At 28.9% G+C, this 140211-nt stretch overlaps 12 protein-coding genes and 2 non-coding genes across 29 annotated transcripts; 13 read left to right on the top strand and 1 right to left on the bottom strand.

Annotated features, from left to right (window-relative positions):
- Window positions 1-1364: 1364 nt before the first annotated feature.
- LOC137825783 (cysteine-rich receptor-like protein kinase 29) lies at window positions 1365-9914 on the top strand. 5 transcript variants are annotated; one of them, XR_011083347.2, is made up of 9 exons: window positions 1433-2437; window positions 2666-2791; window positions 3124-3257; window positions 3354-3564; window positions 3656-3893; window positions 4013-4163; window positions 4257-4610; window positions 7622-7703; window positions 9898-9914. XR_011083347.2 is itself a non-coding variant. In XM_068631566.2 (8 exons), the coding sequence occupies exons 1-7, from the start codon at window positions 1621-1623 to the stop codon at window positions 4599-4601; spliced, it is 2022 nt and encodes a 673-aa protein (XP_068487667.1). In that variant the 5' UTR covers window positions 1433-1620; the 3' UTR covers window positions 4602-4610; window positions 7622-8164. The 5 variants fall into 5 exon arrangements, 4 of the variants coding, with proteins under 4 accessions (XP_068487666.1, XP_068487668.1, XP_068487669.1 ...); XM_068631566.2 differs by lacking the exon at window positions 9898-9914 and having other exon boundaries at window positions 7622-8164; XM_068631565.2 differs by lacking the exons at window positions 7622-7703; window positions 9898-9914 and having other exon boundaries at window positions 1365-2437; window positions 4257-4804.
- Window positions 9915-18051: 8137 nt separating this feature from the next.
- On the top strand, window positions 18052-20925 carry LOC137824177 (Heavy metal transport/detoxification superfamily protein). 2 transcript variants are annotated; one of them, XM_068629659.2, is made up of 4 exons: window positions 18052-18222; window positions 18348-18432; window positions 18893-18968; window positions 20165-20925. In XM_068629659.2, exons 2-4 carry the CDS (start codon window positions 18427-18429, stop codon window positions 20605-20607), a joined length of 525 nt encoding a protein of 174 aa, XP_068485760.1. In that variant the 5' UTR covers window positions 18052-18222; window positions 18348-18426; the 3' UTR covers window positions 20608-20925. The 2 variants fall into 2 exon arrangements, with proteins under 2 accessions (XP_068485760.1, XP_068485761.1); XM_068629660.2 differs by lacking the exons at window positions 18052-18222; window positions 18348-18432 and adding an exon at window positions 18532-18761.
- An 8565-nt stretch (window positions 20926-29490) lies between these two features.
- LOC137826806 (1-aminocyclopropane-1-carboxylate synthase) lies at window positions 29491-32866 on the bottom strand. Its single transcript, XM_068632940.2, has 4 exons — window positions 32583-32866; window positions 32360-32491; window positions 32115-32275; window positions 29491-30698 (listed from the first exon to the last, which is right to left on the bottom strand). Exons 1-4 carry the CDS (start codon window positions 32748-32750, stop codon window positions 29708-29710), a joined length of 1452 nt encoding a protein of 483 aa, XP_068489041.1. The 5' UTR covers window positions 32751-32866; the 3' UTR covers window positions 29491-29707.
- A 30903-nt stretch (window positions 32867-63769) lies between these two features.
- WRKY22 (WRKY family transcription factor) lies at window positions 63770-65822 on the top strand. Its single transcript, XM_068631509.2, has 3 exons — window positions 63770-64285; window positions 64559-64669; window positions 64926-65822. The coding sequence occupies exons 1-3, from the start codon at window positions 63864-63866 to the stop codon at window positions 65431-65433; spliced, it is 1041 nt and encodes a 346-aa protein (XP_068487610.1). The 5' UTR covers window positions 63770-63863; the 3' UTR covers window positions 65434-65822.
- Window positions 65823-72701: 6879 nt separating this feature from the next.
- On the top strand, window positions 72702-77030 carry LOC137825891 (alpha/beta-Hydrolases superfamily protein). 4 transcript variants are annotated; one of them, XM_068631694.2, is made up of 11 exons: window positions 72800-73813; window positions 73929-74027; window positions 74284-74420; window positions 74514-74687; window positions 74943-75179; window positions 75266-75366; window positions 75444-75516; window positions 75606-75674; window positions 75754-75861; window positions 76319-76444; window positions 76593-77030. In XM_068631694.2, exons 2-11 carry the CDS (start codon window positions 73973-73975, stop codon window positions 76785-76787), a joined length of 1275 nt encoding a protein of 424 aa, XP_068487795.1. In that variant the 5' UTR covers window positions 72800-73813; window positions 73929-73972; the 3' UTR covers window positions 76788-77030. The 4 variants fall into 4 exon arrangements, with proteins under 4 accessions (XP_068487794.1, XP_068487795.1, XP_090150381.1 ...); XM_090294255.1 differs by having other exon boundaries at window positions 72802-73084; XM_090294256.1 differs by having other exon boundaries at window positions 73685-73813; window positions 73929-74055.
- A 701-nt stretch (window positions 77031-77731) lies between these two features.
- Window positions 77732-81759, top strand: LCBK2 (Diacylglycerol kinase family protein). Of its 3 annotated transcripts, XM_068631792.2 has the most exons (12): window positions 77732-78181; window positions 78621-78697; window positions 78832-78885; window positions 78970-79029; window positions 79476-79553; window positions 79684-79730; window positions 79838-79878; window positions 80027-80111; window positions 80189-80303; window positions 80400-80522; window positions 80657-80757; window positions 81340-81759. In XM_068631792.2, the coding sequence occupies exons 1-12, from the start codon at window positions 78043-78045 to the stop codon at window positions 81467-81469; spliced, it is 1050 nt and encodes a 349-aa protein (XP_068487893.1). In that variant the 5' UTR covers window positions 77732-78042; the 3' UTR covers window positions 81470-81759. The 3 variants fall into 3 exon arrangements, with proteins under 3 accessions (XP_068487893.1, XP_090150513.1, XP_090150514.1); XM_090294387.1 differs by lacking the exon at window positions 80657-80757 and having other exon boundaries at window positions 77735-78181; window positions 81340-81506; XM_090294388.1 differs by lacking the exons at window positions 80027-80111; window positions 80189-80303; window positions 80400-80522; window positions 80657-80757 and having other exon boundaries at window positions 77735-78181.
- Window positions 81760-84476: 2717 nt separating this feature from the next.
- On the top strand, window positions 84477-87463 carry LOC137823815 (putative WRKY transcription factor 43). Its single transcript, XM_068629093.2, has 2 exons — window positions 84477-84866; window positions 87062-87463. Exons 1-2 carry the CDS (start codon window positions 84505-84507, stop codon window positions 87237-87239), a joined length of 540 nt encoding a protein of 179 aa, XP_068485194.1. The 5' UTR covers window positions 84477-84504; the 3' UTR covers window positions 87240-87463.
- A 2704-nt stretch (window positions 87464-90167) lies between these two features.
- LOC137823814 (desiccation protectant protein Lea14 homolog) lies at window positions 90168-91548 on the top strand. The gene is made up of 2 exons (XM_068629092.1): window positions 90168-90760; window positions 91121-91548. The coding sequence occupies exons 1-2, from the start codon at window positions 90480-90482 to the stop codon at window positions 91374-91376; spliced, it is 537 nt and encodes a 178-aa protein (XP_068485193.1). The 5' UTR covers window positions 90168-90479; the 3' UTR covers window positions 91377-91548.
- A 3711-nt stretch (window positions 91549-95259) lies between these two features.
- On the top strand, window positions 95260-96729 carry LOC137825629 (S-adenosyl-methionine 4-1-methyl-2-pyrrolidinyl-3-oxobutanic acid methyltransferase). The gene is made up of 4 exons (XM_068631348.2): window positions 95260-95356; window positions 95461-95865; window positions 96046-96288; window positions 96373-96729. The coding sequence occupies exons 1-4, from the start codon at window positions 95279-95281 to the stop codon at window positions 96727-96729; spliced, it is 1083 nt and encodes a 360-aa protein (XP_068487449.1). The 5' UTR covers window positions 95260-95278.
- An 852-nt stretch (window positions 96730-97581) lies between these two features.
- Window positions 97582-97654, top strand: TRNAA-AGC (transfer RNA alanine (anticodon AGC)). Its single transcript has one exon. It is a non-coding gene; the product is annotated as a tRNA-Ala (tRNA).
- Window positions 97655-100753: 3099 nt separating this feature from the next.
- On the top strand, window positions 100754-100826 carry TRNAA-AGC (transfer RNA alanine (anticodon AGC)). Its single transcript has one exon. It is a non-coding gene; the product is annotated as a tRNA-Ala (tRNA).
- A 12309-nt stretch (window positions 100827-113135) lies between these two features.
- On the top strand, window positions 113136-117714 carry LOC137824419 (S-adenosyl-methionine 4-1-methyl-2-pyrrolidinyl-3-oxobutanic acid methyltransferase). Its single transcript, XM_068630060.2, has 5 exons — window positions 113136-113493; window positions 115898-116019; window positions 116274-116678; window positions 116792-117043; window positions 117118-117714. The coding sequence occupies exons 2-5, from the start codon at window positions 115945-115947 to the stop codon at window positions 117466-117468; spliced, it is 1083 nt and encodes a 360-aa protein (XP_068486161.1). The 5' UTR covers window positions 113136-113493; window positions 115898-115944; the 3' UTR covers window positions 117469-117714.
- Window positions 117715-120589: 2875 nt separating this feature from the next.
- Window positions 120590-122507, top strand: LOC137826883 (S-adenosyl-methionine 4-1-methyl-2-pyrrolidinyl-3-oxobutanic acid methyltransferase). The gene is made up of 4 exons (XM_068633040.2): window positions 120590-120915; window positions 120999-121403; window positions 121569-121811; window positions 121895-122507. Exons 1-4 carry the CDS (start codon window positions 120820-120822, stop codon window positions 122264-122266), a joined length of 1116 nt encoding a protein of 371 aa, XP_068489141.1. The 5' UTR covers window positions 120590-120819; the 3' UTR covers window positions 122267-122507.
- Window positions 122508-128935: 6428 nt separating this feature from the next.
- Window positions 128936-139175, top strand: LOC137824428 (golgin candidate 3). Of its 6 annotated transcripts, none has more exons than XM_090294185.1 (15): window positions 128936-129322; window positions 131020-131118; window positions 132026-132118; window positions 133823-133978; window positions 134263-134414; window positions 134543-134607; window positions 135349-135513; window positions 135623-135730; window positions 135855-136064; window positions 136482-136778; window positions 136930-136995; window positions 137246-137448; window positions 137641-137695; window positions 137819-138007; window positions 138625-139175. In XM_090294185.1, exons 5-15 carry the CDS (start codon window positions 134294-134296, stop codon window positions 138928-138930), a joined length of 1785 nt encoding a protein of 594 aa, XP_090150311.1. In that variant the 5' UTR covers window positions 128936-129322; window positions 131020-131118; window positions 132026-132118; window positions 133823-133978; window positions 134263-134293; the 3' UTR covers window positions 138931-139175. The 6 variants fall into 6 exon arrangements, 4 of the variants coding, with proteins under 4 accessions (XP_090150311.1, XP_068486177.1, XP_090150310.1 ...); XR_016514959.1 differs by having other exon boundaries at window positions 128939-129322; window positions 134282-134414; window positions 136470-136778; XM_068630076.2 differs by having other exon boundaries at window positions 128942-129322; window positions 134282-134414.
- Window positions 139176-140211: the final 1036 nt, after the last annotated feature.

Below are 140211 nucleotides of genomic sequence, written 5' to 3'. Positions count from 1 at the left end.
GTCGCGAGCCGTCACCACTTCTGTCGCGACCCACACCACTGCACGTCGCACCGCCTACTGCGCGTGCCTGCCGCGAGTCCCAAGTCTGGGCTGTCAGGAATCCTGGGTTGCCATGAAACCCTAGCTTTGGGACACCGTTGTAGCTCCTGCAAAACCCTAGCTTTGGGACGCTACTGCAGCCCCTACGAAACCCTAGCTTTGGAATGCTATTGCAGTCACAATTTTCACATCTCGTCGATTAATTTATGCGGATCGGATCTCTAGTGTGTAAACGAACCAGACTCTGATACCACTTGATGGGAAAAATGCACGCGGAAGTAACACACACAATCACGAATCAATTGCAGAAAATTAAACAACACAAGATTTAACGAGGTTCGGTCGCCAACTGCAACCTATATCCACACAGACAACTATTAGGTTTTCATTCTATCCTGTTGCACACTAATTACAAGTACAATGATCTCTTTAAATAGAGATTATAAAAGGGACACAATGATTAAGCTCACTCAATAAACATGGTGTCTAGTCAGCCCAACCCAATTGGTCCTGGCTTCATACCCAACAATCTCCCACTTGAAGCCACAAAACAATGTTCATCTGCGCTTCAATTGTGTACAATGATTAAGCTCACTCACTAAACATGGTGTCTAGTCAGCCCAACCAATTGGTCTTGACTTCATACCTAACACGAACCTCTCGCCTCGATCTCAGCCAGGAACATATAAAACTTTATTTAGTTAAGCATAGTTTGTCAGTTTGGAGTACCTCATACAATCATAATAGACAACGACCAACAATTCATCAACTGAGCTCTACAATCATTTTGTGAAGGACTCGGTATCAAATCCATAACGTGCTCGGTTGAACACCCTCAGACTAATGGGTAGGTCGAGGCAGCAAACAAAGTCATGATCAACGAATTAAAGAAACGACTCGACTTGGCACGGTGAAGGGGCGATGGACAAAATAGCCGATAGAAGTCTTATAAGTGTATCGTTGTAACCTCAAACCTCTACACAAGAAATGTCATAGAACTTGATTTATGGGACCAGGACATGATCCCGGTTGAAGTGGGAGAACCGTACCTAAGAAGGCAAATGTTTGACTTGAGTCTCAACCAAAAGAGTTTATCAGTGGACCTAGACCTTATAAACAAACTGAGATAAAAGCAAAATCCAAGTGATGGATATAACTTGAAAGTTCAACCGAGAAGTTTTAAAAAAAAAAAGATCTTGTATGGCGAATGCATAGTGAAAAGCAAGGAGGTCCCAGGACAACGTGACCACCCCTATTTAATATTAGTTATTTCTTATTGAAAAAAAGAAATGGGTATTAATTGAGTGGAAATAATGAAAGGTAAAGGGTAGTTGAAATATTTAAAACAAAAAAACAAAGTAGTAAACTCTCCCGTTGCTACTTTTCTCCACACACCTAGCAATCGATAAAACTTGTCTGATAAATCCTCTTGGTCAGTCAATGGGCGATGAACACATTTTCTCTGGTATATTCTCTTCATGACTTTAACAAAGAGGAGCCTGTATATGAATGTGTGCGCGTATTATAAATAAAGATCTTGGCACTGATAGAAGTTGTTAGTCACAGAAAAACTTACTTACCATGGCAATGGCTACTATTTCTTCTACTCTGCTTTTCTTTCTCTTTTGGCTCCATGTAATAATGACAGCATGTGAAGACAGCTTCGGACCAGATTTCGGAGCCAGCAAGATCTGTATATCAAGTATGAACTACACAGCCAATAGCACCTTCAACACCAACCTCCACACCCTCTTATCCACCCTCACTTCCCACACAGAAATCAACTACGGTTTCTACAATTTCTCACATGGCCAAAACTCAGACAAAGTATACGCCATAGGGTTGTGCAGAGGAGATCTTAAGGTAGATGAGTGTCGCAGCTGCCTCAACTCCTCTCAAGCCAATCTCAGACAGCTTTGTCCAAACCAGAAAGAGGCAATTTCGTGGGAAGAAAAGTGCATGCTGCGCTATTCCAACCGCCCAATATTTCACACCATGGACACTTCTCCACCCTATTACATGCACAACACCTACAATGCAACCGATGTGGATGAGTTCAATAAAGTGTTAGGTGGGTTACTGAGAAATCTAAGAGAGAAAGCTGCAGGGGGTGACTCTCGTCGTAAGTATGCCACGGACACTGCAATTGTTGCAAATTTTCAACCCATAAACGGTCTTATGCAGTGTACACCTGACTTGTCAAGGCAAGATTGCGGTGACTGCTTGGATTGGAGCATCTCAACTCTCCCAAAGTTTGCCAAAGACAAGGTTGGTGCCTTAGTTCTTCTACCCAGTTGTAATCTTAGGTTTGAAATCTACGAGTTCTACAACTCTACCGCCATATTAGACCCTCCACTACCACCTGCACTACCACCTGCACCACTTTCGCTTCACCAAGGTATCATTACCCTTTTCACCGTTATATACTAGTTACTTTACATAAATACTTATGAAAAATGATATATTAATAATCTGCTTCATTAATTGGTCGTATAATTATGGATTGATATACGAAGAAAGAGTATTTTTATCATTATATATAAAAAATGAAATTTTAGATAGAGAAATGAAGTTGTATATTAGAGCATCTGGTTTAAATGGAGTTGAAGATTTTTGGTTTTTGCAGAGGATCATGGCAACTCTTTGCGGACTGCAATCATCATAGTTGTGCCAACTGTTATCGTTGTTCTTGTTCTGCTGATTGTTATTGGCAGATATTTAAGAAGGAAAGCAAGACAAAATCTTCTAGCTGGTATGTGTCTAATATTAGTTATTTGATACTTTCTATTTTCAACTAAGCCTATATGTCAAAATGAGTTTCCAAGATATGAACACAAATTTAGTCTTGGTAAGTGGACATATAATTTAGAGTATTCAAGCATATCATAGTGTAGATAATGAATACAATAATAAGTAAATGCAAAATGGAAAATTTTACAATAATGTTCTAAGCATGGGAACTTAGTCACCACTTGGAAGAAAGAAAAAGAGAAAGAAAAAAAAAAGGGAAGCCAAAAATTTTCATGAATTATATTTCCTGATGTTCTTTAACTATAATATTGTGTTCTTGTATCACATTTGAAGAAGACGATGGAGACGATGATGAAATTGGAATGGTTGAATCATTGCAATTCAATTTAAACACAATACAAGTTGCAACAAGTAACTTTTCTGATTCTAATAAATTAGGAGAAGGAGGGTTTGGATCTGTTTACCAGGTAAGATAACATTGTTACCTCTTTCATATAACATGGTATATTTACCTATAAACTGAACTTCAAATAAATTTACCTTATACTAATATATATCTTTAGGGAAAGCTCTCTAATGGGCAAGTGATTGCTGTCAAAAGGTTGTCAACGAATTCTGGTCAAGGAGACTTGGAATTTAAGAATGAAGTCCTTTTGCTGGCTAAGCTTCAACACAGAAATTTAGTTAGGCTTCTTGGTTTTAGTTTGCAAGGGAGAGAAAAGCTACTTGTTTATGAATTTGTTCCGAATAAAAGTCTTGATTACTTCATATTTGGTAGGTTTAAATATTAGCATTTTCTCTCTTTTACTTTATCTCTGTTTCATGAAAAAGACCAACTATACTAAATGTTCTGAAACTCAAATAGATCCAACAGAGAAAGCACAATTGGATTGGGATACACGTTACAAAATCATTATAGGCATTGCTCGAGGTCTTCTATATCTTCATCAAGATTCAAGATTACGTATTATACATCGTGATCTTAAAGCAAGTAATATTCTCTTGGACAAAGAAATGATTCCTAAAATATCAGATTTTGGTATTGCAAGATTAATGACTGCAGGTCAAACACAAGAAAATACCAGCAGAGTTGTTGGAACCTTGTAAGTTTTAAGATATATTAGTGCTTATTAATCATCATAAGATTAATCAACTAATTATTTCACATTTTAGCTGGTCAAATGTTGATAATTTATTGAAGAAAAAAAATATTCTTATGCAGTGGATACATGGCACCTGAGTACATAATGCAAGGACAGTTTTCAGTGAAATCAGATGTTTTTAGTTTTGGTGTACTAGTTCTTGAGATTGTAAGTGGCCAAAAGAACCATGGTGTTCGTGATGAGAAGAATGGGGAAGGTCTATTAAGCTTTGTGAGTGTTACTTTTCTGAATACTACAAAACTAATAAAGAAATCCAATACTATAAGATGTGGTTAATTATTTGTTTTGAGCAAATTGTTGCAGGTTTGGAGAAACTGGAGAGAGGGGACAGTTACAAATATTATGGATCCAACATTGAACAATAGTTCACTAGATGAAATGATAAGATGCATTGGCATTGGTTTACTCTGTGTTGAGGAAGATTTAAACAACAGACCAACCATGGCTAACGTTGCACTCATGCTTAATAGTTGTTCTATCACTCTCCCAGTGCCTAAAAAACCTGCATTTTTCATAGATAGTGCAACTGGAAGCCTTCCAAACATGTCATCGGAAGATTCATGGGCAACAAAAGGGACTCAGTCCAGTGGTATATCAGCTCAGGAATCAGTGAATGGGGCTTCAATTACTGAATTATACCCTCGTTAGATTCTTCTGGTGAGTGCTACATTTATTATTAAATACTATGGCTATGAGTCACATCAATTATCATGTGACATTACAGTGCTTTGAAACTTAATTAATTTCAAGTAATAGTATATGAATATATAAGACAAAGCTCTATTCTTCTGAACTGCATAGTTTGATTATATATATATGCTAATCATGATAAGTAGTACTTCTGCCTGGTATTCTTTAATGTTTGAAGCTTAACATAAACTTTTTCCTATTTGTTGTCTCTCAAACACTATTTTTCTTTCTCTCAAACATCTACACTATTTTTCTCACACAGCATTTAGTTTTATCATTAGTTTACACTGAAAAATAATTTGTTTCTTTATTTAAATTTGATAACTATTCTCCTTCAAAGGCCGAAAGAAATTTAATTAGTTGAACAATTAATTATTTTTTTCCTTTTTTCAATCTTTCGTTTCCAACTCTTTTACTTTGAACGATTCTGATTTACTATCTCAATTTTTGGTTGGGAGCACACAATGTTCAAATAAGTGTTCGATATTCGGTGTCATAAATGTGTAATAGTAATATACATTTTGTCTTTGTTGTCGTGTCTATTTATATAAGTGTGATTGACCTTGTTATTGTTAAGTCGAAATGAATATATAGATCATGATTAAGAGTGGATTATTTAATTTTTCATATGACTTAATTTTATTAATTATTCTTTAATTTCACTGGAGTTTCAATTTTTATTTTTTTTCCTATTTAAGCATTATTATTCCATGTGGAAGATATATATTACCAAAATTTTACATACAAAAGATTGTCTCTAGAAAACCACTTTCTTAAGGCTGTTGTTTAAACAATAAATTATTATTTAAATTACAAATTTCATATTTATGCATTGATATATATAAAATAGTCTTACATAGTTATTGGATAGTTATTGGAGTACAAATTATTAGTATCACTATTAAGAAAATTATTGCAAAGCTCAATAAGCTTATGTTCTTTGTGATTAAATAATAATGTATTTTTTTTCTCTCTTTTAAACTTATAGTGTTTTGCACTTCAAAGGACAAGATTTGACATCAGTACCAATTGGAAATGAGTAATCTCTTTGAGTAGCCTTAATCTAAATAACACAAAAAAATTATATTTTACGTAGGTTTTGTTTTCTCAACAAGTAATTTCAAGAAAATAAAAATATTTTTTAATAAACCGAAATCTGGTTACATATATAAATTAAAAATTATTTTTTTTAAATAATTATATAATATAATTTTATAAATTAAATTATATTAAATTGATTTAATTAACAATACAAATCTTCTTTTTTTATTTTTAATAAACATTTATGAAAATAAATCGAAGTAAACCTTTAACAAAAAAGCACAAAACAGTCCTGAAAAGAGAGGTCTACTGGGCTTCCAGCTCTGTCCTTACAGTGCTTAAAACAACAACACCTATTTAACTCTACGCCAACAATGTTAACATGTTCATAGTTGCAATGGTCGTGCAGAAGGTGTTTTGCAAACTCTAGCTTAAACACAAAACAAGCTTTGAACAAGAAACTTGCACTGTGATCAGTGAGACGGTTAATACCTCAAAATGGGTCTCAGGACCTAAAGAAACCAAAGTTTTTGCTGTATACAGAAACAAGCCTGGCTTCCCTGCAACAAGTAATTCCCACCCTTGTATTACCTTTTCTCCTCTCCACCTCAGACATAGGGAACATCCTTTCAATTCCAACCATTAGCATCCTTCCAATTTGCTGATGATTTTGCTTAATCCTCTCCAAATAGAACGCTATAAAATAAAAGGTTTCTAAGATAAAGGAGAAAGGAGGTTTGATCACTAGTAAAAAAGAACATTAAAAATAAACTGAATAACGACAGTTGGTTGAAACCCGTCGTTGGGAAAAACACAATGCATTTATGTTATTAACTCAACATTTCACTGTACGATTTCTTTTTGAACCGTCGTTAAAAATGGTCCTGTGTGAAAATTGTGATGGTTTTTTTCTGAACAATCGTTAAAAATGGGTTCTGGGACCAAACTGTGACGGTTTAACACTTAATTATCGTTAAAAAAACGAAAAATAAATCTATCCCGCGCACACTCATTCACTCATCTTATCCCATTTGTGTCTCTCATTCACTCAAAGCTCTACACCCTCCTCCATTCTCTTTTCTTCTCTCATTCTCGCCTCTCACTCTCCAGTACACTCAAAGATTCGACCCCTACTTCAGTCACTCTTCTTCTCCCATTCTCTTCATCTTCTCCAACACACTAAAAGTTGTGCGTCGTCCTCCAACTTCAGCCTCGCCGCTTCGTGCCTTGTCCATCTGTCCACGCCTCACCACCACGCAACACAAGTTGGCACAAAACGCGCCAACCATCAAAACTCCCCAAGACGCCAAGTGTCTTCTTCTCTCCTCCGTGTGCACAAGCAAATAGTTGCCTCTGCCTTCGTGCACCAACTCTTCACCTCCACACACTGACAACACCTTCCGCACACCGACAACACCTCCACCACACGCTGCCACCGCAGACTTGGTTCCAAAAAGTTAGTATGTTTAGGGTTTTAATTTTTTTAATAAATATTTGAATGTATGTGTTGATTAATTAATAGTTTAGGATTTGTGGAAAATTCATTTAGTGGATATTTGATGGAGGAGTCCTCATATTGAAGAGAAGAGTGATAGATTTGGAGTTGTCAAAAATTAGCATGTAACATAACTTTTGATAGAGTAGTCGGATAGAGGCGTGTGGTCAATGCTGAAGGGAACTGGCGTCCACCAAAATTCCAAAAATTCATTGTCTACTATTTTTTTTAAGTATTATTTAGGTATTTTTTAGGTAGTTTGAGATTTTAGTTCTCATACTTACACTTGTCAAAAAATTCTGAAATTTTGCATGACGTTTTCTGGTATAAATTAGAGATTTATCAAACCATTATGATTATATTACATTCACAAATTTATTACTCATACATTACATTACACAATGTTATGTGTGTGTTCTAACATGAAATCTTATTATTGCAGTGCATATTCTAGATATAACATATTGAGTGGGAGGAGAAGTGCAAGTACAAATGTAAAGAAACTCACTTGGATGCACCTTAAGGTAACCATATATAACACTCACTACAAGAAAATCATGAAATAGAAACCAATTTTTAGAGACCAAAATAATTAGTTACAATAGAAACTAAAATAGAAACCATTTTAGAAACTAAAAAAAAAATTGGTTTCTAAATTAGTTTCTATTATTTTCTATTATTGTTAAATAGTTTCTAAATTGGTATCTAATTAGCAACTAAGGTTTTAACTACCAATTATTTAGTTTCTAAATTTGGTAGCAAAAACGTTGGTTGTTAATTAGATACCAATTTAAAAACCAAATTTCTTTTTAGTTTCTAAAATGGTATCTAATTTAGTTACTATTGCAACTAATTATTTTGATTTCTATAAATTGATTTCTATTTCATGATTTTCTTGTAGTGACTTTAGAATAATATAAAACTTATTCATATATTTATAAAAAAAATTTGTAAACTTTTATATTTAAATTATAATATTACATGCATTGTTATGCCTTATGTAAGATTAGGATATATATATATAATAATAAAATATCTTTTAAAAAGATTATTTATAATGTCGGTTTAAAACGTCTTTAAAAATCCTTTTTTGAATTAAGTTATAAATACATTTTTTTTTATTTCTCTTTTGATAAAATAATGACAGTTAACGTGCCATCAACGTGGTTTAATAACAACGATTATAGAATTATCGTTATAAACAACTAATTTATAAGGACGTGTACAATAACCATTTTGATATGATTTTCGTTAATATATTGTTTAAAATGAAATTGAAAATTTACAAGGTCATATATATTTAGTGGACATGCATTGATTTGATATAACTAGGGTATCCTGGAAAAAGGAAGATAAAAAGTTTGGGAATTCTGCATGGATAGCATGTTGTAGAGAAACGTATATTCTTCGAAAACTACTTATTAGCCATACAATCTATCATTGCATGTGATTATCATCATATCATCACAGAATAACTTTTATATAAAAAACAAAACCTTTGGACGGCTATGGAGATAGCTAGGTATCTAGATAATGATGACCATGGAAACTAATATTATTCCAAAAAAGTATAATAGTATTATTATTTTATCTAAGATATTATTTATTTTAAAATTTGATATTTCATCTCAATTTTATTTTTAAAAAATATCTTAATAAGTTAGATAAAAGATATATAAACTTTCATAATCTCAATTTCTGATTAAAATTATATTATCGGTATAGAACATGAATAACAGAGAAAATGAAGAAAAAATCCAACAAAGAATTGTTTTCAATGCCAAAAACTCAAACGATAATCCAAAAGTAAGAAAGTGCAGTGATGATATTTAGCTACAGATTGAGATATATACGATAGCAGCAAAAGTACGTACGTACGTACGTCCCTTTGCATGGTGGGACCAATCAAATGAATTCTCAAATTGATGGTTTTCTTTTCATGATTAAAATATGAGTGCTGTTGTTTCGAGATTCTGTCTAATAATTCAATAAATTAATATTTTAATTATGATTTTATTTTTAAATTTAAAATACTAATATATACTTTTACAATGGAATTTTAAATAGATATTTTTTTTTCTAGTGTTAAAGTATATTTTTGTTAAAATATAGATGCACAACACTAAATTCTCTAAATTGGTCTTCTTTTTTTCATTCGTTTAGTTTTAAAGATACGTATTGTATCTTACCCTCACTTCATCAACTTTCTTATGAGTACGCAGTTCCAAGATCATAGCCCAATACAAAAGGTGGCCCAAAATGCTTTCAACTCAAGAGGAGAGTTTCAATATAGTAAATCCAGACAAGTATAAAACTATTACATATATTAAAAAAATTATTAAATAAAAACTAATTTTAAATATGAAAAATAATTAGTTATTATACCAATTAAATTAGATATCATTTTAAAAAATAAAAAAATTATTATATCTAGAATGTACCAGTCAAAATCAGACATATCCCATATATTCGATATCCGGACATGTCTAAAATACATTAAGGATCAATAAGAGATTGATGAGTCTAAATAGTAGGTAACCATTAGGTTGTGTGTTTTTAACCATGATCCAAACGCTAATATGACATAATAATAATTATTTATATTAATCATATAAATAGTTACAAGTTTCGAGAAACAAGGTAGTCATTATTGTGCATTAATTACACTAAACGTTGAATACTAAATACTTATTTGATCGTCGAAACATCTTTTTGCAGGTGTTCTCCCTATGGAGAACTTACGAAGGAGAGAAGACGTTGATAGAAGTGAAGGAGTGAGAGTTGTCCAAGGTGAAGTGGTGTTGTTGAGCTGAATAGAAGGAAGATGAGTGACCGACTGATCGAAGATAGGAAGAAAAGTTTTCTCGATGTCTTTCAAACCATGACATAAATTAATTTCTATTTCTATAATTATTTTTACTAGATATTTTTATTTTTAAAATTAATTTTTATTAAATGATTTTCTAGTAATATTAAAAAATATAAAAATATAAAATCAACTATATAGAAACAAGTACTTATGTAGATCAAAGTTTTTATCAATCTATTTTAATGTCAGAATCTACCTTGGATTGTAGAAAGAATAAACAATCAATAAATTGTTGAATCTTAAAAATAATGTAGAAATTATATAAGTTTAAAGAGTTAAAATTTTAAAACAATTTAAGAATGAATTATTTAAAATCTATTTATAAATTTTTCTTGAAAAATATTTTTGCCTTCGATTTAATTTAAAAACATATAATCTTGCATACAGTAATAATGCGACAAGCATTCAACGACTACTTGGTTAAATGAACGGAAGAGGTTTTTTTCCTTGCACAAAGTTAAATGTCTATATTAGCAGTATACTAGCATTTAATATAATAAAAGTATATATTAATATTCTATATTAACGATAATTTTATTAATAAATATATCATATTATTAGTATATTATACTGTACTCACGTTTTTTATTAACTTTGTTTGGATGAAGAAATAAATTTAAATAAATTTGAAAAAGAAATATAAAAAATAATATTGTATGAATTAAAATAAATAGAAAAATGTTTATAAAAGTTCTTGATTAATGTGATTGTTGTATTAGAATTTTTTTTTCTCAATTGATAAAAAGAAAATTAAAAAAATTAATGTAAAAAATAGTTTTTAAAAATGTAAAAAAAATTAAAATAAATAAATTGTTATAAATTTTAATATATAAAAAGATATATTTTAAAGTGATAGTAAATTAATTTAAATTTTGATATCAAATAAAATAATTTATTTCAATATATTAATATCTGTTTTAATTATTTATAAAAGTAAATTATATTATAAAAGATTAATTTATTAAAGATAATTTTTTTCAAACTTTCGTTAGAGTTTTAAGTAAAAGTTTGAAACTTAATTCTTTCTTGTACTTATTGTTTTTTATTCTCACACTTTCTTCTTATTTCTAGGAAACAGTATTTTTGTGTGTTTCTATAGAAAAAAAAAACAGCGTTACTCACAATATTTATATTAACATTTTAATCTTCATTCGATAAAAGTTATACTAACCAAAAAACCTTAAGAATTACATACTTTTCTTTGTTAATAATATTTTATAGTGTCTTTTTTTGAAATCCAAAAGATGTTGGTTCTATGGATTTGTCTTCAAACTATGAATGAGTTAAGTTGCTTTTGTTTATATATTATTATTATAGGAAGGAGAGGTTTAAACTTATATATCCACTAATACAAATAGAATGTTATGGATTATTATATTTAAATTGTAATTTAAGTATTATTATTGTGTCGGTATGATTGAACGAAAAGCTGACGTGCCTCGGTCTTTCTGATCGAGCTGATCGAGATACCAACGGACGGTCTGACCGACCAATACATATAACCATTAACGTTTAAATCAAGGTCAGTGAAACTAAATTACTACTAAAAATTAGGTAATGCAACCGTAAGTGTGATACATTTCACTAATCAGACCCAATAAGGTAAATCTATTAAAAAAATATAAATATCACACATTTCAAGAAACAAGGTACGTTATTATTACTGTACACTCACCCGAGTGTCAAACACTCTCTTTACTGACTTGAGCATCGGAGTGCATTTTGCAGGTACCTCTCCCATTTGGCATTCGCCCGAGAGTCGAAGGAGTAGCACAAAGGTGAGAAAGATCCCAGTAAAACCCTAACAACCTGTCCAAAAAAAAGAGAAAGACGAAGACTTCAATAATTCTCTAGGTCTTATCTCTCTAACAAGTTATTATTAAAAAATCTTATATATATTGACCCTAATTAATTTATGAAACAATTTTCATACTACACATAAAAGTTTTAACTTATTTTTCAAAGAAAAAAGAAAAATGGGAACACCCATCATGCTCGTTGGGATAAGAGAACCATGGCGGCACCCGGCGGCCATTCTGAAATATACGGCGCCCGCCGCCGCCGCCGCAAATTTTGTAAAAAGCCCACAACCGAGATTTGGAGGTTCAACTGTGGGACCCACAGACCATAAAACTAACCACAACTCTCTCACGTGCGAAATCATACACGTGAAGGGTATATGAGGTGGTTACGCGCCACTCTGTGCGCGTAGAGAAGTTGTCAAGAGGTAGAAGTACGTTATAAAATACAGTAGTGTAGACTATACTGTACTGTACGCCACGGAAAAAAGTGATAACGACACTACTATCGTTCTGGCACCGCCCACTGGGCCCACTAGACGTGGCATTCTCAAATTTCTATTTGTTGCTCATTCATGCATAGTATTCTGATGCATTTATTTCGATAATCAAATAAATAAATAATTGTATTGTACCTTTTTCATTATTACAAAATAATTCTTCTTCTTCTGTTAGATGAAAAAAAAAAACGTTGAATGAATTTCTTATAATTTTTTAAAAATCAGAAGAATTTGTTAATTATATTTTGTGAGATCAAAGACAAAAATGACGAGAAGAAATAAATTTTGAAATAATTGGATAATATGAGCCGTGGAATGAGTTGACGTATTACTCATCACACCCCAATTTCAAAAAGATACTCATCACATCAAACATTGTTGGTTTTGTTTTGGTATGAAAACAACATTTGCATGTTTGTTTATTTGTGAATCTAACACCTGAATAAGATTCCACTCTTCGTAATTTGTACTCAAGTTTCGTGTTCTAAATGTATTTGGATAACACTAAGCACTTTCAGTTTTTGATGATACAAGACACAAATTTAATAGTGCCATCTATTGAAACTGAGTTAGATGATAATATTATTGAAGATGCAAAAGCTTTTGAAAACTTTTCTTTTAAACTAAAACAAATTAAACTAAAGTTGATTTGGATAAACATGGCCATAATCAACAACTAACAAGCAACATTTGATTGTCTCAGTCTCATGTCTCATTGGGTAATGTTCATATAGGTGTTCGGTTAACGTGTCAACGTTGTGTTCTAACACACATTTTAGCATATTATAATATTTTTCAGTTATTTTTTTATGAATTAAATATTTATTTTTAAAATGATTTTTATCTTTAACCCAAACTTTAAATCTTTTATATACTGTAATGAAGAAACTGTTATTTTTTTAACATTAAATCTTTTTATATATTGCAATGAAGAAACTATTATTTTTCAAATATGATAAACAAATTTTTAAACGTGAGTTATATTATAATATCATATCATTCATATTAATGATTATGAATTATTTTAATATCTTATTCTGAAAATTCATTTTTCATATAAAAAAAATTAATAATTTTTTTTAATAGTTTTTCAATAGAAATATTCAAAAGATAAAAATTTAAACTAGAAAGAAAAAACAATTTTACGTAAAAATAGAAGAAGAAAAATATATTTAGCCATTTTCTTATTCATGGTTTTGGATCATATGCTACAACACAAATATGGAAAAAATAAGAATAAAGTTATAGAAAAATAAAAGTAGTATATATCTAACTAATCACAACCTCATAAAATATGGGCAATTTGAAAATTTAAGGGCAAAATAAGATATATGGGCAATTTGATCATTATTAAAGTAACGCCATGAGTGGTTATAAGAAAATTACAAAGCAGCTCTGGATATATTTCTTTTACTTTTTTAAAGGACATGATACTACTTCTTAATATAGATAAATATATTAAGTTAACAAGAATATTTCAAATTAAAATAGGTATAGTTTTTTAGGCACATGTTTAATTAAGTAATATATTTATTTTTTATTATAAACAAGAGATTATATATATATATAATTTTTTTCAATAGTTTACTTTTAATAATATATTTTTATTTAAAATAATTGTATTTTACTTAGAGTTTATAATTTATTTTTTACATATTAAATTTCATATTAATATATCGCAAACATAGATTTCATTTCTTAGGAAAAAAATAATAAAAATAGGTTTTCATATTTAATAGTTATAATATAATTAAATTATAGAAAATATAAAAAAAAAACTTTTTTCTTTTTATGTTTTTAAACAATTTTAAACTAATACAAAATGATTTAATGCTTTAAGTTTCTATAAATATTTTATGGTTTTAAATTATGTAAAGAATAACAAAAAATTAATATAAAAAATCTATTTTTTTGTCTATTTATGGTACGTTAGAAAATATTTTACAATCATTCAAAATTATTATATAAAAAATGAATTATAAACATCTGAGTAAATTATAATTATTTTTAATAAAAACAAGATGTTAAACAATTAAATTATTGATTGAAAATTTTAAATAATATATAATCATACTATTTATACTAAATAATAAGTATATTATTTAATTTAATTATACACTAAAAATATATTTTTAATTTAAAATAATCTTTGCTATCTTAAACTGGTCAAAATTAATAATTTAGAAATGATTATTAGATAATGTTAGTTGTAAGGACAAGATAGTGGTGATATGGATAATAGGTGTGAAAAACCTTAACACGTTTTAAATTATTATATGTTAAAGAACATTTACACTACTAATAACATAAATAAGCCATTAATCAAATAATTAAAAAACTATTAATTAAATGTTAAGATTCATATAAACATTAGAAGAAATTATAAATTTATCTATGAATTTTTATATATATACGATTTATTGATAAATTTAACATTATATACAGATATTACTCACAAATATTTATTCGTCAATAAATTTAACATTACATTACATATAGATTATTATCTATGGATGTATATTTATAAATATATTCATCATTATATATAAATTATTATCCACATAGTAATAATAATATTAATATAATTGTGCCTAGTTATTAGATATGGAAATTTCCATATATGTAAAAGCTCTTAGTCATTATATACTAACAAAATTTTGTATAAAAATACTTCTAGTCATTAGATATTGAAATATTTTCGTGTCTAAATATTCATAGTCATTATATACAGAAAAAAAATTCATATATAAATATTCTTAGTTATTATATACATAAAACTTGCGTATATAAATACTATTATATACAAAAAAAAAACCATTCATATATAAATACTTTTACTCATTACATACAAAAATAATACGATAAAAAAATCATGAAACAAAAATCAATTTAGAGACGAAAAATATTAAAGACCATTTTAGAAGATAAAAAAATTGATTTTTAAATTAGTTTCTATTATTATTAAATGATTTCTAAATTGATATCTAATTAGCTATCAAAGTTTTAACTACCAATTATTTAGATTCTAAATTTGTTATATATAGATATACTATGGATTAATTTTGTTTTAATATTAAAATTTACTGTGTTTCTAACTTTTTGTATGATTTTTACAATTATGAATATTATAATTTTTTTATTTTAAAAAAATTAACTAAAATCTATATAAAATTACATCTTATTTCATTTTTTAATTATTAATATAAGAGTAAATTTTGTAAATTTATATTTTAAATTTTTTTAAAAAAATTTCTAAAACTCATCGTATCACTTATAAATTCTAATAAACTTTTCCTATAAATTACTTTATATATCTTAATCCAAACAATTTCACTTTCTTATTTATTTTTTTTTCAAATCACTTCAAATCAATTCTGTCAAATCTTTATCCTAATCTAAACAAAGCAAGCAAATTATAGTAGTAAAGGCCGAAGATATAGAAGAAGGTGAAAATATTCTCTACAACAACGTTTTGTTGAATGCTTGGGGTAAATAACTTGGACATGTATTTTAGTAATTTGTTTTGGTTGCTTGAACGTAATAAATATCAATGTCTGTGCATTTTCAGAAACGACAAGGGTTGAATATTTTGGACCAAGATCTTCCATTTCCCTCTCAAAAAACACTTCTCAATTTCACCTTCTTTCTCTTTTTCTGCAAATCAAAATGAGTGCCAATAGGTTCATAATCTGACACTAAATTATAACTAAAAAATATTTTTTTACTAAAATGTAACATGAGTTAAAGAAATAAATAAATTTTAAAATTATATTTTGAGACATCACGTAACATGAAATAGTTTCCCTCCTTTTAACATGAACTATTTTGACACTTGTCCTTGGAACACATTAGTGTGCATATTGGGATCGACAATGGTTTCAGCCTTAACTTGCATCTGTGCCATAGGACTTCACGGGTACCAAACTCCCTGTCTTTTTTTCTTGTTCCTATCTTCTTCCTTTAGGTTAAAAAATTAATATTTTTTTTTTACTTTTTTCAATTTAAAAAGCTAAGATAGGTAAAATCAAAGAAAAGAAAGTTAGGTAACTTGAATAGAGTGAAGTGAACCAAATAAGTAGGACCCATTTTCCATAAAAAATTACAACCTTCTTTAATGGAAAAAATATAAAGTTTTCTTTAACCAACATAATATTGTTTACCCGATAAAAAATGTTATAAAAGGAATTAGGTAATATAAAGATGACATTGTATGAATTATATATGCATTTATAATATTTAATTATATTATAGAAAAAGATTGTTATGTTTTATCATAGTTTTTTTTTAAATATGTATAAAATCTTCACAAAATTAATACAAATAAATTATTCATATATAAGTCATATACCTACTTTCTTGGGGTGCGATATTGATTTTTTGGAATAATGACGTAATACCAATTCTTATCTTATCCCTTTGTTGGACATTTTTTACCTCATTCTGTGGTGGTGCCTTTCAATAAGTTGTTTAGGTACTAATAAATTATAATTAAGTAGTCAATTTTAGGTACATTGTAAAATTTAGATTTTAATATAAATTAACGAGAATATTGAATATTCTATTTTTAATAATTAAAAATATATTATAAATATTAAACTATATACATATTTCGCACATTATTATGTTATTTGAATAATTATTTTTTATGTCAATTCAGAGTACTTCTAAAAAATATATTAATTCTTAAAAGTATTTTATTTAACGAGATACAGAATCAAAATAAGTAATAATTAAACTTAACTAAAATTTACTAAATATCTATAAAACTCGGACACTCCTCTTAAATAACGCCGGTAGGACACGTATCTATGAACTGTCTAATTCAAAAAGTATTTGTTAGATTTTTAACAATTCTAGTACGGTTCTAACACAATTTTAAAAAATAAAAATACATTAATTTTTTAAAAAATCAAATTTTATTGTATAAATTGTTATTATGATTATAAGAATAAGAAACAAATCCTTGTGAACCAGTCATGAAAAACATTTTTATGCTCCAAAAAATAATCTGAAACATACTTGTACACATAAATCTTTATTGTCAATTTATATAATTCATAATTATATAATATATAGATCCGTGTTTTACATTTTAGAAATTTTAAGTATCTTCGTGTCTATGTCCGTGTCCTATGAATGTCTGTGTGAGTATCTGGGCTAAATAGCTAAATATTGTATTTCTAAACCTCTCATAATTCTTGGCACCAATCATCATCACCATAAGTGAATGATTGTACATGTAAGTATTTTACCTTGACAAAACAAAACTTTCTGTTGTCAAAAGTAACAACGTATTTCTTTCGAACAAATGAGAAATTATCAGATAGTTCAACATTCTCACATGTTTATAGTTTAACACAGGTAAAACATAATAATAATAATAACATATGTATGAAGACTATAATAAAAACTATGATAACTCAGACAATTTAATGATGATGTGTTTGCATGCAAACACAAAGACATGTTTGAAGCAATTCATGAAGTGAGAATAAAAAAATGAGAAGCTTTGTGGTGGCCCTGCACCAACCAGTCACTCGCTGAGCAGCATCGCGTGGCCTCATGCTGAGTCAGAGTGATATAAACTTTGCTTTGTGATCACAGTTTCATGCGTAGAGTGGAGGGGCTCACTCTGTTCCTCTTTCCCTATATCCCTCCAACATTATTATTTTCTGTAAATATTATTACAACAACACCACAACCATTATTTTCTGTAAATAACATATTACACACTACTACATAACAATAACATACTTCATCATTCGCTTTGTTTTGGTTCGGTTTGGTTTGTTTCTTATACTTAATTTCTCTCTAGCTTTTCTCTCCCTCTCTCTCTCTCCTATTCTGCAAACCTTGTTTTGTTTCGGATTTCCTGGTATTAAAATCTCTCCAACTCTTCACTCTCCATCCTTTTCAACTTACCATTATCGATTTCGTATTGCACTCTCTCTTCTCTTCTCATCTCCTCCTATTCTAGCTAACCCCTTTTCTTCTTCTCAGTCCCTTCAAGTTTTTCACATTTCTTCTCTGCCTTTCATCCCCACTCACATCCCTTCAAACCATAGAGGGATAAAAAAACATGAAGGTATGATTCTCACTTTCCACTTCTGGATTCTCTTTATCCTTTCACGGAAAGTGTATCTCATAGTTTATAATTTATAATCATAATTCACTTCTGAACTTTGACTCCTAACCACGGTTCACTTTTGATTCTCCTTCAACTTTATGCTTTTCTTTCTCTCTTTGTCTTTCTTGTTTGTGTTCCTTCCTTCTATATAAAGATCTGGGTTCTGTGTCTGAAATGGATATTGTCATATTCTTCATCAGATTCATGGATATGTTAAATTTTAACATATGGGGTGTATGTTGTTGATTTAATTGATCATATGGGGCATGCATAAAGTGCCATAAAAGGTTTCAAGTTTGCCACTTTATTTACTTGGTTCGGATTTGATGCTATGAATATGCTCTGCTATGATAAGGTTCTTGTGGTTTGAATCTGGGCCGAGCGATCAATCACTCTGGTTCTTTTTTTATTTTTGCAGAAGTTTGTACTCAAGTTAGATTTGCCAGATGACAAGGCTAAACAGAAGGCTCTGAAAACAGTTTCAACACTTCCAGGTATCAAATCATTGTTCACCCTTTTTTCCAAAAATACCATGTTATATAAAATCTATGGTTTGGGAATGCCCAAATCTGGGGAATGTTACAAGATTCTGAGATCTGGGTGAAGGAGAATGATGGTTAACCTGATGGTGTGACGCAACCTCCAAATCATTGTCACATGATATTTGAGCAGAGATCTATATGGTCATTTTTAACCAATTTTGGTTAATTTTGATCCCGTGAAATATTTTACCACTATTTTTTAATCATATTTATACCATCTTATTGCAGGGTTTTCATTTTTTAATACTTATTATGCTTATGATATTCAAACTCGTTAAGTGTGTACCGTACGTGATGTGATAATAGTATAAAAAAATACTCTGAAAGTGAATGAAAGCAATGTTATTATTGTAATTATTATATTAGATACAACCATATTAAATAAATATTTGGGCCATTTTGTTACAGAGTATGTCATGTCTTTGTTAAGGGATGAAGACATACCAAATGCCTTGAATTAATTAAGATATATCTAGCTTCTCTATTCTATAATTGACAGTGATCTAATATATTAGTTAGCATGTCATGAAATTGTTCTGTGGCTATGTTAAAGTATTCTGTGTTTTTGAAGGGATGTGGTTGGTTGCACTCTCTTTCTGGTGTCGCTTATTAGTGGTGCCTATAACTTTTTTCTTAACAAAATAAATTTTGCGTCAGTTTAAATTAGCTCAAGAATTGATTAACCAAAGAACACCCAACCCATTACATAAAAAGTAAAGATCCAAGGTCCAAATATTTAACTAACTTATTAAACAATATCTCTTGAGTCTGAAGGACAAGGCTGCAGTTAAACTAGGAAGAAGGTTACTGAATTCTTAAACATAGAGTTAAGAGGTTTTATGAGTATATGAAAGAGTATCTGATGAGAAAGAGCTCCATTCTCTGAATAAATCTTTGCAATTAGAGAATTAGTCTCTAACTCTGAATCAGAAGATATAATGAATTCAACAAAATGTTGTTGGATAAGATAGTTCTTGTTTGATTGGTTTGGTCAGGCTAATTGGATTGGACACTTCAACATTTGAAATATGATAACTTGTGCAGTAGTATTTAGATGAAGAAACAGAAGGCATTGTATTGTTTTTTCATTTGAATGTCATTATTCTAAGACAAAGAACTCCTAACAATCAAATTGTGCAACCATGTAGGGATTGATGCTATCTCTATGGACATGAAGGAGAAGAAGTTAACAGTGATAGGAACAGTTGATCCAGTGAATGTGGTGAGCAAACTTCGCAAGTACTGGCAGACAGACATAGTCTCAGTAGGTCCAGCAAAGGAGCCTGAGAAGAAAGAGGAGCCGAAGAAAGAAGAGGCAAAGAAGGAGGAAGAGAAGAAGGAGGAGGCAAAGAAGGAGGGAGAAGGCAAAAAGGAAGAGGAGAAAAAGGAAGAGCCAAAGAAAGAAGAGAAGAAGGAAGAGAAGAAAGAAGAAGAGAAGAAAGACGAGGAGAAGAAGAAAGAGGCACCACCCCCACCCCCAGATCCAGTTCTAGAGTTGGTAAAGGCATATAGGGCTTATAATCCACACATGACCACATATTACTATGTCCAAAGCATGGAAGAGAATCCCAATGCTTGTGCCATTTGTTAAAACATGAAGCTGCGGAAGAAAACATGAAGAAAGAAAGACATATATATAAAAATATATATAAAACTTTCTCTACTTGCAATGAAATCAAGCCAACTCTTTCATGATATGAAGATAGAAACAAATGCTTGTATATATTTTGGTGGTGGTGGTGTCTTGTTTAGTTGTTTTGGGAGATTAGCAATGTGTAGAGAGAGGAATAAAATTTTGGGGGATTTGTTTTGACAATGATCACAAATGTAATCATACTCAATGTTAGTTTCCTTCTGAGTTGTCTGCATGTATGAAGTAGTAGAATGAATGAGCAATTAGTAAGTTGTACTCTGGTGCTGACGTAAACAGAAATTATGTGTAAAAAAGAGATTGAAAACGCCAAGCATATGCTTTCATAATGGTCAAAATGGTGGTAGAGGTGTCAATCTCTTATCACATTCACCGCCACTTGATGTCATAAAGAAAAATGTTTCTTTCTTTTTCTTTTCTTTTATTCCATGGTATTGTCATGTCCCTTGTCAAGTGGGGCAGGGTGGCTGAAAAGCAAGGTGTACCCCATCACCTAGTTGAGATTTGAGGGTGGGACACCCATTTCTCCACCCCTTTTCAGAGCCCTGCATCTGTGTTGCAAATACACATGGCCACTCACACGATTCTATGGTCCCAGCCCTTCATATCTACATTGAATGATTGAAGTTTCAAGGTCCCCATTTAACCATGATTCAAATGGTCGGTCCAATTTATCACCACCATCACCATTGTTTTCATTATAGGCTTAATAGATTGTTTAAGTTTCATAATGAGGTATTTCATACAGTACAAGCATCTAACTATTTGATTCATTCTCTTTTTCCAATAGTCAGCTGTAAAGGGTGAATTTTCAAATCCTAAGAAACACAATTTTCAATATAAATATGAAGAAAATAATTGAAATAAATTCAAGAATATGTTGTACCTCAATATCTTTTCACACTGTCTCTGTAGTTGGGAAGCAGGTAGCCTATGGTGTTTTCTGGTATAGAATCATGGTTTGGTTGAATATTTGTGAAGCTGTGGTTCATGCCTATCTATTTGCTTGTTTTTTAATATATGAGTTAGTGGTGTGGTGTATAATTAAAGTAATCCCCTTTGGCCCTTAATCTCAATTCCTTTTTTGTTTTTTCTTCCTTCCTAAAGACAGAATAACCTAGTGTAACCCCATAACTTTTTTAGGTGGCATGTCATGTTTTGCTTTTGTATTCATCCTCAATCCACATGGAAACTGTTTGTACTTCTTGTACATTGCAAGGGGAAGGCGTGCATGTGATTAACTACTAGTAAACAATGGTATGCAGATTCCCATTTTGTATTTAGCATTTGAACTTTGTCCACAGCTTACACATGCATCTTGTCCCTCCAAAAATATTCTGCCTCAAACGCACCATTTTGAAACCATTATTTTAAACCCATTTAACTTACTTTTCACTGTCTATGGTTTTAAGGATGATATACAAAAATTTAATGGTCTGAGAAATCTATTCACACCACATTCAGATTTTTGAGTTTGTAAAAAGAAGAATAAGAGAAGAAGATTGGTTCTATACCATAATGTTGATTCAGAAAAGAAGATACTGAAATGGCTATCTTCCAATTTCAACAGCTTGAATGCTTTAGGCAGAATTTCAAACGCTAAGTACAGCAATGAATCAATTCCACGTCATTGTGATCTGTATGGGAAAGACTAGATGATATGGTCGGTGAGTTGATGATTATTAACATTGGTCAGCTTTCTCATTCCAATAATGAAAACACAAAGTCAAAGGAACAAGATAAACAGATTCACAGCAGTAGGTAAAAGTAAAGGTTAGGAAGATGATTAAATTGCTTACTTAGGCATGATTCACCATTGGGTGTGTTAGATGCATGAAAAGTAGGTTAAGTTAGGTTCAATTCATTTTTATATATAGCTCACATATTTACTAATTTGGTTTGGTAGTATCTTAATTTTCATATTCACCATCTCTAAATAATGTTGTTAATTATTTTCCATAATAAGTCAATTTTATAAAATTAAATTAAATTTAAAGTTTATTTTAAATAAAAAAAAATCTATGAAAGAGTTACTTATATCACTAGAAAATAATTAAATATAAACTAATTTTAAATATCAAAATTAATTAGTTACTATATTGACTAAATTATAAATTATTTTAAAGTAAAAAAAATTATTAGTTTCTAAATTTGTTTCTATTATTGATAAATGGTTTCTAAATTGGTATCTAATTAGCTACCAAGATTTTAACTACTAATTATTTAGATTCTAAATTTGGTAGCAAAAAACTTGGTAGCTAATTAGATACCAATTTAGAAACTATTTATCCTAAAAACTAGTTTAAAAATCAATCATTTTTTTAATCTTTACAATGATCTCTAATTTAGTCAATATAGCAACTAACTATCTTGACTCTAAAATTAATTTTTATTTAATGATTTTGTTGTAGTGTACATGAATATTTATCGATCAAATAGAATCTTATGATTTAAATTAAAATTATTTTTTAATTAATGGAATCTAAAAATCTTAATACATCATATATAATTATCTCTAGTAATCTTTTATACGCATAAAAAAAAATGTATACTCCAAAATTAGAGAAACAGAATTAATCTCACTGATATTTTTGTGTGGATTCCCATCTGAGAAAACAATTAAAAAGCAAACTTTCCACTTATTTATTATATTTTTGAAATTATATGTAGAACTTTCAAATGGACTATTTTTGCCCCATTTGTTGTTGCCTTAATGGGTATGGGCAAAGAGTTCATGAAATCAAAAGGGCCACAAAATAATAAAAAAAAAATGCAATAACAGTACTAGTCTTCATCTGTGTTTTCAGACTTTGACAAGAGTAATGTTTGAACAGAGAAATAAAAAACTATTAATTCACCAATTATTTTAGGATACTTAATAAATGTGGAAAATATGTGTAATCTAGAAAAGGCAAAGCATAAAAAGTACAACATATTGTACCTCTCAGTTATATCACATCTCTGAGTTTTCAGGTCACTACAGTGTTCCTCATGGACTTTCAAATTGAAAGGCATTATACATAATGCATCTGACTTCAAGCATATACTTCATTCAAGAACAGTACAAAAAGATTTTCACAATATTTCTCAATGGAATTTGCAAGCATACCACTATTGTCAATAATTTTAAAACATGTCAAAGTATTCACATATATAGAGATTTGAGGTAATATTAATAATTACACCAATTTTATACTATTAAACTTAAATTAAAGGAAACAAATTTTGATAACATTTAAAAAAAAACTAATGGATAGATATTTATAGTATAGATATTGAGATTAAAATTCACCACCTCAGTCTCTTATTCTAGTAAGCTTATTAAATATTTCTCATCTTCTTTTGTCATAATTATGAACATTTATACTTACCATAATTATATTTTATTGAAACACAATCAGCTGTCAACTTAACATGATAAACTGGCATCAAACTTAATGATCTAAAGATTATTAGTAAGTTCTCTTCTCTCAAATAATTTATTGATTGTATTATCTTAAATTAAAAATTTATAATTATTTTTCAATCTCTCATAAATATCTACTAATTTATGGTTGAGGAAATCATAATAATCAATAAACACAAAGATCCATGAAGAAGAATAAATAGATATATGTGTATACAAAATATACAAGAAAATTTGATGATTATATCTAACATTGAAAAATGAATATTTAACTATTCATGAGGTTAACACTACTACATGAAACTTATTTAGCATTGATTCTTTGAGCCTTTCAACATCGTCGATTTAAAATAAGATGAAGTTGAGAATATGGACTTTCAACGTCAATTGATGTTACAAGTAAATATTTTGTTAAAATGAGTAATTTATTTTAGAGACAATCAGATAGAACATATCATACACTTTATATTCACACCAACAATTTATTTATGCATCATAAGGACAATGCGAGATAGGCAGTGTAATTTGATCCGCAATTCGTTTTGAAAAATAAGGAATGAACTCACTATTTTGGCCCGCTAATCCATTTAGGCTCATTTCACATAATTTGTAATCCGTGTGAGCCAACGGCGGGGAAGGACGGGCCAGCTTGCAAGTCCGCATAATAATAAAAAAGGATGTTTCTTCTTACAACCCCTCAAAATTCTTTTTGCACCCCCTTTCTTCCTATACTCATGAATTTCAGAAATCAAATTTCAAAAGTCAAAATAGTCATTCTAAATTCTAGAACGTAAAATAGCTATTTCAAAGAGGTTATTCTGGAAAAAAATTATCTTCTAAATTTTGATTTTTGAAATTGACTTTTATGTTATGGAAATTAAATTTTGAAATTGATGAGGTGCAAGAAGAAATTTGACGGGCTGCAAAAAGAAACACCTTAATAAAAATTAAAAATTACTCCTTCAACTTTTATTTTTTTTCTCTATATATATATTACAGGTGAAATAATATTTTTTTATTTTTGATAAAATTTTAATTTTTTATGCGAACTAGCCCACAATCTTGCAGGTCATCCCGTGTGCGAGGCGGGCCAATAGATTGAACCCGCATTACTTAAGCGGAATGAGCCAACCTAATCCACATTTTACAAATCAATGCGAGATAGTACACCATCATATTTGCACACAACATATACATATAAAAAAAAGTATTTTATGTATTTATTGAATAAAAAATGGTATAATTGCACATAGAAACCTATAAGCAATCATAGATACTTAATTTTTTTGTATAGAAACCCTATTAGCTATTATATGTACAACTACTAATATGTTTAAAGTATTGCACACATTTTATATGACGAAACTTTGAAAAAGCATAACTATTTACTTAGATGTATGTTTGAGCAAATGAAATATCATTTTGGATGACTTTTCAAAATTTATGCGAGGCAAGTACTTGAAAGGGGTTTGGTCCTGTAATTTCCCTAAAAATACTTCTAAGTAAGGTAAACATCAACTTTAACTTGTGAAATTATGTATTTTTTTCTCTCTCAAAGTCAAGATTCAAAATTATTTAATTTGCGGTTACCAAAGATAGCAATTCATTAAAACACAACATTAAAAACATTATTATCATACTATTGTCTCTCTTAATAACATTATTAATATTAATATTATTAATAATATAATAGTAATATTAAAATTTTACATACATCAATTTTTTCGTATGTAATATTATCTACGAAAAAAATATGTATGTAATGCTACTACATACAGAAAAAGGTATGCTTTTCAACAGTGCAAGTGCTGAGATTTTATTTTCTGAGTTTGTCGGAATCCTGATTAATGTGGGAAATGGGGATAGGGTTAAGGCAGTAAAAGTCATAACTGATTTCATATAAATTTTTAATAATAATATTATTATTATTATTACTAATATTATTAATATTAACATTATTAAAAATAATATTATATTATTATTATTATTATTATTATGAATATTAATATTATTAATGAATAATAATAATAATGATAATATTATTCTTATTAATAATATAATTGTTCATATTATTATTATTAAAAATATTTTTAATAATATATTATTATTATTATTAATATAATAATAATAATAATAATTTAATAATAATAAGAAGAAAATAAATAGTATTCATAAGAATAATAATAATTATAATATAACAACTTGTTTGATATATATAATTCTTATAAGTTCTATTTGAGACCTAAGTCTCATTTCCTCCTGCAACGAATTCTTAATAACAATAAATATTTTTTATAATATAATATAATTTCAATATAATAAACAATCATGTTTTCATGAGTTATTTTTTTTAAATAAAAGCTTTTCTATTATACATTACAACTTGACATATCAGTTATACTGACATCTAAAGTAATAACCATCATTTGTCATCACATGAAAAAAATATTATTAAAAAAAATACGGAGAGATTAACCAAACCCATATATTAACAAAAACGATACATAGGTAGATTATATTTATTCATAAAAAATTATAATAACAGACTAGACGGTAACCTATTATACAAATGAAAATATTCTCTATGAATAAATCATAAATTAGCCAACTTATGAGCACACAAATTTTTTTCACGAAAAATATGAGTAATCCTAATCCTGGATTAAGACAAGTATTTTATCAATGATGAAGGATCCAAGGAATATTAGTTCTCTTGACTAACTTGTATATGAATTTTTGTTATTTTTTACTTTTTTTACATTTTATTATTTATTGGAAACCTTTTGAGGAATAAGCGTGTCGCAAAAAGCGTAATTAAAGAAATAAATATAAGTTTTAAAAATCTATATAGAGTGTTGTTTTAAGCTTGTAAATGTATGAATTAAATCATTAAAACGTTACATTAAGAAAGGTGCTACTAACACTTATTTTAACATATTTTCTATATATTTTTCAATTATAAGTTAAATTTCATTAAAATACGTTTTTAAAATATTTAAATTTAAGCAAAAATGAAGTGATTTGGGTTTTAATAGGTATAGATATGTTTTTTACTCTTAAATTTCTAGTACCTTTTTATTTTTTTTAATTTAATCTCTAATAATAGTAACAAAAAAAAATTTGATATATTAAAAAATTTATTTTCATAGTACTTTTAAATTACGTAAAGATAAAAAAAAATTAAATAGCAGTGTTTATTATTTTTAGTATAGTACATTCATATATTTTAAACAAATAAAACATTTAATAATTTTACTTGTTTTAGATGAAATCATCGTTTGTGATGTGTTAATTAAAAAGTAAAATATCCTAAGTAACTGTACAAGTGTCTAAGCATATTATATTTTAAAAAGTATAACTTTAAAAAAGTAAACTATTTTACAGAAAATAATAGTAATATAAAATTAATAGAATATACTAAAAATGAAAAAAATTACTTGTAATTATCATATTATCAAATTGTTGATAATATATATCCAAGAACCTAAAACATTTGAAAACTAAAATAAATAAAAGGATGTTGAATTTGGTATGATACTCGAGTAGCTGAAAGTAATAAAATTCCAAAAAAAGTATCTAAAAGGGCAATATGTGTTATTCCAAAATTCAATAAATCTTATTATTTGACTGGATATTAACATACTTTAAGTAGTTAAATTTGTTTTGATTTTTTCCTAGCGTTTCTTGATAAGCTTTCTCTATTTGAAATTGTTCACTGTCATAACACTTTAATTGGGTCTTATCCAAGAAATTTGTCTACTTTATGATTCTGAGAGGAATCATGGAGAAAACTTTTCCTGTAATGAGCAAGATTCATTTTATTATCATTGTGGCTTAATCTTAGTGGTAGGATCCTTATAGTTAATGTTTTCATACTGAATACAAAGTAGGATGAACAAGGAACTTCATTCAAGTGCATATACAAGTGTCACTTACATTGAGTTTTGGATTTTGTAGATGAACACATTTGAGTTACAATTAAATCTACTTGAATAACATAATCAGAATTGGAGCAAGAAGCCATTGTTTTGTTAAGAACATGAAGTGATGAAAGCAGTGATTGTGTCACTTTCAAATTCTATAAAAGGGCTTCACTCATCACTGTCCAATGCACATAGTTTACCCCACAAAAATATTGCAACTTTCTTTGGGTCATGTTAGTTCTGTGAGATCACTGTCAAGGCTTATCAGGAAATTCCCACAGTGGTGCATGCAACTTTGTCATTGGTGAGATTATTATTTACTGTGAAGGCACAGTGGAAGGAGCAGCCATGTCCCATACGGCAAGAAAAGCTCCCAAACATGTCATTTCCTTGCACCAATTATCGATTATCCAACACCAAAGGGTAAAGACAATTTGAATGACATGCGATTGAATGATAATACTAATAAAGTGTGTCACTTTTGTGGGTCACTGGGAAAATGACCTCAATATGAAACTCCATAGTTCAACACACCTTGACCAAATTATACAAAAACGATGCACATATCTAGCTATACTAAAAACAGAAACACGTCTTCTCTAGGCAAATTTCCTTAGCACTTCATGCAACCACGTAGTGCGGATTATAGCGAATGCAAATTACCGAAAAACATAAAGATAATGAAGACAAAGTTCATGTGATGTCATTCCAAATTGTCGATTCTGCTTTTGTATAAGCTCATCTTCTCAATGTATACAAATATATAGTATTGAGTGCCTCAAACAAATGAATATAGCATCATGATCTTGAGTACTGTACATTAACTATATATTCAGTAATTTATTGAGTGGAAACATGATGAAGTTATACATTGGCAAATATGAAAAGACAAGGAAAGAACCATATACTGATACCTATATCTGATATTCTCATCCCTCTTCGTATGAGTTTATATAATTGGTTCAGTTTGCACATGTTGTTGGTGGAAACAGTGAAGCCACGAATGCATGATGACATTGTATATCCATGTGAGGATAAGGTCCATAGCTTTTTTTCCTGATAACTTTTTCTTCCCATAAGACTATATATAGTATTATAATTATCACTTACTCCACAAGTTTTCTTTGACGTGGAAATTTAATATATATAATTTTATTTAAATATAGTCTAAAAGTATAAGTACTTTGGTATATATATAAAGTTTCTGCATAGACTCGTTCAATTATTGACTGCATACAAAACATTGGATTTGTTGAGTACGAAACAATTCTTTTGTTGGAAAGGATAGAGTTATCGACTAATTAAATTTTAACTAAGTCATAAATTTGAGAGTATTTTCAATTAAGTTGTTTAAATATTTACCTTCCTAAGATAACAGTTACCCAGAAATAACCAATGTTCTCCAAGGTTCATTAAACCATATAAAAGGACAAAACGGTTGTTCTCCATGAATTGTACACACAGAGGAAAAGAGAAGCTATAGAATGAAGCATATTTTCAAATCATAAATTCATAATTAATATTATAAATAGCTTGATTGAACAAATTATTTGAGTTACCTAAATACACAAGAGTTATAGCTGTCCAGACATGCAGGACAACATTACAAACATAGTTTAAATGACATACGCAGAAAAACATTTTGTTATTGGACCCTTAATACATACGAATTGTTTAAGGTATGTATGCTAGTATAACTAAGTGGCTCTAGCTAAGTGGCTCTGACAAGGGGTGAGTGAGGCATTGGTGAATGGGGTGACAGCATGTGAGGTGACATAACATTCTCATCAAACCTTCTTGAGGAGAAGCTGAGTCTAAGGTTGCTTTTCCAGCGTTTGAGTTCCACTGGTTTCCCTGTCTCTTTGCCAACAAACGCCCTGATTCTCTTGAGGGCAACTTCCACAGTCTCATCATCCATGTTAGCAAAGCACACTCTATACCAACCGGGCTCAGAACAATTGAAAGCTGAGCCTGGTGACACATTGAGCTTCACCTCATTGATGATCACATGCCACAGCATCATTTCACCTTCAAATGTCTTCTCCTTGAGCAAGCCTCTCAAGTTCATCCAAAAGAAAAGCCCTGCATTGCTTGGCAAGCAAGTAATGTTCACCTTTTCAAGCTCCTTTGTGAAGTGGTTGTACCTTGCAGCCAACCTTCTTGCACTCTCTGCCAGAAACCTCTCCACAAACTCGTCATCAGAAAGCAGTGCAGCCACAAAAAACTGTGTCTGAGTTGAGACTAATCCAAAGCTTGACATTTTCCTCCCTTGGTTCACCACTTCATCATTGTACGAATAAACTATCCCAACTCTCAACCCCGGAATCCCCAAGTCCTTAGACAAACTGTAAACAATGTGAATAAGGTCTTTATTGCAGTGCTCCAACTCTTGCATCACTTCAGAGACACTCACAAAGCGAGGGCCTCTGAACACTGTGCCAGCATAGATTTCATCGCACACTAAGTGAATGTTCTTCTCATTGATGAAGCCCACAATGCTCTTCAGTGTTTCCTTGTCCATGGTTGTTCCTAAAGGGTTTGAAGGGTTTGTTATGATCAACCCTTTCACGTTGATGTTAGCATCTATTGCTTTGTTGTATGCTTCTTCAAGAGCCTCCCTTGTTACCATGAAGTTGTTGATGCTGTAACACTCCACAGGAATGAGCCGCGCCTTAGTTCTCCAACACAAGTCTCGGGCAAATCTGCAACAATAAAGCACGCGGAATTTACCTCAGTCAAATCAAACATATGTCATTCTTGCAACACGTGATGAAACATTGGTATAATGAAGTTGTACTATATGTTAGCTTTGACACTTTGTTACAGTCATAATATATGAATACGAAGTTACATTCAAATTTGTCGTGTGGTCTCTGTGGTCAGACAAATAAAATGTTTGAATTAGTTGACTGCAGATTTTTCCATGGTAAAGGCTAAGAAACATTAATATTCGATTTTATAAACTGTAACTTTATAAACTTGTGATAATTAATACTATTCTCTGGGTTTAGCTGCCAAAAACCAATTTCATGTGAATTTTCTTTTAACGAAAATTTGAATTGCTTTATGAAGTTGCTTTTGACTGTGCAAAAATTCCAAAACGTAAATGTCTGGGATTTGGATAAATGCGTGACCTTGAGCTAAGGTGGTCAAATTCAAAGCTTACATGTCTATTTTGTATTTACATAACACATGTGCCGTTGACTAATCACTTGGTACGTAGCAGCCTACAAATGTTAACTAGTATATCTCTCTGCATATAATTTTCTTGGAATTTTCTTCACGAAATGCTAGCTCATTAATTAGATCATAAAAATATTCTTTATGATTAATAAATTTAATCAAAATATTGTTTTTTCTTAAATTATTAAAAAATATGGTAAACTATAACAATAATTAATTCTGAATTTTAACGTGTTAAAAAAAAGACTGTCTCACAATGAAGTGTGTATATATATATATATATATATATATATATATATATATATAGTTTTTCTTTTAAAATTAGTAAAAGATATTGATAATGACCAATTGTGTGTGAAAAGAAGTGGCTTATTTAAATCCAAATCTTAAAAGGTTGTTTGTGTTTTTTGACAAGTGTTATGGGACACTTAAATTTATTTTTTTAATAGCAAATATTGACCTAACTCATTGAACCAAAAAGTGTATAGTTTGAATGATGTTCGGCAACATGCCACTAAAATACATGTGAAAGTTTAAGATTGACACCTCCTAGTTGGTAGAGGAGATTTGATCAAATATTTTTTAATTAATATATATTCCAAACTGAAACTGTTCATAATATAATATTAGGTTACAAAGAATGAAACAAATTTGATCATGTACGTCTTTTCCCTCACTTTATCAAGACACTAATATGTAATTCTTCTACCTTGAATGCTCTTTGTTTTATGATCTGAAAACTCGTTTTTGATTTTCTGTTTTTCTAAAACTTTGTTGGACAATGATTATGAGCACCAGTTGAGAGAAGCCAGAAGAGGGATACCCTTTTGATGAAGACAAAATAGTTATTACGCTTTGTGGTTGCTTAGTTTGTCCACTTTTAACAGCGTGGTTCATTGAATGAAAAGAGAAGAGATGAAAGTGAGGGTACATACGCTGGATAATAAGGGCTAGGAACCAGAAAAGCATCTCCACCATTAGCCAAACAGAACATGATGAGCTCGTTAGCTCCAGTGGTCCCTCCACCCATCACTATACGGTCAGGATCAAATCTCACTCTTCCACCTCTCACTTTTGACATGTAATTTGCCAAACCCTGCATAAAATATCAAAACCCATTTATTATATATCATGCTCATGATGGTAAATATGTTATCAGACACAAAACTAATTTTCCTACATTTCTGAACTCTGGCAATCCATGGTAGTCCTGAAAGTTTGCAATATATTTGAACCACTTCACTCCTTCTGGGGTGCAAATGGAGCCTTTGGGATTCTTCAGAATCCACTCTTGAATCAAATCCAAGGACAGCTGCAAAAGTTATAAGAAATTGTAAACTACAAACAAACCATGTTGTATATGAAAATCTATATATTGCAACTGCTGTGTTATATGCACGTACCGGATTTTCTGCAAGACCCATCTGAATTACACCCTGAGGATTTTCAGTGGGGTGATAAGGGTCTGATTCATAGGCCTTCCACCCATCAAAATAAGAAGAGTTCTCACCATGGTTGCCGTTGGTGGCAATCTCAGACAGAAGCTGGAAACTCGTGTTCTTCAAAGCCATGCTAATTAACTTGGTATAGTGTTTGTTGGAGGGGTGTGTGCTCACTCTTGCTCTTGAACCAATGGAGCTGCAATGTGTAAATGGGAGGGAGTGCTTACGGTATTTAAAGAGGTTTCGAACAAGGAATTCAGGTGCCACCTCACCAAATTTTAGAGAATGAAATTGACACCAAATTCTTGAGTTCAAGGAGTTTGGTCAGGGTATTTTTCTTCTGGAGGACCAAGTTGATATTTTCAAAACCAAATTTTGGAGGACCAAATTGATATTATCAAACTCTCAGTTCGTTTTTGTTTGTCTTCTCTAACCCCTCACGAGGTGAACTGACCTGTTAATCCGGTTTTTTCTAATTAAAAATAATTTAAAGATTAATTCTTTTATTATTTTATTTGAATGGTGTAAATATACAATAATATTTTAGAATAAATAACTAAAAATAGACTAATTTAACATATAAAAGGTCATTATTATTTTAATTTATTTTATTAGAAAACATTATTTAATCAATTAAAAATATTTAGATGATTAAATATAATTATAATAATATATATAATTTAAAATTTTTTAAAAAAAAAACCTTTTACCGGATAAACCATGGAACAATGACCAACCGAGGGAAACGGATTAGACTCAACCGTTTGCAGAATAACAGAATATTCTTTAGGACAAATAACTCTAATGCAACCTGGCATGTTCACATTCAACGTGGAACAATCATGAAGTGCACCATGAAGGATGAATAAATGTATTTGCTCACACACCATTTATTATTAATTAAATTTAATTAAAAAATATTAAGCTATAAATAGGAAGAGTTAATATAAGATGTGAAATCTACGTAATTTTTATCATTTTAATAAATATTAACTAATTAAAAACATATTCCAAAGAAGGTGTTATTCAAAGAGCATTTCACTTTTAAAATTGGTAGCTACATTTCTAACATGCACTCGGAAAATAGAGACCCTAATAATAATATATTGTGAATCATCTCAATAAACTTAAGTCCAAGAGTCAAGTTTTAATATAGTATCATAATTAATTAAAATTTTGTTTTGTATTATTTAAACTATATATCAAAATAAAAAATATAAATTAAATTGAAATAATTATACGTATCGATAAGTTTTATATAAATATCCGTTCAACATTTATAACACTTATACTGTTATTTATATTTCGGAAAACCAGGTTAAATGTTATATATATATATATATATATATATGTATGTATGTGTGTGGAGAAGTTTCTGTGAAGCTACCCATGGTTCATTCAAAGGCAAGGTAGAAATTGTATACGAAAAACGATGAAAGGTAAGAAAAGTCTAAGGCTTAAGTTACAAGTTATATAGTATAGAAATAAATAAAGGAAGTTGGAGAAAAATATATTTTATTTGCTAGTAATGTTTTTATTTATTATTACTTATATATATTAATATTATTTTTTATCTTATATATTAATAGAAAAAATCATGGTTATGAAAAATATCTATCTATATATAAATCATCATTTACCCTCCATTTTTTCATGTTCTCTCCTATAATGCTTGTTTGAAAGTATTCCCATGAGAATAAAAGAATGTGTATTATATATTTTCTCATGTGAAATTGACATTACTAAACAATAGTCAAATCATTTATTGTTCAACTTATTCTAGGAGCCCTTCCTCAGTACACCAATTTCTACTATTGTCGTGTCAAACATTTAAAGTGGTTGTTGTACGTACATAAATATAATTTTTGTATATAGATTGTATATTTATTATATTCCATATATATAATTTAGACTGGCTTTAATTTATTTTTATTGTTGTATACAGGTTAGAATCCACGTCCCCTTTAATACTCTCATAATAGTTAGATAATCACTACATTTAAAAAAGTTAAAAGGAATCAAAGTGGGCAATAAAGAAATAGAAATAAACATAATACAATTGGTAAATGATACCATTTATATGTCAGATAAAATTTAAAATATTACATTTTTTTTTAAATGTAGTAAAACAAATTCTTTATTTACATACTAATTATTATATACGAATACTAATTAAATGGAATGTTTCATGAATATTTACCCAGATTTAATTCATGTGAATAAATATTATTTATGGATTTTTTTTATATGTAAACCAAAAGTAATTACATATATATAATTTTATATAATTTTATAATTTTGGTGTCATAAAGAGAAATAGTTACATATAAATTATATTTGTATATATAATATTACATTTTTAATTAAAAAAATAAAAATTATTACATACGAATTCAATCCGTACATAACATGTTACATATTTAATTAAAAAAAAAAAAATAATTACATATAAATTCTATTTGTATGTAAGGTATTACATATTTAATTAAAAAATTAATCTGTATATAATGTGTTACATACGGATTTTGTAACATGTAAGCATTTTCTTTCCCTCTATAGCATTAATCTTTTTTCGAAAAAAAATTTCCCCATTCCCTCCATAACATTCTCTTTTGGAAACCCTAGCATAAACCTAACCCTTTCATTTTCTATCACTTTGTAATCGTTAACTCTTCTCGTAACAACCCTTACCCAACTCTTCTCACTCTCATATCCCACACCAAACACATCCAGTTCTCCAGTGCCTTAATTATTTGTTGCTTTTTTTTACCACTATAATATCGTCTGTAACAGTTTCCATATTCTGATAATGTTGTTGGGCACCTTCTGGGTTGTTGCAGTGAGCATTTACTAATTTCCTTATGCAAACAATATTTTCAACCTCCATTATCATCGAAGAATTTGGTCACCTAGAGGAGTAACTAAACGACACTATTTCTCACACCATCTTTTCTTCTTCCTCTTCTCTACACCTTTCCCTCAACAAAAAGGATGAACTTCGTGCCTCTTCGTCGTACGACTCTCTCCACTCCCTTGGCATGGCCGTTGACGACCTCATCTTCTATTCTCTTAATCACACCGCCCTCTCCCTCAAAACCCTCCCCCACAAGCAAGAAACCGCTTCTCAACCGACCCACTGTCCAAAACTTGCCGGAAACCCTCGTCGACGATGCCCCTCGACCCCCACCATTTAAAAGCATATGATTTTGGACTCCACAGAGGTGGAAACTGTCGAAATGGTTGATGGATCTGATAAGGCAGTGGTGGAGAGTACCAGTTCAGAACCATTCTCTATGAGAAGGGTTCTAAAAGAAGCCTTCAGAAACAACGTCAGTGATTTCAAGTTGTTAGTGTTTACAATCCACAATGTTGTTAGCGTTTATAGTTAAATTTAAGATTGCTATTATAATTACATTTAGATTTTTTAACTTAATTGAAAAAAATGAATTTATTCTGGATTTTTGAACCATCTAACCGTCCGTCAAAGTTCACTCAAAACAATTCAAATTTTTTTTAAAATTTGAGCATAGTTACATACGGATATATCAGTATGTAATTACATAAGGATATATTCGTATGTAATTACATACAGATATATCCATATGTAAAATTTGTATGTAATTATATACGAATTCTGAATCCGTATGTAATAGTTACCTACGACAGTTTTACATACGGATTTTTTCCCGTATATAATCTGTATGTAACTATGTTTTACATACGAATTTATTCTCTTACATATGGATTTAGGTTGTATGTAATACCAATATTTCTTGTAATGATGTATAGTAAGAGAATTTGAAAGTAGCTTTAGGACTGAGAGATAATTTTAGTTAGGGGACTATAGGGGTACAAAATAATAATTGGATAAGTTTGGTGTCATTCTAAATTGTTCTTTGATGTGATTGTCATTCGTGTAGTTTGGGATACCTATTAAGGAAAATCCAAGAAAGAGGAGAATGTAGAATAATATGTTGAATACAGTCAGAAAAATATTTTCCCGGTGAAAAGGGTGGCAGTTGTCACTTGCTCGAAGGGTGTGTTTAATCGAGTTAGTCATTTCTTCCCTCCCTCTTTCTTATTTGTCTTTCTTCATAACTCCAAAATCAATAGTAGTGAAAATTAGGAAACTAGAAAAGGATATTTCTATGGTGATGAAATTCGAAAGGAAAATAAATTACATGGGTTGAGTGGTCCAATATAAGTAAGATGAAGGAATTAGGTGGATTAAGAATAAAGAATATACAATTCTTTATTTATTCACTATTAACCAAATAGAAATTGACATATGCAACAACAAAAAATCATGATTTAGGATTTACAGAAGAATATCTTACACTCTAAACACGGGTAAAATACATTTTGCCATTGTTGTTTACAGATCATTATTTTTAATCTAAAATATCTTCTTTTTTTCTCATTTGTTGTTGGTTTAACTTAAAAAAACTTTAAAGGTGATATAGAATTCAAATTATTTATCCTTTCATAAGAAAAAAAAGTTGTATATATCCTTTCATTCTTTTTGAATAATTAGTTTAGAGAAAGAAAGAAGATGAGACATAAACCTAGAGTCGGTGGTGTTGGACTGCATACCCTAAAGGGTAAATTGGAGTAGCTTGGTGAAGATAGGTCGCATTAACCATTTCCACAAAGGAATTGCCCTTAAATTATACGACGCCAACATATTCACTCCAATGGTGTTAGGGATGGTCCCCACACTCCACATTTAATACCACGTTTTCCAAAGGATACTAGATTTGGAAGCTCCTTTCATGGTCTTTGAAAGTCTTGTGTTTGCCCCATTTAGCAACAACGAACTATGATGAACACTTCCAAATTTGTTGGGATAATAACTTCACATTTTTTTGGATTGAAGTGATGCTATTGCAACGCATGCCATGCATGCTTCAAATTTAGGTAAAAGGCTTCAAACTTTGCATGTGGCGATGAATACCAAGTGAGATCCGTGTCACGTTTCATACCCTCTTCATTATTCATCCCTTTGACACTCAAAACCCTTGGGAACACATTAATTCATGGCCAAACTTTTTTTCATTTTTTTTATATATTTTTTTTTTGTTTTTGGTTTTTCAATTACAGAATACAGATAATGTGGGCAAATTTTAAATCCGTCTGCCCAATACAGATAATGTTAATATAATATTTATTATTAATTGATATTGAAGATTAAGATATTTTACATTATATAAATAAATAAAAATCTTATTTTATAAGATAATGAAGTTGAGTGGGACTTAAAAACTACTTCTTAATAATTAATAATTTTAAATGAAAATCATACTCCTTTATAAATTGAAAAAACAAATTAAGTTTTTAAGCCATAAATGTGCCAATTTGGTACATAACATTGAACGCGCAGCACATTGAATGGAACGAAGTCATCTATCAATTTTTCACGAAAAAAATACTAAAAAGTATATTAATTAATTGCACTTGATTTTAGCAAAACTAGATATTAAAATTTTGAAATAACATTTTATATGTTAGTTTGGAGTAATTAATTGACTTTATGGGATTATATTTTATGCCTAAATATATATTTGTTTAGAAGAAAAAAAATTTCTATTTTCTCCGAAAATCAGTTATATACTTGTCATAAAATTAATATAAATAAAAATTAATTTTAAAGATAAAAAAATAATTATTTATTATATTGATTAAATTAGAGATTATTTTAAAAATTAAAAAAATAGTTTCTAAATTAATTTTAATTATTGTTAAATAATTTTTAAATTAATATATATAGTTTACGACTAAGACTTTTATTATTAAATTTAAAATCTAAAAAATTAGTAGTTAAAATCTTGATAACTAATTAAATATCAATTTAAAAATTATTTAATAATATTAAAAATTAATTTAGAAAGTAAATTTTTTTAGTCTTTATTTTTAATTTAGTTAATATAATTTAGTTTCTAAAATTAATTTTTATTTGATGATTTTTTTAGTGTTTATTGTTGCTCAAAACGGCTGTTCTATCATCTAAAAATCTGTTAGTTATAAAATATTAACTAAAGTAAGAATAATTAAAACTAGAGATTTTTTTTTGGATTACCCATTTGTCTTTTCTCCCTTTCCTACTTTTTTTTTAGCATGAGAAGGGTTGAATGGAGAGTTGATTAATTATTATGTTTGGTTGAATATTTTAATAGGCTCATTATTGACTTATTAGGTTTAAGTTCTTTTACAGATAGCTGAATCATGATTATTGTGTCAAAACCCTTTAAGAATTATACACTTAAAAAAATTATTAAATAAAAATTAATTTTAAAAATAAAAAATAATTAATTATTATTTAATTAAATTAAAGATTATTTTATAAATAAAAAATTATTAATATAAGTTAATTTATATTATTAATAAAAATTTATAAAATAATTTTTAAACTAGTATTTAATCATTAACTATTAAGATTTTAGCTTCTTATTACTTTATATTTTAAATTAATCTCTATTAATATTTTAGAGATTAATTTATAATCTAAAATATTAATAATTAAAATCTAAATAATTAATTTAGATAATAATTTAAAAATTATTTTACAAAAATTTTATTAACAATAAAAACTATTTTAAATATGAATAATTTTGTAGTCTTTAAATTAGTATTTAGTTTAATAATATTGATTAATTAATTTTAAATTTTAAATTTAATTTTTATTTAATAATTTTTTGTAATGATAATAAAAAATAATATATTGCATTAATGCAGCACTTTCAGCTCCTTGAATATTGATATAGAATTATGTATAAAAAAAAGAGAATATAATGTTAATTAAGTGATGAAAATGAGTTGGTTGTGGCTTGAGATGTGAGTAGGTGAGTGAGATATGTATGAAGACTTTTGAGGCTGGGCGTGAATCTTACTCGCCATGCTTTTCCCATGTGACCTTAGTTCTTGATGTGCCTTCCTTCTCAATCACAAAAGTCACACTGAATTCAGGAACTGGAATAACATGTCAAATATTTAAATAAGAAAGAACCAAGAGAGTCGCAAGATAAGTAATGAATTATTGTTATTAATTTACCTATCAACTTATATTATAAAAGGTATTCATTCATTAAAAAAATTAAACAGTATTCCTTCATTAAATATTTGTCTTACTATATATATATATAACCTACATTATTAAAAAAAAAATACCAATACCATAAATTTTTATGTTAAAACTATCACTATAAAATCATTAAATAAAAATCAATAAAAAAAAACAAAAAATAATTAATTAATAAATCAATAAAAAAAACAAAAAATAATTAATTAATATATTAATTAAATTAAATTTTATTTTGTATAATGATTGAAGTATTTTTAATATTTTTATTAATTTAATTTTTATTATTGATAAAATAAGCTATTATTTTAAAAATTTAAAAACTTATTAGTATCTAAATTAGTTGTTTTTATTATTCATAATTAGTTTCTAAATAGATATTTAATAATTACTAAAGTTTTAACTATTAACTTTAGAATTTAAATAATTAATAATTAAAATTTTGAAAGCTAATCAATTTAAAAATTATTTATCAATAAAAATTAATTTAAATATTAATAATTTTTTTAATTTTTTAAATACTAAAATAATATTTAATTTAATTAATATAAGAATTAATAAAAAAATTCTTTAAAATTATCTTTTATTAATAATTTTTTTAATTTTTTAAATACTAAAATAATATTTAATTTAATTAATATAAGAATTAATAATTTTTTTTATTTAAAATTATTTTTTATTTAATGATTTTAACAGTAATAATAATATACACTACAAAAAATCATGAAATAGAAATTAATTTTAAAGAAAAAATCAGTTATTATGATGGGTAAATTGGAGACATTTTAGAAACTAAAAACACTTTGGGTTTCTAAATTAGTTAAATGGTTTATAAATTGGTATCTAATTAGTTACCAAGGTTTTTGCTACCAAATTTAAAATCTAAATAATTGGTAGTTAAAATCTTGGTAACTAATAGATACTAATTTAGAAACTATTTAATTAACAATAATATAAACTAATTTAGATACCAAAATTCTTTTTAGTTTCTAAAATAGTCTCTAATTTAGTCAATATAATAACTAATAAAATTGATTTTTATTTCATAAATGGTTTCTATTTCATAATTTTCTTGATATTATTAATAAAAATATCAAATCTGAATATAGATCAATTCATATTTCTTTCAGTTTAACTAATATTTTATAAATATTCTGAGCATGAGATTAAATTAGAAAAGAACTTTGTTACCCGTGTTAATGATATTATTATTAATTAGAGAGTAAGATTTTTATAATGGAAAATATTTGTAATTTAAATAAAATAAATTATATTATAAAAACATACAATAGACCAACTAACTTATATATAATAGGCTAATTACAGCAACTCCCTTATGTTAATTTTTATAAAAACAATTCTTAAATTATATTTAAACTTAAAAAACTTAATGTTTTTTGTATAAATGTTTGTTAAAAAAATGGATTAAATAAGTTTAGAGTAGATGGTGGTGTGAACATGGTAATTTGAAGTATGACCTAGCCTTATACCATTTATTCAACCCTACACAGGCCTTTCACAAATGAGCAAAGGCACTCTGCGTATCTACTAAGAGAATCTTTGTACTTGCTGAGGAAAACATGGTAACAAAGTCCAACCCAACACACACACTACTCTTTCTAAGATGGTGTCACATGTGCAGCAGCAGCTTTGAGAAGAGTGCTCAAGCACAACATTATTGTGTCTCATGCCTTTTCTGTTCCAAACTCTGGTCAATTCTTCAAGCATTTCCTATGCTCACATCTCACATGCATTTAAACTTAAACATCATCGAAACTTCTGAAACAAAAACAATATACTATGTTGTAATCATTCTGCATCATAGTCTCTCTGTTCTGTTCTCTTAGTATATTGTGTGTCTCACGTTAAACACCATGCACACGTCTGCCACATTTTCTTTCTCTCCTTTATTATGTCCCCACTGCTTCAAATCACAACTTCTAAGTCAACAAACAAATCCCTAGTAAAAGATAATAACCTTTTAAACTTTCTTGGTATCTCACATAGACTTCTATAACACGAAAAAATTTATTTCCTTTTACTATTTTTAGTATGTATTGTAATTTAGAATAAATTCACTTTTCAACATACCATCACTCACCATCAAATCAGCTAATGTTATAGAATCTATTTTAAATTCTTAATTCATTTTTTAGATTTTATTTATTTTATATATAAGAAATATTCCAACCCATTTGCATTCTTAAATCTTCTCTAAACTACACATAATAATTTTCCCATGTTCACATATTTACAAAATTATTATAACAATTTTAATTTATGGAGTATATGTTGAGTTAGCAGAACACTGTAATAAAATTATTAAATGAAAACTAATATTACAAAGTAGACTTTAAGCCTAACTCAATCCCATAAAACCGATTCAATGGGATGAGGTTTGTACCCACTTATATACAATGAAAGACTCTAATCTCTAGTCGATGTGGGATCTCCAACAACTAATGTTAGAGACAAAAATATTAATTACTATATTGACTAAATTAGAAAGTATTTTAGAGATTAAAAAATTATTGATTTTCAAATTAGTTTATATTATTAAAACTAATTTTAAATTAGTATCTAATTAACTAATAAGATTTTTACTATCAAATTTATAATCTTAATAGGTGAAACCTTAGTAACTAATTAGATACTAATTTAGAAATTATTTATTATCAAAATAAAATTAATTTATAAATTAATAATTTTTTTAATTTTTAATAATTTTTAATTTAGTTAATATAATAATTATTTTTTTATTTAATAATATTCTTATTGGAAAATTATATAAAAGATTTCATTTGTTTTCTATCTTCATTTGGAATATTTTTTATGTAAATCTTTTATGAATTTTTGTTATATTGTCAGTAAAAATTATCTCTTGTTGAATAGGTCGGTGACAGCTAGTCTTCATGCACCAGAAAGTTAGGACCACGCGCTAAGCAACAGAAAATACGGACGGTGGCAAATGAAAGTAGCATATAAAAATTTCACAACTTTCTGTAAAACAATATTTTGAAAAAAAATTGTAAAACAAAAGTAAATTTTGTTCAGAAACAATATTTAGCTATAAAGTTCACAACTTTTTTTTAAGGTAAACGAAGATATTTAAAAAAAAAGAAAACTTTACTAAGAAAAAAAACCTTATGTTTAAAACATAATTTTAATAAATTAATATTATTTTAAAAATAAATTAAAACCGTATTTAAATACATGCTTTTAGTAAAAAATAAATAAATTTCAAATAATTATTGTGATCGTAATGACAAATAATAATAATACGTTATTAGTATAATTAAATTAAAATTTCAGTGAAAAAAATATGATCTCAGTTTTTTTTATTTTTATAAAACTGAAACATACTTCTATTTATGATTTTAATTTGAATTTATTAGTAATAAACATAGTATTTATAATATTTTATTGGTGATAATCAATAATAAAATAGGATTTAATAATTATAGTAATTATATTTATTAATAAAAAATTTAAAAATAGTTATCAGAATTATTTTTATTATTACTATCAGCTACATTATTATAATTATTTTTTGTAATTATAAATAGGATTTCGGTTAAAAAAAAAGTAAATTAATAAAATTGTGTTTCTAAAAAGGAATTTAATTTTTTAATATACAATTTAGTGTAATCGTGCTTTAATTTTTGTTTGTTTATTTAAATTTAAGTATTAAAATATTTTTGTATTTTCTTTCTTTTTTTTTAATAATATTTTTTTTCATGTGATGGCAGATGATTGTTGTTACTTGAGGTGTCAGCTTAGCTGAGATGTCAAGTTGCATAGTGATGCCTAACACGAAAATTTTATAAAAAAAAAACAAATAATTATTATCTATAGTGACTAAATTATAAACCATTTTAGAAACTAAAAAAAAAATTGGTTTTTAAATTAGTTTCTTGTTAGATGGTTTCTAAATTTGTATCTAATTAGCAACTAAAGTTTTTGCTACCAAATTTAGAATCTAAATAATTTATAGTTAAAACTTTGGTTACTAATTAGATACCAATTTAGATGTGTTTACTGCTAGAACAAATGTTCCTTGGATGCTTGATGGAATGTTTGTCTTAATTACTGTGCGAAAATTAGGTTTATGGTTACTCATATTTTTCGTGAAGGAAATACGTGTGCTGATAAGTTGGCTAATTTAGGATTTTTTCATAGAGAATCTTTTCTTTGGTATAATAGGCTTCCACCTTGTCTGTTCTTAGAATTCTTTATGAATAGGTATAGTCTACCTATGTATCGTTTTTGTTAACATATGGGTTTTGGTCTAGTCTCCCGTATTTTTGTATTTTCTTTCTTTTTCTTTTGTTTAATAATACTTTTTTCATGTGATGGTAAATGATTGTTGTTACTTGAGGTGTCAACCTAGCTGAAATCTTAAGTGACATAGTGATGCCTAATATGAAAACTTTTATTTAAAAAAAAAATTAGATATCAATTTATAAACCATTTAACAATAATAGAAACTAAAAATTTTGTTAGTTTATAAAATAATTTTTAATTTAGTCACTATAACATATAAAATTAGTTTATATTTCATGATTTTTTTAGTGATTTTTTATAAACTATCATTTTGATTATATTAAAATAATAATTGTGCCATTTTAGAAATAAGAAACAAAATTAGAAATAAAATATGTCAAAATAAATTATAGAAAATAACTATTATGTAGTAATTAATGTATTATCACTACTAGAAAATCATTAAATAAAAATTAATTTAGACATTAAAAATTATTAGTCGACTAAATTAGATACCAATTTTAGAATTTAGAATAGTTATTAGTTAAAACATTGACAACTAATTAGATATCAATTTAAAATTATTTTATATACTAATAATTTTTTACTATAGAGTAATATATAATTTAGCAAATCTTTAAAATTAATTTTTATTTTATAATTTTTTTATAGTATATATATGTAGACGATTATATGTATATTTTATTATATTCGTCCTTATTATTTTTTAGCAAAATCTTATACACACCATTATTTTTAATAATGGATGAATTAAATATATTTTATTTGAAGACTAAAAATTACCAATAATTCAATGTTAATAAAGTGTGTGTATATTTAAATACGGTCAGTCTTAGTTTTGAAATATAATTTTATGTACATTATTCTACTATTTTTTATTTTATTTTAGATAGCAGTGATCAGACCACTTGTCCAAACATATGAAAAGAAGACAACATTTATAAGTGTGATTTAAATAATATCAAATATTATATTTATAAAACTGTTGTTTATTTATATCACACTTTTTAAATATTATTTTTAGATTGTGTAAGGTAAACAATAAAAATATGTAACTTATAAGTACTACATATTACATTAATGTTATCTCTAAGAAAATGGATAGAAAAGTGCTACATATTACATTAATTTATAAATTAAAATTGAAAGAAAATTCTTAAAATCAAAATTCAAATTATTAATATTATTATTGGTATTATTATTAATATTAATAATAGTAATATTATTATTTCTATTAATAATAATAATATTATGGAATGAAATGACAGTTTTTGTTTTGAGTAAGAGGGAAGCAACATCTATTCTTCAATTTCAAAAAGTTAACAAGACTTTGAGATGAGTATTATAGATTAATATAAAATTAATATTATTATTAAAAAATTATTAAATAAAAACTAATTTTAGAAACTAAAATAATTAGTTATTATGTTACTAAATTAGAGATTTTTTTTTATATAAAAAGCTTTCATGTTATATATCATTATGCTACTTATAAGAAAATGATAAAAAAATGGTAAGTAGAAAATATGTTTCTTATTCTCTTATGTGTATATTACATCAGTCATGTATAGGAAATATATAGGGAGTTTCTCTCTCCCAAATTACAATCTAATTAGGTAGGATACTAATCATGAGATTCTATAATTATTAAATTAATTGCATATAATTGGGTACAATATCGTCAAATATTGCATACAATAATTGCATATAATTTTATAATTATTATTTCCTTAATACTAATTGACATCTTATCTAGGCTGACACTTCAAATAACAATAAGCATTTGCCATCATATGAAAAAAAATATTATTAAAAAAATACAAAAAATATGGGGGGAATGCGTGTTTGAGATATCACCTCAACTAAAAATAAATACATTTTATGTTATATAAGTGTTGGAAATTCCACATCGATTAGAGATGAAAATATTTCATTGTATATAAGTGGGTGCAAACCTCACCTTAAGAGCCGGTTTTATGGGATTGAATTATGCTTAAAGTTCATTTTGTAATATGATATCAAAGTCATTTAAAGCCTATTCTAGCGAGTGTTTTTTGGGCCTATAGTGCCACTCGTTATCGGACCACCCATATTATGTTGTCCCACACACGAGTTGTCACTCTCGACGTGAGGGGTGTGCGTTGGAGATATCACATCGACTAGAAATGATAATATTTTATTGTATATAAGTGAGTGCAAACATCACCCCAAAAATCGGTTTTAAAATGTTGATTTAGGCTTAAAGTACACTTTGTAATAATAAGTGAATGCAAACTTCATCTTATCTTATGAGAAGTGTATTAAAAATTACACATTAACTAAGATTTAAAGTTCACTTCTTAATATTATTGAAGATTAAGATATTTAATGATAAGCCCTGTGAAATTGAAATTTTAAATTGAATGATAAATGAGATGAAAAAACGAAAGTGAACATTGGTTTAGAGTGTTGTAATTGTTACTTTACCTATAGTCGTCTTTTTCCTTTGCCTTCCACACCAAAATAAGGCCATTGGAATAGAAAAAATGGTATAATTTTTTAGCTCTAAGGCTGTTGGCTGAACAGCAGAGGAGTGTCCAACTTTAATTGCAAATGTGCAATGTGAAAATATAAAATTGGAAAGTTAGGTAAGAAAATATTATGTTGAAAAATTAGTGTTTTATAGAAAGGTGAAAGTACACTTTTAATTAAAAATTGTTTTACAGAAAAATTTTGTTTTTAAGTTTAAATAAAGTATCCGCTACGTATAAATAATTTTATAATAAAGTCAAAAAGATAAAGGAAGTGTGGAATCATAATGCCCTTTCTAAACGTTATCAATGGGCGAGACCACAGAATTTGTATTCCTTTTCATTTATATATTATTTTATGTGACATTGTGAGAACCAGAAATTGCTAGAACACGAAAGTTCCCATTGCATGCTCTCTTAAGAAAGACAATATCAAATTTTATTCTGTTTTCTAGGTAGTTAAAGAAGTTGAAACTATGTTGGACCAAAACATCCACATCAATTACAAATATTATATACTAAATTAAGCAAAGAAAACCTGCCCTTTTTAAGTGTGAATGGTTCAATATCTAGAGTTTAGAGTGTATGCTAGATCAAATATAGAAACATAGGAATAAAAGTGTTTTAAAAAAGAGAAAGTTGATTATTTAGAGGTTTTTTTTTGGTTTAAAGAAAAAATTGTGCTTAAATTATTTGTAAAGAAAATTTTGCAAAGTTTACTTATTTTCAATTGTGTATGGAATAAATATGGAATAAATATGTTAAGAAGTAATATTTCACTTTTAGTAAATATTTTTTTAAAGTTTTTATGTTAGATATTATTATGTAACTTGACATCTTAACTAAGTTGTCACTTCAAGTAATAACAATCATCTGTCATCACATAAAAAAAATATTATTAAAAAAAAACTGTATGTTTTAATGGTTTGAAGAGACGTCCTCCTGCGATTATCTAAAGTAATTCTAAAAAGAGTTTTTTTTTTCCTAAATGCTTAGGACAATAAGGGTGTGTGATTTTAATTCTTTTATCTTTTGTTGTTTTGTATAACAGTTGGATGTTTGTTTTTTTTTAAAGTAGGATTAATATATTTTTAGATAACTTGTTTAACTTAAAAGATTTAATATAATTAATAGTATATATTTAACTGTTAATTAGTCCGATGTAGTATTACTAGGAAATATAGTTTATTTAAAATTAGTATAAAGTTTATTAATTATTAATAAGAATGATTCAATATAAATATTTAAAATTTGAGTTAAAAATATTAAAAATTATTTACTAATAAGTGATAAGTGGAGTTTGAATGTTGTGATTTGAAAACTTGAAATTAGAATAAATATATGTATATTTATTGAAGTTTGAAAAAATTGATGTTTACTATTTTGTTAAAAATTGAAGACTAATGTCAATGAGTGAGTTCACACACGCACACACGTATAGAATATAGACTTTGGGTGTAGTAAATTCAATTCAGCGATGAATGAGTATGTAAGCTTAGAGCCATAAAAAAAGTCCAAAAAGTGACCAATCAAATCCACTCTAGATTCGACGTGATTTATGAAATGAAAGTTGGATCAAAGCCTTCACAAAATCTAATATTATTCACCATGCTATTTTTCTCACATCATTCTACTTTTATATTTACAAATCAAATTAACCAAAATTCTTAAATGTGTTCAAATATTTTTGAGAATTACAATCAAATATTGTCCCATGGGTATTTTTATTCTTATATTAAATATTTTCTTAGTATTTTAAGTAAATATTATATCTATAAGTTTTGTATGTTTATTTATAGAAAAATATTTCCATATTGTGACCCCTTCACTTCGGCTAAGTAGTGGAGTGGTCTAAGCCTTCACAACATTTGACTTGTTTTCTTAAAGTCAACAATCTTTTATATATATATATATATATATGAAATCAATATTTTTTATGCGAAATAAAATTCAAATATTTTACTTAATATTTTTTATGAGTAAAATATTGTTGAGAAAAACTCTAACTCGTACACAGACATTTTACATTACCAAACACTATAAAAAAAAATCTAAATAGAAACTAATTTTAGAGACAAAAATAATTAGTTGTTATAATAACTAAATTATAAAATATTTTAGAGACTACAAAAATTGTTGGTTTCTAAGTTAGTTTTTAAAAATGATAAATAGTTTTTAAACTGGTATCTAATTAGTTATCAAATTTTAACTACAAATTATTTAGATTCTAAATTTGGTAGCAAAAACCATAGTAGCTAATTAGATACCAATTTAAAAACTATTTATCAATAATAGAAACTAATTTAGAAATAAATAAAAAATTAGTCTCTAAAATGGTCTTTAATTTAATCAATATAATAACTAAATATTTTTTAAAAAAAAATTAGTTTTTATTCAATAATTTTTGTGAAAATATATGAATATGTTAAACGATATTAAGTTTAAATTTCTTAAATAAAATTGTTAGAATTTTGAGAAAGTAAAAATATACTTGAAAAAAAGTACTTCATGACTAGTAAAGATTAATCATTTTATTAGCAAACTGGCAAACATTTTACATTTTTAACCTCATTAGTGAAAATAATAGGCATATAAAGATATCCTAGATGAATATATAAATGGGAAAAAATAACATCTTGGTTTTGAACAATGATCATAATTTAACTTTTATGGAATTTAATATCACCAAAAAAATAAAAAAAAATAGAAACGCTATGTTATTACGTAATCCAAATAGATTACGGCACACATTCTTAAATACGATAAAAAATAGGTCGTCAAAAAAATATGATAAAGAATAGAGTGTATCATTTTTTTCTTTGAAAATAAAATAAAATTAGATACTGTCCTTGACTAAAAAAATAAAGAGTTTTCCATAAGTGATTGGAGAGTGGAAAGTTTTGTGACAATTAAATAATTCAAAGACTACTTGTCTATTTATGAAAGACTATATACAATCAAGTTAATAAAAGTATATTAAAATATAAAATATTAATATTAAAACAAGAACAAATATTAAGTTATGAGATTATCCCTCTTTTCTCTTTTAGTAGAGATGTTGTGATATAAACTTTTGACATTTTATAAATAAATATAAATATTAATAGAAAATGATGAGAGTCAGGTTGTTATATATAATAAGTAAGACTCAAATAACTTTTGTAGGATAAATGAACTTTGTCATTTTAAGTTTTTTGAGTTTAAATTTTTGCCTGCTATGTTTTTCTGTTTTTTTTTTTTTTTTAAATAACCAACATTAATTTTGGAGCTCATTTATAAATTATAACTCGAGATACATATGTAAATAATGACCTTCATGATTATTTTTTTATGTATTTGAATATAACCTTTTGATTTTGTGTAATGGAAGTGTTATTACAATCTTTGTACAAATTTTAGTACATCTAAGAATGATTAAACTCTTAGTATAGAAAATTATAAAACAGAAACTAATGTTTAGAAACAAAAAATAATTAATTGTTATAGTAACTAAATTAGAGACTTATTTTAAAAAGTAAAAAAAAATTGGTTTCTAAATTAGTTTATATTATTGTTAAATGATTTTTAAATTGGTGTCTAATTAACAACCAAGATTTTTGCTACCAATTATTTAGATTCTAAATTTGGTAGCAAAAATCTTGGTGTCTAATTAGACACAAATTTAAAAACTAAAACCAAAATTTGTTTACTCTCTAAAATGGTATATAATTTAGTCACTATAGCAACTAATTATTTTTTTGTCTCTAAAAATTGGTTTCTATTTCATGATTTTCTTGTAGGGTATAAATCATTTTACATAGTTGAATTGTTATACAACTTAGAGTGATTAAACTCTTAATATAATTTAAAATATTTAATAAGTAAAAACTTGTAACTAATTACATATCAATTTATAAATTTATTTATATTTTTTATAAATAACAAAAACTACTTTACATACTAATAATTTTGTAATGTATAAAATAATATGTAATTTAATTAATATAATAATTAATTATTTATTATCTTTAAAATTATTTTTTATTTAATAATTTTCTTATAGTATTTAATAAAGTATTAAAAAGTGAATATACACATTTATTTATAATAACATAAAAACATATTATTAAAATTAGTAATTTGATTTACAAGGATTTAGGATTTTGAACCTTGGAAGTACTTATATTTATTTAAGTTCGACATTATATAGCATCTTCAAGTTGAAACAATTTAGCAAAGAAATAGACAGAAGTTCATGTTTGATTAGTGATGGAAATGTAGCTAAGTTTTAATATAAAAGGAAAATACATGATAATGAAAGTGTGAGCAGTATTGTCATAATTGGATGGCGTTGTTGCAGTTAGACTCATTAGGAACATTGTGTGACTCCAGTGCGCATCCATGGAGATTACTTCCTTTCAAAATCTTATCTCATAGTTTCTTGGAGAGAGAGAGACATGGAGATGGAGACATCACAACTAAAACAATAACAAGTAGAAGAAGAAAACCAAACATCATTATTTAGTTCTAGAATGTAGTTTTGTTTTGGGTTGCATTGGTAGGAGGTTACTTACCAACCATTAAACCTAGGACCCAACAAGGGTCAAAAAGAGAGGGTTTCTTTCTTAAGTTAAGAAACACCACACAACTTACGAATTTCTTTTTTTTTTTTCTTCCTTTTTTTGTACATTGTTTTAAACAAATAATTAAAAGATGAAAAATTATTTAAAATTTAATTTATCCTAATTTGTGTATTTTAGATAATAAAAAAATTATAATAAAATAATATGTGTTGGAATAAAAGAAATAAAAAATTGAAATGGGTTAAGTAGTGTTCTTGGGCCTTGTCTGCGCTGAGCTTCTTTCTGGCTGCCTTCAACCTTTCCCCACCAACACGTGGGCAGCCGCAGACACACGTCACTATTCTCTTCATTGTTGCTAAATTAATAGTCACGTGCCTTATTTATCATATTCATGTTCTTGATAGAACATTCTACACCACTAACAATATACTATTTTTTTGCTATCAATATGTTTATATTATATACTAAATTTGTTTCAGTTATACTAATTACTAACTGCTACCTATATATAAAAATACATATTATTTATAATTTCTCTTGCACTTTAGTTTGACTCTATGTTGGACTTTTAAAAATGATTCTTAAAATTAGCGAAAAGATTATAAAAATAATTAAATAAAACATGTGCAAGTATTGACACTGAGAAATATAAGGTAGTTCATTAGCCTTCGTAGACTAGAGCAGTTGAACATTCTCTGTCTCTAAATTTAAAATCCTAATAAAGTGTTTCTCTCTGTAACCCAGCAATTGTTTCTTAATTGTCTCGTAAACGATTACGCACATTTTAATTAATTATAAATTGATTTCCTCTTATTCCAACCAAACTTTATCTAATCGGGAATTTATAATTTCTGATCGCTATATCCACCATCAATTAGGAATGTTGATTAATCAATCCAACCCAATGCAAGTTATGGTGACAGAAATACACGAAAAGATAACTGAATAAATTATACAAACTTTCCAATGTTTTAGATTCATGCATTAGTATGTCAATGTTACGTGTTAAAACTTAAGTTCATAGGTTAAAAAAATTATTAAGTATAATACATTAATATTAACTTTTAAATTAATAAAAGGTGTGTCTTGTCGTGCAAAAGTAAAGTTTGATTCTGTAACAATAGGTGTGTCTCGTTGTCTTTTTTTCTATGGGGGTGCAGGAAGCAAAAATTTAAATAAAACGTATTTGGGTCAGTATCAAACCCAGCCCAGTTCAGGGTTATGTGTTGTTGGGCTGAAAAAGACTAAAGCGAAACATGGTAAGTGACGTTATTGGACAAACCAAAGTAGGGTGTTGCTATTCCCACCACTTTTCTCTTTCCCATACTTTTTCAAACAAGAGTCAAAACTCACTCCGCACCTCTTTTCATTTTCCCTTGCTACACTCCCTTTTTTTAATTTTTCACACCCTTTTTCTCCCTTCATTATTTTGCTTAATGTTCAGGAACGGATGCCCCAAGTTTTTTGTAATTTTAATTTTTAATATTACTATTAGTAGGATATTTATTTAAATTTGTTCGGATATGAAAATAATATCGCAATTCTTATTTATGTTTTTTTATAAATAATCTATTTTTTTTTATAATATTTATGAAGATATTAGTATTCTTTTTCTTTTTTATATTATGTTTCCGTTTCTATGGTGTTTATGGTGGATATTATTTCGTCATTCTCTCCATATACTCAGATAAAATGTTTGATTTTTTTTATTTATTTATAATTTAGTTACACTATAAAGGTTATAAATGAGTGTATTTGTAATCAACTAACTTTAAATTCATCATAGTTATCTAAAATTAAAAGTTGTTTATATTTTCTTCACTTGTATAGGCTTTAGACAATATATTTGTTATTAGTTTGATAATTAAATCTTCTTTTTCGGTTGTGTTGTACTTTTTTTTCTTTTTTTTTATTTGGATTCGATCTAGAGTGTATCTGCAAAAAGTTCTCTAACGTCCAAGTGACTATTTAATATTTAAGTATGATTAATGTAATAAAAAAAATTACTTTACTATTTTATAATGTGCTTATTTACAGAGAACTCTATTATTATGAAGTTGTATTTAATATATATTATAACTTAAATAAAATTATTGATTTTCGTATATATTCTTATTTTAACTTAATATATTTACTTTGATATGTGAAGCAACTTTTTGATACCAAATATTATTGGCAATAGATTTAGAATATTATGTAAACTATTATCAAGTTAATTTTTAACCCACACGAGTAAATCTTGTTTTTGTCACTATTCTTCGTTTATTATATTCTTTCTTTCTTGTCTTTTGGTTCTCAGTTTTCATTACATTTTTAGGGTGTAAAATGTTTTTAGGTTAAAGTTCATCAGTTAATTAGCATGTTATTATACAAATCGGATTATATCATAGATTTACCAAAATTTGCTTTCACGACTTTATTTTTTTTACTTATTTACTGCATAAAGCAATTTTAATTCAAAGATGGTTAGGTATTTTTGCTGTAAAAGCTTATTACTAACAAAGCTTTTTCTTAACACAATTATTATGACCCTTTTACTTTTAGAATATCATCATTTGAAATAATATACCAATTTGTATTATGAAGTCATGATTAGTGGCATGTGGAAATAAAAATTGTATTCATAGGAATACCCAAAATGAAGGGTTCAAGGCCCTTGTGAGAAGTTTGTAGCTGTTCTGAAGTAAAATACTATTAATTTACTCCAAACCAAAAACCAAAAACCAAAGTATATTATCCTATAAACCAGCATGCAATTAAATTATCTATAGTGATTTTGGATCCAAATATATTATTTCACTACTTAGCATTTTTGAATTCAAATTATGATCCATTTGAACCACTCAGAAGGTGTGAAACCAAAAATCAGAAGACAGTAAATGAAAAGATGGCATTAATCCATATGATTTGCCTCTACTCATTCTCCATTGATTACACATGGTAAGGGAATAAAACATAAAGCAATCGATTGAGACACATGGCATTAAGTGCTCTCACATGTGGTGGGACTTTGCTAGTGTGACACCTTCCTTCCACCATCAAATGCTCTCTTTCTCTTTCATGGCAGATTAGTGGGGGTTCTGTTAACCAGGTAGCTTATCCTTTCCCACAGATCATGTATCTTTCACTCATACTTCACTCTGCCATGGACTTAACCATCACCTCTCTTAGGTTATCCTTTTTTGGACTAGAGATCCTATATTTTTCCAAGACTATAAATGAAGGATCATTATCATTATACCCTCCAAATCAAATATTTGAGATTCAATTAATTACATTTAAGTCTAGAAGTTTAAGATGTGTCACAAATTATCTTACTGCTTTTTATTAAACCTATAAACATATTCATTATTGTATTATCATGGGATCATCTATATTTTCATAAGATGACACAACATGTTCAAACTATAAAATAAAATTCTTGTCTTACGAGTCGTTTTAAGATGATCAAATCAAACCTAATAGTTGAATATCTCAAATCGACTGGAAATAAAAAAAATTATAATATATAAATAGGTGTAAACTTTACCTTATGAGTCGATTTTATAAGATTAAATTAGGTTTAAAGTCCACTTTTAATATGATATCAAAACCATCTCAAGTCTATTCTAAGAAAAGTTTGTTCGGCTTATTAAATCACACGCTATTGAACCATTATCGGATCATCCATAAATATATAGTCTCACACAAAAGTTGGATAATCTCGACGTAAGAAAGATGTGTTGAAAATCTCACATCGACTAAAAAAAAACATTTTATAATATATAAGTACAAACCTCACCGTTACCATTTTTGTAAGGTTGAGTTATCTAATTTCTTAATAATTTAACATCAGTTTTGTAAGGTTGAGTTATCAATTTCTTAATACTTTAGCATGATTAAGTTAAACCTAATTAATTTCAAAAGTCTAAAAGTTAGGTTATTTTTTTTTAGTGAACAGAATTGGAAATTAAGACATCTAATTTCAAATTTAAATGTCCCATATAAAGTTTGTCCATATTTTCATCATTTTTCATTTGTACATGGGTCACATCTTGTGCCAAACCCATCATAATCATTAGTCACTGTAGAGAAATATTGTGGCAGTTTCTCCTATCTTCCTTTCCCTCTTATGGAATACAGTAGCAGGAGCCTATATGCTTGTGCATGAGGGTTGACAATCAAACTCATAGTTTCTGTCTCCATCAACGCATTACTCTGAGTCATTAACCCTGAAAATGTCCTCAAATCATGTTCCATATCAACTTCTTGTGGACAAGGAAAATCAAATCTTTGTTGTTCTAGGGTTTGTGGTTTCAGCACTGTGGAAGTTCTGTACCAACCACCTGTCCCCTTTAGCTAAGGACTCTATGCCCCCACCTCCACTTGCCCAAACAAATAAGTGCTTATATGTTTACATGTTTGTAAGAATTGAAATTGCATGCATATATGGCCATTGGTAGTGGCAGTGGAGTCCCTCCATACTTCTAGAATATAGTTTCTCCTCCTCATCTTCAACAATTACTATAATATAACACATTGCTTATTTATTTACTTGTAATGGAGAAACTTTTGTTTTAATTTACCCTTTTGAGTTTCATAACCGAATGATGATAAGAGAAAAAAGGGTGTTTTGATTCTGTGCACTCATATGTGCTATTGATATGATAACTAATTTTTTAACATTTGTAACTTTAGTTAGCAAGTCAAATGTGGTAGATGTGTCTGTTATGATTACTTTATGGTGTAAAATGTCGTAGATTCCCATAATGATGATTCCCTTAAAAAGAGGTGAAATAATATTACTAATTACCAAATAATAAGATAAAGGATATAGTTTTGTATCGATATGATCAACATATTTGCTGCTCAAGAGCCAATTTCGCATATCATATTAAGATAAATAAATGATTTTCTAAAAAGAAAATGACGAGTGGTTACACAATTCTCAAGTTCAAGTTTAAAATGAAGTACCCTAAAATCTATTATAATTTTATGATAAAAAATAAATTATTGATAGATTCGGAAGTTGGTATAGGGAAGGTTGGAATTGGGTTTTCAATTGGAGAAGAGATTGGTTTGAACGAGAAATGTCTATGCTAGAAAATTTTATGACTTGTATATCATAATCATCTGTACATTCAGATAAAGAAGATAAATGGTTATGGAGTGACCCTCATCTTATAGTTTCTCAGTAAAGTTTGCATATACAAAGTTAGCTAATCATGATGCATGGGGTATATTTAAATAATTTGTTGTGTTGTGGAGCTTAAAGGTTACTCCCTCAGCACATTTTTTTTGTTTGGAGGGTTTTTTCAAATAAGATAACAACCAAACATAATCTGTTTAAAAGGGAAGTTATCTTGAGGGACACACTGTGTGTCCTATGTGGGAGGGAGGAGAAGACAACTTCACAAGTCTTATTACATGTATTGTGTCAAATGAAGTTTGGAATTTGTGCAACAATTGGCTTGGTATTAGTTCAGTGAACCACAATGTCCTGATTAATCATTTTGAATAATTATCAAGTTCTGTTCCTTTTTCAATAATGAGGGTAATAGTTTATGGAAAAGTCTTTGGGTGTCGGTGATCTGGAGTATTTGAAAGCATAGAAATAGGTATATTTCTAATCAAACAAAGGTTGATACAGAGGAAATCATTTCCATCACTCAAGTTCAGTCTTGGGCTTGGATGAAACATAAAGTAAGGAAGGTTATTTTCTCTTTTTCTGACTGGTTGTTATCTCCCTTAATTTGCATTAACATGGCAACTAAATAAATCTGCTCGCATAAAATTTACTCATTTATATTTGTGTGTCTGAATGGCTATAATGTATGCTCGTTGTCTTTATGCTTTAACTCAAGCATAAATACATTACTAGGTTTTTATGCATCCCAAGGTTTATTTTCCATTTTCTTGTGCTGACTGAGAGGCGTGGAATGTTTTTGTTCTATGTGCAGGTTGTGGTGTAGCATCACTGGGTGTGTTAGAGTTCCCTGTGATGGTGGCACGATTGTGGAAAAAAAATCATTTGGTTGAAAAAGGATGCAGCAGAAAGAGACCAAAGACGATGAATGAGACAATAGAAGGATTACGGGATCTGCAGCTTAGGATGGAAGCAATAAGGCAAAAATAGATTAAAACTTTTCTTGGCAAGTGTAAATAGTTCATGCTAGTGCAAGTGAAAGCAATGCAAATTGTTTTAGCAGTTTTGAAGGGATATTTAACCATCACTAAAGGTCTTTATGAGAATGATTTTGGGAATGTATATGTGAGGAAAACGATTTAAAGTATATTGTCCTGGAAATATGCATATTTGTTGCATAATATGTTTTATTTTGTTTTCTCTATAGTGTTGGAAATTGCAGAGTTGATGCTCTGAAAAACATTGGTTCTTATAAGTTGTTCAGTTAGTTGAGATATTTTTGGATGTTTTCTTGTGGTTTATTTTAACACTTGTATAAGGGTTGACACATCCCTGAAATGTTCCCTTTAATTAATTTAATCTTTGTTAAAAAAAACTATTAAAAAAATATTAAATAAAAATTAATTTTAGAGATAAAAAATAATTAGTTATTATATTGACTAAATTATATACTATTTTAGAGACTAAAAAAATTATTGATATCTAAATTAATTTTTATTATTGATAAATAATTTTTAAATTTGTACTAATTAGTTATCATGGTTTTAGTTACTAGTTATTTAATATTCTAAAGTTGGTGGTTAAAACCTAGGTAGCTAATTAGATACAAATTTATAAACTATTTATCAATAATAAAAATTAATTGAGTTAATTTCAGTCTATATTTAATTTAGTCAATATAAAAATTAATTATTAATTATGTTTATTTTTAAAATTAATTTTTATTTAATGATTATTTTGTATAGTGTAGATTTTAAAAATAAATTTATATAAATAAGTTAGACTTTTCTCTTATAAAATCTAACCAACTTATTTGTATCCATGTTTCAAGTGTTTATAGTAGAAGTTTTAAGGTAAATTATGTTTTGAATCTTGAAAAAATTAAAAAATACAAAACACATTTATGTTTTGTATTTTTTTTAATTTAGGCATACTTTTGAAGTTTTTCTAAATTTTAAATAGAATTTTTATTCTTTGCTAATAATAATGATAAATAAAAAATTTACACCATCTTTATATAATTAATTATTTTTTAAAAATAAAATCAATTTAATAATAAAATTTATGAGTTAAAACCGTTATTTACATCACATTTTTTCTTTTATGATTATTACTAACAAAATCTAAAAAATACGTTTAAATCTATATATAATTTTTTTTAATATATTAATTTTGATTTAATTCTTTTATATATTTTTTTATTTTTAATAATATTTTGTTATGTAATAGTATATTGTTGTTATTTGAGATTTCAGTTTATCTCAAATCTCAAATATCAAGGTAATGTCTAATTAAAACTTATATATATATATATAAATATTTAATATGTTTCAAACTTCACATAACATTGCTTTAATTTGTATAGTGTATAGTTTTTTTACATTTTTTTTTCGGTATCAGTAAATGCTATATTTTAGAATAAACTTTACGTATATAAAAATATTAATATAGAATAAACTTTTGACTAAGACAGTGAACCTATACTGTAAAAAGGTCATATCAAACTTTTAAAAAAGATATAGAAATATTAAATTAGACTTAAACTTGTAATTTTTAAATAAATTGACATGTTTAAGAAAATTGTATTTAAATAAATCTATTTCCAATCCTAATTACAAAATTAACTTTTTAACCTTTTTGAATTTTTAAGTAGACCATACCTATTAATAGTTGGACTTCTAATATACAATCCCTCAGACTTATTATTATATTTCATATTTTTTATTAATTATTAAATTAATTAATTAATCACAGAACAATGTACCGAAATAACATGCATGATGTATGTCATGACCCATGTCATTGCCCATGACATGACCCCACACGCTCTTCAATACCTCGTGCCACCCACGTTTCCGATTCCTAACGCGCCTCGCTATCTATTATAACCTGCGCTCATGTGCTGCACCGCCGCCACGTCACCCAATCAGCACCGTCAATTTTTTTACCGTCAAACTGTTTGTCGCCGTTCGATCTCTCACCATAGGATTCTGATGCTGTCGAAACCGTTAAGATTGCTGTCTTGCTTTTTCCGTAAAAGAGGTGGGGCCCGCAGAAGAAAAAGCGTGTGAACTGCAGAACTGTATCAGCCGCACATCACCGTCGATTTGTGTAATTCATTTTTATTAAATAATTCAGAATCACTCTTTTATCAATGAGTTCAACATAAAAAAATTATTTTATGTTATTAATATTTTAAAATTTGTTATATTCCATTTGAAGAATAACAATTATCACTACAACTAACTAGATATTATATAAAGCTGCAACTAACTACTAGAAATTCACACACACAAAATGTAAACATGTTCGCATTTTATTGATTTATATCATACACATATAATAAAAGATTATTTTCAAGTAAACTAAACTATAATATAAATAACAAAGTGTGTGCAAACTATGAGGTACGAATTTGAGTATTAGAGTTGTTACTCGTGTAGGTTTTGTATTCGAGCATGGAAATAAGTTCTATAATACCTTTTCTATTATTATTCCTAATTCTTCAAAGAGATCCTTACACAACCTCAAACAAAGATTATGTTGATGCACTCATTTGTTTAAAAGAAGTGGAAGTTCAAAAGGTTTAATTGGATTTCTAGTTTTAGTATTTATTGTAATTATAGTCAATATGATTTCTTAATTTTTTTTCTCAATGTAGTTCTTTTGTTAAAAAGAAACAATGTTATTTTTTTTTAATGTCATTACAATGAATAATGATAAAATAAGATGTAAAATGTATGTGGCATTTTAAAATATATTATTTTGTGAAGATTGAAAACAAAAATAATATATTGATAAATAGGATTTTTTTGTTGTTGAATGTTTGCAAGATTTAGAGACAAATTTTGCAATGTAGTGGTGGTGGGTGGATATCAATTGTGCCTATAGTTACATTATTTTCAATTCATTCAATTGATTGATTTTTCATTCAATTTTTAAGGTTAGTGTCATTATTTTGTGATTCTTTAATTATTGTTGTCATGCTTGATTTATGGTTTTGTGGTGAGATTAAAATATAGTTTTGATGAGGCTTTGGTTGTTTTATTTATGCATAATTAAAATAACCTATATCAAAGGAATATGTGAAAAACCTCATCTTCATTTTTATAGGTAGAGCTCTATGTTCCGGGTACTCTGAACTTAGCAACAAGTTTTCTCCTTTTTCTTAAAAGAAAAAAGTAATTCAAATTTATAGTTCATAAGCTTAGTATAGGTCAAGATTTTAATAAACGACCTACGATATGAATTTCAAAGACAAAAGTTTTAGGGTTTGCCACTATAATTGTGATTGCAAATCTATGACTGTTGCTTTTGTTTGCAATTTTTCACAATTGTTCTTTAAAACCTCACTAGATGTCAAAACTAGGTCTTGCAAATTGCATTGTGAAAAGTTATTTTTGCACTTTAGATTTTGGCGCTTTATTTGGTTCTTTTTGGGGATGAGTAAGTAATTGTTGATACGTCTACCATTTGAGGGAAATAAGTATAACATTTTGCATTTGAAATTTAGAGCAAATATCATGATCAACATAGCATAGATGGTGAGATACTAAACCAATATTGCGCATATTTATAAAAAAAAAACATAATTGTTATTGCAAAGTCGATTTTATGCGTAATTTATAATTTTATAAATAAAATATAGTATGTTAATAGAGTCCTCTATTATACACTTGTTTTATTTAAGTGAAAATATGAATTGTAGTTCATTTGTTGTTATTTATTATTCATTTTTAATATTGTACTTGTAAGGGATTAAGAGAGTATATGCTATTGGCCGAACAATTTTCTCTTTCTCGGTCACTATTTTCTTTCTTCTCGTGTCTAGTTTGGTTCTTGGTTAAAAATGTATGTGCAAAAGGTTATCCAACATTCATTTCATTCTCAACACAATATACGTTTTGAGTACAACATTAGTAACACCTAAATATCGAGCATTCAATTAATTTTTCATTTTTATATTTTTTTATAGAAAAGATAATGACTTATTTTATATAAATATGCGTAAGTTGTTAACCTAACATATTTTCTATATCGATTATGAAAACAATTAACATGAAAAGTTTTATTTTTCAAAAAATATTGTGTTACCTTTAATCATTTCCTTCTTTGTAATTCAAATCATACATGTCACAATGGTGACTACTCAAACTCAAAGGTGGTGATGAGAAAAAGGAATAAAAAAATACTAAGTATAAAAATACATATTTTACAAAGATTTTTTTTATGTTGATTTTTATTAAAATAATCATAATATATAGCATTTAAATCTTTTTTTTTTCTAAAAAAACAACTAAATTACATCTTTAAGTAATGTATGTTGCGCGTTTAATATTGACCTGATTGAAAACTTTAACAAATTGTAGATTAAAAGTCATATATATTTCTAAAATATTATAATAATCTCTAACATTTAATAAAATGTGGATTAAAAATAATATGTTTTCAATAGGTCAATTTTACTATCACTTTCAATTCTTTCTATCATTTTTATAATATTTTGTTTATTTATATATCATTTTAAAAGTAAGAATAATAAGTATTTTCTTAATAATTTATTTAGAATACTTGCCATATAAAATGATTTTGATAATTTTATTATTGTTAAGTTTTGAAATACTTAATTAAAAATCAATTTAGTTAGAATCTCAAGGTTTCATAGTTATTATTTAAAGTAAAACTTTAATAAAATAAATTAAAAGCCATATATAGGATGGTTTCTAAATAATAAATAAGGTAAGAAAATTATGCAAACAATAAATAATAAAAATTAAATTTATATTTTAATTATACTTCTATATTACATTTCTCTAGAAAGAGATATAAACTAAAGAACAACGTTTATCGTGGATGATATCCATAACACCCAAAATTCTACCACTTTTTAATTAAATCTGATACAATTTATAAGTACAAATGGCAATCAAACAATAAAAAACAAATTAATTATATTTTTTGTGTGTTTCATATTTTAGATTAATTCAAACTAGGACAATGTTGTGAAAAAAAAAATAGTATAATTGATTTTTGTGAACAAATAGATAAATATTTCAAGAAGTTTAGCTGGATCAATGATAATTAATTATAATTAAAATTTTATAAAATAATGAATTAATACTCTGAAATAAAGCATTATTAGTTCATTTAATATTAAATGCATATTACATTAGAAGTAGTTTTGAAATGGATAAATATTGATTATATAAGTGATTGTAATGTGGGTTCATAATTAGGTTTAATTTTTTTAATACACTCAATTTGAATATGGGGTAAATTATGTTAATAAATTAAACAATCTTAAGTATTAAAATAAAATTATTAATGAAAACATTTACACCTTAATTTGTAAAATTAAATGCAATGATGCAAAGATAAAGTAAATGTCTATTGTTGTCATGCTTTTAAAGACAAAATACTATAATAAAGTAAGAAATATATTTAATAGTATTAAGTTTACCATTAATTTACAAAGCTTTAGTATTAAATCTAGGAACACATTTTGCAAAAAAGATAAATATTTTTCTACAATAGGAAAATCGTTATTTAAGGAGAATGGGGAAAAATATAATTAATGAGAGAGAAAACTTACTGAGATGTTAAATAGATAATTAACATGAATGAAAGGGAGACAAATTAAACAAGGAAAATGATGAAAATTTTTAGATTATTTCTATAAGAGTTTAGAGTATTTTAAACAAAACTTCTTAATCTATGACAAACAGTTAAAACCCTTATTTATTTTATTTTTATTTCTCTTCATTCTTTTTTGTACACTCTCTAGCCTCTTTTGTCGTTTCTCTGCATCATTTTCATTCGTTTTTTTTTTCTTACCTTTTTAATTATCTGTTTTAAATAAAGAAAATAAAAATTAGGAAATATTGTTTACAGTGTTAGAGAATTATTAATTTAAAATAGTGTTTTAAATTGAAATTAAGAAATAGAGAAAAGAAAAGACACTCTGGAGGACCATAAATGATCTATTTGTGGCATTATTGTATTATATATATGTTGTCGGCAAAACTCACGAAGAAATCCTCATAAAGTGCGCGTGGACTTTCTCTCCCTCCTCCGTCAAATCCAGAGCCTTTGACATTTTCAAAAGTCAACCCATCAAACACAACAAAATAAATAAATAAAAATATATTAAAAAGTAAATAGATAAGCATAGAGATGCCAAAATGCCATCCACTCACATACACACACTCTCTCTCTTCAAAATAAAGCATCTTTTTCAGTTTTTCTATTTTCTTTATTACCTTTTTTTTCAATAACAATAAAATCCTATATTAAAGTATGTAGTTAGAGTGAATAACCAGTAATGTTTTTTAACCAAAACATAGTTCAAAATCAAATGAGTAATATTTTGATACAAATGTTTCCACACATTAAAGTTTGTTTATGAATATAAAAAATCATTAAACTGGTAATAATTATAAAAATTATGAAACACTATTATATATTTAAGAGAGTTAATTTTAATTATCTAGTAATTATCCTAAATTTGATTAACAGGGTTGAACTAGTGAAAGCATTTTCTCTCTCTCTCTCTTTTCTCTTTCTATAAATACAAGTCCATCTCCACTCATTGCACCTTATCATTTCTCTCTCTGGTGAAAAGTCAGCGCCTTCTTTTGTCTTTTCTCTCTCTCAACAAAGGGCACATACATTGCAGAGTTTGTCTCCATGGCCGAAGATTGGGATCTACATGCGGTGGTCAGAGGTTGCTCCACCATCACATCATCCTCCGTGTCTTCTTCTTCCTCCTCCTCCTCTGGTTTTGCCTCTTGTTACTTCCACCCTGAAGGTGTTTCCTCCTCGTCTTCTTCTTCTTCGGGCTTCTCTATCTTCAGAGGTGAACAAGGAAGCCAACTTTTGTCGCTTTCTGCGTACCCCTTTGAGGTAAGGAGCCCCATTGAGGAGCTGCATGAGCTTTGCAGGCCTTTCTTCTCCAAAGCTCAGCCTCTGTCGTTGCAAGCCTCTTCCCCCTTGTCCTCACTCTCTTCTTATTCCTCTGCGCCTCCCAAAACGCTTTCACCTCAAGAGAAGCAACAACAGCAGCGGAACAAGCAGCCACACTCTGTCACCACCCCACGATCTAAAAGAAGGTACAAAAGTTCGTGCTTGCTTTGTTTTGATACCCAAAGAGGAAAAAAAAAGATCTTGGACTGTCCTGTGTTGTAAAAATCATATCTTTGGTAGAGAATTTTGCGTGTGTTGAGGTTTTAGATTGCGGCTGTGGTTGTAGTTTTGTTACCATGTTGAAAATTGTAGATAAATGTGACTGATGAGACTGCAATTGTGGTTGCAGACAGTGTTTTGAAATCTTGGTATGTGAGTGTTTGTGAGATTTGCTTATGACTGTTTTTGGTCTTTTACAGGAAGAACCAGCTTAAGAAAGTTTGTCAAGTGCCGTTTGAAAATCTCTCCTCAGACATATGGGCATGGAGAAAATATGGCCAGAAACCCATAAAGGGGTCTCCTTATCCAAGGTTTGTCTTGAAGATATTTTTCACTTGCAATTTTCCAAAAATGTGTTGAAAATTCATGATTCGGCTCTTTTCTAATTTGGTGACCCTTGATTTAAGATTCTGAGAAAATATGTGCATAAAGGTTTTTGAGATCTCAATAGTGATTTTTCCAATTGATTATCACATGAAAATCCCACTTTATGCTTTAAGTAATCAAATCCTAATTTCTAAAGTTGTGTACTTTAGGGTCTAATTGAGGTTACTTTGTTTTTTGTAGGGGGTACTACAGATGTAGCAGCTCAAAGGGGTGTTTGGCAAGGAAACAGGTTGAGAGGAACAGATCAGACCCAACAATGTTCATAGTGACTTACACAGCTGAGCACAACCATCCTGCTCCTACTCACAGAAACTCTCTTGCTGGCTCCACACGCCAGAAGCCATTGGCACCCCAGACTGCCACCACTGAACAAGACTCTGACAAGAGCAAAAGCCTAACAAAACCCTCTTCCCCTGCCACCTCAGGGACAGAGGAAGAGGTTCCAGCACAAGGGGAAAAGTCTGAGAGCAGAGAAGAGAAAGATGATGTGATGGATGATGAGGAAGAAGATGAATTTGTTTTGTCAGACATGGTGCTAACAGATGATTTCTTTGAGAGCTTGGATGAGCTGAGTCAACTCACTGCCCCTTCTGTTGTCACAGGAGACTGCTTCAGTGACCCCTTTTCAGCTATTGCAATCCCTTCTTGGGTGGCTAGTGGTGCTGCTACTGCTGGTGGATGCATCTGATTCTTTTGGTGAAATCATCACAACAAGTGACAACAATTGTTTCATGTTTTTCATGGATGACAATAGGGACCTTTTAAATTTTTGTTTTTCGTTCGTAGAGGAAATGGATCATTTTGGATGAATCTTTACTAACAATGGTTTGTGAAGGGGAGGAAATTTTTTCCCAAGTAGAGTAGTGACTGGTAAGGTAGATCAAGCATTTGTATCTATCTCCCTTAATCTTACTATCAGGGATTCATAGTTTAAAGCATTACCTATGTTAATGTAAAAACAATTTATTTAGCTTTTTGTTGTTGTATGCTTCTTGAGTTGTGATTGAGTTCAATGTATTTGAATTTTGACATTTGTTTTGATAGAAATTGGAAAAGCACTTTTGGGTTGACTTGTAATTTTTCTTCCTGGCAATGATTATAATTGTGTGAGTGAGACATAAGGGTTCATGGTTGTTGCTTGTTGGGTATATATTCGAGTAGTACAGTGGAAGAGCACCAATTGTAGTGAAACTTTTTTGGGGACACGAGGGGTTAAGGTAATCGAGGAATTAGATTCCATGAAGCATATGCGTTTTGATTTAATGGTATCTGCCTCCTCTCTGTTTTATTCACACAGAAGCAAAGTATTTCACGTCAGCTCCATACCTTCTACAAATGAGAGCCACGTTTGCTTGAAGTTAACATGTTAGGCTCACCATTTATATGCTATCTGCCTTTTGTTTGGCTCCCAATAACCTTGCATCTCATCCCTAGTGGGGGCTCTCAATTTACCAAACTTGCCCTAGCTTTAAAAACAAAAGATAATTAGGTATTATCATCTGAAGAATTATGCATCCACTTATATATTATAAAATGTTACGTGTATTTACACATCTAATGTTATATTAAGAAGTAAATTTTAAGTTTAACTTAGTCTTATTTTATAAGATGATGTTTGCACCTATTTATATATTATTATGAAATGTTTTTATCTCTAATTGATGTAAGATCTCCGACATTGAATGATGTTTTTTTCATTGTATTATATTTTAAGTTTACTGTTCTTAAACTTTAGAAATATTTTAAGATACATAGATCAAAATTTAAACAACCAAATCAATGAAAACAATATGTTTTTGACTTGCATCTATTAAGAAGTGTCTAACACGTTTAAGATAAGATGAAAGGTCAAAACCGTGTTTCACACCATGACTTTAAAATAATAGAAGTGTTCCTAATTCATAGATTCATATTACCATTGTTGGTAAGGATAAACCCCATTATTTATATTTTAGAAAATTTTGAATTTTCCGTTGTTTGCAATAGAAAAATGTTCATTTCACAAAGTTAGAAGGAAAGTGAAAAGAGTAGTCGAATTTGGTGATGTACAAATGCAACTAAAGGGAGAATTTTGTAGGAGCCGTGTGAGGGTGAAAATGTTAAAAAGTTGATTGTTGGAAATTGTAAACCAAGTATTTGGACAGTAGTACACCTAAAAACTATGTCATGAGCAACGATATTTATGCTTCTATTAATGTAGATGGAAAAAAACTTAGATAGCATAAATTCGTTTTTTACATGAAACAGAACAACTTGGTTCTCTGTTTTTTAGAAATCAATATGGAAGTTCTACTCAATCCAACACCCCATTTGAAAAGCTTGGTGGGAATTACTTTCAAACTTTTTAAAACACTGAAATCCAACTCTGTCGGTAATGGGGCAAAGAATTTACCAAAAACATCATCATAATCATGCCTTTTACTTGCCGGAAATTTATGATTTTTGTAGGACACCTAAACAATATAACTGATAAACTAACATATGGTTCGATGAAAAGCCAAATTTGATGGAAGAACCCTTCAGTTCAAAAAATAAACTTTATATGTTGCAATTAAAAACAGAAAGAAAGAAATAGACCCTTTTTTGTAGAAAAGAAATTAAATAACGTTTCTTAATGGAATATTTGAGCTTGTTACTCAATTAGGGGGTTCCCATGGTTTCAATCTCCAATGAATTTTACAAACTTAAGGAGATCTTGTGCTGTGTTGGAGAAATCCAACTTTTGTAGACAGAACTGTGTCACCAATTCACCATCCACAAGCATCGGTGGTAAAGAATCAAGGCCTCAAAAGTTGACCTTTGCTCAAGCGCATTTAAGATCACACCAAGATAAGCACACACAACACATAATTAACAAAATTCTACACTCAACCTAAATGGAATTGACCTTTTCTGAAACCTGCATTATGTCTGAGTTGGATACATGTGTCTAGGTTCAATATGTCATATAATATTATTGTATTGTGTTTATTATGTTCATTGTATAATTATAAAGTCCCTGGTGTAATTAAGATACATGTTTTCAGGTTTGGATCATGTTTTTTTTTTCTCTCTCTTAAGGGACCTATCAAATTGCTTCACTAATGACAGTGCAAAAATTACAGAGTATTAGTGAGTGTATGAATCGGTTGATGCAGTTGTTCCAGTTTAACAAGTCATTTCAAGTGAATATACATCTAAATTAAATAGTCATGAATTTTTTTTATAGCAGATTCTATCTGATTTGAATAGGATTGTCTCCCTTAAAGCATAGGGTCCTTCCTTTGTAAGACCTGCAGTACTTTAATTCACCATGAAAGAACAGGTCACTCTTTTAATAAATATGATTTGTACTATTTGAAGAGGTTATGAGTAGTTGATGAGGCAAAAGTTGGTAAGGTGATTTTATACTTTTACTGATAGTAACATTTGTTAAGCCAGAATTAAGGCACAACAACACAGTACAGCAGATTATTCAATTAGCAGATACAAACTTTGTCATGTTGCACTGGCATGTTACGGACACATGTTGCTTATTATTCACTTAACTGGTTGTATAATTGTTGTACCGATTGTTCTTCTCGCTCTTCACTTTAAATGTTCTTTTTTAATAGTTGGTACTTGATCGGTGGAATATGACCATGATTAGTGAGAGTTTTTATAATTGTCATTGTTGTCATTTATTAACCTTCTTTATTAATGCGATCAATCGGTTTTTATGACTCGTCGGATACCCAAAAATCAAACGAACATTTTGATCTTTTAAAGGTTGAGATGCATCATTTTATTCTTTGAAAGATAAAAGTCACCATTTTTGTCACTGAAAGATGAAAAAAAATCATGCAATTTAATCCCCTTTTAACACTAATTTATGGCATCCATATTTTATTCCTTTCACATCTGAACTAGTGTATCAACTACCTACAACTTATAATCAAATAGAACATTTAAAACCACTGCATTCTGAAATACCTGTATTTATTTTGTTTATCATTTTGACTCTACTATTCTGTCTTAACATTTTCCATTATATTTCAATTCTAGTGAGTACAAAGTAGTAACAAAAAAATATTTCCCTCAAAATTAGAAGCATAGCATCAAAGAATGCTTGTAAGATGACTACTTGTTAGAAACATAGCATCAAAATCACGATTTTTAACTCATATTTTAAACTTCAGAAGCCACAAATGGTCAAACACAACCAAATTTTATCCCTTCTACCCAACAACTAGAATATGACAATTTATAATTTTAATTTACCATTGCATTCGATAATACATTAAGACAAGGAAACTCCTTTGCTGAGTTAAAAAGATATTTTCATAATTTTTTTGATTTTAAAAAGAATAAAATTGTTTGAAAAAGAAATATTCTCATCATAAATTTAAATAACTTTTTTTTATAAAAAGTATCTGATTAAATCATTTTTCTAAAATGATGTTTTTTTAGACGGAAAGAATCATGTATATATTTGAAAAAAAAGTTATATTTCAATAAAACATAAGAAAGTGTTTGAATTTTGTTTGGGAAACATACTTACAGATTTTCAAAAAATATTAATGAGAAATTGAACTTAATTTAATTATTTAAAAAAAATCTAGGTTTTAATTTTTTTTTATCAAACTTTTCATGAAGATAATTACCATAAAATAATAATTTCATCACATATAATAATTTACAACAGGAGGATCATAATGTAAGAAAATATTTCCATTGGTGAACTTAAATCATATTCGATTAGAAATTAAAAAGAAAATATTCAAAAGCCAATATTCAAAATGTAAAGAGATGCTCAATAGTATCAACAAATAGATTTTACATTTAATTGACAAAGAAGATATCATCAACTTTAGAATTCAGTGTATTCTTTGATTTTAATTCTTAAACGAAACAAGACTTCGTTGGTGTAACCACCTCTCCATTATCATATACATATTAATATTTTGACCTCAAGCATGTTGATATAACATCATTAGAATTAATCATTACATTGAGGTATTTTTGTTCATTTTGAAGTTCAAAACTTAATCATGATTTTATCTTTAAAAGAAGTCTAATAGAATTAAGAAAAAAATAAATATTTAAATTATCATTAACACCAACTTCTAACCAATATTGAATCATTGAGTGTAGATGAATTTTTTAATATAAAATATTTATATATTATTATTAACTTATATATTGTTGGTATAATAAATTTATTTTTTTATAATTCTAACAAAAAAATCATCTAACACTGCTGAGAGTGTATAATTGATTTGTTAAGATTACATCAAATTAACCGCATTAAAGAGATTTATATTTTCAAGAAAAAACTTTAAATTAGTAGTACATGAAAGTCTTTAGTTAAGAAAGTGGTTTATTTATTTAGAATTTAATATTTATATAATATTAAAATAAAGGTATTTATTATAATAATTGTTACTCCATCAAATAATTGTTTAAAATAAATAAATAAATAATTGATTATTAATCTCATCATATTCAATTATTTATGATTACATAATTAATTATGTAATTTTTTTAAAACATAATCGATTAAGACTTTCATCTAAACACCATTTTAATATATTGACCCATGTATAGGTCAATCAATAATATGCATACAATTAAATGAATTTGTGAGCTTACATGTATAATGACAAAAATGATTTATACAAAGGAACAATACTTTCACAGTCCAACAAACAAGCATAGATACAACCAACACCAACACGACACTTTCGAGAAATGTTGACTTCTCTCAACAAATGGATTGAGTCAATAATAGTATAATAATTCGAAGTATGAATGTTGAATCCATAAGAAACAATTTCAATTAAGATTTTATGTTTCAACGCCCATTAAGTATATAAACATGGATGATGAATCAAAAGTATTACATTACACATGAAACTTTGGTTACTAATTAGATACCAATTTAGAAACTTTTTAATAATAATAGAAATTAGTTTAGAAACTATTTTTTTTTTAGTTTTTAAAATGATCTCTAATTTAGTTACTATTGCAATTAATTATTTTGGTCTCTAAAAATTGATTTCTATTTCATGATTTTCTTGTAGTGATTATTGAAACAAAAGAACGAAAAGTAAGGATATAAACATAAATATCCGAGTTGACTTTCCTTTCATATCATCTCACAAATGTAAGTGAACAAGAAAGCTTATTAGAAAAAAGTTTGTTACAAGAAAGCTTATTAGAAAAAAGTTTGTTACAAGAAAGCTTATTAGAAAAAAGTTTGTTACATCCCTAAATTTATTTTGATTAAGTGTTTTAATAACAAATTATAATATATTAAGAGATTCTTTATCTTAGTATCAAATCATGATACATATGTAATACTTCGTTTTATAACGATAAACACAATATTGTATTTTAAAGTTAGTCCTACACTTTAAATCCCATACCTTAAATCCTATACTCGAGACAAACAATAAAATATAAAATATGTGTTTTTAAAAGTTTAGATAAGGATGTTTTTAACTTCTACATGTTTATTTAGATTAAAAGATGTCTAATAAAACATACTTTTTAAAGTATAATGAAATTTGGTTTTCAGTAATTCAAGGCACAACATACATTAATTAACAACACTAACACAAAAATCCCAAGGCTAAGCAAAACTTTAGGAAAAGAAGATTAAAAAAATAATGAGGTGTTCACCACACCACTCATGGTCCTTCCTTTCTTTCTCATGGATTTTCCTCTAAACCCTAATTTAACCTTATCCTCTCTATCAAATCCCTTCAAAACACCATAATCCATTCCCATTTGAATTGCAAAAATCTTAACGGATGTGAGAGAAAAACACATTTGGCAAGGGAATGAGTTAAGTTTGGGAGAAGATGCTTCAAAATGACTAATACATTGACCAAAACATGGATCAATTGATACAAAAATATTTTTAGTTTAATGAATATCATTAATCTTTTTTATAGAAATAATCTTTAGTTAGAATCTTGAAAATGGTCTTTAATATAATTTATTCTACTGTAACCTTCTTAATGATGTCTCTCTAGAAAATAATATTTGTGTAAAACTTATTATAATTTATTTTATTTATGGGTCAAATTCTCCTATGATAGAAATTTAATTAATACTTTTTGATACAACAATTTTTGTATTTAATTTGAAATATTTTTATTTAAATTTTCAGTTTTTAATGTAGTGAACCTACTTGCTGTCAATCAAAAGAGTTGTCCACTTCTGAGCAGTGATCCTTTCTCCCGATGGGAAACCAAGATTTTCAACCAATTAATGATGAAAATAACTTAGGGACACTTTTGTTTCTTGATAAGCCTTTTTATTTTCTCAGAAAAATAAAATAAAATAAAATAAGATACTTAGTTTTTAATAATCTACGATTTAATCTTTAAACTTTAAAAGAGATGTATTTAATCCTACATGTACAAAGTAATTTCTTGATTAATTTTCCATTACAAATTTATAGTACACATGTGTTTTTTTTTTATAATAAAAACACTTTTAAAAAAAAATACAAATCGTACTCTAGGTGAATTTTGTCTCTAAAATAAAATTCCAATTATTTTAATGACTATATTTAATTAAAAATTTGGAAAAATAATTTTTTGTAAATTATTTCTTAGTTATATTTTTTCCTTTCGTAATAATTGTAAAAAACATTTTACTTTGGATTTTTTTAGTTGATTTTTCCTTGAACTAATATAACGTTTAGTTCTTTTTTTTTGTGACAAATCTTAAAAGTAGATTAATTCATAAATGATTATTTGAAAATATATGAATATATGAGAAAATATTATTTAAAGTAATTAAGGGTAATTTTTTTTATTTGATTAGATAATTAATTTAAAAGAAAATTTAATTTAATATAAAGCCTCATGTAACAATATTCACTACCAATTGATGGCTTAGATGAACTTTGTTTCTTTTCAATCAAATCCAAGCCGTCCATACAAATCAGTCAAAGTTAGAAAACCGTTCAAATTTTATCCACTCTCGCTTACGCGCACTTCGTTTCACTCGCCTCCCAACAATGCTGTTGCTCCACGCGCCACCATCACCTTTTCTGAGAGCATTGCTTCGTTACAATAATCATAATCATCACTCTTCTCGCGCTTTCTTCATATCATTATCTCACTTCACAAAACCCTTTTCCATTGCCACCCGTTCCTTCTCGCACTCTCGCCGGAGTTCACTTATCCCGATGAACGGACATGGCCTCGCCGCCGGTGTCTCCTCCTCGGAGCACTTTACCGGCGACTGGTACTCCGTGCCGGAACTCCGGCTGCGTGATCACCGGTTCACTGTCCCTCTCGATCACTCTCAGGGATCCCATTCTTCTCCCAAGATCACCGTTTTCGCCCGTGAAGTCGTTGCAGGTAATGCTAGTCAAAGTCAACTATGCCATTTGATGATTTTCAGAGGTTTCGATTGATTGTTTTCAGTGTTTCCTCATTGCATTAGATTCGTTCATGAACAGAAGTTCAGTGATAATATAAAGTTTTGTTTTTTTTAACTTGTGGGAAAAAAAGGGATTTTTGTTGGTGGCTAATGATTCACAGTGTGAAGTGATGGAAAACCCAGATGGGGTTTCCGTGATGATGTAATCAGGTTAATGTTGTTTAATTATGGAATTGAAAACATACATGAAGTATTATCAGCCTTTTGTCAATGGAGTATCTGGTATTGAGGCAGAATGTAGTAGTTGTTTTTTAGATTATATAATAGTTTTGAATCCTTTATTGGGTGTGTTTGGATTGATGGAAGAATGTGGAATGGATTTAAGGTCCATTGTTTGGATCGAAAAATAAGAGTAGAAAACGGAAGGTGATGTATTGTTAGTATCATTGTATAGCTTCATTTTTAAAAGCTGGAGGTGTGGAGTGGAACCTACATGAGCTTTCTGAAATAATAAACAAGAACTTGGCTAGTGGTACCATTAAGTGTTTTGTGTTTGTTTCTGCTTACAATTCCTCAAGATCAAGCGATTTTCCTCAAGGGATGAGGTGACCTATAATTGGAGCCAAAGAGGTTATGTTCCTTTCAAGGAAGAGAGGTGAGACCTATCATCTACGTAATTGGAACAGTGAGCTTGGAAAGAGAATATGGTAGGCATTTGACATGAGTTTATTTGGATACCGAAGAATGCTTTATTTACATGAATTGCTGGTACTGGTGGAATATGTTACTTACTGGCATTGGGCAATTATTCGGTTTCTGCAGGTACAACCGTTATGTTTCAATGAGGAAGATGGTTGTCATGTAGGATGCAAATCATACATTTCAACGATTTCATGATTGAGCTTTCTGTGTGTGGGGCTGGCAAGTAGAGCAGCATTACATACCTCATGCAAGCATTAAAACTTCTCTACTATTATGTTCATAATGTTTTATGTTTTGATTAGTCATTCTTTTGATAAAATCAGTTTTTGATCAGCTGCCCAGATTCTTTTTAATTTTGTGATAATTATTGTTTTGTATATTGCCTAATCGATAAATAACTCATGCCCACTCTTCTACATCACCCCCTTCATCATCTTTGCATATTTTTATTCAAAACTCGGTATTTTTGTTGCAGCTGGGAAAGAAGAACAAAAGTTACCATACTTGTTATATTTGCAAGGAGGACCCGGGTTTGAGTGCCGGCAACCAACTGAATCTAGTGGATGGGTTCAAAAAGTCTGTGCAGAATTCCGTCTCATCTTAATGGACCAGGCATGATTTACTACGACTTTGTGTAATCATCTTTGTGATACTCAAAGAAACTTTATGTATAATGTGTTCTGTTGCTTATGTACATTTCTACAGCGAGGAACAGGCTTATCAACTCCCTTGACTGTGTCATCAATGTCGCAATTCAAATCTGCTGATGAGTTGGCTGACTTCTTAAAACATTTTCGAGCTGATAATATAGTTACTGATGCAGAATTTATTCGAGTACGCCTTGTTCCAGATGCTGGTCCTTGGTCAATTCTGGGACAGGTATTCAAATTAATGTTTTTTACAAGTATTCGTATGAGCTGCTGATTTTGATGTCCAACCAGTCTGGCTTTACAGTCTCTAATTTCTTTCTTTTCCCTATACTTTTTCCTTGTCTCGTTGAAAATTGATATTTATGAGTTCTGCTGTAGGTATGATCAAAGCTTTGGTTAGAACGAGTTGTACCTTTTGAAGCCAATATAACCTTGAAATTCCATGTTTGCTTATTCTTCTTCTGTTCTTTTTTAATTGCTCTAGAGCTATGGTGGATTTTGTGCAGTCACCTATTTGAGTTTTGCACCACAAGGACTGAAGCAAGCACTTATAACTGGAGGAATTCCTCCGATTGGAGGGGGATGTACTGCTGATTCAGTGTACAAAGCAGGCTTTGAGCAGGCTATACATCAAAATGAGAAGTACTACAAGAGATTCCCTCAAGATATTAAAATTGTCCAAGAACTTGTTAATTATTTAGCTGAAAAAGAAGGGGGAGGGGTGATGATCTGTCTCACCATTCTTGTTAAACAATAAAATATGAGCTATTTTCTGTCAAATCCTTATTTCCTTCTCTCCTTGCGTAGGTGGCCCTTCCATCTGGGGGCTTCCTAACCCCAAGAGGGCTGCAGACTCTTGGTCTGTCTGGCTTAGGATCCAGCGCTGGTTTTGAGAGCTTGCACTATTTGTAAGCATTATTACCTTGTGTGTTTTAAAACTATATTCAATTCAATTTTTTGAATAATTTTGTACTGACCTTTCTAGGTTCGAGAGAGTGTGGGATCCTACTTTAGTTCCAGGGGCACCAAAGAAAATAAGTTATAACTTCCTAAGTTCTGTAAGAAAAATGTTTGCTTTAGCGCGATTATGAATACAGAATTTCAAGTTTCCTTCTGAATATCTAGTGCCAATTTTCATTCTATGCAGTTTGAGAAGTGGTTAGCTTTTGATACCAATCCACTCTATGCTCTTATGCATGAATCCATCTATTGTCAGGTATTATTATTTTTTGTTCCTTTTTTATGCATTATCTATGCTTCTCCTTCAACTCTGGTCCCTCGATCTCTCTCTGTAGGGTTCTGCTAGTAAATGGTCTGCCAATAGTACAAGGACTGAAGTTGAAGACAAGTTTGATGCAATTAGAGCTGCCAAAGAAGGACTCCCTGTACTTTTTACAGGAGAGGTAGAGTGTAAATAATATCATTTTTATCTTTAATTACTTGACTAATATTGAACTTATGCTATTGAGAGAGTAATGTTGATGTATGTTAGAGATTCCACAATGACTATCATATGATTAAAATAATATTGTACGTCTTGTTTTGATTCTTCCGTATAACCTGGTCGTGAAGTTGATACTTGGGTGTGACTCTAAAATCTTACATAAAAAAACACTTGGACTAGGTAAAAAAAATACATAGAGACCTGTAAATTTGATATGAATAATTCAACCCTTTTGTTCATGGGTAATTGTCAGTTGCCACCAATATATTTGCATTCTTAACATTCATTGAATGAAAATATTTGGTTAGAATTGGCATGCTATTTGGATGTGGAACAACTAATTGAATGCTAATCTACTTTCTGTTTCTTTCCTATAACAAGGAGAAGATGCTTACCATGCTCCTTTGCTTTTGTAGATGATTTTTCCATGGATGTTTGATGAGATTCATGCATTGAAACCATTCAAAGATGCAGCTCATATATTGGCAGAGAAGAAGGACTGGCCCCCACTATATGACGTTCAGGTTCTGAATAACAATAAGGTAGTTTACTCAGTTATCTTTTATACTAACAATTTCTACTAAGATATGAATTATGAATGGTACATCCGTAATAGTTGAATGTGTTTATCAAGATGAATTTGAGTCTCTCAAGTTTTTGTTTGTGCTAACTTTTATCAAATGCTGGCAGGTGCCTGTTGCTGCAGCTGTTTACTATGAAGACTTGTACGTGAATTTTAAGCTGGCAATGGAAACAGCTTCTCAAATAGCAGGGATTAGGCTATGGATAACTAATGAGCTCATGCATTCTGGATTACGTGATGATGGGAACAAAGTTATTGATCATTTGTTGGGGATGCTAAATGGAAGGAAACCTCTATTTTGATCATCATGTTTGAAAACCTGTTAAGAAATAAGAAATCCAGCCATGTCAAAGTTATAATTATTATCTTTTCCATAGTTTTGAAAAACCGCATCTACAATATGGAATCAATGATTCTATACATCTTTTCTCTGCCTCCTACTATGTTGTATGCTTTTGGCTACATAGCCTTTGAATTTTGAACTTTTATTTTCTTTGAGTTGGTGAATCTTCCTCACACCCACTCTCTATATATAACTTTTTCAACATTGTCTTTTTGATTTTTGATATTCATATGCAAATTTTAAAACTAAACATGTTTTTTAAAGTGGAAATAAAAAATTACTTAATTTTGAAATGCTTTCCATTCATTTAGTTATAAATTTGATTTTTAGTTTAAAAAAATATACTTTGTTATATTTGATAATGACTTTTTCCTAATCTCACCACAATCTACTACCAACCACAATCAATGCCACCATTATGGATTACAATTACCAATATTATACCATTAATTTTGAATATTGTTGTTGTGACTATAATTACGTATACTTCTACAACCATTAATTAAGAAGACTCTCGTATACAAGCATACTTTTAAACTAATTTTAACACAATAACGAATTATAAAGCAATTTATTTGAACTAAAAAAATTTGGAAGAAATACTAATTTTTTAAAATACCCTAAAGAAAAAGCTAGGTTCTTAAAAGCAAAAAACCAATTGTGCTTTTTAAGAATTTTGAATCTTATAACTTAAAACCATCACCAACATTGTTTAATTTTTTTTTTAATTTTTGTCATTTATGATTTTAAATATTACTTAAATTAAAATATAGTCAACAACCTAATACATAATGATTATTTTAGAATAATTTCTACTTGATTGACAACAATATAAATTCTTATAAAAATAATAAAAGATAATTTTTGAAGGATATTTTTACAAAATTATTGACTTTTATTTGTAGTGTGAGACTTTTCTCATCTGTCTTCGTCTATCCATAGAATAAACACGAGCGAGGTAACCAAAGGATTAACACAGAAGACACAAAATATTATTTCAGTTTCGGTAGGGATTGGCATTGAAGTATTGAACAACAGTTGAAGAGAGAAAAGGCATTTCAGAAACTCAGAGCGATGAAAACAACAAGTAGTCTCAAGATGAGTGACAACATCTTCTGCGGATAGAACCAAATTCCTTTCTTCTTTCTTCTTTTCTTTCGGTTTTTCCAAATTCAGCATAAAGATTGCGTGCCATAGTTATCACCAACATCATCATGATGGCATTGGGGAGTGGGATATACATTGCTCACACTGTGGCTTTCAGATCAGAGCTTCGACCGATGGCGCCTGACCACATTGGTTCTTCCACTTCTTCTCGTCAAAGGGACCTTGTTTTCATCGTCAACCCTCTAGGTCTGTTGAAAAAACACAAAAATATTATCTTTTTCTTGTTTTTCAGCTAAATTAAATGGTGCGTGAGGTGTTAGAATTCGGTGACCCATTATGAAATTTTCTGTTAGCCAGAAAAGCACAATTACCCTTCATTTTTTGGGGATGAAGTTTGATTTTTAGAAAAAATTTGGACCATAATTGGCCTCATTGACAGATAGTTTACTGATCTCGAATTTAAGTTTTGGATATAATGTATCTGTATTCGGCTCTGGTGCAAACATGATTGCTTTCTGTAAAGGATAACTGTGATTGTAAAACTAAATCAACTCATTGTTTAAAAAAGAAAAAAAAACTTAGAGACGCAGCATTTGTATAACCTTACACATGTTAATTGGTGATGTGATGTGAGTGCCTATGTGAAGTAGTGTTTACATTTTACCACTGGAAACTTGGGTTGCAGGTGCTAATGGGAGGACGGGTAAAGAATGGAGGAAGCTAGTTCCGTATCTACGGTCTCGCCTCGGTAAAGATTGCAATGTGAGTGAGTCTTGTTGCTGATGTGCTGTGAGTGTTTGCCTGTTTTTTTTTTTTTTGGGTGAACTGTGCAAATTTATTTGCCTTGTGTGTTGTGTTTATTTGCAAATTCATTATGTTTGTTTGTTTTTGGGTAGATATGTGAATCCATAACATCAGGTCCTTGTCATGCTATTGACATAACGAGAGAGGTTAGTTTGAAGTGTTTGTGATAAGTTGGTTTTGTCCCAACTGCTTCCAACGTGTTGTTGAATTGTTGTCCTTCTGCTATTTAGGCTATAAGGGAGGGGGCTGATGCTGTCATTGCTGTTGGAGGTGATGGAACTCTTCATGAGGTGAACACTGCTTGGTTTTTTAAAAAATATTTATTGTTGGAAGTGATGATATTGTTTGATGGATTATGGCTACATAAAGTTCCCCAGGGAAATTCTTGAGAAGCCTCTACCTTATCAGAAAAGGTTCAACAAAACTTAACCATTTTGTGCTTGTTATAAAGATAAACTCTAGCAGTATACTTTTTCAACACATTTCTTTATTGGTTGAAATTCATGCTAGGTTCAGTGAACAGGAAGTAGGACTCATAAATAAGGAGCGATATTTTACAGGGGCACACATGAATTTTAATTAATACTAAAATGAGTGTTGTAAAGAGTGTATTGGAGAGTGTGTTGCTAGCATTATTTTCCTTGTCATAAAATACATGTATTTGATACAAGTAAAGTTGTTGATGAATCTCAACATTCTTAATTGTTCTCCTAATGACCTCACTTTATTAAAGCAGGTTGTTAATGGATTTTTCTGGGCTGGAAAACCTGTTGTTAGTCAAGTGAAGGAGTCTACGCGTTCAACTGCTCTTGGTGTGAGTACTGCCACCAGATTGCAATATTCTCAGTTTTTATTCAATGCCTGACGTCTTAGATTCTGTCATCTGTAATGCATCCTGGATGAAATGCTGATTGAAAAATATACACTGTTATGGCTTTATACAGCTCATCCCCTTGGGAACTGGTTCTGATTTCGCAAGAACATTTGGGTGGTTAGTTTTTGTTTTTATCTTTATTGTCTTTGTGTATCTCATTTAAATGAAGCTTGTTACATCTATATAATTGAAGTGAATGGAAACATCGGTTGAGTCTTTTTCAGGAAAAATGATCCCCATGAGGCTATTGAACGTGTTGCTCGAGGTTTTTTCTTTTTCTTAATCTGAAATGGCTTTATTATTGTATTTTAGCTGTATGATAGCTGAAAATATGTTGATGCTGGCCTCAAATCTTATGTTTCGAGATGTGCTTTTAGTTTTCTCTTATTACATTCTAATTTAGGTTTCTTTAGGGTTGAGATCAAGTATAGATGTTGGCGTTATCACCGGGGATGATTGTGATCATCATTACTTCATAAATGTTGCTGACATTCACTTGTAAGGCTAAATTAGAAATTCACAATAAGTGTAATGTATATGGATCATATCTAATCATGCCTGGCCAAATTTTATAGGAGTGCAAAGGCAGGTTTTTATGCTTCTAGGTACAAGAGATTTGGCAACCTCTGCTATATCATTGGTGCATTGCAAGCCTTCATTGGGCATCAGAACCAGGATCTGAGAATCAGGGTCAGTGTTAGTTTGAGGTCCTATAATTTTAGTTTTATCAAGGTCTATGTTTGTGCACCAGAAGTGTCACCAAGTTCTAAAACATAAAAAATGCAGTTCAATGATGGTCCGTGGGAGACATGTCCTGAAGTGACAGCCCTTTGCATTGGAAATGCAAAATACTTTGGTGGTGGCATGAAAATTACACCAAATGCTGATCCTTTCAGTAGAAATTTAGAGGTGAAATACCATTCTGTAAAATTCTATAGATGAAAACTATCATCTATTTTTGAATAATCTACTGGCTAAACCTCATCCTAAAAATCCTGGTCATCTTTTTCTTTAAGTACATTTTTTTCCCATTAATTCTGCAGGTTGTGATTCTTCAGAACTTCAAGTGGTATGATTTTGTCTTGAAATTACATAGGCTATACAGTGGGACACATCTCTCGGTTAAGAATGTATCTGATAGAAGGTATAATCTTTTCTAAAGAAATCTACCATTGTTATTGTTACCTTTTGTTGCTTCTTTCTAATTATTGATGTTAAATATCAATTTATAAACTTTGGATGACTAATGAAATTTCATTACACGGTCTAGTCAAATCTGAATATAAGGTTCAATTATATAAGTGGTTCTCAAAACCTATTTATTATCCTTTATAACCTCCTTTTATTGGAATAATACAACACCAACAATAAACACCTGAACATTAGTGAGGTCAGGCTATATGGATTGCTCAACTGTCATTAGGAAATATGTCTCGAATTGTCCATGTTTGGTATATCGACAAGTTTTAAGTTGGCTGCAATTCAGACAAAATTGTCTTGGATATATTATTGTGTATAACTGTTTTAGTTGGATAAAATTTTATGTGTGGATGTGCCTTAACTGCACCGAATTGTAACTAACTAAAAATGTGGAGGTAAGTACCTAGCAACAGGATTTTGTAGCGACCTTTGACAATTAACCTAATGTGCTACCTTTTTCTGCTCATGGAAGCTCAGGATTGGACCATTGTGCTGGTACTCATCCAGAGTGTTTTTTATATTGCAGTGTACTTTCTATTGAGGTGGAGGACATCTCAGGCAAGGGTGGTATTTATATTCAATCTGATGGGGAGCATTTGGGGTTCCTTCCAAAAAAGATTAGTGTTTTGCCTGCTGCCATTGAGATGATACTGTGATTTAACTACAGAATGAATCTATGAAATAGAGATGATGCTGTTCATTCCTTGTACTTTGCCAGATTTAGTAATGGGAGGAAGAGTTTGTTTTTAACTGCGCAGGCATCAGAGTAGGCTTCTGATGTATTTTGTTGTGGTATGAGGGAGACTAATTGTAATTTTGAATCAGCAATGTATTGTCATAGAATTTATTTTCAAGCTGTAAAATGTATCTACAGATATAGAATGTAAAACAAAGGTACAAATAAATTAGAAATTCAATAAAGTGCATCTTTGGAACCCCTCACAGACACAGTTCTCCACAAATCCATGTCAAAATTTAGCAAGACACAAGCAAGACCAAGTAGCTTCTGGAGTTACGTGCGTCAACTATGACTAGTTCAACGAAACATGTTGAAAGTTCATCATGTAATTAATACTTTTTATATTTTTCTCTTAAATGACAGTGTCGATTACTAACTCTTGTAAAGTTCATCACTTTATTGACTTCAGATCTGATTGCAGGAAAGTGATTGTAGAAAACATTTAGGGAGTTCAATGTCAATACAATTAAACAGTGTATAAATTCAAAACTTTAACAAAATTACTGAAGAAACAAGATTCTCAAGTGGAAAAATCACAACCAGCAATTTCTCTGAAGATGCTGAACCCCACACCAATAGATTTCTCAATGTTATAGCTCTGAATCTGAATTTCTGGACATTGCTTCCTCTGATTTCTGTTTCCCATCTAATGGGGAGCTCATTAGAGGGATTATGCACATGATGGAGATGAGTCAGGCTGAGGGTCCGGAGCTGTTAATTATGCTACAGTTATGGAACTCATAATTTCCACTGCTATGATATTGTTCTATGCTTTAGCAGCTTTGCAAACTAGGTTTCTTGTCTCCTTAAGTAGGTCTAATTCATATATTATTTGGAAGATGAAAATTCCTTGCTTAGAGTTGGAAGTTTCGATCTCAAGGAAATATTTCAGCTTCCCAAGTCCTTCAAATTGTGTTGTTAGTTCGTCCCTCAAATTTTACTCTTTAGCTCCATCATCACTTGCAATTACCATTCCATCTAGTTAGGCCAGTAAGTGTAAGTTTCCCATCTGATGAGTTTTTTTAAAATCATATGACCACCTTGACTCTGTCGCTATCACAATGATCCCATGAATTGCGTGATTCTTCCAAATGAACACAGAGAGGTTTCTTTAGAACATATAAAGTCTTTTTCCAGTGCACACCTTATCTCCACCTTTAATGGAACCATATCCACCCATTTTCAAGTACAAACCTTATCTCCATATATACCTCTTCCAAGTCTCGATTTAAAAGGACAGTTCTTATAATAACAAATTGATGTAAATCCCACTAAAATTTTTACTGCCAGTGAAATAATCCCCACATGTTTATTTTTGCTATTGGAGCATATATTCGCTTAAACAATTTAGTATATTTGGGTTAGCCTTTCACCACCAATTTTGCTTTATATTGATCTAGGCAACCTTCAGACTAGCATTTTATAGTGGATATCCAATTGCATATGCCTATCATCATGTATTTAAGCCTTCAACATCAGAAGTCTCAGTTGCATATGACTATCATCATATCTATAAGCCTTCAACATCTGAAGTCTATAATAATTGAATTTTTTTTTACAATTTTACCCTCTTCTTAATCTTCTTCATTCATTGATCACCTCTCTTCCTCTTCTCAACCGCAGAAACCCCCACCTCCAGTGCTACTGTCATAGCAGCTCCCCATCTTCAGCGCCTGTCATGAATTAGACATGAAAATAAAAATCGTTTACAATTAAAAATATTATTTTACTTTTATAAACTAAAATATTATAATAATGATGAATAAATCATTATTATTGTTATTTTTATTAGTAGTAGTTTTTGTTTATCTTTGTTATAAATATCTTCTGGTGACATCAAATACCACTTTTAGTTACTGGAAATTATGTCCCTAATACCAACAAGGTTGAGTAATGAATTTCCATATGATTACAAGAGTCTTTTGGTCACTAATTTTTATATGATTAATTACTCATTGGTATTACACAAAACAAGTTTTCTTGTTATGTTTGTTGTTTAACTCGTGAATGAATAGACCACTTCTACTGTTGGGGTTCTAAGTAGTTTAGCTGTTATTCCACACTGTGCACCTCTTTATTCAGAAACACATTGATCAATTTGTACTCGAAGAAGCTTCTGCATGAGAAGGGACATACTCAGTTTTGAAAATGGGTGAAATGAAAATGAAATAGGAATATTCAAAATTAAAATTGCCTTTGAAATCCACAAATCACTAGTTTAATTCCTCATTTTTGTGTTCTTAGATGAAGAGATTACACTATTTACCACATTTTACTCCATATATTCATGGGGAATGGTATCGAAGTCGGTGGTCTAATACCATGCACGTTGCATAGTACTATATTGGGAAAATTATTATTATTATATTGAGAAATGCGTGTCTTTGTTATATTAGGAGGACTTAGGAATTTCAGCTATCTAATCATGAACTTTAAGCTTTCACAAGCTATTCATTTTTGCTCATGATAGCAAGCTATTTCAACAACTGGCTTCAGAGGTTTTCATCTTCCTTTTCCTACCCAAAATGCAGAACAAAAGCTTCCTTTTTTCCTCTTATTTTAATTTATAATCTTTTTGGAAAGATAACTATTACCTATATTTGAAATCCTTTTAATTACACATGGAGTCTTTTAATACAAAAGCATAAAATTAGTTAATGGCATAAGCAAATGATAGATTACATAGTGGAAGTTTTATTGGTAGGTAAACAGTACATATGAATGTGAAAATATTATGGAACAAGCTTGTTGTCTCCTTGCAACCAATGCTAAACTCAACCAAATCCAACTACTTTTGTTCAACTGCCCTTTCAAGTTCATCATGCCATTACACATAGGACACGTGTCCCATATCACCTCATTTTTCGTTATCATCAATGCATGCACATTCTCTTTATAAGTTTCAACGCCAAAATATTCTCATTTTCTCCTTCATTGTGGAACTAAGACCTAATGGAAGGCCATGACCCACCACCCCAAAGCAACCCTTTTCTCTTCACGCCTAACCCTTTGGAACCTCCAGAGCAAGGGCTACGTGACTCTGAGTGGGGTAACCTTTTCTCTGCCCAAAACAGCTTCTTGTTGGAAAGTGTTGAATGTGGTGCTTCTTCCTCTTCACCTTTTATGGCTCAAAATAAGGTAGTTTGCGAGGAGGAAAAGGGAAACCAGGAGAAAAGGAAAGGTGGGAGGGTGAAGAAAGCAACACGAGTGCCCAGGTTTGCTTTTCAAACGAGAAGTGCAGATGATATTTTGGATGATGGTTATCGTTGGAGGAAATATGGACAGAAAGCTGTGAAGAACAGCACATATCCCAGGTAAATGTTTATGCCTGTTTCAGAAATCGATTGGTTTTCTTTACGTTGCATGTATGCGGGGTTTTCACCATTGAGGTGCAATTTCGTATCTATTAGAATGGAAAAATTCAAAAAGTTTATGAAATGTAAAGGAAGTCATGTTTCTTTAAAAATGACTCCAATTCCAAGTTTCAACAAGCCATTTAAAGAAAAACAACTTTATAAACTAATAACGAGTTTGATTTCGTTGATCACAGGGAGAAAATGGCTTCCATTTTAAAAGAAAAGTCGTGCAAACAACACCCCATTTCAGTAATAATGTGAAATGACATGATAATAAAAGAATTCATGTTGGTGTAACACGACTTTAATAATAAAGAGTCGTCTTTCAGTACCATCACTTTATCACAAATTTAGTTATCATATTTACTTCATATAAAAAAAACCAGTTTGTCATGAAGTTATAAACAGTTTAATTGATTAATAGTACAAATATTTTTACATCACTACATATGCTAAATTCGCTAATTTGTAATTAGATAAAAAAACTTAACATCTTGGTTGGTTATATTTTTTTGGTCAAAGTTCTTTAAGATTTTTTAATCATTTTATATTTGCAAAAAAAAATCTCAATTTACCTTAAACAAGAGTATTTTCAAGTTATAAAATATTAGATGGAGCTAGACCCAATTAAGATAACATCAGGTTGGACTAATGCAAGGTCGAACCGAGTAGCCCAAGTCAGAGTCAAGCCAAGTCAATCTGAATCTATATCAAGTCAAGTCAATTTGGACCTAGGTTGAGTCAAGTAGGATCAAGCTCAAATGAAGTCAAGCAGACTTGGGCCAAATCGAGCTGAGATTACTTGAACCTAAGTCAAGTTGAGTTGGCCCATAGTCAGGTCGAACTGAGTTAGTTTGGACCTTGTTTGAGCCAAGTAGGTTTGGGTTAGGTCAAGCCAAGTTGACTTAGGTTAAGTAAAGTTGACCCGGACCAAGTCAAGCAAAGTCGATCCAGACCAAGTCAAACCAAGTCCTCCAAGCCCAAGTCAAGTTGAGTAAGGGTAAACCAACATTTAGTCTAGTCGAACGTATCCATATTTATCTGAGTCGACGCTAACTCACATTCAATCGAGTTGAATTGAGCTTAAGTCGATCATAATCCAATCAAGACTAGGTCGAACCTAGCACAATCAAGTCCAAACTATAAAGACCAAAATATAGAAAACCAAAATATGAATTTCAGAATATGATTTTTTTTTTCAAATTCATATAAATTTTAGGTAAAATTGAAAATTCCTTAATTTGAAGTAATTTAATTACTCTAATAAAATTTAGAATTTCAATTTTTTTCAAAATCATTTATCCAAACAACATATTTTATCATAAAATATTTCAAATGTTCTAAAAATTATAATTACTTTTAAAATGTCCAAACATAATATTAATTTACTCTCCATTTCCTTTTGTATTTTCTAGGCCCATGCTCGCAAGCAACTTGACACACACTGTCTAAATTCTTTAGATTAATGAAAGAACTTATAAACGTAAAATAAATAAATAAAAAATCATTACTGTAACGATCACTCAAAAAAAAATCATCAAATAGAAACCAATTTTAGAGACCAAAATAGTTACTTGCAATAATAATTAAATTAGAAACCACTTTAGAAACTAAAACAAAAATTGATTTCTAAATTAGTTTCTATTATTGTTAAATAGTTTCTAAATTGATATCTAATTAGCAACCAAGGTTTTAACTACCAATTATTTAGTTTCTAAATTTGGTCTCTAAAACATACCAATTTAAAAACTATTTAACAATAATATAAACTAATTTAGAAACCAATTTTTGTTTTAGTTTCTAAAATAATCTCTAATTTAGTTACTATTGTAACTAATTATTTTGTTATCTAAAAATAGGTTTCTATTTCATGATTTCCTGGTAATGGAGTCACACAAAAAAATCATTATTTTTATTTAGGAGTTAAAAAAATCATTGTTGTTATAGAGTTACTAATAAATTATTTTCATTTATTTATTCGTTTCTAGTATAACTAAAATATTAAGCACTTGTTTCAGCTGGTCAAAAGATAAAGTATCAGTTCTGAAAAATCTAAGCCAAATTTAGTTAAAGAATGAACATCACTTTTAATTCAGAATTATAAGACAATGAATTTATGAAATTTTTTTTGATGAATGAATGGGGGAATGAAGAAGCTATTACCGGTGCACGCATCACACATGCAATGTGAAGAAACAAGTGCAAAGGCTGTCAAAAGACACAAGCATTGTGGTGACAACATACGAGGGAATTCACAACCATCCATGCGAGAAGCTCATGGAAACTCTAACCCCTCTTCTCAACCAAATACACTTTCTTGCTACCTTCTAAACTCAACAACTTTCTCTATCATGCTTTACTTTTCTACTTTTCTTCACCCACATTCTCTAAACTTTCACACATTATGTTAAAACAAAATTTCCTAATTTTTTTTCTTAGTTTAAGACTAGTAGTTTTGTACTTCTAAATAGTAAATACAACAAATTCTACACCGGGATGGTGTTTAAATATTGGTTTTAATGAGATGAATATATAGGAAATAATTAACAAATTAATTTCATGTAAATATTATTTGCTATGTGTACTATGAAACCATTGTAATTGTAATAGAGAAGTTTTTATTTTTGTGAAAAAAATCTGAAGTTTGAATGTGAAAGGATATGTTGTTATGTTTGATTTACCTTTTAGAAAATAGCATTCAAAGCCATGTTTTTTCACAAAAGAGTTTTAACCAAACTTCTTATCAAAATATTCTAGTGTGACTTTTTCGAATTAAAATATTTTTTTACTAAAAACATGTTATTTATATTAAATTATTTAATGAATTAATATATTAATTTTTTCAATGAAAATAACAGAATTTTAAAATTTTTGACCAACCAAATATAATTCAGTCATTTTTTTTATAAATTGTTATTCCTAGGATATTTTTCAGAACTTACTTTTCTGATATCAAATAGCTCAAGGTTTTTTTTCAGTGAACAGAATGCAATATGATTTAAACTTAGAGCTTTATGTAAACTGCTTAAATCCCGTAGCTTATAGCTTTATGAGGCTTACAACAAAGAATATTAAAAAAAATATGACAAATTAATTATGTTAACCAAAGTTCAACTAGTTTTTTACCTTTTTAATTAAGTTAGTTAATATTAAAATACATTTCCTTTATGCTTAAGTACCTTTAGTTACTGTAACTAATCCCTACTTAATTAATCCGTAGCATTAGGACTGAATCAATCACGGTTAATATATATATATATATATATATATATGATTTAATTACTTATAGATGCTGTTATATACCTATCAGTGTTTCAAACACGCGATCACAACTTAGGAACCACATGCAGATATAACCAGATAATGCCAAAGAATCAAGAATTTGTTTTCAACTTTTTCATCAATTATTGCAGCACCGCATATATATTTGTCAAAAACAAAGCCAGATTCTTTTTTTTTTTTGCATTATTATTATCATTATTATTATTATTATTGGTGCCTAATTTTATATTAAAAAAATTAATGCACACGTTTATTTTTCTAAAATTTCAAATGGGTATTCGAATTTATTGCATAAACTTCTTTAATTAAACTTATTTTTCTCCTTTTATGGTGGATTTTTTAGTGAATGGGTGTGATTTATTGTTACTTTAATAGTGACAAATTAGTATTACCTGAAAAGAATTTCATAAGTGTTACATTTTGTCCACTCACCAATGCCAAGGGGACCTTCAATTTGAAAGGGAAGAGTCACCAACGAAACTTTATAATAAAATAAATTCCCTCATTTTTCATTCAATTCACACTGCACTTCCTTCATTTACAAGATTCACTTTCACCTCTCCACTCAAGAACGTGATAACACTCATCATCTTCAATAATGGAGGTCAGTTTTCTGAGATAAATGTTCTTCTCATTCTTTTCTTTTGGTGATGCTTATTCCTCCATATTCCATGTTTAGTGATTAACAAGTCATTTTCCACTTTTATATATCTGTATTTGGTTGTTGATCTTTATAACCTACCCATTTAGCAAACCAATGCATGCATGCACTTGGATCCATCTATGACGGATTCAATCATGGATTCATGTGTCTTCTCTACAAAAAGTAATTATAAATTTATTAACGCAGAAAAGATGAAGCACTAATAAAGAAGAAAAGAAAATGAAGGTGTGTTTTGACTCTCTTTTTATTGTTTTAGTTTAAGAAATGATTTTATGAGACATATTAAAAACTTAGTTTAAGAAAGTAAGAGTACTGAGAAAAAGATATAAAAGGATAAGAAAGAATATAAATAATAAAAGTAGAGAATCAAAATTTAGAGATGTTCTGATTTTGAAAATAAATTTTAAATTTTATATTCGTCAAACACCTTTTTTTTATTTTTTAATCAGTGAAATTAATTTTCAAGAATAAGAAATAAACAAACCCTTACCCAAAAGAACAATTATTCATTAGTTTTTCCTATGTTGCTGAATCTAATAAAAAGAAACACGAAGAGAACAAATATTTTGATTTTATTATCAGTATACTCAATCACTATTAATTTTGAAAAAACAATGTATTTTTGTATTATTTTGTGTTTTTATTAAATAATTTTGTATTCATATTTTTTAAAATAAAAACAACGCTAAATTTTTATAATTTAAAATTACGTGGGCTACTCATCTCGCGTTTGGTCCACGTTTAGTCCACATAATGTGGGTAGGGTTAGCTTGCCCTACGTTAGGAATGCAGACTCATTTTACTAGTTCATTCCGCATAAGAAGTAACTTGCAGGTCTGCTGGCCAGCCCACATAAGATTTTTTTTTTTAAAATTAAAATTTTATTAATTATAAAAAAATTTATTCCTACTACTGAAAAATTAAATTTTTATTCATGTTTCAATTCATTTAATTAAGATAAAAATATAAATTCAAGTATGAGAGTTGTTAGAAGGTTTTGATTAAAATTTTGTTTTGCATCTATTTTTTCATATATATGTATGTAATGTATAAGATATTTCTTTAAATTATTAAAATAAAATATTATTTTTTAGTACATTAAATTCATTTCTTTTAAATAAAATAAAATAAAAATCACACTAAAATAATAAATTAATGTAGTATTTTTTTTAAAAAAAATTATTTTTTTATTTTTACTGGTGGGACAACCCGCCCCACTCGGCCCACGGGGATTACGACGCACCGTGATCTGGCCCACATAACCCCCACATCGTCACTCTATTTAAAATAAAATAGTTTTGTTAAAATAGAATAGTTTTGTTAAAGCAAATTTTTTGCTCTTTTAAGTATCCAAATGAATTAGGAGAGAAGCAACACGCGTAGCGTGTGCACACTTAACCTACGCGGTTAGACGACATAAAGGAAAATAAAACGACAGCGATAATGAGCATTAGTTCTTTAATGTTTTGATCATCAGACTTTCGGATCTAATTCTATTCCCTTGTGCCTCCGAAAGTCCAGATCCGCGAACCCGGAGGGGACCACGTTCGACGACACCTCGTCACGTGTCGGCATCGCGTTTGGCCTTTGCGCGTGTCGTTTCTTTGGTTTTGCAGTTTATAAGTATGCGTGCGACGAGTCTGGGAGTGAAGGTGTCGTTAGGTGTTATCGGTGTGAGTGTGATATTTGCAGCGCTGAAAATGTCGCAGTTGTTGGACAAAGCTAAGAACTATGTTTCGGAGAAAGTCACGAACATGCCGAAGCCAGAGGCGACTGTCACCGACGTCGATTTCCAGCGCGTGAGCCGCGACAGCGTCCAGTACTTGGCCAAGATTTCTGTCTCCAATCCCTATTCCACTCCCATTCCTATATGTGAGATCAAGTACTCCCTCAAAAGTGCAGGCAGGTTCGTACACTCTTCTTTTTTCTTCTTTTCTTCTTCCTATTTTAGGGTTAAGGGATTCGTTTTTGCTTTCATTCTTGGTGAATCGTGAATAAACGATGATGGTTGTTGGATTTCGCAGGATCTGTTAATATTTTTTGTTTAATTTAATTTCAATTTGTGTTGAATGGGTCATAGGTTTTATGAAAATGGACATAAACTAGTATTTCGGTGTTTTAATTTTATTTATTTAGTGGGGAGAAACAGTGGTGGGGTGGATTTAAATAAAAAGATAAGAAAAGGTCAAACAAAGCGGGGTGTAGGTGTGTTATTTGATCTATGAATTTTGAGAAATGTGTTGTGATTTTGTTGTGTGGTGAAAAGGGAGATAGCATCAGGGATAATACCTGACCCAGGATCGTTGAAGGCAAAAGACTCAACAATGGTGGATGTGCCAGTGAAGGTTCCTCACACTGTGTTGCTGAGCTTGGCAAGGGACATTGGTGCAGATTGGGACATTGATTATCAATTGGATATTGAACTCATCATTGACCTTCCAGTCATTGGAAACATCAGCATTCCTCTTTCTCAGAAGGGAGAGATCAAACTCCCCACAATCAGAGACATGTTTAGTAAATAATCACACACATCTTTGCCTAATCCCTATTCCAATAAACACCCTCTTCCTTTATTTTACTACTTCACTCGTGTTTTTCTTTTTTTTTCCTGTATGGATGCTATAAACAACACATCATCGTGATATAGTTTTGGATAATGCTCCCCTAAAAGTAATATCAATAATTGTCTCAGAATACTAGCTTAGCATTTTACCTTGTTAGTTATTATTTTATTCATAACTTTGTTTTATTTTCTAGTAAAAGTAGATTTTTTAAATCAATTTTTAGTAAAGTAGAGAATGTGTTCATATTATAAGTTTGTTGTAAGAATTTTTCTCTTATTAAATATTCTTCTAGTTTGAAAACCATATACTGAGTGATAGGAGCTACGAGGCTCCGACATTATTTTAAAATGGTGCGACACACGACACCGTAGGACATATATCGGTAAAGTGTTAAATTAAAAAATATTTATTAGATTTATGATAATTCTAACACAATTTTAAAAAATAAAAAATACATTAATTTTTTAAAAACTCAAACTTATTGTATAAATTTTTATTATCATTATAAAAATAAGGAACAAATCATTTTGAATCCGTCATCAGAAATATCTTCTACTAAAAAACTGAAATATACTTATGAACATAAATCTTTATTGCCAATTTATATAATTCATAATTATATGATATAAAGATGGATATGAGTGATGAAAAGAGTAGAAAGAAATATGATAATACACAATTTACAATTTGAAAAAGACTATATCGTTCTTAAAAAATATTTATAAATTGTACAATTTAGAAACAATAATTTTTTTATTTATAAATCTGGTAAAAGTTTTCGTATAATATAATTTATAACATCGTTTTACTATAATATATATTTTGAATTGTACAATTCATAAAATATTTCTAGATCCAAAATTATCTTTCAGATTGTACAGAACAGAATGTAATTTTTAAATGTATTTAAGATTATCCAGAAAATATTTCTAGATACAGAATTATCTTCCTGATTGTAGAGTCTAAAAAACATATTATACTAAGGAAGGTAAAGGTTTTAATCCATTTAATGTTAAGAAAATAAATTCAATCTGTATATAAAAACAAAATTAGAGTAGTTTACAAATATAAATGAAGAGACTAAACATATTTATACAAAAAAATAAATTTATGCTTTGTTTGAAATCTTTCAAAATTAACGAATACAATAAAAATAATAAGTATAAAAGAAAAATATATTTTACCTGTAAATTAGAATTTGTAAGACAATTAATAGACCAAAACTATTGTATAAAACATAAGGTTAAATAATTTTGTTTTCCGAACTTGCATTATTTTAAAAAAATTAAATGAATAAATTTGTAAAGTTCTCAATGTCCATAAAATTTTATACAAAAACATAATCCATTATTATGTCCCTATAAATAATTTTTTATTAAAAAATCAATTATATATATTGCAACATTGCTTATTCACATCACATACCATAAAATTTATTAACCTTTATTTATATATTTTCAATCATAGTATTTTAATTTAAAAAATTAGTTTAAGTAAGAAAAGTTAATATTTAATGAAAAATTAAGACTTCAGTAAAATAATATTATTTATCATAAGAACTAATACATTCAATTAGTTTTTCTTAATATATCTACAAAGCTTAAATAACAAATAAAAAAAGGGAAGGCAAAAGTAGTTCAAACAATTATATTTACATAATATATACAATTTATTATATATTTTAAAGGATGTTTCATCTTTGAATTTAATTGCAAACAATATAATCGATTATGTGGTTTGAAGTATTTTTCTTAAAATGTTTATATTAGTCATGTTTTTGCTTACATTGGCTGAAAATTTCATTAATCATGTCTTTGGTTTTAAAACAAAAAGCTTTCGTATTCATACACCTAACACTATTAAAAAATTATATTAAAACAATTTTATTTTTTTAGACTTAGAGAGAAGCTCTAGTTTTCATTAAAGATGTTTTAAGGATTATATTTTAAGATGAAGGTGTTAAAGATGTTGCAAAAAATCAAAGTATAAGTTTGAATTTCTCAGTAAAAATCAGCAAATTGAGCAAATATATAATAAAAAACCCTATAAATTAATTGTTTTAAATGTTTGACTTGGGGTGGTATAATAATCCATATATGACTGACTTAGGATTTATTATTATTAAATCTTCTAAGACTTTTTTCTCCAAAGACTCATTAAACCTACTACTGTTTAAATAAAAATACAAAACTATGTTATCAATTTAAATTATGAAATCAGTTTCTTTAAATTTTAAAATGGAAAGAAGTGTTTAGATTTCAAAATATATTTTATTATTCTATATATGCGAGAAATTTTATATTTAATATAAACTGCTTATTAATATAGTCACAATAAACTCAGATTATGATTCCTTCATACATCCTATTAAATTAAAATTGTTTCAATTCACTAATTATTTATATATATATTATTATTTATTTTTATAATAATAAAAAAAAATTAGAATAGTAACATACTATATTACAAACACTCTTAATATTTTCTGGAATTTTACATATATTTGCTTTCTTTTGCATAATAATACTTAGTATTTACATAAAGAAAATTATAACTACACACTCACTTTCTCATTTATCTCATTATCACTTTATTATTAATATACTTTTTATCATTGTCATTTATTTTATAAACTGATTTTATTTTTCCCAAAAGTTTTCTATCATTCCATCCAATTTGCCCCTTTTTAATATCATTACTCATTTACAAACCATTTTTTTAAAACTATAATAAATATTTTGCTTTACTCATTTGCAAACCAATTTTTCTTTTCTTTTTGAATACATCTATTATAAAAAAAATCATTAAATCAACGCTAGTTTAAAGACAAAAAAAATATTCATTGTATAAAGTGATTCATAAACTATGTTAAAAAAATAAGAATGATTGATTTTAAAAGTATGCTCTATTATCAATATTTTTTTTATTTTTAACTAAATTATATATTTATATAACTATTCATAACTTTATTTATTTCTCTCTCCCTCTTTTTTATTAGTTAAACATGGGATTATTTATGTGCAAAAATTCTTAGATAAAGATGATTTCATGTGCAAATGAGACAACTTGCACACCATTAAAAAAATAAATGACACAACTTGCACAACATTATAATACCTAAAAAAATTGTTGACAATAACATTAATTATACATAGTGTAGAGACATTATTTTTTATCAAAAAATAATATATTAAATGAAAATAGTTGAAGTATTCCTCATAATATTTTTACTGGACTTTCACCAAAATAAATTAACTACTCTTCAAAGTCTGTGTTCCTTTCTTTCTTCCTTCATACTTCAGAATGTTACTTGTGATATATTTTATTCTTTTCTTCACAGCTTCTCAGATGTTTGTTAAGTATATTTGTCAAGTGGGTGTACTTGCAAGTTCTCTGATGATAAAATCAGAAGATTTAATTAATTCTTTATAAAAAAACACTCCACATGTTGATCGAGCTACCTATTTATATTACAAAATATTGAGGGCAGTTTCTTCCTGCACCCTAGGTTGCAGAAGAAGAAATCAATATTGAGATTCTTCAGCCTTATTAGACTTTTAGTATTTATACTTTTAATTACTAAGTTCACACCTTATATATCACATGAAGATGAAAATATATGAATTAAGAAAGAGGACCAAAGAAAATCATATAGAAGATGAAAAAAAATCACATGTCCTGTCTCTGAAACCACATGCATGCATTTTTTTTTTTATCGGCAACCACATGCATGCATTGTTTACAAGATTGATAAGTATTTAAAATATTAGAAATGAAGTTCAAATATTTTCATAGTTTATTAAAGGTGAGAATAGTCTCAAGCCAATGATCATTGATTCAATCCTTTGAGTGCTTCATCAATGGAAAGAGATCCACCATCCCTTCACATGAACGGTGGACAGGGAGAAATGAGTTACGCAAACAACTCCTCCATACAAGTACCATCTTTATCTTCATAACCTCATCTAACTTCATCACTTACCATTCTGTGTAATTTTGTTTCCTTTTCCTCTATATATTCATCTAACTTTGATTATTGCAGAGACAAATGATGCTTAAAGCCAAACACATACTTGAAGAAACAATAACGAGTCTATGTTCTGATTCTTCTCCAAACTGCATGAAAGTAGCAGATTTAGGTTGTTCTGTGGGACCAAATACACTTCTTGTAACATCAAATATTATTAATATTGTTCATGCTGCATGCACTCACTTAAACCGTGATCTACCCTCATTCCAATTTTATCTCAATGATTTATTTGGAAATGATTTCAACACCACCTTCAAGTCACTTCCAGATTTTTATACAAAACTGCTACAAGAGAAAAGATGCAGGTCTGATTCATGCTTTATTAATGCCACACCTGGATCCTTCTATGGAAGACTCTTTCCCAGTAATTCCATAAACCTTTTTCATTCCTCCAACAGTCTACACTGGCTTTCTCAGGTTAGATATAAGTTTACTCTTTTCTTCTCATCTAAAGTCAACCATATTATACTATACCATTGTGTTAGGTTTGTTTTTTGTTTCTATTTATAACTCTCTTAGTTAAATCTAGTACAATGGTTTTCTCTTTTCTCACTCCCAAATACTTGATTTCATTCATCTCATATTTTGATTGTATAGGATCCATTATTGGGGTCATCACTTAACAAGGGTCATTGCCATATAGTTAGCACAAGCCCTCCTGAGGTACACAAAGCTTACCTTAAACAGTTTCAACAAGACTTCAAATTATTTCTGAAATTACGTTCGGAGGAACTTGTGTCTGGAGGAGCAATGGTCTTGTTGTTTCTTGGTAATCACGAAATTCGTAGAAGAACAAGTTGGGAAATAGTGAGTCTAACACTCAATGAGATGTTCTTGGAGGTAAACAACAGTTTTTTTAATTGATTATACCAGTAAGTTTGTAATGATAATTAACTAGTTATGCCGTTAAAATCTGCACCGTAGGGTTTGATTGAAGAAGCAAAATTAGAGTCGTTTAACATAGCAGTGTATGAACCTACGGTTGAGGAAGTTAAGCAGGTGATTGAGGAAGAAGGGTCATTGTTTGTTCAAAGATTCGAAGTTGTAATCTCGGTTTGGGAAGAAGGCCTAAACATTGAAGGTGGTGATGATGAAAATATAAGAGCCGAAATCATTTCCAAGCACGCACGAGCAGCACTGGAGCCTCTCTTGTCTCAAAAGTTTGATGCAAAGGTTATTAATGAACTATTCGTCAGGTTTCAAAAGAAAATTGTGCAGGCAATGAAGGTTGGAAAATTAGAGAGTGCTACTTTTGTAATATCCATTAGAAAAAATGCTTGAAGGTATTTCTTAAAACTTATGAAACATATATTTCAACTTGAAAAAATATAAGTGAATAATAGCTTGAAAGTTCATAGCATGATCCAAAGATTTATTGAAATGTAAATATAAAAAAGTAAATTAAAATTACAAAAGAAATAATAAGACAATTTTTTCGCAAAAATTTGATAAAATGTAATCCGAATAGTTTAAAAAAAATATAAACTCACTTTTTTAAATATGAACATTTCTCGTGATAGAAAGATCCAATTCCTAAACTTTGTCTTCTCGTTATATCTACTTTATGTATATATTTTATTTGAAGATGTAAATTGAACCATAACAATGTATTATACGTGCCTATTCTTATAATATTTATTTATTTCAAATTATTTTAAAAAATATTAACTATTTTATTCCACAACCAATAAATTCTCGAAATCAGTGTGAACATGTATTAATCTATGCAAAAATGTGTAATATTTTAATAGATATGAATTAATTTACATTACACTCAATAAAATAAACTACCTCAAACTTTGGTTATAGCAGTTAATATGGCAGATTGGTTTTTATATCTGTTACTTTAACACTTATGATTTTTTATATTCTTATATTTGTTAACTAATTTTTTAAATTTCATATCATACAAGAAATAGAGGTTTTTACATGAACTTTTGTAGATCTTGCTTTTCCACATCACTTTTAGACTTTTTATTTTGTACTCTAATGGAACAAATCTTACCATACACACTTAAGTTGGTGTTTTCTAAAAGAAAAATAATACTTTTTATTCTTATGATATGACTGATTGGTAAATTTTATACTATATCAGTATATTTTATATATAATTTAATTAATATTAATAAAGATGGGGATGTAGCTCAGATGGTAGAGCGCTCGCTTAGCATGCGAGAGGTACGGGGATCGATACCCCGCATCTCCATTTCTAATTTTTTCCTATTTTATATTTTTATTTAATTACATTTTTATAAAAAATATAATTGTAAATAATTTATTATGTGACATAATAATTTGAAATAATTGTGCATATTAGAAAGACGCTTTACACGTCCTCGATAAAATAATTTCTTTTTTGTCAAATAAGTTTTTGGTGTGTTTCTTTTATGAATCATTTTTATTATCGAAAAATATAAGGATGAGTTAATTGTTTCTGTAATTGGATAATTAATGATTTTTATTTTTTTCTAATTTAAATTAAAAACTATTACTTTTAATTCATAGTGTTAAATACTATACTAGTTAATTTTTATATATTGAGTAAAAGGTTGGGTGAACATTCTAAATAATTCATGTTAATGTTGTGATATAGTTTTAATATGTGATATCTAAAAAAACTCTTAAAATTTGTTAAATAAATATTTTTATTTTAATAAGAATATTAGGGATTAAAAATAATAATTTAAATTTATGGAGAGATGAAACTTTTAAAAAATATTTTATAGACAATCAAAGCAAAATTTATGCAACATTTTATAAAAACTATGACAATATTTTCAAAGTTTATAGAATGAAAATAAATAGAAAATCATTGAAAAGAAACTAATTTTAGAAAAAAAAATAATTAGTTTTTATAGTGATATTTTAGATACTAAAATCATTTTTGATTTCTAATATTGTTAAATACTTTATAAATTGGTATCTAATTAGCTATTAAGGTTTTAACTACCAATTATTTAAATTCTAAATTTTGTAGCAAAAATCTTGCTAACTCATTAGATACAACTTTAGAAACTATTTAACAATAATATAAACTAATTTAGAAACCAATTTTTTTTCTCTAAAATGATCTTTAATTTATTCAGTATAACAACTAATTATTTTTTGTCTCTAAAATTAGTTTCTATTCAATGATTTTTCTGGTAGTGTATATAGACTAAAAATAAATTTAACTGAAAATTTTATTTTTATATTTTGGTTTTAATCTCTTATAACTGTTTTGATATTTTAATTCTGATTTTATAATTATTTTTTATTTTATCATTTTAAAATAAATAAATAAAATATTATTTTAATTATAACTATTAAAATGAATGGGTTTGACTGAATTTTTTCAGAAAAATTTCAACTTTAAAAATTGGTGTTTCACCACTAATTAGTAAAAAAAACATAAATTCTGTTTTATAATTATTTTTTGTGGAATCTGAAAAAATAATTATAATTCCAAATTTAAGTTTTTAATAACTTTTTATGAATGCATGTGTAAATGTGTTTAGAATTACTGTTTTGAAATAGTTAATGTAAATTCTTGAGTATGTATTAGAGGTTTGAAAAATTGCATATTAAAGGAGAACAATAGTAATTTTATGGAGTGTTACAAATTGCGAGCAACTTAGTTATGAGTTGAAAATAAACATAAAAATATCTTGTGTGATTAACACTTTAAAAACTTAAATCTTTTTAGTTAAAATATTGTGAACATATTGCATACTTTTAATTCAAGTACACTTCTTACTTATTTAACGTAAAAAGAGATTGGTATATAAAGATTTTAATTTTGATAAAGTTTATAGCAGTAATAAAATTAAAAGAACCATCCTAAAACACAATATTGTTACATATAAATTGAATTTTGTCGTAAAACACAATTATCCAAATATAAGCTAAACACAATTTTGTCTTTCTAAGAATATAGTGTTTTAGAATAACATATAGGGATTATAGTTTGGTTAAACTCTTGAACTCAAATTCAATTTGTTAAATAATAAGATAAAACTAGAGAGAATAAAAGGAAATATTCATTCGTGTTTGTATTATCAACTAGTGAAATTTTAAAAGTTTAAAACTTAACAAATTTTATTTATCTATTTTAAATATTTTTTATAAAACAAAAAAATAGTGATTTCATTTTTTTCAAAAAAATTAAATTGAAGAAAATATTTTAAGGAGATAAAAATCTAAAACTTATTTATAATTTTAACAAACATGTAAATATAAGAGATGAAATAAATTTTTTATTATTATTTTATGTTTAATTAAAATTAATAATATATATGTGTTTAGTACAATAACATTGTATAGAGTTATCTTGTATGTATTTAGGATCCTCTCTGATTGTGGAAGAAATTGTGACAATACAAAATTAAACACGATTTGTTTTGAAGTGTCACTTACTTTCCTAAATTTTGTAAATCCTATAAAAGAATGAAAATATAAGAACTAATCTTTTAATTACATAATATCAAAATTATTATTATACGAAGATTATAAATAAGTAACTAAAATTCAACTGAGTTGTTAATAAAAAATTCATCCATAACTTATTATTAATAAAAATTGATGTTGATGTCATACATATATAAATAGATAGGTGAAAAAAGTCAATTTCTTCGCTCAAACATGCAAAATAAATCAAATCACTATAAGAAAATCATTAAATAAAAACTAATTTATAAATATAAAATAATTAGTTACTATTATTAATTATAAATTAATAAATTTAATTATTAGTAAAAAATTATAAATGAATTTCTAAATTCGTATTTAACATTTACTAAGATTTTAACTACTAATTATTTTATTAATAATAGAAATCACTTTATATATCAATAATTTTTAGTTTATAAAATAGTAAACTAACTTATTCTACTAATTAATTTATTAATAATAGAAATTACTTTATATAGTAATAATTTTTTACTTAGTATCTAACTTAGTCTAATTAATTAATTTTTGTTTCTAAATTATTATTTAATTATTTTCTTGTAGTGAATCAAACCTCATTAATTAATAATTATATAGATTAATTTTATAATTATTCTTTTTTTACTTTTTTATATTCATTAACCAACTCTTTAATTTTCATCATATATATATATATAAACTATTAATAATAAGTGAAAATAATAAAAAATTGAAATTAATGTTATTTTATAATTATAAGAATCAATAAAAAAATTAAATATTTTATAATTATATTTTGTATATTAATTTTTATTATAATAATTATATTAAAGATTTAACTATATTTAATACTTTTTGGAAATAGTTACACTTTTAACACTTTAATTAAGGAAGGTATATAGGGGATGTAGCTCAGATGGTAGAGCGCTCGCTTAGCATGCGAGAGGTACGGGGATCGATACCCCGCATCTCCACTTTTTTTCTATTTTTTATTTTATTTTAAAATGAGTATTGGGAGTTAAAAATAATAAAGAATTGACTACAGACTGAAAATAAATTTAAGTGGAACTTTTATGTTTATATTTTTTTTAATTTTAAGTTTTTGAAAATATGAAATCACTATTTTTTTTTTATAAATTTATTTTTGAATAAAGAAATAAAATTTATGTTAAATTTATATTTTTAAAAGATCAACTTGTTGTTCATATTATAATACAAACACGAATGAATATCGGCTTTTATTCTCTCTAGTTTTATCTTATTATTTAACAAATTGAATTTTGAGTGCAATTTATATTTTCAAGAGTTTTACCAAACGATAATTCTACAAAATTGTGTTTAGTTTATATTTGGGTAAATGTAACAATATTGTGTTTTAGGATGATTCTTTTGATTTTTTTTATAAAGTTTTTTATATTAAATATTATTATGGAAGATGATATACTTAAATAACAACAATTATAAAAAAGTAAAATATATATATATATATATATTAATTTTTTTTACTTTATTATTGCTATAAACTTTATCAAAGTAAAATCTAGAACATGGCTCAACATCAAAAGTAAAACAGGGAAATGTTATTTTTCAAAACTAGTGTTCTAATTTTATAGCAATTTCTTTTTACGTTAAGTGTAATTGAATTAAAAGTATGCAATATGTTCACAATATTTTAACTAAAAAGATTTAAGTTTTTAAAGTGTTAATCACAGAAGATATTTTTATGTTTATTTTCAACTCATAACTAAGTTGTTCGCAATTTGTAACACTCCATAAAATTACTATTGTTCTCATTTAATATGCAATTTCCAACCTCTAATACATACTCAAGAATTTACATTAATTATTTCAAAACAGTAATTATAAACATACATGCAATTATAAAAAGTTGTTAAAAACTTAGATTTGGAATTATAATTATTTTTTCAGATTCAACAACAAATGCAATTATAAAACGCCTTTTCGTATTATAAATTTTTTTGACAGCAATAACACGTTATTTTATTTATTTACAAACATAGCACATTGTGCTCTTTATTGTCAAGTTGCCATTGCAGTACACACTATTGAAATCTCAGTTTTGACTTGTTCTACACTTTTCGACAATGTATTCTAGTTGGAATTCAGGTTTTCGAAAACCAAATTCTGAACAGAGTTTATGTTTTTTTAAAATGCATAAAATAATATAATAGGTCATAAATAATTTTAAAAAGTAAAATAAAAATAAAGTTAATAATGACTTAAAAATAATTGAAATATATTTATTTACTAAAACATTATTAGAGTATAAACTTAAAGATTATTGGAATTTAGAGTATATTCTGTAACAGCCCCTTTTCTTTTTAAAAAAAGCAAAAACAGAGACCCCACGCATAGTTTCTTTCTTCTTATTTTTCTTTCTTATCTCCATTTCTCTTTCTCTCCATATTCTCTTCTTTCCCTCTCTCTTAATTTTTTCTCCCAATCTTCATCTATTTTAGAATCTTCATCTATTTTAGAATCTAGTTCAGGAACATTTTTACCCTATCAGATTTTCAAACAGAGTAAGTTCATTTTTACTCTAAATATCCTTTGTTCTCTGTTTTCTTTAGGATTTAGTCATCAATCTTGGTGGGGTCAGTTGAGAAGTTTAATCCTCTCAACTTATTCTATTATATACTGAAATTTTGTTCTGTTTGGATAATTTGCATTAGGCCCGTAAATCTTGAAGCTTATCCAAACGGTGGGGAATAAAATTCTAAAAGTTGCTTGGAAAGCAAACAATTGAGGTAAGGAAAGCTAAATTTAATTTTTAATAGAACCCTAGGCTAGAAGATCTGGATGTGAAAGGGACGTGGTCCCAATATTCAATTTCTCTTGCAGGGATGTTGTGTGTTTATATATATTGGATTGTTTGTTTATATATAATTTAAATTTGTGGAAATAAGTGTTATTTTTTATGTCAAATAAAATTTTGAATGTTGTGGATCGTATTTGGAATGATATTGTATGATGAAATGGTGTGGAATTGAATTCATACATTTGGGATAATGTATGGACTGATGTTTGATGTGTATTAAGTATTGATGTCTATGTGGTAACAGAGATCTCCGAGCTTCACTGATGATCTAAGTCACATAGACTAAGACATCAGGTGGTGAAAAGCTGATGGGGGAGTTCATGCACACCGTGACATATGAGATGCACGGCTTGGGTTGTATTGAACTTACCCTGATCCTGTCTGTTGGATTCGCTGGTAATCTTTGGATCAGGTGTTAGTCTCTGGTAGGACTTACTTAATACGGGTCTTCCGGAAGACGTTGTTTGTTGAATATCTTGGATGTGTAGATCCATGTGAGATTTATGTGATTGTTTTAATGTTGGGATTTGAAGAAGATTGTATAATTTGAGAAATTGATCATGTAACTTGGTTTTCTCTTTTGATTTAATTGCGTATATTATAAAATTCTATATGTCCTAATCACGTATTAGGAATATTTTGAAAAACTGTAAACTTGTATAGAAATATGTAGAACCGGTATTATAATAGTTATATGTAAATTATGGGGTGTTACATATTCTATTATTAATAAATATTTATAAATTAATTTCTAAATTTGTATATATTTTTATCGAGGATGAGTTGTCATTCCCTTAAGATGTAAGTAAATATTGAAAGAATATCTAAGTTGTTCCAACGAGTGGCGATGCACCTACAAAAGGTTCTTTGACACTCAAGTCACTAAGAATACAAATGACTTCCTATGTAAGTAAAATAATAATAAGATAAGACTAGAGGGAATAAAATGAGATATTCATTCGTCTTTATATTATTAACAAGTGGAATTTTAAAAGTTTAAAATTTAACATAAATTTTATTTCTCTAGTTTAAATAATTTTTATAAAAAAATAGTGATTTTTTTTTCAAAAAATTAAAATTGAAGAAAATATTTTAAGGAGATAAAAATCTAAAACTTATTTTATAATTTTAACAAACATGCAAATATAAGAAATGAAATAAATATTTTTTTTTTATTATTTTGTGTTTAGTTAAAGTTAATAATATATATGTGTTTAGTACAATTGCATGGAGTTATCTTCTATCTAGTGTCCTATCTGGATGTGGAAGAAGTTGTGATGATACAAAATTAATCACGATTTGTCTTAAAAGTGTGATTTACTTTCTTAAATTTTGTAAATCCTATAAAAGAATGACAATATAAGATAATTGGTATCTTAATTACATTATATCAAAAGTATTATTATACGAAGACTATAAATAAGTAACTAAAATCCATTATCAACATTCTATTCGGGTTGTTAATAAAAAACTTGTCCATAACTTAGTCAAATAAAATTTGATGTTGATGTCACACATATATAAATAGGTGAAATTAATTTTTCACTCAAACACATGCAAAATTAGTCAAATCAATATAAAAAAAAATTATTAAATAAAAACTAATTTAGAAATATAAAATAATAGTAATTATATTAACTAAGTTAAATATTATTTTATACATTAAAAAGTTACTTATATTTATATTTAAAGTATTTTCTATTATTAATAAAAAATTATAAATTAATTTTTAAATTGGTATCTAACATTAACTATTAAGATTTTAATTACTAATTATTTTCTTAATAATAGAAAACACTTTACATATCAATAATTTTTTAATTTATAAAATGATAAATTAACTTAGTCTAGTAATTAATTTATTAATAAATATCACTTTATATACTAATAATTTTTTAATTTATAAAATAGTATTTAATTTAGTCTAACTAATTATTTTTTTATTTCTAAAATTAGTTGTTATTTAATTATTTTATTGTAGTGAATGAAATTTCATTAATTAACTAATTAATTATAGAGATTAATTTTATAATTATTATTTTTAATTTTTTATATTCATTAACCAACTCTTTAATTTTCATCATCATCATATATATATATATATATATATATAAACTATTAATAATAAGTGAAAATAATAAAAAAATTGAAAGAAATGTTATTTTATAATTATAAGAATCAATAAAAAAATATTTTTATAATTATATTTTGTATATTAATTTTTTATTATAATAATTATATTAAAAATTTAACTATATTTAATACTTTTTGGAAATAGTTCCAAGATTAAATAAATATTTTAAAACTTTTCTTAAAAAGACACATAGGGGATGTAGTTCGGATGGTAGAGCACTTGCTTAGCATGCGAGAGGTACGGGGATCGATACCCCGCATCTCCATATTATATTTTAATAGAAACAAATTTTTGTACGTTTGTATTTTTTTTTTTATGGTTATGTTGGTATTTTTTATTCTGATTGAGTGGAGTAGTCTTAAATCTCTTGACTCAATCTCAATATGTTTTGGCTGATCCATTGTTTTAATTCATTTTGATTATGCCAATTTTAGTTTATTTAAAGTAAGTTTTGAATTTTTTTCTCTTTAAAATATTTATTTCTTTAATTTTCAAATTAAACACTCAGTGCGGTGTATCTATAGAATATATAGGGATGTAGTTTAGATGGTAGAGCGCTTGCTTAGCATGCGAGAGGTACGGGGACTTTACTATTTATATATTCATATAATTTTAATAAATATTAAATTATATGAGAAGATATGTAAATTATTTAAATGCATCATTGATAATAGTTTAATTAAGATTTTATGTTAAATTTTTTATATTTTCATTTTATTGTTTTTGAATATTAAATTTTGATTTAACTTTGGTGTAATCTTGAACTTTGTAAGGTTATCAAGATTAAAATTAAGGTTTAAAAAAAATGGACCAGCAAATAATGTCAAAACATAATGCAAATGGTTGTATGTTGGAAGTGGTAGAATCTATCACCATATCAATTGAATCCACATCTTCCATTGGCAAAGAAGTTGAAAAAAAAAAAACTAAATACAAATTACCAAACTTCCAACTTATGTAATATCTAATAGATCAAAGCATCAGTAGACATAAAAACTTTGCCCGCAAAGCTGGGCTTAGGATTCATACAAAAATATAAAAAAAATTAAGAAAGCAATAGAAACAAAAATGTACAATTCCTATAACAATGAGAACGCTTTGGGAAGTGCGAGAAGGAGGAAGCAATGGTGGTTGTTGTTGTACAGTGGTGATTGATTGAAGAAGGACTAAGATAGGTGAGAGTAGGAGAAGAACATGGAGCGTGGAGGAAGAGGGTTCAAAATGTGTCAAAATTTATGAGCATTTTTTTTTATGCAACTGGTGAAAATTACTCCTTATAAGGAAGTGGAAGAGAGTGGTAACCGCTCAACTACTCCTTATAAGGGAGTGGATGTAACTAGTGAAAACTACTCATTCGTAAGAAAGTGGATGTAAATGGTGACGGTGAAAACTACGGAAGAAAGTGGTAACTGTAAGAAATTATGTATATTAATTTCTATAAAGTGACTCACATGACTTAGAGTTTGGGCTTTGGGCCCAAATATGATTTAATAATAATAATAGAATTAAAGGCCCATTGGTTAATGTGAGAAATATATATCTGATGATATACCTAATGGAAAACCTACATCTGATGGAGATTGGGTACTAAAGACTATAGGGTTCTGTCTCTGCAAATAATAGTTGTCTCACTGTTAACCACCACGAAAGTGTGACAAGTACGGAATTGCTAAGAGATAGATTGGGATAAAGGAGATAAAGTAACTGCTCAATTAGGATCACTCATGGATCAAGGTAAGTGCCTATTCCTTCTTCATTGTATGTTTTGTGTGAGAATCATGATATGATAAGATCTATTTGTGAACATAATTGCATGTGTTCAATTTACGTTTATTCATGTTTTGACTTACATGTGGTATCAGAGCCTTGTTGCTCATTTTTGTGATTCTCCATTAATGTTTTTCCAAAATTCGAAGAACCCTAATTTTAAAATATTCCCAATTTAAGAACACTAATTTTAAAATTAGGATTTATAGATTAAGGTTTCCATTCCTCTATAATAGATCCTTAATTGTCCTAAACCATCAAAATTAAAGAACCCTAATTTTAATTAATCCCAATTGAAGAACCCTAATTTTTAAAATTAGGGTTTATGGATCAACGCCATTAACGGCGTAAAACCTTTTGAACCCAAATGCAAGAAAGTGGCTGCTGCTGCGGCACGATGACTCATTGTGAGAGGGGTGGTTAACGACATCCCTACAGCTTAAGCAATTTTGCTTCACGAAAAAGAAGCAAATTTGATTTACTGTGCCTTAAGTTATCAATTTTATTAATATTATATTATAATATAATATAATAAAATGCATGAAAAGAATCCAATTAGTGAATTTATGTATGAATTATTCTCTGCCATCATGAAATGCATGAATTCTTTGCTGCACTCATATTAAAGTTTAATCAATTGTTACTTTTCTGTAATTTAGGTTATGTTATAATGTAATTAAATTTACATTTAAATTAAACTTTAATTAATTAATTAAAAGTGAGTAACGAAAAATTATTTTCTGTTTTATGTATAATGTTTTAATATAATTTTATTTGCATTAAATTAAAGTTTAATTAAAGTTTTAATGAAATTTTATTATGTTCATTAAATTAAAGTTTAATTAATTGATTGAAAGTGAGGAATGGAAAATTATTTTTCCGCTTTATGTATTAATTTTTTAAATTAAAATTTTGGAATTAATTGTATGATAGATTTGTAATCACCAAAGTGATCAAATCTTTATGTTTTATTTAATTCCAAATTATGGATGATGAAATTTTATTTCAATTAATGATATTATTTATGGAATTATTTGTATGATAGATTTGTAATCACCAAAGTGATCAAATCTTTATGTTTTATTTAATTCCAAATTATGGATGATGAAATTTTATTTCAATTAATGATATTATTTATGGAATTATTTGTATGATAGATTTGTAATCACCAAAGTGATCAAATCTTTATGTTTTATTTAATTCCAAATTATGGATGATGAAATTTTATTTCAATTAATGATATTATTTATGGAATTATTTGTATGATAGATTTGTAATCACCAAAGTGATCAAATCTTTAAGTTTTATTTAATTCCAGATTACTGATAAATTTTATTCCAATTACCTATAGAATGGATGCTAAATTATTTATATATATGGGTAAATGGAAATTCATTATTATAGGGCATTATGGATCACCCAAAGGTTGATTAGTTGTCCTTATAATTAATGGATATGATTGTTGGTAGTGAGTATGTGTTATTAGTTTTGCTTGTATATCCAAAGATAACAAGTGTTTCTAGTTAATGCATACATCTTGCCAAATAAAGTTAATACTATTAGCATCATTATGTTTTGTGTATTAATGAATCTCCCAAAGGAGAACATTAGTATACATAGAATGTTTTCTGAATTTGTATAGTATGATTAGTTTATGACTCAAAGTATTAATGTTAAGCATGTGTGATCAAGTATTGTTCCTGTATCTTTATGCGAATGAGCATAGCAAGTAATATTAAGTTTGCTCTTCCCAAAACTGATGGTGCAAAAGAATTTATGAAATTTGTGGAAGAGCGCTCCCAAACTACTGATAAGTCTCTTGTTGGGACATTAATGAGTATATTAACCACCATGAAATTTGATGGTTCTCGTACTATGCACGAACATGTCATTGAAATGACTAATATTGCGGCAAGACTTAAGTCTATTGGATCTGATACTCTTTATGATGGATTATATAGATTGAATCTCGATAAGCTATATGCTGAAACTCTTATGACCTCGCATCATAATGTTGGCACTAAACGAAGTTTGGTGAATGAATGTTCTGCTTTCTTGTGGCACAAACGTTTGGGACATATTTCCAAGGAAAGAATGGAGAGATTGGTAAAGTATGAAATACTTCCAAGTTTGGATTTTACTGATCTGAATGTATGTGTGGATTGTATTAAAGGCAAACAAACAAAACACACAAAGAAGGGAGCCACAAGAAGTACTCAGCTTCTTGAAATTATACACACTGATATATGTGGACCTTTTGATGCAAGTTCTTTCAATAAAGAAAGGTATTTTATCACCTTTATTGATGATTTTTCACGTTATGGTTATGTTTATTTACTGCATGAAAAATTGCAAGTGGTGAATGCCTTGGAAGTTTATATAAATGAAGTGGAAAGGCAATTAGATAGAAAGGTGGAAATTTTCAGGTCAGATAGAGGTGGTGAATATTATGGAAAGTATGATGAAAGTGGACAACACCCTGGTCTGTTTGCTAAGTTCCTTGAGAGACGTGGTATTTGTGCTCAATACACAATGTCAGGTACACCACAACAAAATGGTGTTTCAGAAAGGCGTAATCGAACCTTAATGGATATGGTTAGGAGCATGTTAAGTAAGTTAACTGTACCTGTTTCATTGTGGATGTATGCTTTAAAAACTGTCATGTATCTGTTGAACAGGGTTCCTAGTAAGGCAGTTCAAAAGACACCTTTTGAATTGTGGACAGGAAGGAAACCCAGTTTGAGACACCTGCATGTTTGGGGATGTCAGGCAGAAGTCAGAATATACAATCCGCAAGAGAAGAAATTGGATGCAAGAACAATCAGTGGATATTTCATTGGTTATCCAGCAAAGTCAAAAGGGTATATGTTTTACTGTCCTACCCATAACACAAGAATTGTTGAAACTGGAAATGCACGGTTCATTGAAAATGGTGAAACCAGTGGGAGTAATATTTCACAAAATGTGGAGATTAAGGAAGTTAGAGTACAAGTTCCTTTAACTAGTACCTTTACTTCAAGTATTGTTGTTCCTAATGTAGTTGAGTCACTCAACGATGAAGAAGAACAACAAATTAATGATCATGAAGAAAACAATGAACCTGTAGTAGAACAACCACAAGAAATAGTATTAAGAAGATCTCAAAGAGAAAGAAAGTCTGTTGTTTCGAATGATTATGTGGTTTATCTACAAGAGTCAGAAAATGACTTAAGTATTGATAATGATCCAGTTTCATTTTCAGACGCCGTCAATGATGATAATTCTGATAAGTGGTTAGATGCCATGAAATATGAGCTTAAATCAAAGGCACAGAATGATGTATGGGACCTTATAGAATTGCCAGAAGGATGCAAGAGAGTCGGGTGTAAATGGGTCTTTAAGACTAAACGTGACTCTCATGACAATATCGAACATTACAAGGCCCGACTTGTTGCCAAAGGTTTTACTCAAAAGGATGGCATTGATTATAAGGAGACATTTTCACCTGTTTCTAAGAAAGATTCCTTTAGAATTATCATGGCATTAGTAGCTCATTATGATCTTGAGTTGCATCAGATGGATGTCAAAACTGCTTTTCTGAATGGGGATTTAGAAGAGGATTTTTATATGGACCAACCAGTGGGGTTCATTGAAGAAGGAAAGGAACACATGGTGTGTAAACTTAAGAAATCAATATACGGGCTTAAACAGGCTTCTAGGCAATGATATCTTAAGTTCAATAATACTATTGTGTCCTTTGGGTTTAAGGAAAACATTGTTGATCGGTGTATATACCTGAAGATCTGTGGGAGCAAGTTTATATTCCTGATTCTATATGTTGATGATATCTTGCTTGTAACTAATGATCTTGGTCTATTAAGTGAGACTAAGAAGTTTCTCTCTAATAACTTTGAGATGAAAGATATGGGCGAGGCATACTATGTGATAGGAATTGAAATATTCCGTGACAGATCACAAGGACTGTGTTAGGTTTGTCTCAGAAAGCATATATTAATAAAGTTTTAGAGAGATTCAAAATGGATAAATGTTCGACATCTCCTGTTCCAATACAGAAAGGAGACAAATTTAGTCTCATGCAATGTCGAAAGAATGACTTGGAACGGAAACAGATGGAGAATATACCTTATGCATCTATTGTTGGGAGTTTAATGTATGCTCAAACTTGTACACGACCAGATATTAGTTTTGCAGTTCGTATGCTTGGTAGATACCAGAGTAATCCAGGATTGGATCATTGGAAAGCTGCAAAGAAAGTTTTAAGATACTTGCAAGGAACGAAGGATCACATGCTTACTTATAAAAGATCTGATCATCTTGAGGTGATTGGATATACAGATTCAGATTTTGCTGGCTGTGTGGATACACGAAAGTCTACATTTGGTTATGTGTATCTTTTAGCCAGAGGAGCGATTTCATGGAAAAGTGCGAAGCAGTCAGTCATTGCTGCGTCCACTATGGAAGCTGAATTTGTGGCATGCTTTGAGGCCACAGTTCAGGCTAATTGGTTGCGGAATTTTATTTCAGGACTTGGAATTGTTGACAGTATTGCCAAACCGCTGAAAATTTATTGTGATAACTCCGCAGCAGTCTTCTTTTCTAAAAACGACAAGTATTCCAAAGGTGCTAAACATATGGAATTGAAATACTTTGCCGTTAAAGAAGAAGTTCAGAAACATAAAGTGTCAATAGAACATATTAGCACTGATCTTATGATTGCTGACCCTTTAACAAAAGGGTTACCGCCCAAAACATTTACTGGTCATGTTGTAAATATGGGCATTATGTCTACTAGTGAATTATGAATGTTGTTAATGCTTATTTGACACTCTGAGCTCATTGATAAATAAAATTTCTGAAATTTATGTTGTTTTCTACTTTATGTATATGCATGCAAATTATGTTATTATGGTGTGGAAAACAAATTATGTTGTTATTGATGACAATGACATTATGTTTGAACCTATTATGAATTTCTCACTATAAAGTCATATTAAGGAGAAAGAATGATACAGGAGATGTGTTGATTCAAATGACATGTAACCGCCATGACTCTTATTATTTATGTATTCTTGATTATGAATAATGATAGAACCAATTTATGTAAGGCCTTTTAAATGCGCATTTATGTCATTATTAAATCATGAAAGTATTATAACTCATATGAGTCAAGTGGGAGAATGTAAGAAATTATGTATATTAATTTCTATAAAGTGACTCACATGACTTAGAGTTTGGGCTTTGGGCCCAAATATGATTTAATAATAATAATAGAATTAAAGGCCCATTGGTTAATTTGAGAAATATATATCTGATGATATACCTAATGGAAAACCTACATCTGATGGAGATTGGGTACTAAAGGCTATAGGGTTCTGTCTCTGCAAATAATAGTTGTCTCACTGTTAACCATCACGAAAGTGTGTGACAAGTACGGAATTGCTAAGAGATAGATTGGGATAAAGGAGATAAAGTAACTGCTCAATTAGGATCACTCATGGATCAAGGTAAGTGCCTATTCCTTCTTCATTGTATGTTTTGTGTGAGAATCATGATATGATAAGATCTATTTGTGAACATAATTGCATGTGTTCAATTTGGTAACCGCTCAACTACTCCTTATAAGGGAGTGGATGTAACTAGTGAAAACTACTCATTCGTAAGAAAGTGGATGTAAATGGTGACGGTGAAAACTACGGAAGAAAGTGGTAACCGCTCAGTAATAATCAAATTGTTCACGTTTGGCCACTACTCGCATCTCCTAATATTTATTTCTCTCTCATAAAACAAACACTCCCTCTCATTATGCAATTAATTTTCAAAATAAATTATCTCTTTCAATTCAAACGGTTGCTCCCTTTATTTCAAATATTTTATTAAATTTATTTCTCTCTCATACAAAAGACACTCTCTCATTATGCAATTAATTTTCAAAATAAATTATCTCTTTCAATTCATAATCACTCCTCCACCTCTCTTTCAATTCATAATCGTTCCTCCACCTCTCTTTCAATTCATTTCTCCACATCTCTTTCAATTCAAAACCGCTTTCAAAACCGCATTTTCACCTCTCTTTCAATTCAAAACCGCCCCCACTACGTATACCAAATATGGTAGAAAAAATAAGAAAGGACACAATGACCATAATACAATAATAAAATTAAATATTAATATAAGGATAAAATGAGAAAAAAATTAAGAGAAGTTAAAAGAAAATAAGAAATGACACAATGACAATAATACAATAATAAAATTAAATATTAATATAAGGATAGAATAGAAAAAAAAATTAAGAGCAATTAAGAGGGGAAACCCCTTTATATATAGGTATAGATTATATCACATTTTTCAAATCAATTAATTAAAAAAATGATAAAAAAAAGATATGCTTTAATTTGTGTAACTTTTTACATTGAGTGTGAGTAATCGACCTAGAAAATGTTATTTTAGGTTGGTTAGTATATCACCCAACATTAAAGAAAATAGTTTTTATATGGGTTTTCCCAACCATGAATATAAATAATTTTTTTAACATAGCGGTTACCCACTTTTTGTTTAGTCTTTTGTTGGTGTTGTTTTGTTGCCTTTGAGGTTAACGTACATGTGTCCTCTCTCCCTATCATTGCTGCACCTTCACAACGTTCTTCTTCCTCAATATGCAACCCTGCACCTCTGATCATCCCTGTTGCGCCACCGCAAGTTATGCCACAACCTAACATCGCTGCCACTTTCCGCCGTGCAACCACCATCACTCCCGTTTGTGTTCCAACAAGGTATTAAAGAATTTGCTAACCCTTATTGGAAGGAGAGTGTGATAGAATGAGATAAGATAAGGTATGAAACAACTCGTTGCCACTTGTTTTCCCTAAAGTCACCATCTTCTCCAAAGAAATCAAACACAGAGGTGAGTGCAATCTTGATAACAAGCTTCTTTAGTTTCATGCCATTTTCATCATCTTCAATTTCAAGTTTTTAGTGATGAATTTCTAGAAAATTAAGAGAATTTAAATTCACCTATTAACTTGATGAATCATCTTGCACCTTCTACAAGTTCTATGATCATCCCATTGACTCGTTATTATTTCCACTTTTACTTTATAATTTTCTAATTACTTATATTAATTGTGTTTAATGGTACATTTTAATTGAAGATGTGAATTAAACGGTTGATATAACATTTAATTTTATTTTAAAAATATTGTTTATAGTGTGTTCTTTAAAATTTAAAAGATGACAACTTTGATTATTTTTTCTCTTACAAAAAGTTGGATATGTCACTTTGATTATTTTTTTTTTAATAAGATTCTATGTTAAAAATAACTTTAATTTGATTAATTATATGTTAAAGATATGGATCAGAAAATCATGAAATATAAACTAATTTTAGAGTGATTGAATTAGATACCATTTTAGAAACTTAAAAAAACTTTTGGTTTCTAAATTAGTTTCTATTATTGTTAAATGGTTTCTAAATTAGTTTCTATTATTGTTAAATGGTTTCTAAATTAATAACTAATTAGCTATCAAAGTTTGTTGTTACCAAATTTATAATTTAAATAATTGGGAGTTAAAACCTTGGTAACTAATTAGATACCAATTTAGAAACTATTTAACAATAATAGAAACTAATTTAGAAACCAAATTATTTTTAGTCTATAAAGTGGTATCTAATTTAGACACGCAACTAATTATTTTTGTTTTTAAAATTGATTTCTATTTCATGATTTTTTTTTGTAGTGGATGAGGGAGATTTTTTTTTAAAACAAATGTGTTAAAATTGTGCAAAAAAAGATAATTTTCATTTTTTTAAAGGAAGTGATGCATAACATATAGAACTTTCAATTATTTTATTTGTAAACTGAATTCATGCATGACAATTGTTTTATTTGGTGAAATCATAAATAAACGAGAAACACAACTTGTAATTATTTTATTTTTATACCCAAGTATTACGTATAATTTCATGAATTAGTAAATAAGAAAGAAAGTCACATCACTCAGTTTTTTTTATAAAAAAAAATTAATTAAAAGAAACATTTTAGGAGCGTTTCAACTCTTATACAAGTACTTTTAAATAATTAATATTTTTTAAAATTAAAAAAGGTATATAATAATAATTTTAAAAATATTTAAAATTACACGAAGTAAATAAGAATGTTGTGAAAATTTGTATTTTATAGATAAATAATATTAAAAAAATTAAAATTAAAATTTGTTTTGATAAAAAACAAAGTTACCATAAAAATATTTTTGTTGTTTAAAAAAAATAAATTATGTTCGTGAATTAACAATTTAATTATATCATAGATTACTTTGACTCATAAATAATCATTTTTGTAATTTTTTTACATTTGTCCATTTATGTAGTTTTCAAAGTGAATTGCACCATTTTGTTAAATTTTTCTGAAATATGAGACTTCATATTCTCATTTTCACTTCCTCATTGGTGGTGGTGAAGGTGTAGCTAGTGGTGTTGGATAGGGCCAGGCAAAAAAATCCGCTTTTGTTAATTTGCTCTATTTCTGGAGTGCTCCAATCCATTGAAAATTCATTTATTTAAATCCAGTTTTTAGTTTGATCCACATTTTATTATATTTTCAGAACAAATATCCATTTTGTTTATAAGATCTTAAAAATTAAAAAATCCAAATTTTCAATCCAAATTTTTGAAATTAATCTTTCTTTATTACCTCTACCCAAACCATCTTTCTATACTTTATCTCATTTGTTGTTTTCTCTCTTTTTCGCACCTCTTATTATTCATTTTTTTAAAATTTTAGGTAAGTATATTTTAATGTTAAGAATTTATATATTATGTTATCTTTAATTTTTTTTAGTTTTATTAAATTATAACTTTATTATATTTTCTTAATATTTATATAATATTTTAACTTTTTTATATATTATTATATTAATATTATGTTAATTTTTTAAGAAAACATGAATTTTGATTTAAAATACAATTTATTTATTTATTTATTTATAAAAATATGAATTTTTATTTAAAATATATGGATTTGGATATCCAAATTATTTTTATTAAAAATATAGATTTGGATTATAAATTTTTTGGATTATAAATTTGATCCAAATATTTAAATTATAAATCTCATCCAAAGATTTAGATTCGATTTGGATTGAATTACCCAAAATATGACCAATTTGGAGGCTTAGGTGGTACATGATCTGTCAGGTATCTGAACATCTGCATGTGAAAACATTGGAAATTACGCATGTGTCCAGTTAAATTTCTTTAGTTTATAAAAGGTGCCCGAAGCCAATATTGAAATACCATATTTGATGACTAGGTGGTGATTGATCTTTGGATCTTCATTTGGTATTTGGTGCTTCATCAATGGAAAGACCACTTTTGCTTCACATGAATGGTGGTGAAGGAGAAAGGAGTTACGCAAACAACTCCTCAGTACAAGTATTATCCATATCTTCACAATCTCTTTCAGTACTCCTATTCACAACATCCATACTCAGATACAGAAAGGAGTTTTGATACTTTTAGCCATCTTGCATTCTATGAATAGATATTCTAAAGATTCTACACTACTGTTGCACATCACACACTGGTCATTGCCTATGTTCTCCCTATAAACAGCTTTATATAGGTGTGACAGACATTCTATTTTAGTTTTTCCTTCTATATTGATCTACCTTTCATTTTCATTACAGAGAAAAATAATGCTTAGAGCCAAAGCCACACTTGAAGAAACTATAACGAGACTATATTGTCATTCTTCTCCAAACTGCATGAAAGTGGCAGACTTGGGTTGTTCTGTGGGACCAAATACTCTTGGTGTAATGTCAAATATTATTGACCTTGTTGATGCTGCATGCGTTCGCTTGAATAGTGAACCCCCCACATTCCAATTTTATCTCAATGATTTATTTGGAAACGATTTCAATACCATCTTCAAGTCACTTCCTGATTTCTATACCAAATTGATGCAAGATAAGGGTCACAAGTTTGGTTCATGCTTTGTTAATGCCACTCCTGGATCCTTCTATGGGAGACTCTTCCCCACTAATTCCATAGACCTGTTTCATTCTGCCAGTTCTCTGCACTGGCTCTCTCAGGTCAAGTAAACTAACTCTTTCTCCTTTTCTCAGTTCATGTTGTGGTCAAGAAAATTAAATGTGTTTGATTTTTATTTCTAGCTGATGATTAAGTGCCAAATTGTTATGTATAGGATCCATTTTTGGGGTTGAGTAATGAGGCACTTAACAAGGGAAACTGTCACCTGGATAGTAGAAGCCCTCCATCAGTATACACAACATACCTTAAGCAGTTCCAAAAAGACTTTGAATTGTTTCTGAAATCAAGATGGGAGGAACTTGTGGCTGGAGGAGCAATGGTCTTGGTGTTACTTACCAAAACTGAAACTCCCAGAAGAAGCATTTGGGAAGCAATTAGTCTAACTCTTACAGACATGCTCTTGGAGGTAAATACTATAACCTTCTATTATTAATAACAGTGGTTGTCTCTTGAAATTAATCAACATAACACAATCTGCAGGGTTTGATAGAAGAAGAAAAATTGGACTCCTTTAACATACCAATCTATGAACCAACAATTGAGGAAATAAGACACGTGATTCGAGAAGAAGGCTCGTTCTTTATTCAAGAATTAGAAACTGTGATCGTGCCTTGGGATGAGGGAAGAAATGAAGACGATGATGAAAATGTAAGAGCCCAATTCATAGTGAGGTACACAAGAGCTGTAATGGAACCTCTCTTATCCGCTAACTTTGGTGCAAAAGTTATGAATGAGTTCTTCATTAGGTTTCAAAAGAAAATTGTGCAACTCATGCAGGTGGAGAAATTAGAGTATGCTAATTTGGTGATATCTCTTACAAAAATTACTTAAAGAGGTGTTGATCAATTGAAAAGCTTAACAACTAGTTATTTTGTAAATTTATGAAGATTTTGTATCATCCATAAATATTTTGTATCAATTTTTTTTTGTCTTTTTTTCAATTCTAACTGTTCTTCCTGAAGATTCGTGAGGGTAAGATATCTATAACGACGCCAAATTAGAAGAGATATATTTAATTATTTAGTTCATAATTTAAACAATCATTATCTTTTATTATAAACTCTCCTCTTTTCTATTGGATCTTCAACTATCCCTTAATTATATTTTATATGTTTTAATCAAAATTAATCTATTTAATCTGTAATTTTAACGTGACAGTCGTTTTGATCGAAAGACCCTCTCAGATTCTGGTGGCACACATCTTGTTGTAGTGATTCAACATAAGCACTTTGATAAACCTGATCTCTGACTTGAAACAATCTCCAGCCGTTAGATTAAATCGGTAGTTGTTAAGAAGTAGAAGATGCTACACTACACCAGTTCAAGATTAAGATATGTATGAGTTTGGTGTGTGCCACAAATCTTTAAAAATGATTTTCAGTACACAATTCTGCAGAAAAAGATCCGTATCATGAGTGACACAGATCTTTAAAAATGATTTATAGTATAATTCTGTAGAATAAGATCTGTATCAGTTTGGTGTGTGCCACAAATCTTTGAAAATGATTTCTAATACATAGTTCTGTAGAATGCAGCATCAATTGTTTTTCTCTTTCTTACTTCAATTCTTCAAGTATTGAAAAGTAATTTTTTTTAGTATTTGGAAAGATCTTATTTCATCGATTCTCGTGAATAAACTTATTTTTTACTCTTGTTTACTTTCCTTATTGCAACAATCTTTCGGTGCAAGTGCAAATGATTTCTGATATATAAATGAGTGAAAGTAAAATAAACATTATTGGTGGAGGTGAGAAGAAACATATATTCTTTTCATTTATTTTTGTTTGTTAGTATTTTAATATTGCTGGTGTTGTCAGAGGAAAAAAAATATAGTTGTTCTTGGAAAATACAACGGTTAATTAGAGACTCGAAGATATTATCACTGTTAAATGGTTAATAGATAAAAATAACATGTATTATTGTGTTAAATGATTTTTTTTTATCGATAATAATCTATTAAATTAAATCGATTCAATTAAGGATGGTCCAATCCTTATACAGATAATAAAAGATAAAAGTTTTTTTTCATCTTTGTATCTAAAATTCACTGATTAATCTTCTACTTTCTTTCCAATATTAATAACTATAACCGAAGAAAAATTGTGTACTCTCCTCTATATACTATTAGTTGAAAAGATTTATGATAATTCCAAGAGATAAGAATGATGATAGAGAATGATTATGTATATTTATTCTTATTCCTTAAGAACGAGATGATCGAAACAAAATGTATAAGAGAATTAGAAGATTAAGAAGAAGTTGGTCAACGGATCACAAACACTCCATAATAACGAATCTAATTAGGATATATCTCCAAAGGAAACTCTGACGTTTTTGTTTGTCATGATCTGACCACTAAAATTTTGTTAGAAGGTTGAATCATACTTCCGGGACAGTGGAAGAAGTCTATCGACACTCCTTTATTGATTGATGGATAATGGATGTCCAGTTGCTCGGAAAATGATTAAGCATAGATGGAATGACAGATTCCAATGAATACATCGATGTTTACATGATATAGATAAGCATATACATTATGGACGATACCGTCATGTGTCGAGCATTCCCAATATTCTTGAAGGCATGAGCCCTCGATTGATTGATTTAAGACATTTATATCCAAGTTTGGGATGCAATTCGCGACAAGTAAATGTCACCACCTCACCTCAATAACCCTTGTAAATATTCACCAAGAGAATTATGGAAAGGTTTGAGAAGATAACTTTAAATATTCTAAACCTTAGTCTTGATGTGGTTTTGCACCACATGGAACAGCCTTAAGGTCGAGACTTTTCACCGACAGCCTATGCAAGAAGTCAGTCATTGACTTGGATGGGTCGAGATGGTCCCAAAAAAGAAAGAGGCCGAGAAGTAAGACCGACATCAAAACGATACCAAGAGAGAAAATTAGGGGAAGAAAAAAGAAAAACTGAAAAGGAGGAGGTCGACAAGATACAATTCAAAGGAGAAGCCTAGAGCCTTTCTTCAAAGAATAAGTGTCTTAACGACTCTTCTTCCACACCACACAGGGGACACCGATCACTCATCAAAGGTATACCATGTCTCAAAAGATTGTCCTTAGTGGGAATGACACTACATAGGACCCTCCAAGCCATAAATTGTGCCGAAGGTAAAGTTTTTAGAGTCCAGAAATCCTCGAATAGTTCCTCAACCATTAGAGACTCCTCCCCCATGAGAATATTATAGGCTGCCTTCACATAATATTATTATTTTAATTGCAGTTAGGATTTGAACTCAGGACCAAGTACAGAGTATCAACCTAACCACTGGAACAAATGATCATTCTTGAAATATAAGGATTGTAGTATCGTCTTATTTTCTTACAAACAAGAAAAGACCTTTGTAATTTATACACTGTTGAAACTCAGATTAGAGGGACGAATATTTTGATAATTTTAGAGAGTGTTTCTCTACTAGGGTTTTTCCCTGTATCTTGCGATCTTATCAAGAATCCACTAATTCTTGTGGCGATCATCTTTAGGCTTATCAAACTTTGTCTGTGACGCCTTCCTTTATCCAGGTTTTTATTGTTACTGTTTTGAATTTATTCCGTTCTGTAACCCTAAATTCCCAATTTTATTGTCATGTCTATTTGGATTCATATCAGATGATTTTGTTAGTCACCTTTTTTCACAGCTTAATAGACAAAATCTTCGAAACGATTTTATACACACACCCTACCAGTAAACTCTAAATCCTAAATCCTACCATTAAATTGTTTATACTCAAGTAAAAAAGAAATATACGATCAATTTTTATGTTCTGACTTAAATTTTTAACCTTATATGATGCATCAAGGTGAAAGTTGACTTGAATCCAAGCTTTTTATATTAATATGTGTGTGTGAGAAAGAGATAGACATATCATGGCTTCATTCGGTACATCAAATGGAAGATAACTATTAATATTCATTCAATAATAACTATTATATTAAACAATACTCTTTACCATAAAAGTGGGTAACTGGAACTGGGATACCCATTTGTGTTCCAATATAAGAGGAATGAGAAAGATTTCCTTTTGTTCTTTAAATATCAATTTTTATGTTTTTTGATGGGGAAGGGCGTAACCTTATCTGATGCATTGAATGTCGGAGTTGACTTGAATCCAAGTTTTTCTATATAAATATGTGTCCGTGAGAAAGAGATAGACACATAGATCATGGCTTCATCAGGTGCATCAGATAGAAGAGAACTATTGGTTCACATGAATGCTGGCAAGGGAGAGAGCAGTTATGCAAACAACAGCTCGCTGCAAGTAACCATCTTTTCTCTTCATGTTAATTTGTTTCCTTTTCTTCTATATTTCATCTAACTTTCATTTTAACTTAATTATTGCAGAAAAACCTAATTCTTAAAGCCAAACACATACTTGAAGAAACAATAACGAGACTATGTTCTTATTATCCTCCAAACTGCATGAAAGTGGCAGATTTAGGTTGCTCTGTAGGACCAAATGCACTTCTTTTAATATCAAATGTTATTAACATTGTTGATACTGTTTGCACTCGCTTAAACCATGAACTGCCAACATTCCAATTTTATCTCAATGATTTATTTGAAAATGATTTCAATACCACCTTCAAGTCACTTCCAGATTTTTATACAAAAGTGCTACAAGAGAAAAGATGCAGGTCTGGTTCATGCTTTATTAATGCCACACCTGGATCCTTCTATGGAAGACTCTTTCCCAGTAATTCCATAAACCTTTTTCATTCCTCCAACAGTCTACACTGGCTTTCTCAGGTTAGATGAGTTTACTATTTTCTTCTCATCATATTATACTATCTCATTGTGTTAGGTTTGTTTTTTGTTTCTATTTCTAACTCTCTCAGTTAAATCTCTAGTCCAATGGTTTTCTCTTTTCTCACTCAAATACTTGATTTTATTCATCTCATATTTTGGTTGTAGGATCCATTATTGGGGTCATCACTTAACAAGGGTCATTGTCATATAGTTAGCACAAGCCCTCCTGAGGTATACAAAGCTTACCTTACACAGTTTCAACAAGACTTCAAATTATTTCTGAAATTACGTTCGGAGGAACTTGTGTCTGGAGGAGCAATGGCCTTGTTGTTTCTTGGTAATCAAGAAAATCCTAGAATAACAGGTTGGGAATTAATTAGTCTAATACTCAATGAGATGTTCTTGGAGGTAAACAACAATTTTTGTATTAATTAAGGTGTCTCTTGAAACTAGTGTTACACTTTATATAAGAAGTGTCTATAAAAGTGCAGGGTTTGATTGAAGAAGAAAAAATGGACTCCTTCAACATACCAGTGTATGAACCTACAGTTGAAGAAATTAGACATGTGATTGAGGAAGAAGGGTCATTCTTCATTCAACAATTAGAGATTTTAGTCTTACCTTGGGATAAAGGCTTAAGTGAATGGAGTGATGATTCTTCTCTTGATGGAAGTATAAAAGCAGAACTAATGGCCAAGCATGTAAGAGCGATAATGGAGCCTCTATTGTCTACAAAGTTTGGTGAAGAAGTTATAACCGAAGTGTCGATGAGGTATCAGAAGAAAGTTGTGCAACTAATGCAGGTGGAGAAGGAGAAATTGGAGTTTGCTACTTTAATGATATCTCTGACAAAAAATGCTTGAAAAGGTGTTTCAATGGAAGATTTTCTCATCTAATAATAGCCAGTTATGTTTGTAGGGTTGTTAAAAGTTATTTGTTATTGCTGTGTGCAAACATTCTTATATTGCAACAGCGAAAACCGATTCTTTGTACACCCCTTGGAAAAGGTTCAAGAACACGGTTGTTTTATGGCTTTGTGATAAATCAGAAACCTGAAAAAATGCTTTGATTCATCATGAAATGAAAATTTTCTGATTTCTGAAACATTATGTTTCTGATACATGTGTTAACTTTACACGAATCGAACACGATCTTACCACCTAACTGGTATGGGCCACCTGTTTAACATAATTACAAAAAATAAACATACTGCAGAAGGTATGGGTCACTCCAACAGCTACAAAAGCATTAAAGATTATATATACTAGTGCTATACTAATGGAAACAGGTGCTGTGGTGCTGCTTCTGTATCCATTTTTCCTCTTCTGTTCAATTTTCATGACTATAAAAATATACATAAAAAAAAATATTATGAAAAAAAAAATATGAATAGATTAATGAACTCTTTTTTCTTCTCTTTTGATTTCAGTTTCTCATATTCTTCAAGTTTTTTTTTTCTTCCATTAATGATTTTGGGATCGGAGAGCGTGATGATGTTTACGTTAAGGCTATGATTCACTTGATGATAGATACAAAATAATGATGATTTTAACAAAGAATATAATTGTTTGAAATGGAGTGAAAAGAGATTAGAAATGAATGTTATTTTATTTGATATGTGAGATTTCAAGAGTATGTTATTTCTTTCTTTCATTATGTTGTTATCTTAAAATAAGAAATTAAGGAAGAAGTGAAGAAAGTTAATTTGCATGTAAAAATTGTCTCTTAACATTAATTTAAAAAATTAAAAAATAATTTTATTTTTTAAGTAATTCATATAAAGTAAAATAATTTTATTTTTAACTAATTCATATGAAATGACAAAATATTTCATTGTACTAATAAAATGAGATATATTGAATGATAATAGAATTAGAAAATTATTATATATACCAAAAAACGATTATAAAGAGGAATCATTTTTATATATAAATATAAATATATTATCAAAAAATATATAAATAAAAGAATGAGGGATTAGGGATTTCTAGCTTAAAAAAAACAATCATCCAAAGAGCAAGTATATATTTGTATATATAAGAAGAAAGATGTATATTTTAGTTTTTGTATTTTTAAATTGGTAAAGTTAGTCCTTCAAATAGTAAAAATATTGCTAAAATATAATATTCAATAACAATTTTTATTGTCAAAAAAATTAAAAGATAAACTAAATTTACATATATGAAATTATAAAATTAAGTTCATCAATTTAAAACTCAGACTAAAATCAAGTTTTGGTGTGTTGAAAATGAAAACAATTAAATTTTCAAATAAATGAAAGTAAGTGGAGTCAAAATATGCCTCTGTTCACTACAATTAAGAACAACTGTAGTTAGAAGTTAGTGAAACGGTGAGAAAATCAATATTTTCACTTAATCTTACTCATCTGCATATTTTAATGAATTTATTCCTATATAAATGGGTTATAAGAATGAGATATAAATCATTCTAACAAAAAAGAAGTTTATGAGTAATATATTACAACAATTACTTATGTATTTCAACTGGTAGATAAAAAAATTAATATTATATATATATATATATATATATATATATTATTTGGTGTTTATGTAAAAAGATATAAATATTTTGAGTAGTCATTTGAAAGCCATTTTACTTCTACATTCCACATGTACAAGATTTTGGATATACGTATCACTAAAGAAAATTCTATTTTTTTTGGTTTGGTAGAAAGTTTATTTCTCATAAAATATTTTTTATGGAATATTCCTTACATATATTTTTATAAGATGGATACGAAAGATGAAGATTTCAACTTCCAATTAGTGTCGATCGACATTATCAAATTCATTAAGCCTAATAGAAAATTAACAAACCTAAAAATACTAAATAATATGATCTTAATCATGATTCCAACATTAATCTAATCCAATAACAATGATCACATAATTATCATATAAATAGTTACAAATTTTGAAAAAATACGTCATCATCATACATTAATTATATCGAACACTGAATATCGATATCTCCCTAAAGCATAAGAATGTATTTCACATATACTAAAATTTGTGAAAAAAAAGAAGACAACAAACCAAAGAGAGAAGAAAGTCACGTAATATGAAGTAGAAAAAAATCAACAAAAAATAAAGTCATAGTTTCTTGAAAAATTAAATATTAAAGAAGCATGGACTAATATAATTTTTGAGGAGCTGGAGTTTGAAATATAAAGTAGAGTTTTATATTGAAAAAAATTTATGGGAAATTAAATTTTGCACGCATTACATTTTTTTAGCACTCCCATAATGTCATAAAAGTCATTCGAAACACGTAAAAAGTGGTTAATGTGGTGAACCCAATCCCTGGATTTCTTCATATGAACCCAGAGCCCTCATGCAATATTTGTTTATTATTCTACCAGCTTCACATCATCACTCTCTACATGCTCTTATAATCCTGTCACCCTTTTTTCTCACATTATTATTGCACCTACTACTTTCTTTAATTATATCACATTAATTATCTCCACAATGCCTCATTAACATTACTTCTACAATGTTAAGTTTGTAATCTCATAATACAAATTACTTAAAATACTTTAAGCTTAAATGGTATTATATAGTGTACATTTAACTTCATTCCATGCTAAACTAAGTTTCTATAACAAAATCATTCGTTTTAATATAGTAATTAAATCTTTGAAATGAGTTATTAAAGATATTCAGATATAATAAGTTATAAAAAAATTATATAAAAGATCAAAATATTATCTCAATCCAAATCTTAAACCAATAATTTTATGACTCTTCAATTAAAATTTAGCGAGATCTCATCCCCTCACGTTGAGGCTACCAACTCGTGCGTAAAGATATACGTTATGGATAGTCCGATAATAGCGGGTGGTTGATATCATATTAAGAAGTGGACTTTAAACTTAACTCAACCTCATAAAACCGACTCGTGAGGTGAGGTTTGTAATCACTTATATACAATAAAATGTCCTAATCTCTAATTGATATGAAATCCTCAACCGGATCATTTCAAATTCCTTACACTGTTTATATACTTTTCATGTTTTTATCTCATTTAAAATATTTTTAAAAAATCTATATAAATAAATACAAACTTCATTTTATAAATTTTATAAGATTATATATTTAAAAAAATGGAGGGAGCAAATTGGAATTTGGAATGGCTGCTGCACTGCTGTTCCAAACTTGCGGCCTAATTTGAAAATTGATGATTGCAACAACTAGGTGTAACATCATTACTCACACCTTGCATGTGATAAGATTTGTATTATTTAATCTCGTTTATTTTATTCATTTTATTAACATTATTATCATTTTTTTATTATTTATGTATTTATTGTCAATATCTACTTACATTATAAATGATAAATTAAATTGTCACTGTCTAAATTAATTAAGTCAAAGTCAAAGTTAATTTTTTTAACATTTTAAATGCTTAGTAGAGTCGAACTTCTGAAAAATTATATAAAAACTTCTATTTCAATGCAATGAATGGGATCTAGAAGAAGTAGTCTTTAGGGAACTACAATTTGAATATCTTTGTATTTAATGTTTGATATATTATTTAAAATTATTGTCTTAAAGAAGATATAAAGAAAAAAAATATATCGAACTGCTCCAAGTCTTTGTAAGATATAAGTAAATTGTTAATCTTATGGAAACATTTTTACTTCACTGTATAAGTGCTTTTGAACCTTGTATTCCAAACTAAATCTCTCTTTTTTAATTAATCAAAACACACACAAAAATTTATTTTATAGATTAACAATTACCCGAGTTTCTAATTGTATCAAAGAATGCATCTCATTCTTAATATCAAGTTGAATTTTCAAAAAAATCTATCTTTAAATAAAATTAAACTATAAGTTTTTCATAATTTAAGACATAATAAGAATCTCTATGTCCATAACTAAATTTCAGATAAAAAAGGTTATCACTAGTACATAAGACAAAATATACGACACCGTACAAAGACAGTTCATAAAGAACTGTCGTAACAAAAAAGTTGGTGGTATTTTGTAATTCTTTTGAAATTTTCGTCTTTTTAACGATGGTTCCCACCTGAATCGTCGTTATATGTGTGTTTGTGTGTAATCTGTGACGATTCCTCGTGAACTACCGTTATCTGTGTATCCTTAAACATATTCATTCGCGTGGACTCCTTACACTCTCACTCCACTTCATCTTCATCCTCCTTACTCTCCCTCACGCCACTCAACCCCGCTACCCAACCACGCCACTCAACACCAACCTCGCCACTCTCTCTCCCGCAGTGCGTCCTCCATTAATGCACCGAACACCGCCCAGCCCTCCTCCGCTTCAGCTCGCGGCGCGAATCTAAATTGCGCCAACCCTTCACCTTCGCATGGCAACACAACACCCTCCACACACCGACAACACCCACCACACACACGTTGTCAGGACTGGTGCACGGTGTCTCCCTAAATTTTTTAATTAATTTTATAATAAATATTTGCATGTATATGTTGATTAAGGTTTGTGGGAACTTCATTCAATGGATATTTGATGGAGGAGTCCTAATATTGAAGAGAAGAGTGATAGATTTGGAGTTGGCAAAAATTAGTATGAAAAAACTTGAAACGACCATAACTTTTGATAGAGAAGTCAGATGGAGACGCGTAAAAAATGAGAGTTGCTCGAAACGAGATAACGAATCACCTGGTCACTATCAGAAGGGGATTGGGGTCCACTAAAATTCCAAAAATCTATCATTTACTTTTAATTTTTTATTTTAAGTATTATTTAGGTATTTTGAGATTTTAGTTTTTTCTCTCTCTACCATTTTGGAAATACAAAAATTTATGCAGATATGAGAATAACCTATGGAGGTGCAAGAAGAAACTGTCAAAAAAAATATAGTTAGCACAAGCCCACCAAAGGTACACAAAACTTACGTGAAGCAATTTCAAGAAAGTTTTGATTAACAAGACATACTATAATGTAGGGTTTGACTGAAAAACCAAAATTGGACTCCTATAACATACAAACATATGAACCTACAATTGAGGAGCACTATAAATTATTTTTTTAACGACTAAATTGATCACTAAATTTCTAAAATATCGTTAAATTTATTTGTGATTAAAATAATTAAAAATTGATAAAAAAATTTAATCACTATATTAATGTTGAAATTGAATTCAACATAAGAAATGTGATATAATAATAGTCATTTAAGATTCAATGGCTCAGTAAAGAAAAACATTTTATTGTTTTATTTCTAATATACTTTTATATAAATGATTACTATATACTTTTAGTTTTTTTAAAAACAATTTTCAATGTATAATAAAAATAAAAATAATATATAATTGAAAAATATTATCTTAAACTTTAAAACTGATAAATAAAAAGGAATACTTTCTTTTAAAAATGACTATTATTTAAAAACAGATAATCTTATAACGGAAATATAGGGTTTGAAAATACTTGTTGAAGGCAAATTATGCCGTGTCTAAGAAAGCAATAGTTATTTTTTTGTTCAACTTAACCATTTATTATATTAGACAGTAGAAACTAAAAAGAAAAAAATGTTTTTAATATCAAAGTTCATGTATTTCTTTTATATTGATGGATTTAGTCTTTAAAATTTAACAACAACTGAAAAAGTTTGAGTGTTAAATTTATCAATTAAAAAAAGGAGAAATCTTAATAAAATTTGATAAAAATAAAATTATTAAAAATATATTTCTTGACTGAAAATAAAAAGAGTCAAACCCAAAATACATTAAGGAGATATAAAAAAGTGGACTATTCTACATGTTTAAGTATATTTTTGTAGTATAAAAAAATGTCTTGGACATTATTATTATCAACACTAACGGAAACACATACGTATCCATATTTTTATGATGATAGAAATTTAACATACATATAAAAATAATTTTGGATAAGTTAAAATTAAAAAGAAAAAAATAATATGTAAAAGAAAAATGATGAATTGATTAATCAATCTTTTTTTTTTCTTCTCCTTTGATCTGAGTTTCTCTTTTTCTTCAAGCTTTTTCTCTTCTTAGGATTTAGGATTTAGGGATCGAAGGGTGTGATGATGTTTATGTTAATGTTATGATTCACTTAGCAGATACAAAAGAATGATAGTTTTAACAAAAAATAATTGTTTGAAATGGAGTGAAAGAGTGATTGAAAATGAATGTTATTTTATTTTATATCTGAAATTTGGTGCGGGAAGAAATGAGGGTGAGAGTATGTTATTTCTTTCTTTTATTGTTTTAAAGAAAAAGAATTAAAAGAGGAGTGAGGAGTTAGTTTGCATATAAAAATTGTCCTTTAACATTAATATAAAAATTAAAAAATAATTTTATTTTATAAGTAATTCATATAAAAAAGACAAAATACTTCATTGTACTAATAAAATAAAATATATTAAATATTGATAAAATTAAAAAAAATGGATAAACTATTTTTTTTTATAGAAAATGGAATCCTCTTCGATATTCATATAGATTTATTATTATTATTATTATATTGTTATGTTGTTATTATAACAGAAAAAAAAACAACAACAAAGGAGTTGGTCCAAAAATTGCATTGGTAAGAAAAGGAGAAGGAAGGGATCGATATATAGCAAGTAAGACAAGATCCAGCAGAAATTGCAGTGCGCGCTCATCACCCAATCACGGATTTAACAGCGCCAATTGAAATCCCCTCCCAAACCCCAATTCCTCACATTCAACCATGTGGGGCACAATCGCCAACTTCAAGGAGAATTTGAACAAGATCGCCCTCGACGTTCATTACGCTCACGACGACGACGACGACGACGAACACCACCTTGTCAGCCCCGCCGTCTCCGACCGCCGCAATTCTCACACCTTCGCCCATTCCAATTCGCTTCCCAGCTCTCCGCCGCCCAACGGAATGACCGATCACCCCTACGCTTCTGAGGTACCTTCTCAAATTCTCTGCGTTTTTGTTTGGTTTTTAGATACGATATTTGGAAGTCGCGTGGAACATTGCAATATTAGCTAGCGATTGTGAATGCTTTACGAGTTATTGAATGTCGGAGATTTCGGATTTGAATTCAGAGTGGAAGCAGGATAGCAGCAAATCGTTGCGTTTAATTTAGGGGTGGTGTCACTGAACCCTAGGTGTGAGGTCGTGTTGATAACTCGTAGAGCAATTAAGAATTGTAAATAATTACTGTTGATCACCTGTTCTATATGAGATGCTTGAAGAATGTCTTTGAACAGGAGCAAGTAAAGTTCCAATGATGAACCTACAAGGACTCTGACTTCCAAGACAGTGTATACAATATACAAGTGGATGAAAAAGGACATTGTAGGGTCTATTAATACTTCTGATTCTTAATTTGGTATCACTGTGTTTCGTCCGTGAGGGGTGTGGGAAATGCCTTTTAAAGCAAATCCTAATAGAATTTCTACCTCTAGTAGAGTATTGGCCACGGTTCCCTGCTTCATGTCTACATTGTAGTCCATCTGGTGTTGAATCCTTGGTCATTAAACCAATGCATTGGCTTACTTGCCAAACTGGATCTCAATTCTCAAGAGAAGATACAGAACAAGTTTATAAGAAATCAACTGGCTCCAGAAATGATACTGACACATGCGAAAGTAGACTTTTTGTTTAACCCAACCTCACAAAACCAACTTGAAAGGTGAGGTTTGCACCTCAATTGTATATTAGTTTGGTCATATCTTTAGTTGATGCGAGATTTCTAACTTATTTCCTCACACTCCGTACATCAAGCATAGGAATATAGGAAAGCTCAATATCGAAAATCTTATAAAAGTGAACTTTAACTTAATTCAACCTTACAAAACTGAATTGTAAGGTAAGGATGTAGCATTGAAATAGAGGAGGGCTCGATAGCGAGTAGCACAACAAGCCCAACAAATCACATTAAGATAGGACTTGATACCATCTTGTAAAATGAACTTTAAAGTCTAACTCAACGTCACAAAACTGATTTGTAAGGTGAGGTTTGCATCCCACTTATATATTATAATTTGGTCATATCTATAGTGGATATGAGATATCCAACAAGTTCATTTGGGATTAAGCAATTTTCTAGCTACTTTGTGTTGTTATGCTCATGGTCTCTTTAGGGGGGGTTCCTTGTTAAATCTTCTTAAAGATTGACATGCTGGGTTGATTGTTTCTTGCCCCCGTTTTTCTGTTTTTTCTTGCAAAACTTCCAAACAACTCGGAGAAACAGCTCCCTTCTTAGCTAAACGTCAGCACACTTTTTCTCTCATGGAGAGTGTATTAAACACACGTCCACGCACTTTCCATCCATTGTCTGATAAGCAATATCTCATTGCTGTACATATGATTGTATGAACACACCACTTTTACCTAATGCATTTCTATAGTTCTTGAGGATTTCTTATTTCCTTCTTGTATCCTTCTTTTCTATATTATTTAATCCTTTTCTCATATGAAAAAAAATTAGCTTGTGCGAATTAAATTTTCTTTTACCTAATGCATGAAAGTGTTATGTATTCAAATTCAAATTCTGTGCCATATATTTCCCTCTGAATTGTCGAGTAGAATATAGTAATAGGTCAGATTTGTTTTGTGGTTAAAGACGTCATTTCTTAATTTCATATTATTTCTTGTAGATAGAACAATATAAAGCAGAAATCAAGAGACTTCAAGCTTCTGAGGCAGAAGTTAAAGCACTATCTGTTAATTATGCAGCTATATTAAAAGAAAAAGAGGTATATCCCTGGTTATTACTTATCTACATGTGTACCAGTAGTATGTTGAATTTTCTGTTGCTGTTTCTTATGTTGAATTGTTGGAATTACTTAATGTTCAACTACAGATAATTTTCTCTATAAACACTTATAGTAGAAGAAAATAAAAAAGAAACATAAATTAAACTTCTCGTAGAAGCTAAAATTAGTTTATGTATAACCTAATTTGTATAAGTCTTCTCTAGCTAATTTTAGCTTATGGGAAGCCATAGGCACATGATCAAACAGACCATATGGAAATTTCTATTATCTTCTCCTCGACAGGAACTGCTCCAACTTATTCTCAAATAATGTCATTTCTAGATCTTCTATATCCTCTTGTCCACCTTATATTCATCTCCACTACACTTAATTTGCTCTTATCAGCACTTCTGCTAAACTCTCACTGCTATTGAGCACTATTCTCTTGTAGCTATCTGATATAATTTTCTTGAGTTTTATTGGAACTTTTTTGTCCACAAATTATGATTAAGCATTTTTCAATTTCATCCACCCAACTTGAATCCTGGATCATGATTAATCTTTCTTTCCATCACATTGTAATATGGATCCAAGGCAGACTGTAATTTCCAATTTGGACCTTATATTGTTTTTGTATTAATTAAGGTGAACTCAGCTGTAATGCATGGCTTGAAGAACTCAATTTTTTTATTTCTAAAACTTTGATCCCTTCTCCCCTTTGCCCACACAAAAAGGTTCTTTATATTTTCAAATATATTGTTGGATTTTAGTTATTATGTGATATCTATTTCAGGCTGAGCAGAGGTTCCAGAAAGTGTCAATTAACAATTTGTCTAACTTATTAAGTTGAAATATTTATTACTGGCCTTTTGTTAAGTTTAACTATCTGACTTTTTCAACTTTCCAGGATCATATTGTTAGATTGAATAAAGAGAATGGTTCATTAAAACAGAATTTGGATACAAGTCCAGTATCTGCAGATGGCCGTTACACAGTCAAGGTAATCCTATATTCTAATTCAAACTTTATTGTGTTGTAACAGAATATTTTAACCTGTGTTGTAAGTCCTCCATTACATTTGATCTCTTGTATTTCATGATTTTCACATGAAATTTAGATAGTGACAAGGACAAACGTACTGAATGGATTACATTTTCTGGTTAGAAAAACTTAAACCACCTTTTAGATTGTGTTGGTTGTCAATTTTGGTTCTTGACACATGGTTAGGTCATACCTTACAACTCTTGTTCCACTGGCTATTAATTTGAGTTATTCATACCAATTACGTATATCTCATCATCACATGGATAAGGTTTGTCAATAGAACATATATGATTGAGAAGCTATGGTTTTGTTGTGTATAATTATTAATTATTAATTAATTATTAAAACCATACTTAGGATTTTGTAATCTGTACTAGTTGATAATATATGGAGTTTGGCCAATTTTAACCAATTGATGTTTTCTATTTTTTCTTTGTTTTATTTTTCCATTAAGAAAGACCCTGTTTTGGAGTGAGTTTCCAGAAACTTGGTTTTGATTGGAAAAACTTTTACTTTATTGATTTCTATTTTTTGTTATGATGAACCCGCCCCCCTTTTCTAATGTTGGAAACTTGAATTCTTCTGGTCAATTAATTATTTTTCCCCATATAATGTAAGGAGATGAATGTGAAGGGTTTGGGGGGGGGGGGAGATGGTCTTGTATATAATAGTGGAACATGATGGGAATGCCCTGTTCTCATTTAATAACAGTTGATGAAAAAAATAGTTTCTATAGTTTATTTTCTTCTCTCACATTGGGTTACTCCTTCCTCACTAGACTTGTGAAATGATATGTTGATATGTATGTTATATTCTTTAGTAGTTGTTTGAAACTGAGTCTTAGATATTGAGAATTCATTGAAAGTCTAGAATACAAGAATGTTCAGATTCACGCATTGTGCTGATCTTATGTACTTAGGGAATTGCATTTATATTTACTGCTCTTAAATGTAATTAAATCTGGAAATTATTTAAATATATGCTCTTCAGAGTGCTTTTCACTCGATCTATTCATCAAAATAGTCAGTCTTCAACTTGGTATCAGATCAGGTTCTTTAGGAATATCTATGCGTAATAAAAACAGAGGACATTTCCTCTGTAGGAGCTTATCCTGGGAGGTAGATGTGTACTTGCTTGCTGAACTATCATTAGAAACCTTGTACCTGCCATTCCAGTTCAATAAACTTATGCTCAAGTAAATAGCCATTGTAGCCCTCAATTTGGAATGTGTTGTCACATTAGTGTCTGAATTGTAGACAATTACAAAGAAAAGTCCTTGAAAGTGTAACTCAATGGTTGGGTTGGGTTAGTCTAAAATTTTGTGACTAGAGTGATATATATTGACATATTTAGAGATTAAAAGGGGAAAAGGTCCTTGAAAGTGTAAATCGACAGTTACGGTAACGGTAGTCCAAAATTAAAATAAAGTGATAATATTAACATTTATTTAGAGACTAAAAGGAGAAATAGTTAAGTTTAGGGACTTATTTAACATCACAGAGTTATTTAACATTTTCTTAATTTCAAGAACTAATGTGACAGCACTAGCAGCTTCAAAGACTAAAGTGTTGTTTACTATTGATTCTTTTTGTAGCACGCTGATTCAAGATTTCCTACATAACTAACAGTTCTTCTTAATTGCTTTTGAATATTTGTGAAGGGAAATAGTGACCAGTCATCAAATCAACAGCATAGGTTCACATCTCAAAAGAAAAATCTTTATGCTACAAACAATGGAACCACATCTGCTTTGGAATCTGATGGTATTCAAACCAAGATGGTATCTAAACACTCGAACTCACAAGTAAAGGACAAGGTAACATCTTAGATTATTTTTTTTATCCTCCAATAATGAACCTATGTAGATAGATTGATCATTTGGTGGTTTGCATTTATATTACCTGCCTATTTTGATCTTTATTTTTTGTCCAGTTGTATTGTATATTGGTTTTTCATGGAGTCATTATGAACTTTTTTAAAAATGAAGTGAAGAAAATTAGTTTTTGTTTGCTTTTCTAATTTTTGAACTTGTCATTTCAATTTAAACTTTTTGATAGAATTTATATATTTATTTTTAGTGATGAGTGAACTTGACAACAGATGTATGAATGCCTTCTAGGAGCTAGCAGATATGGTAGAGGGAAAAAGTAGCCCAGCAGCAGCAGTACAACATTCCCATGAGATACAGAAAATGAAGTTGGAACTAGAACAAGAACAGAAAAAAATGGCAAATATTCAGCTAAAATTCCAGGGTCATTATTCTGCATTTAGAATATATATATATATATATATATATATATATATATATATGTGGATTGTATTATCATTTTGTATGTCTAGATAGAAACTGCTAATATTCTGGATCTTTCTTTGATGTCAGAGGAAGAGAAATTGAACAAGTCATTCCAAGAGGAGCTTAAATTATTAAAGTTGGAAAGAGACAAAGTGAGTCTATACAAGCAAACTTAATTTGATTAAATAATTTTTTTCCTATAAACATCTGGTATAAATGTTTTCCACCATAATAAAAGAGAAAATGAATACATAATATTTTTGAAAAATAAAATAAGATACTGACCATGCATTAACTATTTTCTTACTCACCATTCATAACTATATTGATTACTTTATGGTTTGCCTTTTTCTTCAAACTGAAATATGTTGAAATTTACTTCCTATAATAGGTGCTTCTATATTCTTTTGTCTCTAATATGTTGGTAGTTTTTATTTATTTTCAGATTATTTATTTCATATTTTTTTAATATAGCTACCACTGGCCACAATTCCATTTGCCATATATGTTTGGCAAACTTTTGGCTCGCTGCCATAAGCTGTCATCCACAGTTGATGACAATGCTTTGATTGTGAATGGTAATTGGTATAAGATCGAGAGAAATGCGTGGAAGAAAATCAAAGAAAATATATATTTGTAAATAAAACATTGTCTGAATTCATGAGAACTATGGGAATAGAAATTAAAAGAGAACATGAGTCAGCTTTTTCCAATGATCTCTATTCTCCGTTCCACTATTTCTTTAGATATTATTTAACTGAGAGAATAACTTGAACAGATTGTTTTTTACCTTAATAAATTCCACTGCATCATTGATAGCGTATCATGTCTTCTCAAGTAATCTGGATGTTTTTGGTTATTTAACCAATACACATTGTATTATTGCTTGGCAGACAACATATGAGATGAGCAAATTACACAATGAATTGAATGGGAAAATATCAGAAATTAATCGTCTGCAAATAGAGTTGAGTAGACGAGAAGATGAAGAAACAGGTGACATGGATAGCTTCAAGGTACTGATTGAAACTTTGGAGAAGGAAAACGCTACACTTAAGGTCAGTAAATTTATGCATTAATTTTTTTTCAATAATAAAAAAGAACCAACTGTCTTATCACTCAATACTTTATAATGGACTTTAATATATTCTATCTTATTGTTATTAGTTGGAAAAGGATGAACTTGAGGCTGAGGTCAAATCTAGTAGGATGTCTGCTAAAATGTCACCTGATGCTTCTCAGATTCAGAAAAGGGTTCCAAGCTCTAACAATCATGTGAGCCAAAACTTAATACCGAATTTTACTTTACAGGTTATATGGCTTATGAATCATGTTAGTAATTGTTGCTATTCTTTTCTCTTTTTTTCTCGGATTTCGGAAATTGATTTTTTGGTAGCAGTTACCAGATCCTTCCAAAAGTTTTCCAAGGAATGAAGAGTTGGAAAGATCCTTACATAAGCTAAGTAAAGAATTGGAGGAAACACAAAAGGGGAATGAAGAGTTGGAAAGATCCTTACGCAAGCTAAGTAAAGAATTTGATGAAACACAAAAGGAGAGGGACAAAGCAGTACAACAATTGACCCGTCTTAAACAGCATTTGTTAGAAAAGGTTTCATTTTTCACTTTATATTTTTTGAAGCGAAATCAATAATGATTGAGGATGATTTAAAGGGACAAACAGTGTACTGATTTTTATAAAAAAAGTTGTTATTATGAAAATATAGCTCCCACTTGTGTTATATTTTGTCTCCTCAATTGATCCATCTTGAACAACATTTGTTAGAAAGGTTTCATTTTTCACTTTATTTTTTTGAAGCGAAGTCAATAATAATTGAGCATGATTTGAGGGGATAAGCAATGCACTGAGTTTCATAAAAGAATTGTTGTTATTTTAAAAATATAGTCCCCCGCTTGTATTACATTTTGTCCCCTCAATTATCTACAAAGAACTTCATGCATCCATCTCTATTGAATGTAATATATTAACCTTTCTGCGGTACACTTCACCATCCAGCTTTTTGTCTAGGAATCTGAAGAGGCAGAAAAAATGGACGAGGATAGCAAAATCATTGAAGAACTTCGTGATAGCAATAATTATTTAAGGGCTCAAATATCACATCTTGAGAGAACTCTAAAACAGGGAACTGTGAGTCAGGAGAAACTGAAGATGGAAAATGACGACGAAATTCTCAAATCCAGGGAAACCATTGATAACCTGAACAAGAAGCTGACTGACTGTATGAGCACAATACATGCTAAGAATACTGAACTTTTAAATCTACAGACAGCTCTTGGACAATATTATGCTGAAATTGAAGCTAAGGTTATTTTTAATTTTGTATTTAGAAATTAATAATATGCATTGATTTAAGTTGTGAACATTCCTTAATTTTTTGGCAGTATATTTTCATGTGCCTGTCTGTCTATTGTTTTACAGAGTAAGCTTATATTCACTATAAATTTATTTTCTGAAGGAATATTTAGAAGGAGATCTGGCTCGTGCAAAGGAAGAAAATTCTAAGCTTTCTCTCCTGTTGAAAGTATGAATCTGTCTCTCGTACAGTTTATCAATATAAATTTTTGACAACCCGCACTTTAAGAATTAAACTGAAGAGAATTCGACCCTTTATATTGATGATTGTAACAATAAAACAATATGCTGCCCTTTGTTAAGTTTGCAGCATTGGACCCCATTTATTCCCCAAAATATGCGGCAGTATATTGATGATTTATCCTGTTTTTTAACTCAGAAGTATAAGAAGGTAACTTATTGGTGTTTCCCATTGCCAGGATGCACATTGTAGAGCAGATGTCTTGGTTAGTGAAAAAGAAGAAATTTTAGCGAAGCTTTCTCAATCAGAAAAGCTACAATTAGAATGGAGAAGTCGAGTAAGCAAGCTTGAAGAAGACAATTCCAGGTTGAGACGAGCAGTTGAACAGAGTATGACAAGGCTAAATAGAATGTCAGTGGATTCAGATTTTCTTGTTGACAGGTTGGCATGTTTTTCAACTAAGTTTTTTCGTGTTATATTGGCTTGGCCATGTGACCTGGGAGCTTCCAATTTTTCTATTTTGTTGGGTTTTAATGAAGATGACTCCTTGAGGGAAGAGTTTATAATTGAAATTCGAGTCTTATAAGTTTGAATCTGGTATAAACTTATTAATCTTAATTGTATTTTTGACAGGCGCATTGTGATAAAATTACTTATTACTTATTTCCAGAGAAACCACAGCAAAGAGGTTTGGAAGTTTTCTAATTTGTTTGCTTAATATATATATATATATATATATATATATATATATATATAATTAAGGACTGTCCATTCCTTTGTGTTGCATATAATAAAGTCGTATTGGGTACAGGTTTTGGATCTAATGGTTCGCATGCTGGGATTCTCTGATGAGGACAAACAGAGAATAGGTGTTGCTCAACAAGGTCCAGGAAAAGGTGTTGTCCGCGGTGTTCTTGGGTTGCCTGGCCGCCTAGTTGGAGGTATCTTGGGAGGAAGTGGGTCCACTGAATCAGCTGCAAATGCGGGAGCAGATAACCAGGTGATTCCTTCTCATCTTGTGTTTATTTATATGTGGGGTTTATCAGAAAAGAATATGATAGAATCCCGGGAGAATTACACAGAAAGCTAGCTGTAGTTAGAAAGTCAAGGGCCTTAAACCCTACTCTTGAATCCCATAATGCTGAATGTGGTACTCAACTCCCAAGTCCCATTCTTGCAATTGGATCCTATCAAAATATTGGGGGTTGGCTTTTCTTCCTGTTCTTTTCTTTTTGGGATTGCTGAATGCCGGGAAGAAAAAAATGGTGTTAAAATTTTCTTCTAACTGGAATATTGTGTTTCTTTATGTCCCTTTTGTGAATACAATATATATATTTTTTATTTTAAGGGCACATTTGTCAATTTTATCCCTAGTTAAATTCAGTTGGTGTTTCTTAACATGGAACATGTTCCAGGTTTATGCTATATAGCAGATGTTTTATACGCATGTCATTCCTTGGTCCATAGCATCTACCGAAAGAATCTTTTCCAAATTTTCCACAGCATTTTAGATTTTGTCACATTTAACGCAATTTGATTTGAATTTGAGTTTTGTTATCTTGAATTTGAATTTGAGTTTTGTTATCTTGAATTTGAATTGTACAGTTTCCCTTTCAGTCCTTTGCAGATCTGTGGGTTGATTTTCTTCTCAAGGAAACAGAAGAAAGAGAGAAGAGGGAGTCAGCAGGAACTACAGATAAATCCATGGATGATTCACATGATAGAAGTTCTTATAGTAATTCTTCTCCACCACATTCCAATAAAAGGTTTAGCACTGGAACGGTACCAATTAGCTCACCCACTAATAAAAACATCAGTTCTCTCCCTCGTGGATACTTTCAGCATTCCGATCAACTTGGTTCGGAGTTCTCAACAGTTCCCCTCACATCATCAGATAGTTCAAAAGTCCTTCCCAGATACTAAGTATACATTTATTTTGTAATTAATCAAAAGGTATAGATCAATCATAAATTGTAGACATGTAACCTTGTTCAATTAATTCTTTCATTTCATTGCCCTCGTTTGCCTTGTCTGGATATTATTGCATATTTTGAAACGCTGGAACTCTGCTTAATTACCTCATGTATATGTCTTCAAATATAACTCCCTTATCTCTTCAATATATATGCCCAATGCTACTACCTTCGGGCCACTCCTTTATTCATTATATTTTTCATGGGTGTTTCTTTCTGAACCCGGACAAAGTTTTTCCGACAGTTTCTCCTTACACCCCCCATCAAATGGGTAAAAAGACCAAAATACTCATCTAATCCGGTATTATTTTAGAAAGTTCTTTTCGAAATACATTCTAAAAAATTTATTTTAGAAAACACATTCTGGAACATATTATACATATTCTAGAAATTCTATTTTGGAAGTTTTGTCTGAAAAATGTTTTCTAGAATATACTTATAAACTCCAGAAAAGGATTTCTGGGAAGATTCCAGAAAAGGATTTCTGGGAAGATTCTAGAAAATAAATCCGAACGTCATTTAGAAAAAAAAAATTGTATTTTCATATATTGGTGATAAATTAAACATTTTTTTTATTTAGATAAAAAATTAAAATTCAAGAATTTCAGAAAATATTTTAAATAATTAAACCAATAAGATTTGAAATTCACTCGAAGAAGAGGAAATTTAAATTTCACATACAATCACTTTTCCTTGATATATATTTATATATACGTATTGAAAAATTTAAATTATCAAATATCATTTCAATGTTTAAATTTGATTAAAAGATGAACTTTTAATTTCAAAATTATATATTTTAAAATAGAGTTTTATCTTAAAATAATTCACTTATTTTATTCAAAATTAAATAAAAATGTAAGATATTTTAGTTACTTTATCCTAACAAATTTTTTTTAAAAATTAATAGCAAGTGATTCAATTATTATGGATTTCATTTTTTGGAAATGTTGAAAACCTTCATCAAATACAAAGTTAATTTCTCCTCTTTCTGTAATCATGTGGTGAACTACTTTTCAGAACCTTAGTTCCTTGTCTATATTAGTTTTGTATGGTGTATTATGTTTAAAAAAATATTATCTTAAAGTTTATGTTGTAGGCTAAATTGGTCTTTTAATCAGTTTTTATATGAACAGTGCCCACTTCCATTTATGTGACATCATAACAAAAACAAATTGGTCCTCCAAAGAAACTGTAAATTTGGTATGAAGGTAAATATTTTTAAATTTAT

Source organism: Phaseolus vulgaris, chromosome 8 (assembly GCF_051622355.1).
Source record: "Phaseolus vulgaris cultivar YP4 chromosome 8, ASM5162235v1, whole genome shotgun sequence".
In the NCBI taxonomy this organism is placed as follows: domain Eukaryota; kingdom Viridiplantae; phylum Streptophyta; class Magnoliopsida; order Fabales; family Fabaceae; genus Phaseolus; species Phaseolus vulgaris.
The sequence above is the reverse complement of the archived record's forward strand: the minus strand, read 5'-3'. Positions and strand labels throughout refer to the sequence as shown.

Bases quoted from the DNA above. Each gene is read 5' to 3' on its own strand.
- LOC137825629 (XM_068631348.2), top strand. From the start codon at position 95,279: ATGGAAAGAGATCCACCATCCCTTCACATGAACGGTGGACAGGGAGAA. The intron at 95,357-95,460 runs GTACCATCTTTA...TGATTATTGCAG, and splicing joins CAAACAACTCCTCCATACAA to AGACAAATGATGCTTAAAGC. The intron at 95,866-96,045 runs GTTAGATATAAG...TTGATTGTATAG, and splicing joins GTCTACACTGGCTTTCTCAG to GATCCATTATTGGGGTCATC.
- LOC137824177 (XM_068629659.2), top strand. The intron at 18,969-20,164 runs GTATCAAATCAT...GCAACCATGTAG, and splicing joins AACAGTTTCAACACTTCCAG to GGATTGATGCTATCTCTATG.
- LOC137824419 (XM_068630060.2), top strand. From the start codon at position 115,945: ATGGAAAGACCACTTTTGCTTCACATGAATGGTGGTGAAGGAGAAAGG. The intron at 116,020-116,273 runs GTATTATCCATA...TTTTCATTACAG, and splicing joins CAAACAACTCCTCAGTACAA to AGAAAAATAATGCTTAGAGC. The intron at 117,044-117,117 runs GTAAATACTATA...CACAATCTGCAG, and splicing joins TTACAGACATGCTCTTGGAG to GGTTTGATAGAAGAAGAAAA.
- WRKY22 (XM_068631509.2), top strand. From the start codon at position 63,864: ATGGCCGAAGATTGGGATCTACATGCGGTGGTCAGAGGTTGCTCCACC. The intron at 64,286-64,558 runs GTACAAAAGTTC...GGTCTTTTACAG, and splicing joins ACCCCACGATCTAAAAGAAG to GAAGAACCAGCTTAAGAAAG. The intron at 64,670-64,925 runs GTTTGTCTTGAA...TGTTTTTTGTAG, and splicing joins AAGGGGTCTCCTTATCCAAG to GGGGTACTACAGATGTAGCA.
- LOC137823815 (XM_068629093.2), top strand. From the start codon at position 84,505: ATGGAAGGCCATGACCCACCACCCCAAAGCAACCCTTTTCTCTTCACG. The intron at 84,867-87,061 runs GTAAATGTTTAT...GGGGGAATGAAG, and splicing joins AAGAACAGCACATATCCCAG to AAGCTATTACCGGTGCACGC.
- LOC137826883 (XM_068633040.2), top strand. From the start codon at position 120,820: ATGGCTTCATCAGGTGCATCAGATAGAAGAGAACTATTGGTTCACATG. The intron at 121,404-121,568 runs GTTAGATGAGTT...TTTTGGTTGTAG, and splicing joins GTCTACACTGGCTTTCTCAG to GATCCATTATTGGGGTCATC. The intron at 121,812-121,894 runs GTAAACAACAAT...ATAAAAGTGCAG, and splicing joins TCAATGAGATGTTCTTGGAG to GGTTTGATTGAAGAAGAAAA.
- LOC137823814 (XM_068629092.1), top strand. From the start codon at position 90,480: ATGCGTGCGACGAGTCTGGGAGTGAAGGTGTCGTTAGGTGTTATCGGT. The intron at 90,761-91,120 runs GTTCGTACACTC...TGTGGTGAAAAG, and splicing joins TCCCTCAAAAGTGCAGGCAG to GGAGATAGCATCAGGGATAA.
- LOC137825783 (XM_068631566.2), top strand. From the start codon at position 1,621: ATGGCAATGGCTACTATTTCTTCTACTCTGCTTTTCTTTCTCTTTTGG. The intron at 2,438-2,665 runs GTATCATTACCC...TGGTTTTTGCAG, and splicing joins ACCACTTTCGCTTCACCAAG to AGGATCATGGCAACTCTTTG. The intron at 3,894-4,012 runs GTAAGTTTTAAG...ATTCTTATGCAG, and splicing joins AGCAGAGTTGTTGGAACCTT to TGGATACATGGCACCTGAGT.
- LOC137825891 (XM_068631693.2), top strand. From the start codon at position 72,739: ATGCTGTTGCTCCACGCGCCACCATCACCTTTTCTGAGAGCATTGCTT. The intron at 75,367-75,443 runs GTAAGCATTATT...TGACCTTTCTAG, and splicing joins TTTGAGAGCTTGCACTATTT to GTTCGAGAGAGTGTGGGATC. The intron at 76,445-76,592 runs GTAGTTTACTCA...AAATGCTGGCAG, and splicing joins AGGTTCTGAATAACAATAAG to GTGCCTGTTGCTGCAGCTGT.
- LOC137826806 (XM_068632940.2), bottom strand. From the start codon at position 32,750: ATGGCTTTGAAGAACACGAGTTTCCAGCTTCTGTCTGAGATTGCCACC. The intron at 32,276-32,359 runs GTAGGAAAATTA...TATTTTATGCAG, and splicing joins GATTGCCAGAGTTCAGAAAT to GGTTTGGCAAATTACATGTC. The intron at 30,699-32,114 runs GTATGTACCCTC...TTATTGTTGCAG, and splicing joins CCTAGCCCTTATTATCCAGC to ATTTGCCCGAGACTTGTGTT.
- LOC137824428 (XM_090294183.1), top strand. From the start codon at position 129,113: ATGTGGGGCACAATCGCCAACTTCAAGGAGAATTTGAACAAGATCGCC. The intron at 131,119-132,025 runs GTATATCCCTGG...TCAACTTTCCAG, and splicing joins CTATATTAAAAGAAAAAGAG to GATCATATTGTTAGATTGAA. The intron at 132,119-133,822 runs GTAATCCTATAT...ATATTTGTGAAG, and splicing joins ATGGCCGTTACACAGTCAAG to GGAAATAGTGACCAGTCATC.
- LCBK2 (XM_068631792.2), top strand. From the start codon at position 78,043: ATGATGGCATTGGGGAGTGGGATATACATTGCTCACACTGTGGCTTTC. The intron at 78,698-78,831 runs GTGAGTGAGTCT...GTTTTTGGGTAG, and splicing joins GCCTCGGTAAAGATTGCAAT to ATATGTGAATCCATAACATC. The intron at 80,112-80,188 runs GTAAGGCTAAAT...CAAATTTTATAG, and splicing joins AATGTTGCTGACATTCACTT to GAGTGCAAAGGCAGGTTTTT.